The 136,089-nt window shown below is 45.2% G+C and overlaps 5 protein-coding genes and 1 long non-coding RNA gene across 8 annotated transcripts in view; 4 read left to right on the top strand and 2 right to left on the bottom strand.

Annotated features, from left to right (window-relative positions):
* Positions 1 to 7,732, bottom strand: part of Acsm2b (acyl-CoA synthetase medium-chain family member 2B) — a 21,520-nt gene extending 13,788 nt beyond the window's left edge. For both annotated transcript variants that reach the window (XM_005391129.1, XM_005391130.1), the window contains exons 1-6: positions 7,617 to 7,732; positions 6,101 to 6,285; positions 5,422 to 5,632; positions 5,025 to 5,232; positions 2,492 to 2,635; positions 442 to 598 (exon numbers count right to left, since the gene is read on the bottom strand). In XM_005391129.1, the coding sequence (XP_005391186.1) occupies positions 442 to 598; positions 2,492 to 2,635; positions 5,025 to 5,232; positions 5,422 to 5,632; positions 6,101 to 6,285; positions 7,617 to 7,722 (1,011 nt within the window). In that variant the 5' untranslated portion in view covers positions 7,723 to 7,732. The remainder of the gene's footprint in view (positions 1 to 441; positions 599 to 2,491; positions 2,636 to 5,024; positions 5,233 to 5,421; positions 5,633 to 6,100; positions 6,286 to 7,616) is intronic.
* Positions 7,733 to 16,378: 8,646 nt separating this feature from the next.
* Acsm5 (acyl-CoA synthetase medium-chain family member 5) lies at positions 16,379 to 44,478 on the bottom strand. Of its 2 annotated transcripts, XM_005391127.2 has the most exons (14): positions 44,052 to 44,478; positions 41,232 to 41,449; positions 30,372 to 30,582; positions 28,729 to 28,936; positions 27,293 to 27,436; positions 25,614 to 25,767; positions 23,400 to 23,479; positions 23,068 to 23,191; positions 22,088 to 22,168; positions 21,885 to 21,986; positions 19,640 to 19,767; positions 19,454 to 19,553; positions 17,602 to 17,721; positions 16,379 to 16,977 (listed from the first exon to the last, which is right to left on the bottom strand). In XM_005391127.2, the coding sequence occupies exons 2-14, from the start codon at positions 41,433 to 41,435 to the stop codon at positions 16,894 to 16,896; spliced, it is 1,740 nt and encodes a 579-aa protein (XP_005391184.1). In that variant the 5' UTR covers positions 41,436 to 41,449; positions 44,052 to 44,478; the 3' UTR covers positions 16,379 to 16,893. The 2 variants fall into 2 exon arrangements, with proteins under 2 accessions (XP_005391184.1, XP_005391185.1); XM_005391128.2 differs by lacking the exon at positions 27,293 to 27,436.
* A 2,021-nt stretch (positions 44,479 to 46,499) lies between these two features.
* Positions 46,500 to 85,012, top strand: Pdilt (protein disulfide isomerase-like, testis expressed). The gene is made up of 12 exons (XM_005391126.1): positions 46,500 to 46,717; positions 51,322 to 51,530; positions 61,285 to 61,491; positions 68,137 to 68,270; positions 69,622 to 69,759; positions 72,569 to 72,679; positions 72,764 to 72,889; positions 75,681 to 75,878; positions 78,609 to 78,729; positions 81,772 to 81,950; positions 83,530 to 83,619; positions 84,534 to 85,012. The coding sequence occupies exons 2-12, from the start codon at positions 51,329 to 51,331 to the stop codon at positions 84,873 to 84,875; spliced, it is 1,848 nt and encodes a 615-aa protein (XP_005391183.1). The 5' UTR covers positions 46,500 to 46,717; positions 51,322 to 51,328; the 3' UTR covers positions 84,876 to 85,012.
* Positions 85,013 to 90,381: 5,369 nt separating this feature from the next.
* On the top strand, positions 90,382 to 104,601 carry Umod (uromodulin). Its single transcript, XM_005391124.1, has 11 exons — positions 90,382 to 90,481; positions 91,939 to 92,136; positions 93,550 to 94,332; positions 94,433 to 94,540; positions 95,785 to 95,993; positions 96,894 to 97,042; positions 98,755 to 99,000; positions 101,641 to 101,803; positions 102,341 to 102,422; positions 103,209 to 103,250; positions 104,287 to 104,601. The coding sequence occupies exons 2-11, from the start codon at positions 92,040 to 92,042 to the stop codon at positions 104,346 to 104,348; spliced, it is 1,941 nt and encodes a 646-aa protein (XP_005391181.1). The 5' UTR covers positions 90,382 to 90,481; positions 91,939 to 92,039; the 3' UTR covers positions 104,349 to 104,601.
* Positions 104,602 to 110,382: 5,781 nt separating this feature from the next.
* Gp2 (glycoprotein 2 (zymogen granule membrane)) lies at positions 110,383 to 127,700 on the top strand. Its single transcript, XM_005391123.2, has 11 exons — positions 110,383 to 110,501; positions 111,696 to 111,826; positions 114,701 to 115,135; positions 115,920 to 116,030; positions 116,801 to 117,012; positions 117,486 to 117,634; positions 118,949 to 119,194; positions 120,108 to 120,270; positions 123,517 to 123,601; positions 124,777 to 124,821; positions 127,501 to 127,700. The coding sequence occupies exons 2-11, from the start codon at positions 111,754 to 111,756 to the stop codon at positions 127,557 to 127,559; spliced, it is 1,578 nt and encodes a 525-aa protein (XP_005391180.1). The 5' UTR covers positions 110,383 to 110,501; positions 111,696 to 111,753; the 3' UTR covers positions 127,560 to 127,700.
* Positions 127,701 to 135,796: 8,096 nt separating this feature from the next.
* Positions 135,797 to 136,089, top strand: part of LOC102012807 — an 8,549-nt gene continuing 8,256 nt past the window's right edge. The window contains exon 1 of the long non-coding RNA XR_262112.1: positions 135,797 to 135,881. This is a non-coding gene — a long non-coding RNA (uncharacterized LOC102012807). The remainder of the gene's footprint in view (positions 135,882 to 136,089) is intronic.

The raw sequence follows: 136,089 nt of genomic DNA, 5'->3' as shown, positions 1-136,089 counted from the left end.
AAGGTCCATTTGTATCTGTGAAAGTTTGTAACTCGAATGTTCATAAGTTGGGGACTTACTTTATATTATTCCCCAAGTGAAAAAGGAAACGTCACCTTGGCTCACACAGGAGAGGAGATGCCATCACCTCCAATATTCCACCCCTCCTTTTGCGTGTGGCTTGTCCCCCTCCATCTGATATCTGACATGGGAGGAAGAGCCCTTTAAATATGTGTTGAGAGAACAAATAACTTATAAAGCCTATCTTAAGAGCACACTCCTTCATGTGCAGATGTGTCTGTCTCCTTTCTGAGAGCATGAGCACCATGACATCATGGGACAGGCCCATCTTGTTCACCAGCCACTCCCAAAGTGTATGAATGGAAGCCAACTGCAATAAATTGGGTTGTGCAGACTTTGGGCTCACTCTGACTAACCGATGCAGACTGGGTCTTCTCTTACCTTTAAGATGGTCTGTGGGTCAAACTTTGGCAACAGATGGATAAATATGCCTGCTCCCAAAGTCCAAGGTTCCAGAAGTGTGGTCAAAATGTTCACGATCCAGCCTGTGTCTGATATGGTCCAGATTAGGTCAGAGGCTTGCAGGCCTGTCCAAGCGCTGGGGACAGAGATGGAACACATGAACATACAGGGGAGTGCATGCTGGGATGTGTGGGAGGGGAAGGACATGTGTGTGTGTTTGTGTGTGTGTGTGTGTGTGTGTGTGTGTGTGTGTGTTTAGCTGCTCATATATCTGTAGGAATGTATATAAATGTAAGCAGGCATGGGAAGAAAAGGTGCTCTATCCATGCATTCTGTGCCTAGAGGGGCCATGTGTTCAGCATGTGACCCTAGCAGATAAGACTTAACAGATGGTTTGGCCTCATTCTCATTTTACCCTCCAAACTTAGGACAGTGTCTGCCATGTGGTGATCACCCTGGAGAAGTTTACTAGCACAAAGCATCTAGATGAACTTTTTTTGTGGTTTGTTTGTTTCTTTTAGCTTTATTATTTTCTCACAATAGGATTAGAGTATCATTTCCCATCACAACAGTTTTGTATTTGAATTTAGGTATACTTGTTTATAATATTTCAGCGATAAATCATACTATACTTTGTACTAATATCTTTTTGGTTTTACTAGGCTGTAACTTCCATGACGAAGGTTATTCCTGACCCATTCTGTGTCCATGGTAGAGTTGAGCACTGTGCCTTCCTATATTTCAGCTGTTGGTGAGTGTGTTTCATTAGGTGAACATTTTTACAGAGGCCTTACTGAGGTCGAATTTGGTTGAGTAGAAGTTTGATTCTGTTTTCCCCAAGCATCGTGAACTGCTTGAGCAGAGCTGAGGGTCTTGTATGGGGTGAAACTTGTTTTCTTTCTCTATTCAGACCAGAATAAGAGGTTCTTGGCAGCCTAGTGCGGCGGTACATGCTTGTAACCCCAGCAATGTGGGAGGCTGAGGCGGGAGGATCTCAAGTTTGAGCTTAGCATGGGCAACTTTGCAAGACTATGTTTCAAAGATAGAAAATAAAAAAGGGATGTGGATATAGCTTTGTGCCAAGACCCTAGATCTAATTCCCAATGCAAAAAGTAGAGGGTGTATTAGGCCTGTCTTTCTGTTTTAAATAAAAAATTAATTAGGCTGAACACAAAGAATTTCCTTGTGATGGGAAGTTATCATAGTATATGTTCTTTCTCGAAAATGAGCAACATTTTTAGCTCTATAGAGAATTAAGCACATTACTACCAAATCTTGGGGAGTGGAAATCTTATATTTAAGTTATTTATTCTACCATCCTTTAGCAGTTTACTACAGCTCATCTATTAGCTAATTTTTATCAATTTAATTTTGATACTTTGGGCTCAGAAGCAGAACATTTAAGTTTTCATAAAGTTTTTTTCTTGTATTAAAATATTTGTGCCATTCTAATAATAAATTAACATGGCAGACAAGACCTACTGAAAACTATCCTGAAGCTCCCTAGTTACCAATGCATGAAGCCCTTGGTGCTGTGTTTCGTGGTTCTACAGATGGGGCTGATGTAGCAATGGAACAAAATTCTGAATTATGGTATCTGTGATCCAGAAATTCTGAGATCTCAGTTTACCCAATTCATCCCATTATACCTTATGCTTCAGTGAATCTGCCAAGTAATTTGCAGCTGACAAAAATGCCCTCTTGGAATATGGGTAGAATCAAAGCAAATTGCTAGCACCTCAAAAATACAAGCTAGAGGTTAGTCTTGGGAACAGGAATATAAACCTTATTGCTAATCATTCATCCTTCTAGGCACATGACTCAAAACATGGAAGAGACTTGAAGATCTGCGTTTCTGAAACAGACACATTACCCTGAAGGTCACAGGATGGGTACCCAGAATGTGAGGTCACGCCCCTTTGGCCTCCCTTCCCAGTTGTCCCCCTCAGAAGCACCAGAGGAGAGTCAGATCTGAACTGAGGAAAGTCTGGTGCCACAGCTCTCTGCAGAGGAAAAGGTCTCAACTTACCGAGCATCCATCTTGCCTTTGAGGCACAGGCTCGCGTGGGAGTGCTCTGCCATTTTGGGGAGGCCACTGGTACCACTAGTAAAGTAGATGGCAGCTGCTTCTTGGCTTCCAGACTCCACACAGTGATGAGTAGCAGAGGCCTCCCTGGTGGAGACACAGACTGTCACCTTCTCAGATCTAGCATATTTGCCAGATGCCACTGGGACTCATTTTCCTTCACCTACATCCAGGCCAACAAGGGCAAGTCAGCTGACCCAGTTAGAGGAAGCAGAGGCTACTGACTGAGTGGTTAGGATCATGGGGTTATTTCTATTATTATTAACTTTTAATTTATTAGTACATGTTTGAAGCACATAAAATCATGGGATTCTGAGTCAGTGAGATTTGGGCTTGGAAATCATTTGGTTTTGGTACTTTGTTAACTATGTATAAGGGTAATCAACACATATGGTCAATGTTTAGATAAGAAAAGCTTGTTACAGTAAAAGACATTACCATTAATCCCCTTCTAAATACTGCCCTTTGTTTCAGGCACACTCATCCCCTTATTCTTGCCACTTTCTTTTTTTTTGTTTGTTTTGGTTTTTCTCTGGTCCCGGGAATCGAACTCACGACCTTGTGCTTGCCAGGCAGGCGCTGTGCCGCTGAGCTAAATCCCCAGCCCTCTTGCCACTTTCTGAAGCAGTTCTGGAAGTCCTCTCTCATGAGTGTCTTTATGAGATATGATAAAAATTATGGTGAATGGTGCTGCCAAGTGTCATCCAATGGAAAAGCAGAATTGTGAAAATATTACAGTGTGTCTTCATCTACCTCATTCACCATATCTGCTACCATGTGACTTCTGTCTCTTCCCCAAAGTCAAAATGATGTCAAAGGTAAATACTTTAAAACAGTTCAGGATATCAAGGTAGCTGTGACAGCACAACTAAAGACATTTAGGAAAGAGAGAACTTCCAGATCTGCTTTAGTAACTGGCAATAACAAAGGGGTGAGTATATTTGAAATGAGGAGTATTTTGGGGTGGATTAATGGGAAGTGTCTTTTACTGTAGTAAGTTGTCTTTTTTTTTTTTTTTTTTGTCTTTTTGAGACAGGGTCTCACTATGTAGTTCAGGCTGACCTTGAACTCAGGTTGTAACACAGGCTGGCCTCAAACTTGCAGTGATCCTCCTGCCTCAGCCTCCCAAGTGCTGGGATTACAGGCCTACATCACCATATCTGGCTTTGATAAGTTTTATTTTATTTTATTTTATTTTTTCCAGTACCAGGGATTGAACTCACGACCTTGTGAGTGCTGGGCAGATGCTGTGCCACTGAGCTAAATCCCCAGCCCCCGATAAGTTTTAAAAAATAAACATTTACCATATTTTTAAAAAATCACATCTCATTTGTACTATTTAACTTTGAGTCTCACTTTCCTTATCTGTGACATGGGATCAATAAGAAATTAAGAAAACAAAGAAATGAAGAGAGCTAACTTTCTTAATGAACAGCAGGAACTTAATAAATGTGAATCTATTGTTGAGTCCTAGGGTGATACCAGGCGCATAGGAGATGGGCAGCTGGTATTTTTGGTGCTTTCCCAGCACCCTCTTCTGTTCTCTGGAAGCGACCACACATCTTTAGACATTTGTAGCATCCTGATTCTGAGTCTCTGAAAGCTGTTATTACATTTATCCTTTGATAGTTACCTTAAAGATCATGCATTAGAAAGACAAGTTTTTTTCTCCTCGTACTGGAGATTGAACCCAGGGCTTTCACACTGAGCTAGAGGTACAGTTCTTTTCAAATTTTTAATTTTGAGACAGGGTCTCACTAAGTCACTAAATTTCCCAGGCTGGGTTCAAACTTGTAATCCTCCTGCCTCAGTCTCCCTAAAGCTAGGACTAAATGTGTGCCGCACTCTGCCCAGCTGATCAGGTCAGGCTTGCTATAAGCTCTTGGATGGGCCACTGTCTTTGGAAACAAGGCTGTGGGGTGGGGTGGAGAAAGCAGCAAGAGCACAGAAAGCCCACGTATCATCCTTCTCTAGTTTCCCCTCCCGTGCTGTAGACCTCACCTCTGATCTGAGCCATTGTCTCAATGAAGAGCTCTGGGTGGGTTTCAGTCCCTGGGTGTTATCATCTTGCGCTTGCTAGTCACACCACAGTGGTTCTCTTTATGCCCGGGTCTTTCTGTCACCACCATGGCTTGCGTCTCTGAGCCTGCTCTTCATGACAGTTTGCAGCCCAGAAGTGGGGAGGGGTGCAGAAAATGCCCCACGGGGGCAACTCCTAGTCTGGGAGGTCAGTCAGTCACTGTGCTGTCAGCCCTTTAGTAGGAACTCCTGGGAAACCCCTGCAGACCAAGCCCCACAAAACCCTAAAATGTTTCCATAGCAATGTGTTGCATCACAGCGTTTCTTTCTCCTTTGCCTCAGCCTCTCGTCCCACACTCTGCTTCGTGGGCAGCCCCTAGCCCAGTGTCTGCACCAGATCACTTGATTTGTTTTTCACCTGTGGGTGAGAACTTAGCCAAGTCACATAGATACTCACTTCAGTAATGTCTTAAAGTCCAGCCACCCATCCTGGCTTCTCTCAGACACAAGTATCTTGATTCTCAGAGCAGGGCAGTCGGCTGCCACAGCGTCCACGTCATGGGCCACTTCATCCCCAGCTATAATGGCCCTGGCCTTTGACACCTGCAGCCTGTAGAATATGTCTTTGGATTTCATCTGGATAGTCCCAGGCATGAAGACGAGGCCTGGAGAAGCCAAATGGTTTTGAAAGGGCTGGGAAGGAGGTTGGCCTTCCTCCTCAGGAAGTGGCCACCCAAGGCAGAAGGATCCCTGCATACTCTTGGAGGGCATTCTTTTGCGAGTGGTGCCCCCATCTCTCTGCCCTTGGGTTCCGTCACAAGAGGGGGTGACCCGCTGTGTAGTCAGTCACCAACCTGCTCGCATGCAGCCCAGGGTCACCAGCCACCACTCGGGGACTCGGGGAAGAACTACCGCCACGCGATCCCCACGCTGCAGGCTGCAGGGTCCTGAGAGGACATTGGCTGCCCGCTGACTCATTTCACTCAGTTCTCTGAAGTTCCACTTCACTTCTTCCCCTCCACCATTCACCCACCACAGGGCTGGGCCGGGAGGTCTCTTGCCGGCCTGTAGGAGGGGAGAGCGCCTGCTGATTAGTGGAGGCGGACACAACAGGGAGGATGGGTTGCAAGTTCTCCCAGCTTGTAAGCCATTTGACCTCAGAACTGGGTATGGTGGTGCATGTCTGAAAAATGAGCTGCTCAGGAAAACGCAGCAGGCAGATCGCAAGAAGGAGCCCAGCCTGGGCAGTTTAGAAAGACCCTGTCTCAAAATAAAAAGTAAAAAGATCTGCCATGTAGCTCAGTGTGAGGTTCAATCCCTAGTAGTAAGAAAGAAAAAAAAAAGTACTTAAATTCCTCAAGAGGTCTTTCTTTACATGGATTATATCTATCAACACTTAACATATCAGAGATCAAAACTGAGATTTTAAAAAAAGTCTAATGTGTAACAACAACCTCTCAAATATTGAATGAAGGATGAATTAATGAAGTCAGCTAAACTCTTTAGCCCTGTGCCTCCTCTCCACCCTGTTACCTTCTCCATGTCAGCCCACTGGTCCACCACATCGCTGGCAAAGTTGAACTTGGCAGGCACTTCCTGGTGGCCCCATGGTACCGATGTCAGCGGCCTGACATTAATGTGGAGAGGGTGTCTGGGCATCTCAATTCCCCTCAAGGTGCAAAATCGCTCAAGTTTCCACAGCCAACGCATGGTCAGATCTGTGAAGGACAGAAGAGACACAAGAGGGTCTTTTCTTAGTAGGTTGCTGTACTCATCATCAGCTGCTTGGGGAGATGCAAATGATCTAACTTATGAGCAAATTCATACTCCACATCTGTCTCTGTCTCCTTCTGGTATACCACTCCCCAAAAGACCTCTCCAGCACTTCCGACTGTTTCATAAGCATCCAATTCCATGTAATAATACATCCTTTTGTGCTTAAAATACAGTGGGAGGTAGATTATGCTGTCAATCCCAACATCAGGCTCCCTCGATAGCAGGAGGATTATACATTCCCATTCATTTCCATGTGACCTCCTAGTGAAGTCTGGAGTCTTCTCATTTCTCTGGCTTTCCCATGAGAAATGCTCTGGTCAATGAGAAAAGAGTGAGTTTGTCAGACTCTTGCACCTCTGAGAAATGCATGCTACATCATCGGCCTGAGCTCTACACTAATGAAACGTGTGGAGCTGAGCTGAGCCTAACACATCTGCTGCCAACCTCAGATCCACAGAGGGAAAAATATGTATGGTTAGAAGCTAGAGAAACATTTGGGATATTTGTTAATGTATTAAGTGCTGACTAATACAAATAGTATTTCTTTCTTTAAATTAAATCTTTATCCATAGATTTTAAATCCTATGGACTCATTGTAGAACTAAATGCAAAGGATCACTTTAGAAATCAAAGCTGTTGCAACTATTGTTTCCATGGGTACTGGTTCCAGGGAAAGCAATTCCACGGCCGTGCAGGCTGGTCTGGATTTTGCCATGTGCAAGGTGAGAGGTTGCAGAATTTAAGTCCAATGACCTCTGATTCAAAGAACTCTGCCTGCAGTCCTGCCAAGTGGCTGGATTCCCAGTCTCCTTTGTCCAGACAGCAGATATTAGAATACCAAAATACTCAAGTACTCAAAGTCTCTGGTGCTTATTCTGGCTCCTATTTTCTAGAAAGTGTAGGAGGTTAAGATTTCCTTACCAAGTCCTGGGCAGGAGCATCTATTGTACCTGTCTCTTTCCGTAGCTGGCTCTTTCCCATGCTCTGGCCTCACCTGCCGGGGGAGCCTCCTTTCCTGATCACCATCCAACTCTCTCCTACCTCCGACCACTCTTCTCCCAGCTCCCCAGTCCCTCCCTTTGGCTGTGCTAAGGGATCTGTCTCCCCTGTGTCCTCATTATATCCTTGAAGGTTCTCCCTTTTGCAGCTTCTGGGCACCATGGACTCTTTCCTCTGGGGATTTTCACTCTCCTTGTTTCTGTGACTCCTAAAGACCAGCGGGCACCCTCATGAGGCCTGACCCCACCCATCAATTCCTTCCAGCAGCACTCACTTGCCAAGTCTTCTCTGCAAAGCTCTCTGGGAATAGCTTGCTCTGTTCTCCTTTGGAAGAAGCAGCTTCGTGTTCCCCGAAGCCGGGAGGTCAGAACAGTGATCATGCAGCCAACTCCTGAGTCAGATTCCTGAAGCCTTGGTGGATATCACAGCTAATCATTAATGATGGACAACCCAGAGGCTTGCTTTGGGTGACATCAGTCCCTCTGGCCAAATTTGTGGGGCGCAAGGACCTAGAACCCTGGGGGACAGCTGAATGTGCTTTTTCATCCAAGGGATGAAAAGGAGATTTACAGCCAGGATTGATCGCAAGTAACTGCCCCAACCAGGAAGAGAAGAATGAAGTTCATATACTTCATGACTCCTCACTCTCTTCTTTAGCCCTTGCCTTGCCTTCCTGCATGGCCTATTTGCTTGGCTTTCCATTTCCTTCAGTCTCTTTTGCTGATTCCCCCTCATCTCCTATATCTACACTCACACTATCCATGATTTCATTCAGTGTCATGGCTGGGATCTCAGCGGTCGTGCCAGTGACCCCCACATGTCAAGGAATCTCTCTCCTGCACCTCAGTCTTCATTTCTCCACTTGGAAATTCTTTTTTTCTTTTTTTCTTTTTTTTTTTTTGGTTTTTCTCTGGTACTGGGAACCGAACTCAAGACCTTGCGCTTGCCAGGCAGGCGCTTTTGCCGCTGAGCTAAATCCCCAGCCCCTCCACTTGGAAATTCTAATGGGCCTTTCAAACACACTTTGTTGAAAGCTGGGTGCCTGATCACATCCCTTTCTGTAAATCATCCCACTCCTCCTACTGCCGCATGCACCTCAGCATGTGGTAGCCTTGCATTTCCAGGATTTCCTATGTGAAGCCTTAGCATCTCCCCTGTCTCTTTTATGCTGGATCGAGCAAATCCATCAGCAACCGCTTCACACTATATCTAGAGTCTGTCTTATTCTCTTCTCTGTTCCAAATCACTGTCTCCTTTCCAGAAGAATATTTTGTGCTGTCCTTTGTGATCCTCCTCTGGTTCCTTCCATGGCACTTCTCCAAATGTCTGAAATTCACTATCATGTCCATCCCACTGACAGGAGAGTTTTTTTTGAAGAGTAAAAGAAGGATAACATAATAATGGGGGGGGGCTTACCAAATTATGGGCAAAGTGGTAGGAAATTATCAATGGTTATTGTTTTACATATTGTTATCTACAAGATAGTTTCTCAGGAAAACAAATAGACAAATAATAGTGAGTTACAGACAAAAGAGGTAGGAGATTATCAATAGTTGTTGTACTATACTTTGGTATCTTCAAAGTGGCTTCTAAGGAAAATAAATAGAGCAATACATGAGTGACCTATTGAATAATCATTAATTATTCTCAATGGTTGTTATAGGAAACACATAATAATAAACATGCATCCATTTATGAAATAGGATAGGAACAATACAAACATTGCAGAGTTATGGATAGATTAATAGGAAAATATCAATGGCTGCTATAATACATGGTGGTATCTTCAAAGTGGTTTCTCAGGAAGACAGAATTACGCAAGAAGGATCTAACAAGTAGTTATAGCCTAAGGGTTGTCAAAAATAGCGTATTACCTCCTCACCAGTGACTCCTGTCACTGTGACAGGAGAGTTTGGTAATGTGGAAAGTACAGGACAATGGAATCAGACATCTTTTTTAATTTGACTTTGCCTCTTACTATTGGATGAGCCCATTAAGCTTCAGTTTCCTCCTGTGTAGAGTAGGACTCACAGTGGCTTCTCTTAGAAGGAAATGTAAAGATGTGGTATGATGCTTGTATGGCACTTAGCACTTTTAGAACAGATGTTCTAAAAGGAAGAGTATGCAGCTTTGCTGGAGTTGACCACAAAGCCAAAACACAAAGGGCTTTTCAGATCCAGAGTGGAGCAGGAACTTGCTTGTGGCCATCCAACAAGTCAGTCGCAGGACAGGCCTAGAAACTTAACCCCAGAGGAATGTTCTACACCCGTGTCACTGGCTCAGAGTGGATCCTCAGGCTAGAGCTGGCAATTGGAGGGCTCTGAGCTGCTGGGATGAGATATTTTCCAGGAACACCCACCAAATGTATAAATATCTTAGCAGGATCAGGACCTGCAGTCATCACAGGCCATGTGGGATCCTGTATCTTTCCAGATGAATGAAGTGATCTCAATGCTAGTGCACTTCCCTATAGGAAGTGATGGGACTCCTTAATGGCAGTTTCCACTGGAGACACAAACCTTGGACACAGAGACCCATAGGCCAGGGCAAGATGGAGGTACCAGATAAGTGGAAATAGCTATCTGTTGATGACACAAAGGGACAAGGACTTACATCAAGGAACACCTTGGAGAGCCAGAGGTCTTGAAGACCCTGGAGGCCGGGGTCCAAGAGGGAGTCAGGGAGAAGAAGAGAGGAGATTCCCCTTGCGGAGTATACAGTAGGCACTTTGGGATCCTTCCCACTATTCTCCAGACCAACTGGAGGAACCAAAGAGCAGGCAGATCCTCTTTTTGTAGGGCAGCAGACACAACCTGGCAAGAGTTCTTCACTCACTCTGGGAAATGTGCAGAACTCCACCTGCTGGCCATTAGCCTCTAGCCTTGACGGCATCTGTTGTCTTTTCTTCTGTATCCTCGTAACAGGTATTTCTGAATGTCTCCACATCTCTTAAATACCCTTCCAGGAAGTTCTGTTCCATGTCTCCCTTAAATCCCTCTTGCTATTCCTTCTCAGTACCCCTCACTACCTGCACACAGGGAGGCTTCAGAACACCCAGAGCCTGAGGTCAGCAGGGCATACCCCATCCCACCTTTCTAGCCACTGCTTTGATTCTGGGCATCCCACCACAGAGAGGAGGGAGTAAGACCGCAAAATCTAGAGTGGAAATGTAAATCATGCCAAAAAAAGCACCTAAATTGTTGTCATCCCCTAAGGCTCCATCTAAAGACTTTGAGAACTATAGTTGTAGCTGGGGTGGTGGCCTTTTGTAATCTCAGTGCAACAGCATACAGAAACACTGAAATAACACCTAGGATTTGGAGGTAGATTTATTTTACATAGACATGCACTGATTGGAATCACTCTCAAAATATCAGGCCCTGATCTCTGGTGGGCTTATATGGGATAAGCAAGCAGGAAGTACAGAGACAGAATGGCTTGTCAATTGGGGATTGGTTTATACAGTGTGTGTCATAGTGACCAGCTATGCATCACAGTGTCCAGCTGTTTCTAAGAGAGCAGAAGCAACCGGAACCAGAACAGGAACGATTACCTGGGCAACTAAGAAACGGAACTATACTGGCTGGGGGTGTATTTTCTGTTACACAAGCTACTTGGGAGACTGAGGCTGAAGGATTCCAAGTTTGAGACCAGCCCAGGCAACTAAACTTCTTTTAAAAAGGCAGCAGCATCTTCTCCTTGAGAAAGGGAAGTTGTGTTCTCTGAAGGAATTTGGGGATAAAGACTTACCTCCTCAGCATTTGGGGATCTTTTGAGAGTCTCAGGCTCTCTTTGGTCCACCAGGAATCAAGAAATGACCCACTCTTCCTGCTGCCCTCTTTCCTTTTAAGACATCCCCCATCCATCTTGGGTGCCAGAGGTGATCACTCTGTCAGATTTACAGTCCTTCCCTAGATGAGGAGGAGATACAGATTTCACCCCACTATTTCTACTGACTGCTGTGGTCCTTCCTGTCTCTCTCCTAAGTCTCGATTTGTGCTTTCTTCTGCATCAGGTAGGTATTACCTTTCGCCTCTTCCCTGAACAGAGACTGGTTGGCTCCTGGGCTCTGGAGGTAGCAGCCTTTTCACCTCTAACCAGACAGTACAGCCTGGTGGGTAGGCCCTAGAGACCTGAAATCAGGCCGTCTAGGTTTGAGTTTGGATTCTCTGCCACTGAGCTGTGTCCATGAAGAAGTTATGTTCCCCCACACTGAGCCTCAGCCTTCTTGACTAGAAAGTGGGGCAAATCCTATGACCTCTTATTGAATTTGATGATGCATATCCAGCATGTAGTCACCAACATATCTAGAAAGCTCTAGTCTGGTGCTCTAGAAGCTGTTAAACTTAGTTGTTTCCTGAGAAGGCAAGTTAAAGTGGTTTCTTTTAAAAAATTTGATTCTTCAAACTCAAGCTATTTATTTACTCATTTAAGAAGTAAACCAGTAAAGATCTTAGAACAACAAATATATTGCACAGCATAGGTACTCAATAAATTGAAGCAAATTCAAGTTAGAATAGGAGACTCAGGGTACGTCTGGGTTCACATCCACACACGCGCAGACAGAGGGTCTGGGGACCACGAAGTACCCTGTGGACCTCAAGGATGCAACGGATTTGGGAAGATCAAGGTTGCGCAAATGGAAGGAAGCTCAGGGAAAAGTCTTTTGCCCTCTCAGAACTGAGGTAAGAAGACCCACAGAATCATTTTGTTCAGAGCTTCTAGAGCCAACTTCCAGAAGGCAAGCCATGGAATGTTGGCTGTCTCTGCCACCTGGTCAGAAAATTTTTACCCAGGGCTGCTAGCAAGTAGACACAGAGGTGACAGGGACAGATTGCTTCTGGCTGGGAGGTAATGTAGGCAATAGCATGTAAAATGATTCAGTTCACTTAGTTACTGTTAAAGGTAAGTCAGAAGTCAGATCATGATGAATAGTTATTCAGGACCTACCAGTCAATCTTGATTTTACACCAAATAAACATCATTGTTTTGACCTCAACCTGCAAAGCCCTATATAATTTCCACACTGATCTCTTCCTTTTTGGCTTGATATCCTGCCCCTTCACCCTTTACTCGCTGCACATCAGCAGAAGTGGCTTCTTTCCTTTGGTTGGAAGGTCAACCCTACCCCAGAGCCTTTGCACTTGCTGGTCTGTCTTCTTGGACTGCTTTCCTCCAGGTGTCTACCTGGAAAAGTCCCCCTCTTTTTTCGAATCTTTACCAGAGATTGTTGTTACCTTTTCAATGAAGTTTACCTTGACCACCTCCTTAAAATTGCAAGTCACCTCCAAACTGATGATTTTCCACCCCTCCCTGCTACCAGGTTCTATATTCCTTAATACTTACAGAATTTACTTAATATTATAGAATTACTTAATATTATAGAATTTACTTTTTAACTATTTTTGCCTCCGTCAGTCTATTAGACTCTAAACCTCATGAGGACAGAGATCTTTGCCTGTCTTCATTGATTTAGCTAAAGAACTTTGAGCAGAATCCAGACAGGGTAAGAACACAGTAAATATTTGAGTGGATAAATAAATGCTGTGGAGAAAATGACACGTGCAGACATGTTGACATAGTGAATGTGGCTATGTGAAGTATACATCTGTGTGTGACTGCCCATATGCATGTGTGTGCATGCATATGTGTGTTGCATACGCAATTGCTGTTTATGTGTGGTTTGGTGCGTGTGTGTGACTGAGAATGTGAGTTTGTGCACAGGTGTGTCTATGATGAGTGTCAGACTTGTGCATGTGTGTGTGTGTGTGTGTGTGTGTGTGTGTGTGTGTGTGTGTTTTGCAAGGTGACTTTAGACCAGCAGTTTTCAAGACTTGTCCTTTTATGACTAGGACAAAGTAAAAGTATTTTCCTTTAAAAGTGCCTTCACATAGATGCTGTAAGGACAGCGCTGCAGTCTCAGAGGTAAAGGAATCGGGAGCAGCTGTGAGGAACTCAGTGGCTTTCAGCAGGTCCCTCAGCAGCTGCCTGGCACAAAACAAGTTCCCAATACAGCGATGGGGTTGCCGCTGCTGGTGCCCATCACCAGGGGCTTCCGGTGCTGGTGGAGGCGGGTGCTGCTGTGTGGGTGGGGTCCCGGCTCCCTATGGCACAGCTGTGAGGGGAGCGTTGCCTTTCTGACTGTGGAGCCCAGCTGGGCTGAGGTCACTTGGCAGTCACGTTGGCTCGGAATCAGGTGTCAGCCGGGAGGCCCTGGGGGCGGGAGCTTGGACCCCATCGGCCCTGCTACCCGCCTGGCGCAGCGTGAACCAAGCCCCCAGTGGAGCTCTGGTCACAGCTGGAGAAGAACGGAGCGCCTTGGCTGCGGAGTTGGGAGGGGGGTGCAGAGACTCCTCAGCAAGCAGGCAGATCGCACCGTAATGGTGGGTGCTGCTTCCTTCCTTCTGAGTCCTGCTTTCGAGGAATGAAGAGAGAGGTAGGAAAGTTAGCTCTGCCCTTGTGACGTTTTGGGTCTCAGGAATTCTGGCAGCATCAGACACAAGGCCCAGATTTTCCAGTCCCGCACCCTACGATGCTGAGGATCAGGAGCCGCATGTTTTCCTCGCCTCTGGCTCCCCCTGCTGCTAGCCTTAGGCACACCCCAAAGCCCTCTTAAGTTTCCTGAGAATTTGTACAGAGGGAGGAGGCACTGAAGATAAACTACATAGACAGAAAACAAATTACTCTGATGAGTTTGGTTTTAAGAGGAATATTTAGACTTTAATTTTATGGAATGTCAAAATTCCTAGCCATGCTGCGTTTTGAGGGGAAAGGTTATAAACACCAGAGCCAGACCACATGTGTTTGAATTCTAGCGGAGAGGCTCTTTCCCTGAGTGTCTTTACAAGGTGTGATAAAAATGTGAATATTGCTGCTGCTGCTGCTGCTGCTGGGTGCCACCACTGGAGAGGCAGTGTGGTAAAAACATCACGGTGTGTCCTCGTCCACCCTTTTTTATGAATCACATATGATGTGACTTCCAGCTCCTCCCCAAAGTCAAAATCATTATGAAAGGTAAATGTTTTGAATTGATTCAGGACACCTAGGCAGCCACAATAGTGCAACTAAAGACACTCATGAAAGAGGACTTCCAGAAGTGTTTCAGAAAGTGGCAAGAACGATGGGATAGGTGTGTTCAAAGTGAAGGGAAATATTTGAGGTGGATTAATGGTAATGTACTTTTTACTGTCATAAACTTAAAAAATAAACATTCACCATATTTTTTTGGTCACCTTGCATATGTTTTCCTCATGGCATTTACCGTGGTTGTGCACTCATTTTCATCATCCTGTGGTAAGTGATATCTGCCTCTCCACTGAGTAAACTCTGTACGAGTAGTTTATGGGATGAATTGTCTCCTCTGTCCCCTCATTCGTATGCTGAAGTCCTAACCCAGGACATCAGAGCGTGACTGTATTCAGAGAGAGGGTCTTACAAAGGAGATTAAGTTAAAGTGAGGTCACAGAGTGGGCTGTGATCCAGGAGGACGTGACAGGTGTACTCATAAGAAAAGTAGATTAGGACACAGACGTCTATGCACAGAGGAAAGACCATGTGAAGCTACAGGGAGAAGATGGCCATCTGCAGTTGACAGAAGAGGGGGCCCCATAATGAAACCAACCTGCCAACACCTTCATCTTGAACTTGGAGCCACCAGAACTGTTGCATGAATAAACCTTTGTTAAACACTTAGTTGGTGGGACTCGGTCATGGTGACCTAGCAAGCTCCTACAGGTGGGGACTGGGTTGGCTTTTGCTTATCTTCAGATTCCCACCCCAGTACTGAGTAGGTGCTTGATGAATGTGTACTTGGGAATGGATGGAGGTGCTAGGAATTAGGAAGGGGCACTAGGATTGCTCTGAGTTCCCACCAGCATCTTATCCCTGTGTTTGGTCTCAGCTGTCCCAAGCCACCCCCTCCAGCTGGAGGCTGGGATGTGGATTTGGGTCTGGTCTTTGAGCTCTTCCAGGGTAGCACATAACACACTGGCCTCCCAGGATGAAGTGTGGGTACAGAAAGGTGAGCTAGACAAGAGGCGGCATGTGGTTTGGGGAGATTGTTTTTCTGAAATAACTTTGTCATTGAAGTAGATGTAACTACTTATTAAAAGTACTTGGAAAGTACAGATGTGTATAGAAGAAAGGAAAAACTGACTATCTTTTATTTTTCTTCCCCCCTCAATTCCCAGGAAAGTTGCTAAGTTACTACTAACATTTAAGTACATTTCCTTCCAGTTGTTTCCCTTGCTATAGTTTTGCTCCCCCACCCCAGAATTGTGATTCCGCAGTATGTAAATAATTTTCATTCTGCTTTCAAAATTTAATATATCTTATGTTTTTCCTAAGATATAATAAACTATCCTTGAGTATTTTTTTATTTTATAGAAAAAAGGTAAAACAAAATTTCATAACAAGATAGGAGAATAACAATAGTCAATACATTGTATATTATTACCTTTAAGGTAGTTCCTCAGAGTACAAGATATGGACATAAAAAATTCTCCAATCAATATTAGTGTAAACTTTCTTTTTCTATAAACTAAGAGACACTAATGGTATAACTAATTTGCATTTTTGTCCCTTTTTCCTCCCTTCCTTTCCCCTTGCCCCCATCCTAGTTCCTTTTTCCTTTTTAACAATTTCTTCTCATTTCACAATATCTGTTGTACATTGCAGATCTTATTTACCCTTTCAATTTCTCACACCAAGGAGACAACATGATGTTTACACATGTGAATCTGATTTATTTCACTGATGAGTATGGTCTCAAGTTATATCCATTTACCTATAAAAATCTCAATGCTTGAATAATTTAAATAACCATCTAATATGCTATTGATTTAATTGATGATGGCATAATCATTTTTCTTGTTGTTTTGACATTGATATTTTGCTCTGTTTTTCAGTTTTAAACAATGCTGCAGTGAACATCTCTGTGCACCAAACGTTTTCTGTTTTTTTTTTCTTTGCAGTACGGGGGAATTAAACCCCATGCTTTTGCACTGAGCTACATACCCAGGGCTTTTTTCCCCGCTATGAGACAGGGTCACGCTAAATCTTTAAGCGGGCCAAGGCTTGAACTTGCAGTCCTCCTGCCTCAGCCTTCCAGAGTTGGAATTTCTAAGTTAAAGGGGATGGCCACTTTTATGGCCTGGATGCTGTTACCAAATGGCTTCATCCAAAAGGTTAAATCTTTATGCTCCCACATGAGGGATGATACACAAATAATGAAGGCTATGCTGACCCGTTATTGCTCCAGGCAGCTGGGGCTCTTAGTAAGACCAAGGGGTAGATGCAGGGGATGCCTCCAGTCAGCAGGGCAAGTTGAGCCACTGAGCATTTGCCAGACTGGGCCGTGGCTGTGTGCTCTGGGTCAGTGGTGCTCTCTTCCTTTCTCCTCCAGGATCCTGCAGTGATCCTGGAGATGCCCACTTAGAAGCTGAGCATCTTGACGGCTATGGGATTGAGGGGTCACTGTTCTGAGCAGGGGCTGACCAGTGATTCCACCACTTCCTGGAACATCCAGAGGGCTAAGGACCTGGGGTTGCACATCATCTTCCCCACTCTTGGTTTCTCAGTTTACTCCTTTGGATCTTTCCAGAAACCGTCTTCGGCAGTTCTGAAACAAAAGCCACCTAGTGACCAGAAAAAAACAAAAACAAAAAGCACTTAGAAATCATTTTCCCAAGAGACACTTGTCTTGAAAGAGAGATTATCTGCTGCCACTTCTGGGAAAGCTTTCATGAGCCAGGCTTTTGCCCAAGTGCCAACGATCCAAGTAGCTAGAGCCTGGAGCAGGGGGTCTCTCAGCATTTCTGCACCACCTTCCTTATCTGATTTATGGGCTAGTTCTTAGAGAAGAGCACAGTGTGCCTGGGGGAGGCCCCAGTAAAAAAACAGACCGACAAGTTGGGTGAGGTGGTAATCCAATCACCGCAGGAGGCTGAGGCAAGAGGTTCACAAGGTGAAAGCCAACTTAATGAGACCTTGTTTCAAAATAAAAAATAAAAAGGACTTAGGATGTAAGTCAGTGGTAGATTACTGTAGGATTCAATCCCCAGTACTGAAAAGAAAGAAAGAAGAAAGAGAGAAATGAGGGAAGGAGGGAAGGAAAGGCTGTAGCAGGAACTGAGGGTGTGTGTCTCTCTGCCTCTGCCCTCCCAGTATGTGGCACAGAGCCTGACCCTGTGTGTGAGCCCAAGTGCCATGTGGTCCTCTGACTTCCCGGCTTGTTGTGACCTAGAACAGAGGGTGTTTACCTTCCTAGGGTACTTGTATGGAGCAGTCACCTTCTTTACATGCTCCTGGAGTTCCCGGGTCAGTGCCTCTGGGTCATGGGATGAGTAGGCTGGAGTGAGGACTATGAATGCCTTCACCACCTGCAAAGACCCCCACAAGATCAAGCCTTCTATCACAACTCTTCTCTCCTCAGGCAGCCTTGTAACCGTGTGCTCACACTTCCCAGCCCATCCTGATGGTTCTGCTAATTTCACGGGCACAGCCATTGAAATGGACAGCGTGAATTTCTCTGTAGTTTGTTTTTCAGGCTCAACTCTTGGAAGCACTGGTTTGGTGGAATGAGTTCTTGAGTTCTGAGCCCTATCTCTTTGCCAAGCAAACTCCTATGCTGCCATGACCCCATTAGAAGGCAACATTACCTCTCTCAAGAGGCAAATGCATTGGAGAAAGGAGCTTCACAGACTCCTGTGGCCATTTGCTTCCAGTTTTTCCTGACTAGCAGGATAGCAAGGAATGGGTTCAGGAGAGCAGTGCTGGAGAAAATACAAGAACTTCTAAGAGAAGCTGTGTTCTCCTTTTTTTGCATGGGGGTGGGAAGTGGGTGAGTGGGACAGAATATTTACAATCAACAAATATTGAGCTGTGCTACTTCTATTCTGAGCATCCTGAAGACATCTGTACCTCGGCTTTCTCTGCCCAGGTTGCCTCTTGCCCAGGAGGAGTAAGAGCGCTATACTCAGGCATAACTGAGCAGGGTTTCTCATAGGAATGAAAAAGCTCAAATAGCCACTGGGTTGCAGGTCCACATGAGCCTCAAACTCTGCCAGCATCTTAAGGGCAGTTCATGGTCCTTACACACCTCCCAGAGGTGGGAAGCTCACTGTCATTTCATATTTAGGCAGATATGACTTCCAGCAAGTGCTTTGTCTTACTATGAAAAATACGAAACATTTATTGAGCACTTGTTATGTGCCAGGCTCTATTCTAAGCATTATACACGAACTAACTGTAAAGATACAGCCATCTGTTTTGGCTCCAGTGAACTGACACCATGCTGACAAGGTATACTTTTCCAAGGTAATTTCTCCAGCATGGCTGGGATTCACATCTCCCCCATCCTATATTCCTGGACTCAACTTTTAGTGGGGAATCATTTGGCAGGGGGCTGCTGACTGGGCTGCATCCCAGTCAGTCTGATTCAGAAGTCTAACTTGAGGTCTACAGATCTGAGAATCCCTCCTCTGACTCTGATGCTTTCAAGGGTGCAAAATGATGTTGCAATAACTTTCATGAGAAAGTTGCATTGTACTTTAAGATTATATTGGGTTTACAGTCAGTGAAAATATGTTGGTGTGTTAGCCAGTCTTTCCAGTTCTGTTCCTCTGGAACCTACAAAAGGGAATATGTATTTCTCCTGTAAAGCTCAGCTTATTACACTTGGCTCATGTTCCTGGTATATCAAGGCCATTTTGGATACATATCTTGGCATCTCTCAAGTTGGCTGTTCCTTCTGAGGTAGAGCCCTCAGCAACCATGTCTAGTGTGCTCACTGGATCCTCACGTGCAAACTGAAAAGGACTTTTTACTGGGCAGAGTGAATGACAGAACCTACATCTGCCACCAAGAAGTGCTCAACAGCCCCTCTGAACCTCATTCAGTGTTCCCTCAAGAGGGAAGTTTGGTGTTTTCACATCATGTCCCTCTAGAAAGGATTTCTCTGAAGTTGTGAAAGGTGATGCTCAATAAAAAGGAAAGGAGGCTAATGGGAGTATTTGGTGGGACTGGATGGGGGTATCCGGCCCTTCCTGCCTGCTCTGCTGGGTGCTAATAGGTACAGAAGCAGGAGGCCACGTCCTGAGCTGGTCTTCCTACCTCCCCCCGGATGGGGTCTGGGCTGCTGACCACAGCACACTCAAGGACAGCAGGGTGTTCGGCAAGGGCACTCTCCACTTCAACAGGTCCAATGCGGTAGCTGGAAGAGAAAAACAAACTTTTCCAAGGGGACCTTCCTTCCCCTGTGAAAGCACAAAGGGCAAAGAAAAGAGCAGACAGCTCGACCTTGAGGAGTTGATCACATCATCATTTCTTCCCAAGAACCAAAAGTAACCATCTGCGTCCATGCGGCCTCGGTCCCCTGTGATGTAAAAGTCTCCTTGTTCGGATGCAGCTGTCTTCTCAGGATTGTCCTGAAAGACACAGAAAGCCCTTGAGGGACCAGCTGAGCGCCATTTAGGGCGGCCACTGCCACAGCAGCTCTGTGCAGGAGGTTGGGGAGCCCCCAGCAAGAAGCCCAGCAGTTAGTTCCAAAGCCCGTGCCAGCCAGAATGCCCTGTGAGCAGGGAGTATGGTCCTGTGACTTTGTGGGTGTCCCTCCTTAAATTTGAAGGGAGCTGCCAGGAAGTGATTCAGGGTGGATTCCAGTGATTTGTCTCTGAATAAAAAACACACTGGAAGTAGGAGGTAGAAAGTGAGGGGTTGGTTGAAAGACCTATTCATGGGTGGGAGTCAAGGGTGGAGGAAAGAGAACACAAACAATAAACTGCGATTCTCACAGCTTTAAAGAAAAAGCTACTACTGGGCAATAAAAAGAAATAAATTCCTAGTACGTGCAACAATATATAAGAATGGCAAGCATATTATGCTGAGCATAGGAAACTAGACACTCAAAAGTGGGTATTTTATGGTTACATTTATGTAAATTCTTTTTTAAAAGGTAAAATTATTATATAGTAAAAACAAATAATATACAAATTGCCTAGGATCTGGAGTAGGGAGAGTGACTGCAAAGGGGCACAAGAGAACTCTTGGGGTGACAGTAATGTTCCCTATCTTGGCTGTGGTGGTGGATACAGAGGCACATACATCTGTCAAATGTCACTGACCCATACACTTAATATGGGTGCATTTTTGGTAGGGAAATTATAAAATTATGTCACCACTGAAAAATGCATTTTGAGAAAAAAGGAAAAAGATAAGCTATCAGTGCCTAAAAATATATCCAGTGCAAAATCTGTGTGTGTACATAGAACATGTAAAAGTATAGGATATTAAAGAAGACATATATAAATAGAAAGATGGAAAGAATTAGAGAGATGTCAGTTCTTTCTATGTTGATTTATGGACTGAATGCAACCTGAATTAAAATGCTTACAAACATTTTCATGGAACTTGACAAGGGTATGAGGTATGATCAGAAAACCAGAGTGAATGTTTAAGTTTTAAACAATTATTAGAGCAAATGACACATTGCCAATAACCCCCTCAAAATACTTCACATCACTTAGAACACACTTATCCCATCACTCTTGCCACTTTCTCAAGCAATTCTGGAAGTCCTCTTTCATGAATGTCTTTAGTTGTGCTGTTGTAGCTGCCTTGATTTCCTGAATTTTTTCAAAATGTTTACTTTTCATGGTGATTTTGGCTTTGGGGAAGATGCAGAAGTGGCACAGTGCCATATCCAGTGAATAAGGTGGATGAGGACACACTGTAATATTGTTTACAACACTGCCTTTTCACTGGATGGTACTCACCAGAACCATTCACTCTATTTTTGGCCACATCTCGCAAAGACACTGACAAAAGAGGACTGCCAGAACTGCTTCAGAAAGTGGCAAGAATGATGGGATAAGTGTGTTCTAAGTGAGGAGGAATATTGTGAGGGAGGTTAATGGCAATGTATCTTTTACTGTAATAAAATATTGGGTATAAAATTGATATGGGTATATTAGTTTGACAAGTATTGCAGTTTCAGCTATTTGGGACTGGCCAACATGAACTTGGAAAATGCACACTTAATTTGGGGGGAGGGTGGTTTTAACTTGTCAGAAACAGACTATCAATACATGATGCTATATTATTTCTGACTGCTGCAGAAATTTGAACTGAAATCTTAAAGCACAAGGAATGTCAGGAAACCACATAAAGAATCCTGAAAATTTGACTCTGACCTATAATTGCAGTCTGATCTTTGGTAAGTCCCTTTCTTTCCCTGGACTTCAGTTTTTCTCTTCTTTAAATGATGAGGACAACTTCCTGTCATATGTTTGCACCCTTGACACACCTCTGTTTAAGTCCAATGATCCATGCTACTGACTGGGTGACAGTGGATGAGTCACTTCATTTCTGTAGTTTGCTTATCAACAATAGTTTTTCTGATCAGTGATAGTACCTTAGGGATAATGGTAGCAACCTACTTTGTGCAGTTATGCAAGGGTCAAACAACAGGTATTTTATAAAATGTGCTGCACAAGTCTTGCCATGAACTCTATAGTAATGAGAATGGCTGTTCCTTGTCCCTTACCAAATAGCAATTGAAGAAACAGAAGGGCCGGGTGGGTCTGATGCGGACACCAATGTTCCCCTCTTCTCCTGGAGGCAGGACGTTGCCCTCATCATCCACAATCTGATGGGAACAATCATAGGACAGTGTCTGAGCATCTGCATCACCAGGCCACCCACCAGCCAAGCCTGGGCTCACTTAGCACAGGTCTTTCACTGTCCTACCTGCACATCGTAAGGTGGGGATGCTCGGCCCATGGAACCAGACTTGATCTTTGTGCCTCTTGCGTTGGCACAGATTGTAACCTGGAGAGAAACAGGAGCCAGTCAGGAGCCAGTCAAGCTGCATCTTCTTTGCATCTTTTCTGATGGGTGCCTTTCTCTCATCTGCTATCCAGTTCTTTCTCCCTCCCTTACTTCTCCTTCTTCACTTTCTCTCCTCTCCCTTCTTTCCTCCTCTGTTTTCTTTCCTTTCTTTTCCCTCCTATCTTCCACAGTCTCTTTTTCTTTTTATTTCTTTGTTTCCATTTTCCTTCCTACCCTCCTTACTTCGCTTCCATTCCTCTCCCCATCCGTCCATCCATCCACCCATCCAGCCACCCACCCAGCCATCCACCCAGCCATCCACCCAGCCATCCATCCATCCATCCGTCCGCTCATTTATCCTACCCTCCTTCCTTTCATTCTTTCCTTCCTTTTCTCCTCTCTTTCCATAGTCAACAAACATTTACAGAGTGCACTAATGTGTACTCACACAAAGAAATTCATATATTATCACTAAGCCAGAGGACACTGCTTAGGTTTGGGGCTCCATCAGGAACAGGTGTGTATTGTTCTGGTGGAGACAGACAATACCCTCGGCCGCAAGAGCTGTTTGTTGGGACAACTAGGCAATTACTTTACTTTTAAACCAAAAGGCAGAAAAGCTGACAGAGTTCTGTTACTACAGTTTCTTTTTTTGTTTGTTTGTTTTTTTGTTTTTCTTCTGGTACCAGGAATCTAACTCACGACCTTGCGCTTGCCAGGCAGGCGCTTTGTCGCTGAGCTAAATCCCCAGCCCCTGTTACTACAGTTTCATTGTCCATGTTTCCTTCTGGAGACAGGTGTCAGGGAGAGGACAGTCACAAAGGCAGGAGGTGTTATAGGCTACGATCCTCAGATGGCCGAGGGCTGCTATGGAGGCAGGGCCTGACCCCTGTGCTCACCGTTTCTGACTGCCCGTAGCCTTCATGGAGCTCCAGACCGGTCTGGCTCTTCCACTTATCTCGCACATCAGGGTTGAGGGCCTCTCCCCCCGTCAAACAGTGCCTCAGGCTCTGGAACTGGTACCTTTCTCAGGTGGGAAAGGAAAGTCACCCAAGTCAGGGCCCAGTGCCTCCCACCCTCCAGCACCCTTCATGGGTACAGATGCCCAAAGGCCCACAGGGTAAACTTCCCTGTTCCATAAGCTGCTCCAGGAGCAGATGGTGTGTACGTGGCCTTCCCTGCTGCATACTAGCATCATCAGACCCTCAAAGCCCCATGTGATGGACCATACTTGGTCAGATCCTCCTGAACAAGCAGCCGGAAGATGGTTGGGACGCAGCAGAGGTTGGTTATCGGGAACCTGGAGAGGGTCTAAACAAAAACCAGAGATAAGCCAGGCATGAGAGCATACACCTCTCATTTCAGCTGAAGTAGGAGGATCATAAATTCAAGGGCAGCCTGGGATACACAGAGACCTTTTTTCCGGACAACAATAACAAACAACAAACAACAGCAACAACAACCAGTTCTTAGGGTCACTGTTCATTTCATGTAAGTGAAGCAGGTGAACTGGGCCTTTATATTCTCATTATTAACTACGTGTGGAATATTTCCCAAGAGAGCAGGCCCCCACCTCCTGATATTCATGCTTTTGGGGGTCCTTTCCCACAGTACACCTAAATTGGCTTCTGTGACCAATAGCACATAGTCAAGATGATGGATGTCACCTTTGAGATTAGGGCCTACACACATGATGGCATCTGGTTTGGAGGCTTTGCTCTCTCCTGCTCCTGGGTTGCTCACTATGGAGGAAGCAAACTACCGTGCTGTGAGTCCACTTTGTTCTGTGGATGAGCACACAGAGTGGGGAACTGAAGCTACCACCAGTAGTCAGTGAGCAATGGAAGTCTCTAAGAAACATGGTTTCGAGCAGATTTTCCAGCCCCAACCAAGCCTGCAGATGACTGCAGTCATGATATGTTTCTAAAAATTATTGTTGTGGTAAAGTACAACATCACATTTACTTACTTTACCCATTTTAAAGTGGACATTATTTTCATATTGCTATGAAACTATGACCTCCATCCATCTCCAAACTCATTATCTTTCCAAACAAACTTTTAACTCAGTACATAATAACTCACTGTTACCCGCTTCCCTCACTCCTGGTAACCACCCATCTACTTCCTGTCTCTATTGACCTAACTACTCCAGGAACCTTATGTAAGTGAAATCATACAGCATTTATCTTTCAATGCCTGGCTTCTTTCACTTAGCATAATATGCTCAAGGTTCGTCCATGTAGTAGCAGAATTGCCTTCCTTATAAAGGCTGAACAATATTTAATTGAAGGTATAGACTACATTTTACTTATCCTTTCATCTGTGGTTATGCACATGGTTACTTCTACCTTTTAGCTATTGCTGTGAGCATAGTGTACCTGCTGATATCTTGACAACCTCATGAGAGCTCTAGCTTTAGAACCACTGACCTGAAGTGCTTCCAGATTCTTAACCAGTGGAAACTGGCACATAACCAATGGTGTGTTTTAAACTGCTACATTTTGGGTTAATTTACCAGAGCAGTAGATAAAGAACACACTATGTCAGAGCAGGGCAATAAAGGGAGAACACACACACATACACACATTAGCTGATCAAGTCCTATATGGATCCGATGATGATGAATTTTACAAATAATAATAATGTGTGCTAAGAACCTACAATGTGCCAGGCCCTATGCCTGGTACCATTTCATTCTCATGATAACTCTATAGAACTATGTTATCCTTTTCTTTATTTCTTTCAGATATGGAAACTGAGTCTCATGGAGGCTAGGTGACTTTTCCATGGCCACACTATTAGGGAATATTTAGGCTGAGAGCCATGTCTGACCGAGGGTGCAGCCTGTGCTACTTGTCACCATATGATACAGCTTGCCTAAAACAAAATTATAGGCAGATTGGCTCCGTGATGTTTTAGGGACCATCTGTTAGGATTCAGAGGACAGAAGAAAGACGTTCTGTGTCTTTGCTGGGCGTACCAATTCTCCCTCTGCGTGAGAAACCCCTGGGAGGCTGGGCAAGGGTCAACAGGACTGCAGGTGGGTGCAAGACTCATGGTAAGCACCATGGACAGCAGGACATGCTGCTGAGCGGACTCCGATTTGACCCAAAGATTTGCCGAGTGACCAGGGTTTTGACAGGATCACGGGGAAGAAGCTGATAGAGAGGCACCTTAGGGAGGGAAAAAAGGTTGTACAAAGGTTTGGAGGGAGGAAATGCTCTTTATCTAGGGATCTAGCTTGGGGGTAGACAATGATTGAAGATAGGCAGCAGTACAGGACCTAGATTAGGGAAGGTCCTGGGAAATTTCTTGGCTAATATCGGTATGAAGGAAGCTTTATGCTCACTGGCTCATACTTTTTCTCGTACAGCCTTGAAACCCAAACCCCACGCATCTCATTTACACCCAACACTTCAGTGATGTTTCATTCGGTCTCTTACGTTCAGGATAAGTTTGGTGTCAACTCGGGGCATCTCATGCACAAAAAGACAAGATCCAATACCCCAGGTAGGGAACAGACTCCAGGCTGCCTTCACCCAGCCAGTGTCAGTTGTGTTCCAGAAGATATCTGATCCAGTCAAGCCCATCCACCGACTGTAAAAAAGGAGAGAGAGTCAGCATTCTCAGCAATGCCTTTAACTTGAATCCCAGCTACTTGGGAGGCTGAGGCAGGAGGATCACAAGTTGAGTTCAACCTGAGAAACTTAGGGAGACCCTATTTCAAAATGAAAAATAAATAGGGGTCAGTTGTAGGTGATATAAAAAAGGGTTACATATCCATATCGTCTTATTTGGGGCACTGGTCACTGTGGCTGCATACTCATTTATGCTTGTCAAATATGTATACAAATCACCAAGTCAACTTGAAATTTTTTTGAGTGTCTTTTGTGTACCTATAACCTAGGCTAAGGATGCAGAATTAACATGACAGATCCCATGTTTTCAAGCAGTTCACAGTGTAGAAAGAGCAATATATGAGGTATCAAATGGTCCCAACACGTTGGGATAAGGGCACTTTTTTTTCAGCCAACATTTATTTAGCACTCAGTTCACACTTAGCATCAGGGATGTAGAAATGCTTAGTTTAATTTACTTTGAGTGGCTTACAGTTTAGTAAGAATATACATCTAGGAAGCCCCCAGAGAGCATGCATTAACAGAGCAAAACACAAACCTTATACGATGACAGAGTCTAGAAGCCTAAACCAGAGCAGGGGTGGAGATGGGGGCTGAGCAATGCTTCTGGAGAGGAGATGACATTAATGATGCATAGTCCGACTTAATGATACATATAGAACCACAGAGGAGAGCCAGAGAAGAGGGGCAGTAACCAAGTTTCTACCAGCACGTTCATGGATTTAACAATGTGATGTGTGCGTGGAATACAACACATTTTTAGTCTTGAAAAGTTAGGAAACTTTGACGTGTGCTCCCATACGGAGGAACCCTGAGGACATGAGGCTAAGTGAAAGGAGACAAATTTCAAAACCCATGGAGAAATATTGTATACTCCTGCTCACACGGGGTACCTCGAGTAGTTAAATTCATAGAGATGGGAAGCAGATTATCATGCAATGGGTATGCAGTGGGTATGCAATGGGTATAGAGTATCATGCAGCGGGTATAGTTTCTGTTTAGGAAGATATAAAAACCTTTCTGAAGATGGAAGGTGGAGATGGTTGCACAACAATGTGAGAGTATTTAATGATAATGGATGATGTGTTTGAATGGTGATAATGATAAAATTTGCTAGAAGATTTTGAATGTTCCCACCATGGATAAATGATGTGTTTGAGGATATAGGTAGGTTTACCCTGGTTTTCCCTAATTTAAACATTACACAATATATACATGTACTGAAACATCACATGGCTGTCCCTGAATAGCCACAGTTTTTATGAACTGGGTAAAAATACATGTTTTAAAAATAGTAAACGTCTTATGCAGATTTTTCCATAAAAACTTCCAATGGGTTTTCATTTTTCTCAGGGTAAAGCCCAGAGACTGACTTGCCCTCTCATCGCCTCCCACCTCAATTGCTGCCATTTAACCCTCCCTCACCCCTACACTCACCCACCCCCCTCTGTTCTTGGGCCCACTAGATAGGCTGTCTCTGGTACCTTCCACTGGCCACAAAGCCCAGTCCATAGCTGCAATGAGAGTGCTCCACCATCTTGGGGGCTCCAGTCGTCCCACTGGTGAAGTAGATGGCCAGTGCGTCCTGACTCTTGGTCCTCACACAGCTGTGCTTTGTAGATGCCTCTCTGGAAGAGGTGCACATACCAGGTGGTGTGCCTAGTAGGAAATCTAGTGAGTGGTGCCAGTGCTATCAAAGTAACGATATGACCACCGTTTTGCCAAATACCATGTGTGAGGTACTGGGCTGAGTGTCAGTTTGCATTATCCACACCCACTTACAGGAGCTCTGTCATTCTTTTGCAGACAAAGTTAAATGAGTCTGAGAGCCCCATGTTCTTCTACTGGGGCCCAAGGACCTGCTAGTGGAACACACACACACACACACACACACACACACACACACACACATGCATACTTCTGCATATTTAGGTGTTACCTCATTGCTATCTCAATTCTTTGAACTTTAGAGGGATTATTTTAAAGTGCCCCAGTTTCTTGTAATGACAACTAAAATTGAGGGCTGCGGATCTAGACCAATCTTGCAGCTCATCTAAATCATATGGGTTGATTTTAAACCTACAGATTCCCAGGGCCCCAGCTCAGATATGTCTGATTAAGTAGGTCAGGTGTAGGCCCTTGGAATGTATGTTTGAGAAGCACCCAGGGGAATCTGGTCTGTAGGATGCACATTGATGACTCTATAGCGCAGGACTCTGAGGGGTCCCTTTTGGACTCTGGCCTTTGCTTGGGAGAAAGTATCAATGTCCCAGGTCCTTGATTCAAGGCAAATGTGGCTTTGGACCCATTCCACCCCTGACTTGACTTCTTTTTAGTATCTTGGGCAAGTCATTTCACTGTTTCAAGTTTATTTCCTCATCTGTAAGGTGGGATTAGATTGTCTACTTCATGGAGTTCTTTTCCAGGCTTTTTCTAGACACTCCAAGATAGTGTGTTTTATTCATTATGGTTGGGAAAACCACACACAGTGCTTGCCATTTAATGAAGTAAAACTCTCCTGCATGGATGAAAGTAGGCGAATGCTTACTCAGCATTGTGCCTAGCATACACTAAGCACTCAGTACATGGCGGCTATTTTATTATTGACCACTTGCTAGGTACTAAAGGTAGCATATGGGTTATATCAGATAACCCGACTGTAATAACTAATGCCACCAACCTAGAGGGAAGTGGGGTTCAGAAAAGCCAGGGACACATCTAGTGCTGACTGAATGAGTGAACCTGAACATTAAAGTGGTCACAAGGACTATGTCTCAGGTCAATCTGGCTTCCACAGTGAGTGCTTCTCCCTGAGTCACTGTCTTCAAAGATAGCTAGCAATTCATTTCATGCTTTGTTGCTTAAAGGGAAAATGCCTGACTTTATTTCCTTGTTATTCTCTTGCACAGCCTTGACTCACTGCAGCAGTTCCCTGAAGTTCAACCAGCCTGGGCGACTGGTGTCTGACACCAATAGCTTGGTCTGTAGGGTGGGGCATTCGGAGCTGATGGCATCCACGTGCGGAGCGAGAGAGTCACTGGTGATAATGGACTTGGCCCTGGACACCTGCAACCGGTACTTGAGGTCCTTCTCTGTCAGCTGGGAGACACCCGGAATCATGACAACCCCTGAAATCACACAGAGGGGGTGTTGTCTGAATAGCAGAGGAAGACCCCAGAGCAGAGGCCAGGCACAGAAGCAGGCAGGGGCCGGACAGGGCTGGAATAGATGACTATAATAATACTAACAAAAGGAAGAAAATATTTATGGAGCACTAACATGCACTAAGAACCTTACATGCATTATTTTATTTAATTTTCACAACCCTGGGAAGTGAATTCTATTATGACACTCATTAGATAGATTAAAAAACTTATATTTGCCCAAGTTCACATAACTATTATGTCATAAAGGGAATTATGAAGACAAGCAGTGGTAAACCCAAGAATCTATGATCGTGATGGTATTATGTTACCTTAGAGATTACCTAGTTTAGTGGTTTTCCATAAATTTCAAACAAAATGTGACAATGATGTGTTGGGTGTGGTTGCTTGTGGTATAGGGGGAATATAGGGAGAGTATGGCAGGTGGGGTACCAAGGCACCCACACTGTTTTAACCAGAGCCATTCTAAGGGTAGCTGATTTTACCACAGGGAAGGAGTGAGCAGAAATCAGGAACATATTTTAAGCATACACTTAAAAACCCTTAAGTATCTGAGAATGTGGGTTGTAAACATTCCTTTGAGTCTAACATCCTCATTTCACAGATGAGAAGAAACAAGTCCTGAAGCATTAATCACTCCCTACATCCAGCAGTGAGGACGGGAGGCAGAGGAAGGGAACAATCTCAAATAACATCAGTCCTATTGCCCTTTGCTTTACTTCCCAAACATTTGCAGAATTTAAAGGCCATTATGAAGATTTTGGTCTTCATTCCCTCTCCAGTTTAGTTATTTCCAGTAGAAGTCTTGTTCATTTGTTTGTGGTACTTTGGGAACTGTGTTCTAGTTTGGAGCCCAAGCAGCCAGGAGACAGCAAGGGCTGTTAGCAGGAGAAATAAATCAGACAACATAGTCTAGAAGAGAGGTGACAAGTATGTCTAAGGAGAACATGGGACGTGGGACTTCAAGGGCATCAGCTTGGGTGTCTTCTAACAGGGAGAGACTATGCAATAACATGGGTCGTGGTTTTGGGTTATTTTGTTTGGTCAGCATAGAAATGGATGAACTTGTATAAACAGAGGAACTGGGGAAATCTACATAACATAAAATATAACACTCCAAAGGGAAGTTTCGGTCATGCAGATCACTTAACATGGCGGCTAACACTTAGCAACAGCTCAAGAAAACTGCGGGAGCCCCTTGTGCTTTGGATCTCACTGAGTGGGGCTGCTTTTTATCTGTTCCAGTGTTGTCTGGAATCAAGTTTGTGATTGTTAGGCAAAGGGGAAGCAAACAAACCACATAGGATTCACTTTGATCCATCTCCCCACCCTTGTGGAAACTGCCAAGCTCTGGCAGGTAGTGTCAGCCCTGACTGGGAGACCCAGCCCTGCTACTGACCTGTGCGCATGCAGGCCACACTGACCAGCCACCATTCCGGGAGTCGTGGGAGCACCAGCATCATTCTGTCCCCAGGCTGCAGGCTGCAAGCGTCCCCCAGAACATTGGCCGCTTTCCTGGACTGCTTCCCCAGCTCCTCAAAGCTCCACTTGACCTCTGCTCCTTTGCCATCCACCCACCAGAATGCAGGACATGAGGGCCGTTGCCCGGTCTAGACAGTTGTGCAGGCAGAAGAGAAATAGAAGCCACTGAGGGAGGGATTTTGTTTCCTTTTTGTAAAAAATAATTTTATCTTCTGCTATAGTTCATATGTGTAGTATATTTGTAGAGTTCAATAATGCAGATGCTACAGAAAACTATGCCCTGAGAAGGTGTGCCCCATTCCCCGTGCAGTTCACCCTGTTCCCACCTTCTCCGGCCTCAGCAGTGACCAACTGTGTTAGTTTCTTGGAAATCTTTGTAGTGTTTAGGCAAGCATAAGCACATTTTTCCATAACAGCTTTTTAATGCAAAAGGTGTGTATTCTTTATACTGTCTTATATCTGCCCCTTTCTGTCACTGTTACACTCACTTAACATAAAAATGCACTTTAAAATGTACAGCTCACTGGTTTTTAGTATATTCCATCAAGATTGTATAACTGTTACGTCTCTCTCTGTCTCTCTGTCTCTGTCTCTCTGTCTCTCTGTCTCTCTCTGTCTGTCTCTGTCTCTCTGTGTCTCTGTCTCTGTCTCTGTCTCTCTGTCTCTCTCTCTCTCTCTGTCTCTCTCTGTCTCTCTCTCTCTCTCTCTCTGTGTTTCTAGATTGAACTTAGGGCCTTTATACTGAACTACATCCCCTCTTCTATAAATATACTCAGAGTGGGCTTGAACTTGTGATTCTCCTGCCTCAGCCTCTCAGAGTGCTGGGATTACAGGCACATGCCACTGTGCAATGCCCACTATCTAACTCAAAACATTTCCATTATCCTACAAAGCAAGACTGTACAAAGTAGCAATTCTGCCTTAGCCATAACCTCTTGCTGATCAGAATCTCCAGGTCAGCCAGAAGCGAGAGTTTAGAGTTTTCTCCAGTGTGGATACACAAAGTATCTCCAGTGGATATACAAACTACTGGGGTGGTTTGCTTTTGAGATTTCCAGTAATTCGTTAGGAGATTTTTAAAGTTCCTTAAGTATTTTCTTTTGGAAAAACTTCACTTTGCAAGATGATTTGTAGCATATTCCTTCTACTAATATTGAGATTATTCTGGGCTTCAACATAGGTGCTTTACATAGTATCTCGTTGAATTCTCACAATTGTTCAGAACTTACAAACTACAGTTATCCCCTTTTTAAGCTGATACAACTAGGGCAGAAAGAGGTTAGGTCACTTTTCCAATGTCACTAGTTAGTGGTGGAACCAGAACTAGAACCCATAAAGTCTGGCAGGACAGTCACCTTGAAAAGATAAGCCTCTAGGGTACATTGAAAATAATATTGTTTTCCACAGTCTGATTTATTGGTGTGTTTTACAACATGTGTCCAGAAAGTGATATGTACCTGTATTAGCAATTTTACCCTGAGAAATTACGGCTTGCTTTACAAAATGATTCCTTACTTAATCTTGACTGTAATGTCCCACAGTCACTGCTTGCTGTGTCATTCAGTCTCAGAGTTCCTCTGCCCCTTTCAATCCAGGATTGAGTTGCCTTGTTGAATACAAAAAGCTTGCAGTTGATCTAAATGACAATCTTTTAAAATGTCAAATGTACAAAATTTTTTCAAAGTAAATTATTTCCTATGCTATAGCACTTTTATATCTGTTTGAACTTTTACCAGAGCAACCTTGGTTAATGATTTATAAACCAGCTTTTGAAATGTATTCAACTTTTAAGAGGATGCAATTATTGAGTAGTTCAATCCTCAAAAAAAAAAAAGACATACAAAGTTCCTATAAGCATCTCATTTCCTAGGTTTTTTGTTTGTTTGTTTGTTTCTTAGCTCTTTGGTTAGTCTGGTCTGTTATTTGCTCCAACTGTCGCCCACTTTATTCAACCACAAATGAAGAACCCTTGCCTGTAATTGTTTTTGGCAAATGGCCCCTAAGGAAAAGGCTTTCTCACTGGATGAATTCTGAGTCAGGTCACATAGAGAAAGGCTTGAAAACAGGGTCTTACAAAAACCAGCAGACAGATCAAACAATGATAATTCTTTGGAAATAAAGTTTTAAAAAGGACCTGATTCTTTTCTGCTTCTTCTATAGCTCCCAGGCTACACTGGGAATGAGGACTACTATTTTCCAATTCTACCAAGTATCTGTGAAAGGGAAAAACTGTATAAAGTTTTTCTTTATAAAAACTTTGTGCTTTTTAAAACTTTGTTCTCTCTGAAGCTGCCTAGCTCTGTAATTGCTTTCTTGACCCCCATAACCACTTGAGCATAGCCAAACATTCAGGATACTTGATTGTACCAAGCTTTATGGTCATTAATCTGGTCTTGTAACTGATGGCCATTAGTCTAGCCCTGTAACAAGTGACCTCACCCTGCTAGCTAATCAGAACTGCCAGGCTTTCCAGCCCACCTTTGTAACCCCTGATTATGCCTTATATAAAAATGCTGACTCACAAATGCTCACTGCCTGGCTTTTGTTTGAAGTTATTCCAGCCGGGACCACTGGTGTAAAATAAAGCTGTTTACTGCCTTCTGACTTCCTTTGGTGTCGTTCCTTTTCCAGACTCAGTTTTGCTGCAGTATTCTTGGTTTCCTGACTAGGAAAGCCACGTTGGCTGCTTAGGCCACTGGCTGGAGCTTGGTGGTTGGAGCAGTGAGCTCTCCAGACTCCTTGATGGGAAGGCACACCCTTCAGATTTTCTTGGAGTCCCCTCAGAGGCTTAGACCGGAGGCCCCTGCTCAGCACTAATGGCCCCCATCAGACCCAAAAGAAGGGGAAAAGATGCAATCAGGTCAGGACATAAGATAAGGTATGACCCCCAGGAGCACTCCAGTCAGTCAAACTGTCAGTCCTGCCCAGTTTGAGCAGAAGAAAAACTTGATCGCCTCTTGTTAGTCAAGGTCACTCTAAAGGAAGGGGGTTGCATTGTTTAACCTCTGAGTGCCTGCTGAATGATTGTGAGTGTTTGTAATGGAAAGTGAAAGCAGTAGACCATTCTGTTTGTGCTCCATGGTGAAAGCCCCTCTGGGACCTCATAGCTATGGAGCTTGAATGGATCAGATTTCCGTGGTTCTTAGTCGTGTCTTATGGCTAAAAGATGACTTGCCCTCTGTAATGGGGGTCTGGTGAGGCTTGGGGTTTACACGAGTGCACCAACTGCCAGATGGACTCATGTGCCCATGAGGGGAGTGGCCAGAACTGACGAGTGCTTGGTTCCTTGTTTGAGGAGCACCCACCCTTTGTCTGTTGTGCCCTTGTTCAAGGGTACATAACATACACCATAGGGAGACAGAATGGGTGCAAGCAGAATAAACCTATGGTCTTTGATTGTATCCTGAAAAACTTTGAAAGAGGATTTCCTGATGACTACAGACTGAAAATGAAACCTCAGAAGCTCCATGCCTTTTGTGAAATTACATGGCCAAACCTTGCCCCGACTGGCCATCTGAAGGGATACCTGATGTTGAAATTGTCCATCGAGTCTGGAACAAAGTGACGGAGCCTGATGAGTGAGGCCATCCTAAGCAGTTTACTTATATTGACTCCTGGCTCAACCTATGTGAGAGCCTCCCACCTTGGCTCTGCACCTGTATCCTGCATGACAAGAAAGCCATCCTACTCATCAAAACAAACCCAGAAGGCCATCTGAGAGGCTCTCAGATTCAGCCCAAGCTAGAAAAACTTTATCTTGTTCTGCCTGAGGACCTTGAGTCCTACCTGCCTCAGCCTTACATTCATCAACCCCAAGCTGCTCAGCCAGCTGTGACACTACCACTGCTAGTTCTGTCTCCTGCACCACAGCCTCCTATTCTCCAAGAATAATTCACTTGGACTCAATTGCCATAAGGGGTTAAGAACTCTCCCACCTTGGCTCCGCACCTGTGTACCCCCTTGCCAACATGGGATGACTGTCAGCAACTCCTTCTGACTCTGTTTAATACTGAAGAATGTCACCATATTTTAGATGGGGCCCAAGCCTGGTTAAAATCAAAAGCCCCCCCACTGTGGTTGATCATGATGCTTGGGTGAACACAGTCCTTCCACAAGCATGTCTGAATTGGGACTGTAAAGTGGCAGAAGGCTATGGGCCTTAGGTCAATACCACACTGCCGTCCTTGCAGGACTCAAAGAAGAAGGTGAAAAGTCAGCAAACATGTCAAAAGTTACTGAAGCTACTCAGGAACCCAGTGAAAGTCCAGCCAAATTTTATGAGATTCTCTGTGAAGCCTACCAGATCTATATGCTCTTTGACCCCAAAGCTCCTGAAAAATCAACAGATGGTCAATGCTCTCTTTGTTGCACAGTCAGCCTCTGACATTAGAAGAAAAATCCAAAAGATTGATGGTTTTGCTGGCATGAACGTTCCCCATTTACTTCAGATGGATCAGAAGGTCTTTGGAAACCAAGAAAGGGAAGAAAAAAAGGAGAAATGACGTGAGGCAGATCACAGAGTCCAGCAGAAAGCTGCTCTCCTGGCTGCAGTGTTAGGAAAGCCTGCTCCTGAAGTGTCCCACCAAGGCCAGCCCCACCACGGCAGCTGATATAAGGGGACCCCTCAAGCCTCACAGCCTGCAGAGGTGGCAGATCTTATGCCGTGGCAGCTGACCAATGTGTTCACTGCCAGCAGTTTGGACACTGGAAAGATAAATGCCCCCTCCATCCACAAGACACAAAGAAACTTGATTATCTGGGGCCACCTCAGCCTGAACCTCTTTGATGACCACAATGAATAGGACAGACCAGGCTCTATTAGACTGGGCCACCAGGAGCCCACAGTCATTGGCCGAATCGGGGAAAACCTATGACTTTTATGGTAGACAATGCGGCTGAACATTAAGCTGTGACTCAGCCTGTTGCTCCCTTAGTCTCCCAGAAAATTCAAGTTATCAGCGCCATTGGAGGCCCCACCATAAAGAAATTCTGTCAAAGCAGGCCCTGTAAGATTGGTGGACCCTTTATCAAACACGAATTCTTGTACATGCCTGAGTGTCCTATCCTTCTCCTGGGACATGACCTCCTTTCCAAGTTGGAGCTAACTATTTCTTTTCCTCCAAACCAGGCAGCCTCCCTCATACTTAGGTCCATTGTTCCAGTCTTGATATTGACTCTGACTGTCCCCTTAGAGGAAGAATGGTACCTACATCAGCCTGAAATACCTGGTAATCATAACCCTGAAGTTTTGAGGGACTTGTTTCCAGAAATATGGGCAGAGAATTCACTCCCAGGGCTTGCTATTAATCATGCCCCTTCGGTGATCAAGTTCTATTCCAATACAACCCCCATTGCTGTTAAGTAGAACCTAATGTCACAGAAGACTCGGCATGGCATCCAGCCCCATATCTCTTGCTTGAAACAGTTTGGACTCCTGATAGACTGTCAGTCACCTTGGAACACTTCTCTCCTCCCAGTGAGGAAGTGTAGTGGGGACTACTGGCCAATGCAGGACCTCTGTGCAGTCAACTCAGCCATCACAACTCTGCACTCGACAGGTCCCAACCCTTATACCCTCCTGGGTCTGCTTCATCCTGATGGTGCCTGGTTCACCTGTTAGGATTTAAAAGATGCTTTCTTCTGTCTACAGGTTACACCTGTCAGCCAGCCCATATTTGCCTTTGAAAGGGAGGATCCAGAAACGGGATGAAAAAGGGCAATTTATCTGGACTAGTTTACCACAAGGTTTTAAAAACTCCCCCACACTTTTTGGGGAGGCACTAGCTGCTGACCCAGCCCAATTTCCACATGCAGACTTTAATTGCACTCTCATGCAGTATGTCGATGATATTATGATTTGCAGTTCAAGTAAATCAGCCTACTGGAAGGGCACACAGGCCCAGAAAGAAAAGAAGTCATTTGCTCCATTTCAAGGCCTGAAAATAAAAGACAGCTTAGAGAATTCCTGGCACTGCAGGTTTGTGTTGAATTTAGATACTGGGGTTTGCTGAGAAGGCTAAGCCTTTATGTGACATACTGACAGGAAAAGAAAATGAAAGAGAGCTGTTAGATTAGACTTTAGAACAAACTGAATCTTTCCAGATCATAAAACAAGTGCTGTCAACAGCCCCAGCACCAGGCATTCCTGATGTGACTTGGCTCTGTAACCTGTTTGTTGTTGAATGAAGATACATACTATATGTATGTATATCTTTTGGGTCCTGACCCAAAAGATCAGCCCTTGGGAGAGAAGCCCATTTCATACTGGTCAAGGAGCCTAGACTCACCCTGTGGCTAAGGGCTGGCCTCCCTGCCTGACAGCACTGGTAGCTACCATCCTTCTGATTAAAGAAGCTGACAAGTTGAACCTAGGACAACATCTCACAGTTCAAGTCCCATGTGCTGTTCTGGACTTGTTAAATAGACAGGGACACCATTGGCTTTTAAATAGCTGTGTTACTCCAATATCAAGGACTGCTTTGTGAAAATCCCTGACTTACTTTTCAATTGAATAAACCTCTGAACCCAGCTACCTTTTTGCCCACTGAGTTTCTCTGCCCCTCCTCCCAACCATAATTGTCTAGCTTTGACTGATGAGCCTTTTGCTAGCCAGCCAGATTCTACAGATGGAGCCCTTGTCTGATGCTGAGTATGCCCTGTTTACAGATGGAAGTAGCTCAGTCAAAGATTTGAAACGTGTGGCTGGATATGCTGTTGTTACCACGGAGGAAGTGCTCCTAGCTGGACCTCTTCCACAAAACTGGTCTGCTCAAGGAGCTAAATTATGGACCTTCACACAAGCTGTTAACTGTGCAAAAGGAAAGAAAGTAAACATTTATACTGACTTCAGGTATGTGTTTGCCACTGTTCATGCCCACAGAATGCTGTACAAAGGACATGGACTTCTCATCGTGGAAGGAAAACAAATTAAAAACAAGGATGAAATCTCTCAACCCCGACTGCAATTTGAAAGTCAAAGAAGGTTGTCATTATCCACTGTAAAGGACTGAGCCCCAACCTGGTCTTAAACCCCCACCAGCTGTCAGGGTATCAGAAATTCAGCCATAGATCCAACACTCTTGGGTCCAAAGGCCCACCCAGACAACTGCTGGAAAGTCTATCCAGATGAGTCAACTTCCCTTAAAATAGTGCTGAAGAGACACTGCACTCTCTGTCTTCCTCCTGTTGCTCTGGATGCTGACAGGTCAACACAGGGCTGAAGCTTGGAGGAGAATGTTCATGGGATTCCAAGTGTGACTATTTACCCATTCCCTCCTGCAAGTGTGACTATTTACTATTTGCATTACTCAATTGATTTGTTTCAGAATGGATAAACAGAATACATTTCCATATGTACTTAACACTGTGCTATCCAACTTGGTTATTGCTCCCTATCTTCTTACTGATTGTAACCTTTGCCTTGGCCTTGGGGATAGTTGCCCCAGAAGGGTGGAGGACAACCAGTAAGGCTCTTGTCCTTACTCTGTACATGGTTTTGTTGATCTGACTTGCTGTTTTAAATCGCCTTTCCCATTTAGATAAAGCTCAGGGCTATTAGTTATAACTAAAAAAATGTTTGTTGTTACTAATGTGCCTGCACTTAATGCTGGGGTTTAGATTTTGACTGTTCAGTTTAACCAAGGGAAATCAAATAGACCCAACCCAAGACCCTGTCGAGTTTGGCCTAGTAAAGACTGATGAAAATGAAAAAAGAAGAGGCAGTCCTCATTCCCCTGGACATGGAACATATACTACAGTCTGCTCATAATGTCCTGAACTTTAGCTCTCCAGATGTTGCTTCTGATTGTTGGCTTTGTCTTAGGTCTGTACCTCCATTTTACTGTGGAGTTTCCACATATATGTGTTCTCAAAGAAGCTCACAGAAATATAAAACTCAGCTCCTGTTTTGGCTTCTCTACCTGTTTATGGAAATGTAATGTGTCTTCCCACCTGGTATCTCTGCCATGCCTCCATATGTTTGGGCCATCTGTCACCATGGTGGGAGCCTTACTGCACCTGACAATACCCATTTCTCCTGTCCTGATGGGGTAAAAATATCTCTGGACAGTATCCAAATAGGTGCCTGTGCCCTTGTTATCATTTTACCACAAGTCCAAGCCTGTAACAGAGAGGAAGGAATAAGTGTCCTAATCCTGATGGTCTTTCACAGGTTTAAGAAGGCCATCCAGGCAATCCCAGTCCTGGTTGGGATTCACTTTGGTTGGGCTGGGAACAACTGCTCTAGTCACTGAGAAAGTGGGATTAAATCAATTAGCTGAGGACACTGACCAGGAACTTCAAGGTTTGCATGATATAATGTCATTGTTACAGGACCCCATAGACTCTCTTGCTGAAGTTGTCCTCCAAATTATGAGAGGCTTAGATTTAGTCTTTCTACAACAAGGAGGAATTTGTAATACCTTAGAACAATGCTGTTTCTATGCTAATAAGTCTGGAATAGTCTGAAGGTCTGAAACAATTGCAAGAGAGATTAGATAACCAGGTCAAAGAATGAAATCAGAAACAGGGATGGTTCCAAGGTCTATCTCTGTAGGAGACTGTAGCTAACGTCCACTGTGTATTAGTAGCCGTCTTAAGCATTAAGTTTCTGTTATCCTGCCTACTTCTCTAAAGAGACGCACCTTTCCCTTTAAGTCAGGACTGCCCACCGTTGCCTAGCTACTCCCGCCCTTGTCGGGTTACTTGGTTACTCCCGCCTTAAGAACTTCCATATTTCCCCGCGCCCTATATATTCGCAACACTCCCCGCCAATAAAAGAGGCTTGATCAGAATCCTGTCTTGCCTCCATTCTTCGTGTCTCTTGTCCCTTTATAATCCCCACTCCCCTTCTAGGGTTCAGGCTGACTGTACCCGCCGGCCGGGACATATTTCACTTGAGATCATGGCTAGGACCACTTCTGGGGTCTCCTGACAGCCCTTATGTTAGTTCTCCTGATAGGACCCTGCCTGATTAATTGCATTACTCAATTGATTTGTTTCAGAATGGATAAACAGAATACATTTCCAAATGGCCTTAAGGGCTACTCCTTCTTATGCAGCTTTAGATAGAAGCAACGTTGAAAAATATTTTTCTGAGTAATGACAAGAGGGGGAAATGAAAGGGAAAAACTACAAGGAAAAGTTGTTCTTTTTAAAACGTTGTTCTCTCTGAAGCTGCCTAGCTCTATAATTGCTTTCTTGACCCCCATAACCACAAGAGCATAGCCAAACACTCAGGATACTTGATTGTACCAAGATTTGTGGTCATTAATCTAGTCTTGTAACTGGTGGCCATTAGTCTAGCCCTGTAACCAATGACCTCACCCTGCTAGCTAATCAGAACTGCCAGGCTGTCCTACCCCACCTTTGTAACCCCTGATTATGCCTCATATAAAAATACTGGCTCACAGACACTCACTGCCTGGCTTTTGTTTGAAGTTATTCTAGCCAGGACCACTGGTGTAAAATAAAGCTGTTTACTGCCTCGTGACTTCCTTGGGTGTCATTCCTTTCCCAGACACAGTTTTGCCACAACATCTGGGAAGTGGGGGTTGGAACTAGGACATAAAATATCACAGGTTAAAATATCACAGACTTGCTGTATTTTTACTGGGATTCATTCAGCTCTTTTAATGAACATTCCCTTGATTCCCACAATCTCTGGTTAGTTTCCAGAATTCTGAAAAGTTGATTCTCACAACTTTTCTGGGGTTATTGTCATTACTTTTTTGAAGAAGGGCTGTTGAAAGGACCTAATTCTACCATTTTTCTGCTGACTTAATCCTTCTTGTTTGTCTTTATCATTAGAAGTCCTCTAAGGCTGTCCATTAGTATGGCAAAAAAATTTTCTTAAAAAAGAACTTAGATTTGTAGACAATTAAGAAAGGGGAATTCTCTCTCCATCTCTTACATCCACTTCCCACTGAACTCACAACTCTGAGTAGCATATGGTATGACTCTCATTTTTTTTTTGTCTTTTTGAGAAAGGGCCTCACTATGCATATGATGCTCATTTTGCACATGAGAAAACAGAGGTCAAGTTGTCCAAATTCACACTTCAGGTACATGGCTGAACACTGTCTGTCAGGCTGCAAAGTCTGCTAGTAGGCCTCACTCATCCTCATACCGCTTTCCTAAATCTTACTATACCTCCTAATGTAGTATTGACCTCATTTTTTTTCTTTGAACAAGTTTGTCTTAAAATCAACATAAGTAAATTTCTTTGAAATAAAAAATTCTATTCCCTTATTAGCAGTGAAAATGTATCATATAACATTAAATATAAAACAGAAAATCATGACAATCATATCTGAAGAGAAAATAAAGAGGGAAGCATATGCAGAAAGGCACATGAAGAAATTGAGATTATGTTAACTAAAATCTGTGTATCCACTATGATCTGTGAAAAACTTTGAACCAGAGCTTCTTGTTTAGAAGGAAAGTCAATGGGGGTGAGAGAAATACTAAAGCTAGAATAACAGCAAATCAGAATTTCCTCCTGCTCTTGATCAGATGAGTGGGGAAGTAATCAGAGTATGATTTTGGGCTCAGGGATGCGAGACCTCTCAGGAATTAGGCAAGGAGGCTTGTGGCTTGAAATACTTGTTCACAATTTTCTTCCTGAGGCTTAAATGCTAACAATTTAAAATTTCAGTAGTGGCAAGTTCTAGCTCAAAATGTTCAAATCAAACTATCCTAGTAGCCCTTAAATCTCATGGGAGTAGTTGAGGGCAACCTCGTATGCCCAGGATGGACACAAGGACAGGATAGGGGTCACCTTTTCCAGCTGAGTCCACATGTCGAGCACGTCATGGGCAAAGTTGAAGTACTCAGGCACCGGCTGCCTCCCCAAGCTGATGGCTTCCCAGCTGTCCAGAATCTTCTGAGGGACTGGAAGAGGTGGCACCTGCGTGTGGACTCCACAGAATTTCTGGAAGCTCCTCAGCACCTGGAGGCCCAGGCCTCTCAGCCACAGCCTCATGTTGTAGGTCCTACCTGTCACCAAAGAGAGGAGGGAAGCCACTGTCTTGAAATCTGGGCTTTGGAGCTGGACAGAGGCCTGAGGCCAGTCTTGAGAGTCACCTCAGCTCATGTTGTCTTGGAGAACACACTGGTGGCCTCCAGTGTTGGTTCCACTTTTGACATTGCTCATTGCTCTCCTCTGAACCTGAGGCCCACAACTCTCACCTCTTGCTGCCAGTGCATCTCTGCAGGCCTATGGTCATTACCTTCTCAAATTTCAGCCCTTCACAGGCAATCCCAATAATATTATTTTTTCACTGATGCATTAATACAACTTTAAAAATATATTTAAAACATTTGACACATAACTGTACATATTTATGGGGTGTAGTGTCCCATTTCAGTACATGTACACAATGTGTGATGACCTGATCACGTAACTGGCATATCCATCATCTCAAACTTTAATCATTTCTTTGTGTTGGGAGTAATTCAAAGTCCTTCCTACCAGCTATTCTGTCTAATATCCCTTTGCCAGTCCTGAACTGGTCTGACAAAGCTGAAGTTCCCAGGCAGCACTGCCCAGGAAAGTAGAAGGTGAACCACATAGGCAACCAAGAATTCTCTGTATTTTTGAGGTAGGATAGAAGAAATAAAGATAGGCAGAAGGAGGCAAGGCAACTCAGTTGTTTTGGGCTCCTTTTTTAGTTTGAAACTCTGGGTCAGATTCCTGCTCAGCTCTGTATGCAGGGATGTTAGTCATTTAGGAAAAGTTGGTAAAACAAGGTTTGTTAGCCCTGAATTTACCTAGTCTAGCTCATTCTCCTTCAAGACCATGGACACCAAGATAGAGGTGCTAAAATAATTTTCAGGGTTTCCTCAGACACCCACTGCCAGCTTCCACAGCATCCAGTTCCAGACCGCGCTGGAGAGACACATGGATGCCTCCAACCTACAGTTGTCTCAGCTTCAGGACACAGCAGAGCCTTGGAGACCATTCTATGATAGCATCACCTCCCCAGTGCAGGTGCAGTTACCCCACAAAGGAACAGAGGTTGCTCCTCCTGAGCAAGGACGATCATCTCCATGTACCTGAATTGTCCCTCAAGCCACAAGGCTCTCTCTGGAGCCGTGAAACTAGAACTGAGAGAAGGATTTACTGGACCCTGACTACCTCAGCTAATCTTTCAAAGCTGGCCTTCTGATTTTGTGAGCGGGCTGGTCAGAACCTGGAATCAGAGTGATCCCCTTTCAGCTATTCAAGAAGAAGTTCTTTTTATTCTTCCTTGTTTTCTAACTTGGCCAATAACTCTGCCTTATGGTTTGGACTGTTGGGTCCTGGAATTCTTTCTTGGTGGCATGAGTTCAGAACCTATTCGATGGACTGAGTTGAGGGCCCTGTTTTCTCTTTGGGGGAACTCCTCAGGCTCCACATGGGGATATTCTTATGAAGAAAAGAGAAACAAGCAGTATCAATTATAACACTACATCTTATTAAACTAAGTGCACTGAGAATATCATTTCAACATGGAATCAGTATGAAAAATTATTAAAGATATATATATATATATATATATATATATATATATATATATATTTGGAGTAGACCCTCAAAATCCAGTGTGACTGTCACACTTACAAGCACTACTCAGTTTGGACCAGCTGCATTTGGAATGCCTGGGAGTCACAGGTGGGTAGTGGCCTTGGTACTCCCCAGGGCTATTTTAGTGTCTTGTTGTTCAAAGCATGGTCCTTGTACCAACAGTAGCAGCAGCACCCAGAGCTTGTAACAAAGCCTCAGCTCCCACCCTTCTCTGTGGAATTAGAATCTGCACATCAACAGGGTCTCCAGAGCCACTGCATACACAATAAAATTTGAGAAATAGCAGCTTAGCTAGGGGTTGTGTTCCCAGTTTAAGTCCCCCTGCCAAGTTACTCTCAGTAATAATGTAAGCAGAATATAGGAATAATAATAATAACAAGGTCACATAAAAAGAAAATCGCATCACAACCATGGTCTCTAGGAAGCTTACTCTCTGCCATGAACATAAAATGTACCCTATGAACATTATTTCATTAAATCCATATGACAGCTTTCTGCTGTGAATGCCAATTGCTTCATTTTACAAGTAAAGAAAGGAAGCTTGAGGGGAAAAGGACTTCTGAGACTCATCTTCCTAGAAAAGTATAGGCCCCAAGCTCTGCTGTGGCACCAACCCTGGGCCTGGATCCCTCCCTCACACACCCTCTCTCTTAAACTCTGTCCTGATTCCCCCTTCCCTCCCCCATTTCTTTCCTTCTTCCCTCCCTCCCTCCTTCCTTCTTTTCTTTATTTCGTACTGGGGATTGAACCCAGGGTCTTTACACTAAACTACATCCCAGCCCTTTTTATTATTATTTTCTGAGACAGGGTCTTGCTGAGTTGTTTAGGCTGTGCTCAAACTTGTGACCCTCTTGCCTCAGCCTCCCAGGGTTCTGCCCCTGAATTTCTTGACAGGTGACCTGTTAGAATCCCCAGCCCCACTCTATTCTCAGTAGTTTCCACAGGCCATTTCACACCAAGCCTCTTCCTGGCTTAGTCAGCAGAGATCCCAGGGGCAGCTGCCACTTGCTTCTGAAGGACTTGCCCAATTACCTTGTTCTTGCGCCTAGGACATAGAAAAGGTGTTCTGCTTCTTTCAGCCTGCAAGCCTGTAGTTATTTCTTTCCTCAGGATCCAAATTGCAGAATCAGCCTCCCACAGGGAACTTCGGCCCCACCACAAGCAAGAGAGGGCAGAGTCCCAAGTCAGCAAGGACTCCAAGTCTTCAGCTTTCAACTGGCCAGGATTTGCGGGTCAACAGGAGCCACTCCTTGCCAAGTTTGTCCCAGGGCTCACGGTGCCTGCCAGATGCCACTCTGCTCCAGGAACTGGGGGGCCCTCTGAACTGGTGGATAATGTGGCCCCTGAGAATTTTAATCATCAGCTAATTTGCAAAGAGAACTGGAACTTTATTCTGTTTCGACAGAAAAGATACACCAGTGATAATAAATAAGCGAGTCCTGTCTTTCTGCCACTCAACACTTGCCAGTACATGGAAAACGCATGAGTGGTGACCTTGGCTATGAGGACAGGGAGTGACTGCCAAAGCCACCAGGAATGTCCTTGAATGATGATGGCGGCCATGGCCCTGCAACACTGTAAATTTACTAACACTACTGCTAACTGTATACTGTCTAAATAAGGCTGTTTAAAAATAAGTAAAAGGTGTCTTGCAGCTCCTCTTTCTCGCAGTCAGCTGAATTCCCAACAAAGCCTCCAGGCCCCCATGTGGTTTCCTGCCATTTCTTCTGCTCTTGGCTCCTACTCATCCTACCCAGCACCCCTGGCCCCTTGTTTATACTCCGAGGTCCTGGCTCACTGTGCGCAGCTGGGACACTGTGTCTCTGAGAACAGCAGCCAAAAATATCCCAACATAGCGTGTTTGCCAGCCAGGGTCTCTAGTGACACTAGTGGACAGTGTCAGGCTACCAAAGTTTTCACACACACACACACACACACACACACACACACGTGTGTGCACATACCTGAGCTCCAAGAGGGCATAGATTTTACATCTTCTGCACCACTGTATCTCAGCACTTAGAAAGTAGCTGCTGCATTGGAAGAGCTCCATAAATATTTGTTGAATCGATGAATACTAAATTCCTAATATTTACTCAACATTTTTTATTGCCACACCTTGTGGTGAAACTGTCCATGAGTAACAGGTTACAAGTTCATTTCTAATACTCTGGGTACAAAGTGCACATATGGTTGTTTTTTTCTCTTCAGGCTTAATCCAAGCTGGGTGAAATCCCAGTCACCAGCACCTGTAGGAACAGCAGGTTTACTCAGTCCTCAGAGTAACCCCCAGTGGAGGAGGGGAGATAGGTACAGCCTCTACCTGAAGCTCAGGAAGCCACTATCAACATTCCACAGGCTGTTTGTCCCTTACTGTGTCAGGTTCCCCTGTGACCCTGACTCACTTCCACACAGCAGCTTCTTTCATTTCCACCAAGCCCGGCCACGGTGACATTGGCCCTGAGTGGCAGTCTCGTTGAGAAGGATCCAATCCTTGCTCTCAGGCGGGTGGGCTGCTTTTCCGTTCCGCAGGCAGCCTGAGCGCAGTGTCCACCCTCTGCCACAGCTCTCGAGAGCACAGGCCAGTGCAGAGCTGCCCTTGCAACCTCTGACCATAATAACTATGAGGTTAAACATATCAACGGGCTTTTACTTATTCATCCAACAAATGTTTATTGCATACCTCTTATCTGCTGGGCAAAGGAAACGATATGCAATTTAGAAGGTGATTAATGCTATGAAGAAAAATAAGAGCTGGAAAGAAAATGAGGAGTCTCTGAGTTGCTGAAAGGTGCATGGGGTTGTTATTTTAGACAAAGTGGTCGGGAAAAGGCCAGTGGGACCGTGACATGTGAGAAAACACTTCAAGGATCTGAAAGTGTGAACTTTGAGTATCCCTGGGTGAAGAGCTTCTGGCAGGGGAACTGCAAGGGTAAAGGCCCTGAGGCAGGCACGTGATTGTTACATTTGAGGACTGGCGAAGAGGTCAGTGTGGCTGGAGCAGAGCAAGCCAAGAGCACTCAGAGGGCTGGACGTGTGAGTGGTAGAGCACTGGCTTAGCATGTGAGAGGCCCTGGGTTTGATCACCAGCACTAAAAAAAGGAAAAAAACCACACCAGCACTAAGCGGGAGGCCATGGCACAGCGGGGAGAAGGCATGCCCTGGTACTTCGTTGCTTGTCTTGTTTAATCTTACCCCACGTCTGAGTTGTGTACCATTGTGCATGACAGGAAATGCCTCAGACAGAGTGAGTAATATGTATTCAGGGCTACACTACTTAGAATAGAGTTAGGGCTTCAAACCCTGAGTCCAGGCCATGCCTGTTTTTGACTTCTATAAAACTTCAGCTCTGCACACGCACACACGCAAGTGTGTGTGTGTGTGTGTGTGTGGCTCATCTCTGCAGGGGGCTGCCTGGCAGGGCCTCTGTGACTCAACAATGGCCCATTCTTCTCCCGGACCACTTGGCCTTCCCGGAACTCCAGAACCCAGAATACGGCTGTAGGCTGCAGTGGCCTCAGCGTATTTTCAAAGGAGCTCCTTTTTTGTCCCTGGATTTCTTTGGACTGTCCAGCTGCCAACCAGTTCAACTCTGATCACGAGCAAGGCCAGGAGCCCATCTTCAGATCACAACTTCCCTCTTACAGGGCCAGCCCAGAGAGGCCCAGCGGCTCTGAGAGTGACCCGGCATCCCACAGGTATGAGCATCAGTGACCCTCTGACCAGTGAGCCCTGTGCTGCAGCTTTCCCTCTGCCAAATGTCACTGAAGAAGGTCACACATTAGGGTGAACCAGGGGGCCCATGCTCACCCGGGGTGGGTTTGTGCTCAGGTGCCAGTATTCTTGCCAAACTCCCCAGGGATTTCTAGTAGGTTATCCCCTGAAACGGACCTTGGGGTTTGTTGTGACAATTAAATTATCTCATTCATTCATTTATTCATCCATCCATTCATCCATCCATTCATCCACCAAACGTGTGCTGAGCTCTTAAAATCAGATACACACACTCCTCTAGGAGGTGGGAAGACGGCTCTGAATAATGCCATTTACATTTAAAAGTTAAAAAAAGAAAACAAGGTGCATCCAGAAATAATAATGAAAAGTATGAAGCAATACTGGTGAGTTAGTGGGTGGCTGAAAGCAGAGTGGTGAGAAATTCCTCATTGGGCGGGTATTTGGCTGGGATCTGAAGGACCAGACAAGGCTGCGAGGTGGGGTAGAGGTGTCACAGGCAGAGGCCACTGTCTCAAGGAAGACAGAGCAGGAGAATGAACAAGGAGCGAGAGCAGAGGGGGTAAGGTCAGATAGGGTAAAAGTAAGGTCTGGAGCCAGAGTAGACCCGAGCAGCCACAAGGTCAAGCTTTGGACCATGTGTGATAACACACTGCCGGAACCTTTGAGTAATCAGAGCCATATGATCTGACTTAGGTTTAAGAAGGAACTCGCTGATGGTTGTGTGGTGGGATGGAGTAGGGGAAAGAAACGAGCAGAAACACAGGGGCCAGCGAGCGGGTTGTGGCTCTGTCTGTAGAGAAGATGATGTGCCTGGGGCATGGGCTCTTGGCAAACACTGGGCAACAGATGCCGTGTGTGCTGGCCATGCTAGCTGGTGGGCAACATGTCACTCCATGTTAGTCATTCTTATTAATAAGCTGTCCATCATGGCCACTTTCCTCCCAACTGGGATTTGTAGGTCTGGACAGTGCCTTTAGGGGTGGGGAGAGAGGGAAGGGACACGCGTGATACCAGGTAGGTGCAGGGAGAAGCAAGGTCCACAGTGCAGAGAATAAAGGGGTGGGCATAAAGGTAGCTGAAGACACAGTGCCAGCCTGGATCAGAGAGGGGTCCAGAGTGTCAGTGCAGTTGAGCCCGGGCTTGAGGGGCTCAAGAGGACAGCACTGGAAACACCATGCTACCTCTGCTGGTGGCACTGTGGATTTGTTTTAGTTAAGTCATTTTAGGCAGCACACTTACTGGTACTGTGGATCCCCTTTCAGGTACTGGGTTGTCAACTTTTGAAAAAAGGAATTTTGAGGTGATGTAGGAGAAAGGAATGCATTTTATAAAACGTTATGGTGAAGCCCATCCCTGACCTGTAATTAGTAGGGGTTTTAAGTGTGTTATTGAAATCTGTAGTGGACAGTTAGGGGAATTACCAGACAGAAGCTTAGGAGCTCACCAGATTTCAGTGTAGATTCTGTCTTTATAAAATGAACTTAAAAGAAGAGGTTACAGTTAAACTTTGAATGGAGAAGCTTGCCATTATATTCCACATCTGGTTATTGCTGTTTACATTCCTTTGTTGAGCCTACATCTTCATAAGCTGCCTAACAGGTAAATGTTGAACACTTCCGCTCCATGGTCAGTACGGAATTAGAGGCCATCATACAGGCAACTGCCTTGTCTGCCGCCTTCTTTTTCCATGACTATCTATTGCCTCATCTTGATTTATAAGCAAAACCTGGAAAACCTACAAAATCAATGTTTTGTGGGTTTATCTAGAAATAATACAGAAAATATTTCTGTTATTTTTGGTGAAGAGAATTTTGTATAATTTATTTCAATGTAAATAAAATATGAATTTTGTTTTTAAAAGAGTGGAGGACAGAATCACCCCTTGAGCACCCTTGGAAATGCAGATAGATCACTTCTCAGCTTCCTTCAGCCAAATGCCATCTTCTGAATGAAGCTATCTATGGTCACCTTGTTAATTATGCTAACATGCCCCCCTCTCCATCACTTTCAAGTCTTCCCTTACCTCTTTTTCCCCTCCGTGTGGATGAGCTTCTGATGTACTGTTCACTTGTATCTGTTTATCTCGTCCACTGTGTTTCCCATGACGAGAAGGCATGGACTCCTGCCGAGGTTTTTGATTTCTGTGTCTCTAGCACTTAACAGCATGTAATATATGTAACATGTAAAAACCCTCAAAAATATTTGGTGTGCATACATATAATTGATGAATGCGCCAAAGGGAAGGCTGGAGTGGCAGAAGTTGCCATGGAGGGCCTGTTTCTGCCAGCAGCGTCTGATTATCATCCGTCCTGCCGGAGCCAGACAGCAGCATTTCCCTTGTAGGCTCTGCAGCCTCCAGCTCAGCCTCCTCCTTCCTCCTTCAAGTGGCACAGAGAGGGCCTTAAAACGTTTAATTTGAAGATTTCTTCTCAGATGACCCCTCGGCACTTTTGCAAATGACCCCTCCTGCCCAGCAGGCTTCTGAGTACCACAGAGGTACAGAAGGGATGGCCAATGTCAGGCCCAGGAAGGTTCTGGCAGCCCTCACTATGTTGTTTTTGCATAGCTAAGAAACAGTCATCTAGTGACTCTCTGCACAATGAAAATTAACACCCTGGTACCTTGATGCCTCCATGTAGGCAAAGAACTTTTAGATGACAATTCCTATTGCTAGTGAGTGACTCAAACAACAAATAAGCAAACAAAGACATTAGTGCTAAAAACAACAGTTCTAATAGTCATCTCTGTACTATAGCAGACTCAGCTAGGGCTGGTGAGTGGCACCTGACCTTGGACGTGGGGACACTGCAGGTCATTAGGGACCCTTAACGCCAGCCTGGCGGTCATGAGCCCTTTGGCTGAGACATAGATTTGGATCATGTCCATTGTTCAACAGTCCAGAAAACCAGGTGTTCCCTACCTTTCACTCTTATCTTGACTTGGCTTTGTTGATTTCATTTGACCATATGGCTCTCGAGTTGCAAAATTACCTGGACAAGGTTTAAGAAAGCCGACAGTCGATACTTGATGGGTCTCATTTAGATCCTGATTTAAAAAACTTAAACTTTATGAGGCAATCAGGGTGATTTGCACACTTTCTGGGTTGTTGATGATATGCAGATGTTATGATAATACTATTGTGGTTATATGCTATTTTATTATAAAAATGATTCCTGAAAGTATACCCTTTATATGCTATTTTAAAATAATCCATATCACTTAGAGATTCATGATTAAATATTTACAGGTGAGGGGCTGGGGATTTAGCTCAGTGGCACAGCACCTGCCTGGCAAGCGCAAGGTCGTGAATTTGATTCCCGGTACCGGAGAAAAACAAAACAAAGCAAAATATATATTTTGTTTTGTTTATATGTATATATTTTTATATTTTGTTGTATATATTTACAGGTGAAATGTGTGAGGCTTAAGAGTCTCTTCAACATAATCCAGGGAAGAAAGTTGATGAGAATACAAATGAAGTGTTTAGCCATGATAGTAACTGAAGTTGAGGGGTGGGTATCCTGGGGTTCAGCATACCATTCTATCTTTGTGTTCAAAATGCCTCAAGTAGAAAGTTAAAATAACAACAATAAGCCAGGTATGATGCTGCACACCTGCAATCCCAGCTCTCTGAGAGGCGGAGCCGGGAAGATCACAAGTTGAAACCCAGCCTGGGCAACTTAATGAATTAGTAAGACCCTGTCTGAAAATAAATATTGAAAAAAGGTTTGGGAATATAGCTCAGTGTAAACAGGCTGTGTTCAATCCCCACTACCACAAACAACAATAACAACAGCATCAACCACAAACAAAGAAGCAGCAAAACAAAAATCACTTGGGAAATTTAAAATATTTTGATTGCAGGCCCCACTCTGAGCAATCCTGAACCAGTTTGCTCTCGGGCAAGGTTGAGCATCAGGGGATTTTTCATAAATATCAAAGGTTAAGGAGAGAGAATTAAGCACCATACAATATGCACAGTCTCAAAATGTGCACTCAAAGCACGTCCACAGGGGTATTTTCAATACCTGCAAGGATTCATTCTAAACCTAACAGCTTTCTTGGCAATACAGTTAAAGGAGAGATTTTTATTTTGAACTTGACATATTTTTACAAGTGCATTTTGTGGTTGTGACTTTTAAGAGAAAACAGTCTTGAAAATATTTCAAGAACCAAATGGGGTACATTGTAAGGCAGTGAGCGTCCCGACACAGAGGCATTCAGGCTGGAACTGGAGGAGCATGACGCAAGGGAGCATGGGGCACTGTTGGCAGAGGAGATCCTGGGAGCTGGTGTTGGGGGACTGGTCCAGAGGCTCACCCTGGGGTGAGACTCTTCTTGGCAAGTTTTCACTAGTGGCTGGGAAGCCAGAGGGCTTGCGTGTCCCGCTGTTCCAAGTGGGGCCCAGCTGTGCTGAGCTTCTAGATGCAGTCACCCACTTTGGGTATTGCTGGGGGCAGTGCCCAGCCCACTGCCCCCCAGGTGAAAGGTGGGGTGTGGAGAGCAACACTGGGGCAGGGGAGAGGCCCACCTGTGTTAACAGACGCTCTGTTCCTTTCCTCTTCAGGACAGCGATGGAGCTGCTCTGGATGGCCCTGCTGATGGTGGCCTCTTGGGTCCCCACTGCCCACAGCTCCCTGGAGCAGGGCGCCACTGTCCCCAGCATCAACCTCTCCCAGCCCCTGCACATTGTGGAGGAGCGCGACCTGCTGGTGCTGACAGCAGCAGGCCTGGCCCAGATGCTCAATGAGACCCGCTTCCTCATGGTGCTTTTCCGTGAGTATTTCCTCCCGGTCCCTGGTGACAAGCCTGCTTCCTTGCTCCTATGGCCTGAGGAGCTTTATATATATCTCAACACACCAGAACACACGAACAATTTAAAAAGTATATTTATATATACCACATCACTCTCAATTTCCAGATGAGAACATTGAGGTCCCAGGAAAGTCCAGGTACCTGGGGGGTGGGGGCACTTTCATCTTGGGCTTGGACAAGAGGTGATCAAAAATATAGTGAAATTTAAAAAAAATTTTTACAATAATTAATTGCCATTAATCCCCTCAATCATTCCCTCTTACCTCAAACACACTTATCCCATCATTCTTGCCACTTTCTGAAGCAGTTCTGGAAGTCCTCTTTCACAAATGTCTTTACCTAGTGTGATAAAAAGTGTGGTGAATGCTGCTGAGCACCATTCAATGAAAAAGCAGGCTTGTAAAAATGTCACTGTGTGTCTCCACCCACCTTATTCACCAGATCTGGCACCCTGAGGCTTCTGGCTCTCTCACAACATCAAAATGGCCATGAACGGCAAGCATTTTGAACTGATCCAGGACACTGAGGCAGCCATGACAGTGCAGCTACAGACATTCACCAAAGAGGACTTCCACAACTGCTTCAGAAAGTGGCAAGAATAGTGGGATAAGTGTGCTCCAAGTGAGGGGGAGTACCCTGAGGGGTACTGATGACCATGTGTCTTTATTCTAATGAATTTGTATATTTTGATCACTCATCACATGTGGCTTCTATGATGTCACATGTAGGAAAGCCAGGCTTTATCTTCAGGTGTCCTTAGTATTCTGGGCCTCAGTTTTTGCCTCTACAGAATGGGCGTGAAGCTTCATGACCCAGCTGGACTGTTGAGAATAGTCAGGGAAGTGTGTGCAGTTCCTGGGCCGCACCCTGAGGGCAATAAAGGATGGCAGTTAGGTCAAGGCTCTTGGGCAAAAGGGTGCGTTAATCCTTCACTTCTGTTGTCTAGGCTTCACATAGTCACCTTTGCATTTTGAACTTTTACTCTTTGCATCAGCAGACATCTTGGGGGCACCAAGCTGAGCCTCGGGACAGCATAAGACGGGGTTTTCCTGACAGCTTTCACACTGTGGACACCGCCATGTGCCAGGCATCGTCCTAAACACCTCAGGAAACGTTAAGTCCTTGGTCCTTGCAGCCCAGCATGGTGGCACTATTCACCTCCCTACTTTGTGTCAGAGGATACAGAGGCTCAGAGAAGCCAGATGATTTGCCCACAGTCACACAGCACAAGTGAGGGTTCCCCCTGTGCTATGCCACTTCTCACATGGAGGGACTTGGGGGATGAAGAAAGCAGATGTGGACACTGGAGTCTGAGCTCTGCCTTCAGAGCTACTCCCAGAATCGGGCACTCTGACCTCCTTTCCCTGGCTGTCACCTGGGGAATGAATGCAGTGCCCTTGTGTAAAGCCGTGGGTGACTGTGGGGGTTAGGGGAGACAGCATGCTTGACACGTTGCTAAGGAGCTTGGAGACACCGCCTGCCCTTGTCACTGGCATCACTGGCGTCCTCTGGAAAAGCGACACCTCCCTCGTGGTCTCTTGTGGCCATGTTATCTTTGCACTTCTTTTTTTACTTTTGTAGTCCTGAGGATTGAACCCAGGGCCTTCACACTGAGCCGCATTCTCCAGCCCTTTTCTTAATTTTTTAGTTGGAGAAAGGATCTTGCTAAGTTGCTACGTTGCCTAGGCTGGGTTCGAACTTGTGATCCTCTTATCCCAGCCTCCCAGACTGCTGGGATTACAGGGAGTCCCTGTGCCCTTCTTCACCCTGCTGCTCCACAGCCCCACTCAGTGCCAGACTGTGACAGGCTGTGTGGGCCCCAGAGAAAAGGGGTCTTTTTTTCTGCCTTCAACGACTCTACAGTTGAAGCATGTCACCAGGCAAGAGAAGCTCTGTAAACATGACCCATGCCACCGCATGGTCTGAGCCCCGCGCCTGGTGACACAAGGTGCGAAGTCCTGGATCAGGTTGGTCCTCAGAGTTGTGTCTCCAAACCACAGTGGCTGAACAGCCTTCTTGATCTGGCCCTGGCTGCTCACGCTGGGCACAAGGATGCCCAGGCCACAGCAAGTGCTTCTGGGAGCTTTTGGTTTGCCTGCAAGTGAGAGACACGCCATCTGCCCCGCAAGATGGGCAATCTTTAGCCAGAGCAGTGGAGGCAGCAGAAGTCCCCTGAATTCATGGTTGCTGGTTGACATCCATATTTATCAAAGACCCTGTGCCGAGCACTGCCAAATCCTGAAGGACCTCTTCATTCCCAAGCCTCCACACACCTTGGTCCCTAAGTGCCATCAGGTCTGCTATCAAGTGCACTGAGAATCAGGTGAACCTGAGGGTGAAGCCAATTCTGCCAGAAACTAGGCCTTGGTTTCTTTGCATTTCATTTTCTTTACCTGTAGAGTGGGAATGTTGGAAGTGGTTGCTACAGGGAGTAATGGAGAACCCACGGCACCACACAGATGCAGTATATCAATTCTGTGTTAGGACTGGGTGCAACATCTAGTAATGACGAATCTGTGAACGGGGGCTTCAGTCTAAGAGCATGTCCTATATAGCACATCTGCCGAGGATAGACGGTCAGTGCCTGGCATCACAGCTGCTCAGCATCAAGGACTTACATTTGTTTTATCTTCTTACTTCATCAGCCTTCATATGCTGTAGCTCATGGTCACAGATGGCTGCTGTACTTCCTGCACTGCATTTGACATCCTAGCTAGATTAAACAAAAGGGAATGGGTAGGTAGATAGCAAATACACGACAGCTATTTGTTTTTTTAGTGCTAGGAATTAAACCCATGGCCTCAAGCATTCTCTTCTGGTTCGCTGTGATCTGTCTAGCTCCCTCCTCTTTCACAGTTCTTTGTGGCTCCTTCCCTTTCCCTGAACCCTGAAAGCAATCATGTGACAAGAAGCCCATGTCCTGAAGATGGCCAGTAGGTGGGTTGTGCTCCAGTGTTTTAAATACCGGAACGTTTCAGTTAAAATTGAATTTGCATCATCTCTTGGAAAGTCCTAAAATGTGGAAGCGCTGGCCCCTCTTCCTGCAAGGTGACACATAGAGCCGAGAAGTGAGACCAGGAGCCCCTCCCTGCCTGTGAGATTCCCGTCATCCTATTCAGCCAATGTTGCCCACATAACATCTGAGTTTATGGACTCCGCCCCAAACTCAGGCCTTCCAACGCTACCTTAACCCTCGCCTCCTCTCACTTGATATATTGTTTTTCAAGGACACCACTCAAAGGGGGGAATCTAGAGATGTGACAGCACCAATTTGCCCCCACCCCCCAACAAGTACTAGTGCCTCGCCCGCTGGATTGTGCAGCCACCTCACAGCAACACAAATGGCCTTCTTAGGGCCCTTAATGCGGTGCTCCAGTGTGAACATGTGATTGGCTCCCGTGCGCCTCCATCCAATACGGAGCATGCGCATTGCACCAATTCTCCCGCAAGGCAATTCCACGCCTCTGACTCCGTCTTCTTCTGGTGGCTAGTGGCTGCCTTCCACACGAGCACCACCCCACCCTTGCTTTACTGCAAACCCACTAAGCAAAGCCTTGCAGGAGAGATCTAGCCAGACCATTCTCATCACACCAGCCTGTGAACAGGGCAGGCATTTCCACTCTGCTGGAAGACCCTTCCATCCCGCCCCACACATCCCTCAACCACATCAGAACGTGGGCCAACTGTTTCGCTGTTCCTTCCACCAGGAAAAGTTGTGAACCCTGCTGCTCTACTCCGCTTGCTGCGGGATTGTAAGATAATGGACAAATAGGTCAAAAACCCAAACCATCTTCTCTTTTTTTGCTGTGGTCCCAAACCATGAATCCTGAACCCCATTTGAAGGGTGCAGAGCCACAGGCTTCACACTGCACAGTAAACACCTGCACACGTTTTCCTTGTCAAAAATAGTACAGCAGGTGGTCAAGGCTGGGGACCCCTCCCTCTCCCCCTGAGAACTCAAGATTGTGCCAGCAGTGATGTTGTTTTAATCAGGGTAGAAGGGCAAGTCCATGGTTCTTCCCGTCTATATCTTTGGGACTGACACTGAACAGGAGGCTGCAGAAACAGCCAACTGATTTTCCATTCTTTAATTGCACTTGATAACAACCAATCTGAATCCCTTGAAGTATCTGAATACTTCCCACCAGTGGGTATTTTGAAGCAGCCAACTCTACCCCAGCAGTGATTGTGTTATCTAAAAGAGACACTCTATTAAACTCATTACAGTTGACTCTTTGATTCCTGCCAGTACACAATTTAATTCCAAATGAGTTCTCAAAACCTGGCAGGCCTGCTAAAGTGACCTTTGGAGAAATTAATCACTTGGGGGAAAACATAAAAGCCTTCCTCCAAGGGTAAATGGGCTCTTTACAAGGGGATGCTGCAGACGTTGTCCCCAGGGACTCCCCAGGGGCTCTCACATCCGTAACTGCTGCCCAACTTCTTGCCCCTCTAAGGAGTCCTGGCCCAAGAGTCTATGACTGGTGGAAATGCCTCTTATGTCCAAAACATACCACAGATTCATGGATTTGGTTCTGTCTGCCTGTTTCTTCTCATATCCTGCCTTCCAGTGTTAAAGTCAGAAACATCAAGGCTTTCCTTGATTCCCCTCCGTTCTCGAATCTCATTTGCCACCACATCCTGCAGATGCCATCTTCTAAATCCTCTGCACCCTCCCATTCTCCCCGCTCTCCTGTTGCCTCAGTTCCACCCTCCTCATCCCCCCCCCCAGCCACTGCAGCAGATGGTCTCCCAGCCTCTCCCAAAGCGTTGCCTACAATCTACTCAGTTTTTTTTTTTCTAAAGTGCAAATTGTAACTTGATGAAAATCCTTAATGGTTTTCTAAACTTCCAAGTTTCTTAGCATGAATGAGAGTTTTCTACTTGATCCAGCCTAGATCTTCTCACATCCCTTGAACACTCTGCTTTTCACCCTCATCTATTTGTGTTGCTAGCTCAGTCCTTGGGGCCTTTGCACCTGCAGTTTCCTCTGCCTGAAGTGTCCTCCTTGAGCCTCTGAGTCAAGAAGGGAAGGAAAAGCCACCCTCAATGGGGAGTCTAAGACTTATTAGGAGCTGTCTCTGGGATCATTTACTGGTTGTTCCTTAGGCACAGGTGGTAAGAGTTTGTCCTGAGAATACATTAAGTAATGATGGAGTTCGTAATGAAGAAGACGGTAATATGGATAAGATTGAGATGGTGAAGATGATGCCAATGGTAAGGATAGTGCTGGTGCTGGATATGGTGATGACAGTAACAGTGACAACAGTGGTGGCAATGGTGGGAATTGCCATTTATCATGCACCTGAGCTCCAGGCACTGTCATTAGTGTTATTATGACCATCTAACACTGAGGCAAGTAAGTCTCAGAAGCTTAGATCATTTGCCCAGTCACACAACTGATAAACAGTAAAGCCCAGATTAGAGACCAGGTCTGGCGTGAGAATTGGTGCTCGGTCTGCTTACAGTGCCATGGTGACCTCTCTCACCCTAGTATAGCATTTCTATGCCAAGTTTGCACTAAAGCTCCATTTGTCTTGTCTCATTATGGAGAACTGCTTTAAAGTAGACAGAGCATCTGTAAACATACCCAAGTCCTGAGGGAGGGTGGGCTTTTGGGGATCTCAGTAAAGGGACTCCTGGCTATCTACAGCCCACTGGGCACTGTTCTGTCCAAGTGTCTTCTTTCCCTGACCAAGCTTAGATTTCCACTTAACCAGGGCAAGAAGTAGATACCAAGATCCAAGGGGTTTTGCATACCTTTCTCCTTTAAGAACTTTGAATTTAAAATTGCAGAGCATCAGAGGTAAAACCAATTAGCAAACTTAAAAAGACCGAAGACAGAAAATAGGACCCTAATCTCAGAATGGATTGTCTTTGCAATTTCTCTCTGCTCCTATGGGAGTCACTTAAAACAGGGGAGACAGGAAGCATATCCCCATCCCCTTCTACAAACAAAGGGACATTTTCAGAACAGATGACCAATTTTCTCAGTTGGAGTGAGCTAGCCTTGGATTTTTAAAATTTTTTTATTATTTTAAAGAGTAAAGGAAGGATAACATAGCATAGGGGGGGCTTACCAAATTACAGACAAAGTGGTAGGAAATTATCAATGGTTGTTGTTTTTTATATTGTTACCTACAAGATAGTTTCTTAGGAAAACAAATAGACAAATAATAGCAAGTTACAGACAAAAGTGGTAGGTTATTATCAATGATTGTTGTGCTATACTTTGGTATCTTCAAAGTGGTTTCTAAAGAAGATAAATAGAGCTATACATGAGTGACCAATTGAATATTCATTGACTATTCTCAATGGTTGTTGTAGGAACTACATAGTAATAAACATACATCCATTTACAAAATAGCATGGGAACAATACAAACATTACAGAGTTATGGACAGATTAATAGGAAAATATCAATGGTTGCTGTAATACATGGTGGTATCTTCAAAGTGGTTTCTCAGGAAGACAGAGATATGCAAGAAAGATCTAACAAGTAGTTACAGCCTAAAGGTTGTGAAAAATAGCGTATTACCTCCTCACCAGTGACTCCTTTCACTGAGGTAGCCTTGGATTTAAATCTGTGTCACCACTTACTAGCATAAGACCACGAGCTCCCATTTCCTTGTTGTGATGTTCCTTGCCCTTAAGAATGGCTAATTCTTAGGGTTGTACTGAAGATTAATCAAGATAACACATGCTTAGCAAAGTGACACTATAATAAATGAAAAATAAATGCCTTTTTATAGTATTAGGGATTAAGCTCAAGGTTTTTGCACTGAGCTACATCCCAGTTCTCTTTATTATTATTATTATTATTATTATTATTATTATTATTATTAATTTCAATTTTTAGATAGGGTCTTGCCAAATTGCTGAGGCTAGGCTCAAGCTTTTGAGACACCAGAATGCTGGGATCATAGGCATGTACCACCACGCCCTGTTCAATAAATGCTATAATGGTTTTTGTATCATCGCTATCACTACAGTCATTACTATCATTCCCTTTCTAGTTCCTCTGGTCAAAACCTGAGAGTCGTCCTTGACACTTCTCTTTCACTTGCACTCCGCATCCAACCTATCGACAAATCCAATCAGCTTGTCTTCCAAAAATTTCTCTAGCCTTGGACCCCTTCTTACCCCCTTGCACTGCCACAATCTGGGCTCAAACCACCACCATCGTTCACCAGAGTTACTGCAATAGTGTCCAACTGGTCTCTCTGTGCCCACTGGTTTCTCCCTAGGTCTAGTCTTCATATAGCATCGAGATAAATCCAATTTAAAAGTAAATCAAATCATACTTGATACTCCTCCAAACACTGGTGACATGTCACATTCCTCAGAAGAAAGGTCGTCGTCTACCCAGTGATCTACAGGACCCTATACCACCCCACCCGCCACACTGGCTCACTCTGCTCCAGACTCAACAGAGTCGCTATTCCTCAGAGGCCTCGCACACCCTGCCCCAGGGCCTTTGCCCTCCTGGTTCCTCCGGTCCACTTCCAGATATCCACGAGGCTCCCTCGGCTCCTTCAGCCTGCTTCTCCAAGAAGCCTTCCTTAATTTTTCTACTTAAACTCAACAATTTCCCCAACATTCCCAACTTCCCATTCTGTTTATTTTTTCTCTCTAGTACTTATCCCCTAACCCAGCGTGAACTTCTATTTCTTTATTTTGTTTATTTTCTGCCTTTCCCAGTGGCAGCATGGATTTTTATGTGGTGGTTCACTGTAACAGCCTCAGTGCCTAGAATGGCGCCTGGCATATGACATACACTGGAAATGATTTGTTGAGCGAGTGAATGAATGAAATGAATAGACGCCCTGACCATCATTGTCAGGTCCCATCTTTGTAGCTCTCAGATGACAGCATTCCAGTTGTGCTGATCATTCTGACCTCTATTTCAGACCCCCAGAGGCATGGGACTGTGAGGGGAATCTTGATGCCCCACCTTTGGGGCAGCCATTCCATGGGGTTCTCGCACTCTGAGCACCTGCCTTAGATGTGATGTCAATCAGCAACCTTGAGCCCAAATTCCCAGAAAGCCACAGGAGAGGCCACAGTCCAGCAGCTGGCGACAGGCCAGCACCTGCTGGTGGTGATGGATGGGGGTATAAAAGGCGATGATGGCGATGGAGCAGGCAGCAGTGAGGCATTGATCCACGGATGAGGCAGAGAGTCTCCCCTCCTGCCCATCGATTGCAAGGTTAATGAAAACAATCACTCACTTTTGGGTTTCGGATTCTGTACAGGCGCAGGTTGCTGGCTGGCAGTTGGTGGGTGCCAGTTGGTCAATTGGAGCATGAATCTAAGAGTCAGGTGGCCTTGGAGTTGAAGCTCAAATTAACGCTTACTGGCAGGAAGACCTCTGGGCTTCCATTTCCTTGTCTGTAACATTTTGGGCCCAGAAAAGCTGGGCCGTGTGCCACAAAAGACTTCTCTGTAGGAACTGGATGGTCCCTCAGCCAGGAGGTGATTTGCACTTTCTCCAAGGGCTCCAGATTGACACAGTTTTAAAAATCTGCTCGGCCCTGCTCAGCTCACCTGCCTGGCACTGGAGCAATGAGGGGTCTGTAGTTATACAACCTTATCAGGAGGAAGAAAAGCAAGCAGAGGAGCCTTTCGGTCCCCTCCATTTAGGCCAGAAAGATTTGTTCTACATGCCAGTTCCTTACAGCTATTTCCTCGTACCTGTCTTACTGCCTCACAATCTGAGTGGCCAAGGAATCAGTGTCAGATCCCTTACGGAGAGTGTCAGACTGCTTCAGTGACCTCTCCTGCAAAGGGGTGAGCTCAGGAAGGTAGGGGAGCATGGTAGCGTGCCCCACTCCCATCTCCACACCTGGCCCTCTTTGCCTGAAGGAGCTCACTGCCTATTAGATACAGCTACAGGCAGCTGGAGGAACCTAATTCAGGTGGCTAGTTTCAGCACATTCCACCAGATGGCGCTCAGGATTTCCTTCACTCTGTTCTCTTTGCCCCTTGCCTAATTTCTGACCACAGAAATTTTACACCAGTAACAGCAGTAGTGACTGCAATGTATTGTGTGCTCACTGCATGCCAGGCATTAAGCTAAGTGTTTCACAGGCCTGGTGGAGACCTGAGAACCAGAACTCCGCAGCCAGCCCGAGTGGATTCATATCTAGGCTTTCTCACTGTCATAGGGCTTTGGGCAAGCAGATCACTTTGTTGTGCCTCCGTTTCTCCACCTATACACTTGAGAGGGTAATAATAACACCTGCCCTATAGGGTTATTGGGAAGAATAAATAACTCAATGTGCGTAAAACTCTAGAAAACAATAAGCACTGTGAACTGATTGCTACATAAATCTTGTCTGAATCTTGACAAGTCTGTGAAGGAGCCACTATGATAGTCCCCGTTTTAAAAGAGAGAAAAACAGAGCCCAGAGGGATGTAGCAGCCTGACATTGGATTGTTCCCAGTGTTACTGAACTGGAAGAGCCACAGTGCTCATCTCCCAAGTGGTCCTGTCGAGTTTCCGAAACTTACTCCTTAGCAGCAGGCACAGGAAAAGCCAGAGTTCTGGGGATGGATGTGGATGGGAAAGAAGGCTGGGCTAGGGGCTGGTGATTTAGCTCAGCGGCAAAGTGCCTGCCTGGCAAGTGCAAGGTCGTGAGTTCGGTTCTCGGTACCAGAGAAAAACCAAAAAAAAGAAGGCTGGGCTAGCCTTTCCTCCTGTTTGCTCTTTCAGACAACCCGTCCTCCAAGCAATCCAGGAACCTGGCGTCAGAGCTGGGCAAAGCTGTGAGGATGATGGGCAAGGGCAAGAATGGGATTGACTTCGGCAAAGTGGACATCATGGTGGAGAAGGAGCTTAAGCAGGAGTTTGACGTCAGGAAAGCTCCGGAGTTGAAGTTGTTTTTTGAGGGCAACAGGTCAGAGCCCATCAACTGCAAAGGTAATAGTGCTCAGTGTCACGTCACTTTCATGCTTACAGGAAGCCTGCTTGGCAGCCAGAGGCTCTGACCCACATGGGTTCTCCGGGATCCAGGCCCTTTCCACCTTCCTGGTGCCTGGGAGCTTTCTGCTCATTCCTGTGTTTAACCAGCATTTGGAGCCAGAAGTCTGGAGCTTAGCAGAGGTGGTGGTCATGGCCTGGAAGTGGCAGGCATTACTTCTATTCACAGTCCATTGACCAGAATTCTGTTATGTGGCCCCCTGTCAGCTGCAAGAGAAGCTGACAAACTTGTCCTTGATTTCCCCAAGGAAATGGGTTTTGGTGACCATACAGTTGCCTCTTCCACAGCTTGCATCTCAGCTGATGGGCCCTCGAAACACCAAGAGGTAGAGGATGGGGTGTATGGCTTATAAACTCCAGAGACCAGAGACTGAGTTCCTAATTCCACTCCTCATCCAAATCTTGCCCCTTAGAATGATCTGGGTGCCACCCCAGGCCACTAGGTAGCCAAAAGGAGACAAGGAGATGACAGAAAAAGAGGCTGGGACTAGGGTGCTACCAAACATTAATTTACATCATCATTCCTTTCATGTACTCAGCACCCATTTATTATCAACCTATCACGTGTTCCGACCTATCTTGATGTTGGGGCTATTTGGAGAATTTGATGTGTTTGTCTGGCATGTTTTAATTTTAAAAAGTTACATATAGGAATGCATAAATGGGTGGATGGATGGATAACAAACCTGATGAACACAAAACAGCCTAGCAGCCTCCTTGCTGTGCTGGTAGAATGTTCCCAGGTCTGACATATAGTAAACTTCCAACAGCCTTGATGGAGTGTTATTGCAAGAAGCTAAGGCGGGGGTGCCACCATATTCAACCCATCCCCACCTTCAGGGTGCCATACAGTTCTCAGAATGGGCACAAGGAGGGGCACGAGAAACACAGGACAAGTTCACTCAGGAACATGCTGCAAAAGGGGTAGTTGAATAATAGGCACCTAGCAGGCTTGTGGAGTCAGGGTGGGGGCAGGAGGAGACATGGGGTAAGAAAGAGATGGGAAATCCGTGTTGCTTCTCTTACTGCTGCATGCTGTGTAATGATTTTCGTAGTGAGGACCCACTGACCCCAAGCAAAGAGCCCCTATTTACCTTGTCCATATCTGTATCTGCCTGTGGAGTGGCTCAGGCATTGGCATGTCTTTCCTCCTGAGGGACAGGTGAATCCCGACTCCACGAGACCTGACTACCCCTTTTGCAGCATGTTCCTGAGTGAACCTGTCTTTTGTTTCTCATGCCCCCCCTTGTGCCCATTCTGAGAACTGCATGGCACCCTGAAGGTGGGGATGGGTTGCGTATGGTGGCACCCCCGCCTTAGCTTCTTGCAATAACACTCAATCAAGCCTGTTGGAAGTTTGCTATATGTCAGACCCAGGAACATTCTACTAGCACAGCAAGGAGGCTGCTAGGCTCTTCTGTGTTCATCAGTTTTGTCATCCATCCATCCATCCATCCATCCATGTACTGTCTGACTGCTCAGGCCACAAAATGACCATGTGGCCACTTTCAGACTGTGAGTGAGGTTGCAGAGAAGGTCCTCAAGTCCTCTTGAGTCCCCCAAACCTAACCCTGGGACTTTCCTTGCTGTGCAGGAAGTTTCATTGTCACCTCCCCTGACCACCACCAGCTCAGGAAGCCTGACCCACTCAGTGCTCCTGCACTCCCATGGTTCTCTGTCACTTCCTCAGATGGCATATGTCCCTCTCTGTCTGCTGAGAGCACCGTGGAGGAAGGGACCCCTCTCACTTGCATTTCCAGGTCCAGTGAAGAGCTGCAGGAGTCGGCAGCACACTCCTTTGAATCCATATCCTTGCTACTATCTGAGTAACAACCACTTCCTCTTGTCCTGCCTCAGTTTCCTTATCTGTGAAATGAGGATGGTGAAAATATCTGCCTCCTAGGACTGCTGGGAAGCTGATACAATGCTAGCAAGACACAGGGCAGATCACATCTCTGCAGCATGCACTGTGCTCCAAGCCCTTCTCCTACTTCACAACAATCAGGTGTAGAAAGTGCTTTTATAGGTGGAGAAACAGAGGCACAGAAAGGGAGAATAACTGCCTGAAAGCATACCAGCTAATAAGCAGTGGAATCAGCAAAAGTTTTCTTCAAAGAACCAGGTAGCAAGTATTTTAGGCCTTACGAGTAAGAAAATCTGTGTGACAACTACACATTCTGCTGATACAGTGTGTAAACAGCCACCTGTCAACGAATGAGCATAATTGTGTTGCAATAAAGTTTTATTCATAAAATCAAACATGGGGCCATCAAGCTGGCTCTAGTTTGTTGAGCCCTGCTCTACATTCTTTGTACTTTAAATAAATGGCAGATAAGTTTATTATTAACAAACTGTTAGTTTCTTGACTCTAGTCCAGGGCTTAGAGAAATTAGGTTCTGATAAGTTTTTGAGTTTGAAGAGGATGGAATTGCAAGGTCTCACCACAGGTAGAAGTAGGTAAGGGACTAGCTCATATTCTGCTGAGCTTTCTTACCTCCCTCTTTGTCAGAATTACTCCAAACCACAGAAAGAGCCAAGGCTGGGACGCAGGATACCCGGATTTTAGGATAAACACTAGCTGCAGGAACTAGTACAAGCCTTGTAGATCTGGACTTTCAATGTCTCATTTTCTGGACAGAATGAATAATTTCAGTTCTTCCTCCATCACAGGGCTCCTCTGAGCTCAAAGAGGAGACAGTACTGTGCATATCAACTTCCATGCAACTTCTACAAAATAACCCCCGTTTGTGGCAAGCGGGATTTAATCGTTGCTGGGTCAAAGCCCATTCTTGTCTGATCTCCAAGGATCCATCATGAAAAGACTTGTTCTTACCCCCTATCCCAAAGGGAGGGAAACATGATGATTGCCTCAGGGCCTTTGTTAATGAAGCATTCACAGCTCGTTCCTGGAAATGTGCAGCCAAGTGTGGCCCCAGTCAATCATTGACAGAGTATTCACACCTCGGTTGTCACTGTGTCCTCTGGCTCAGGGCCAAGTGCCAGGGGAGGCACTGTGCCCTGCAAAGGCAGTGCTCCAGCTGCAGGCACTCAGCAATAAGCCATGGAGAAGTTCACAGTACTTCATCCCCCTGAAATCTAGAGGAGAAAATGGAACCCACACATCCCAGAGAAGATGGCCTAAGATCCATTTCTCTGAAGCTGGCTCATCAGATGATTCATTCACTTCATTCATTCATCCCAGAGTGATTTCTTGAACACCTAGTATATGCCAGGGATTCTAGGAGCTATGGGAGCTTATATTCAATAAGTTAGCAAAAAAGTTACAATAATAATTTCAGAAAGTTATTGACACAATGAAGAGAATAGAATGCACCGTATGACAAAGACTAGGGTCAGGAGAGAGTGGAGAACCTGAGTAAGCAGAAGAAGCTGCACCACAAGAGCTAAGGGAGGGAGGCCAGCTGAGGAGGCCAGTGATTCCAAACCTGGTGTGCTAGAAGGTGGACGGGGACAGCTTGGAGCAATGGTTCTAAAGACCTGAAGCTTAAAGAAAGTTGAGGAGTTTCTGCACCTTTTCTATATGTTCAGAATTTCTAAATTAATTCCTTTTATGGAACTTACAACATAATTTTGGTGGGAAAATGTCTCTAAGAGAAACAATTTGTTTTCCTGTGTGTGTTTTTTTCCTAAAGATAACTAGGAGCATTGTGGACATAGACTCAACTTTGGGGTTGGATTTTCAGAAGATAAGGGGCATCAGCGGGATGGGTACTAAGGTCTGAGCTACATAAAGCCTCCTCCTTCCTTGCTGTCTCCTGGAGGCACCATGTCATCCTCAGGGGAACTTCTGTAGGCTGGCTCACCATTGCTTTTTATTTTATTTATTTATTTTTATTTTTTGGTACTGGAATTGAACTCAAGGTCTTGTGCTTGCCAGGCAGATGCTGTGGCACTGAGCTATATCCCTGGCTCACCATTGCTTTTTAAATGGTCTTATTTGTATCTACTGAAGCTGAGCATGGCACCTGCTCTGTGCAGAAATTCTGCTCCTGTCTCATCTACCCAATGGAATGACATTCAATGTGCCCCAGTGCTGTAGCCAAGGTTTGCAAGGGAATAGATTTAATATAGGACACATAATTTATAGGATTATTTTATAATATTCACCTGAAAAGTCAAATGCAGAAGAACGTAGGAGATCTGTCCATATGCCAAAGACCCAAAGAATCGAGCTGAGGGCCTAGTCCCATGCAATGTCCTGCATGAGTCTATCTGAAGACCTAAAGCCCATGGCAATGTGCTCTACAAGTCCAGCTGGAGGCCTAGAGCCCACGACAATGTCTCATGCAAGTCCGTATCAAGGATCTGCACTGAGAAGGTCCAAAGGTCAGTGTTCAAAACTAGAAAGTCTGCTCCAGTGGGGTGAAGGATCTGGGCCAGCAGGCAGAGGGATCTGCACTGGAACCAGGAAGCAATGCTCAGAGTAAGGACCAGAGCTCCCCAGAAGAGAACCGCAGCCATCCACAGCAGCATTGAGGTCCCAAGCTCCTCTGATGATGAGAACAACTGAGTTCATATCAGGAAAACCAGCGCAACAATCTTCTGCAGGAGAATCAGCAGCACACTATCTTCCTCTCCAGTTCTCCTTTTATGCTGTTGGCAACTGTCCTCAGGTGGGCCTCCCACACCCAAAACCATGTTGACTCAGTTCAGCTGGATGTTTCAAGTTGACCGTTAGTTAATCCACCACACCCAGAGACAAGTATGAGAATTTGTTTACAATGGCCCCGACCCAGAAACAACTCAATGCTCATCAACAGAGGATAGAAAGTGAATTGGGAAATACCCAATGGAATACTATGCAGCAGTGGAAATCCATCTTCAAGCACATGAACAATGGGGATATAGCTCACAAAGTAGCAAATCCAGACTCAAAAGCACATGTGACATGTCTCCATTTATGTGGAGTTAAAGTATAGGCAGTCAGATACAGGCTGTTAGAAGTAGCTTCCCCTGGGTGGGCTTGGGGAGGGTTGGGTGGAGACACAGCAGAGAGTTCTGGGGGACCCGTAACGTTCTGTTTCTTGATTTGGGTGGCTGTTGTGTAGATGTATTTGTTTTGTGAGAATTCATCAAATTTATACAGTGTCATTTGGGTGCCTTTCTGCATGTAAACATATTTTATTGTAAGATTTTTTGAAGGCTTGATATTCTTGGGAATTGTAAGCAAGAATACTGAAAGCAGAGCCTTTTGCAGTTGATCCAGCTGTTCAAGGTCCCCAAATCAAACCCCATGCAGTGATTTGCCCTGATGCGGGGCCATTGCACATGCTCTTGGCTCTATCAGGAAGTCTTTTACTCTTTTTTTACTGCTTCATGGTTAACTCTAGTGCGTCAATCAGTTTTCAGCTCATACGTTATTTCCTCCAGAAAGCTCTCTAGGTCAGATGTCTTTGTTCGAAGCTCATAGAACTTTGCATTGGGTGGAATCATAGGTCTGTTTGTGTAGTTACTGGGTGATTGTCTTCCCCCACAGAACGAGTGCTGCAAAGAAGCGTGATATGTTTGTTTCTGCCCGCCATTACACCCCAGGAGTAAGGAGGGCACTGGTATTTACCTAACATAATAGGCACTTAATGCATCTTTGACAAATAAGGGAATAAATGGATGAATGAATAAAGATCTGTGGATGTATCTAAACTATTCACAAGTATTCCTTTACCTCATAAATTCATTTAAGATATTCCATTCTGTTCTATAGTTGATATTGATATAAATTGGTATGTTATAAAATTTTAATGTACATTACTTTGTCATGTGAAATTGATTCTTTTAGGAAACATATGCCCATCTGCATATGACCCTGTGTACATTCTGGTGCACTGCTTTTGTCTTCTCAGACATAGCATATGTGTTTCTAGTTTTACAAGGTAAGACTTTTGTCTGCTTGGCATTTTTCACACCACAGACAAGAAATAAAAGTCAAGATACACGATCTTAGAGGTAGTTGGATCTTGGCTGGGGAGTTGGTCTCACAGAGGGATAATAAAATTTTCCCAAGGTCACAGAGGTATATTTCTATTTCAAAGACATAAATCCATTCACCTGTCACCTTGGAAGGTACAAAAGAAATGAAGGTTGGGACTGTTTTCTCTCCTAGGTTTGACACCTGAGTTCACTAGTTGATTTGCTACCCAAAAGTTGAATCTTGGTTTCCTGATCTGTAAAATGGGCAGAGTAAGACTATCTGTCCCACAAAGTTGTCATGAAGTTCGGTACCAGGAACCGAACTCACAGCCTTGCGCTTGCCAGGCAGGGGCTGTGCCTCTGAGCTAAATCCCCAGCCCCTATGAAGTTTTAATACAAGTCAGCTAAACATATTCAGCCCAATGTCTGGCTCCTGGAGAGAGCTCAGTGACATTTATCTGCTGCTATGTTCATACTTTGGAACCTGGGGGAGAAACTGACCTTGTCCTTCAATAGGTGGGAACCCAAGACAAGTTTGGGGAAGATAAGTCTTGTTTCAGTTCAGGAGAATCTCTGTCTCTCTCTCTCTCTGTCTCTCTCTCTGTCTCTCTGTTTCTCTGTCTCTGTCTCTCTGTCTCTCCCTCTCTCTCCCTCCAGGAGTGGTTGAATCTGCAGCCTTGGTGGTTTGGTTGAGAAGACAAATTAGCCAGAAAGCATTTTTGTTCAACGAAAGCCGGCAGCTGGTAGATTTTGTGAACTCCAGGCCTGTGGTCATCATTGGCTTCTTCCAGGTACTAAGGTCAAGAGGCGGGAGGTGACTATTCAACCAGTGAGCACGTTGTGTCTGGGAGGGGTGACCTGAGGTACCTCTGTCACCAGTGCTATCCCGTGCCCGATGTCCCTCATGCACTGGGCTGATTTTCTGGGGGTCTCAATGATTCGAGTGGAAGAAGACAGGATGGAAGCAGAAGGGTAGAAGGTGGGAGATAGAAAGATGAAAGGAATGGAAGGAAGAAAGAGGAAATTGACATACTTATATTTAGTTGGTTTTAATAGCAAGACTGATCTTTTGGGGAGTCCATTTAGAACATCACAGAATAAAGGGAGATCATTGTTTTCTACTTTAAGAGACATTGTTTTCTGATTCTGACATTCTTGGACCAGGGCAGCCTTCACCCCTAACATCTTTCCACCCCTGGTCCATTCTTTGCCATCTACCTCCACACAACTAAAACCTGTAACAGTTCACCAACACACACCCACCTGCAAACACACCAACTCTCATCAGGGGTGTAGTGGGGAAGACCTTTGGGAATGAACATAAAATCTTGGATATAATTATGAAATTTTTCATGACAGCTTTCTATTGCTTTTATTTTATATATCTATAAATCATTTGAAAATTGGTTTTGCTTCTAGAAAATGAATTTCTGATGCATCTTAACTCATTTACTTTAATTTTCTTCTTTTATTTTGTCTTTTTGACATAGACTTTCACTATGCAGTTCGGGCTGGCCTTGAATTCACTTTGTGTAGCCCAGGCTGGCCTCAAACTCTCAGTGATACTCCCGCCTCAGCCTCCTGAGTGCCCAGCCTCATTTACTTTAAATTGATGACTTTTCTCCATCTCACAGTAGAAGTCAGAGCTTTGGCACTGTGTTCACACACGTGAAGTGTATGTGCCTCTTGTCCTTCCCCTTCTTTGAGAGTGTTTTTTGGCCAAATTTAATTTCAAACAAAAATTGAAGAATGAAGTCTGAAACTCTAGCCATCTATCATGCTGTCGACATGTGGCATCATGTGAGATCAAATCAATGGCTTCTTCTGAAAGCATTTAAGGAATTAATATTAAAAATTCTCAATCCACAGGTTGGAATAGCCTTTATCTTAATAAATGGGAAAGATGGAGACAACCAGTTCTCTCCACTGATATCTAAAGATTTGCCTGCTTGGCTTTAGTCATAGCCAGAGCAGCTTTCTAGGCATAAAATATCCACAAAAAGGAAATAGATGACCCAGGAAAACTTTTCTGGAACTTGGAAAAAGTGAGAGGACAGATTAGCCACCACTTCCACCTTCCACTCAAATAAGCCAAACATTTGTGTTTTCTACCAAAGCCTTACAAAACGTTTTCCCAAACAGGATTTGGAGGAAGAAGTAGCCGAAACGTTCTATGACGTGATCAAAGACTTTCCTGAGCTTACATTTGGAGTGGTGGAGATAAAAAATACCTTTGGACGTTTCCATGTGGTCCTTGACAGTGTCCTGGTATTTAAAAAGGTAGGACTGTGACCCACTTGCTGTGGGGGTTCTGTGGTTCTAAGCAGGGGAGTGTATGGGCTTTTGGTACAAACTGGGGCTAGTTCAATTTTGTCAAGTCGCATTTTCCTGGTGTTTCTCTGGCTTTTCTAGCCACTGGCTATTGGAACCCCCCTACTTCTCTTTTTCTTTTTCTTATACCAGGGACTTTACATACTCAGCGTTTTAATTTTTTATTTTGAGACAGGGTCTTGCCAAGTTACTAAGTTGCCTGGGTTGGGCTTGAATTTGTGATTTTCCTGCCTCATCCTCCCAGAGTGCTAGAATTACAGACAGGTACCATCATGCCTGGCTTTTCCTCCTTTTTGTAATCAGTGAGGGGAGCTCACTGTGGCTCAATCTCATGCACTTGTTTTCCCTTCTGGCTCATGCTTCCCCATCTATCCACAGCAAGTACCATCCATAACCCATGTCCACACACATCCATCTCCAGCTGTCATTTCTAGACCTTGATAGCAGCACCAGCTGCATCCACATGGCTCAGAGTCATAATCTCCTCTCCAAGTGCTCGCCAGGGTTATTGCTCCCTCAGTGCATGGCACCACCACCTTTCCCCCCTAGATAAGCAAGCCAGGAAACCCAGGTGACATCCTAATGTTAGCTCCTTCGCTGTCCCTTCGCCGTCCCCCAGTCCTATTGATTCTCTATCGGAAACACCCCTTGAATGCATCCATTTATCACCACATCTGCTGCAATCATCCTGGATCAAGTGCCCATCATCTCCCATAGCCTATTGTGTTAACTACCTAACTCTGGTCCTTTAGGTAGCAATCTTTCCACAATTCAAATCTGGTGATCACATCTCTCCTCCTCTCTGAAAGCTCTGCAATGTCTTTCTGTTATTGGGTTAAAGACTTAAATCCTTAATGAGCTCCACAAGGCCTTTCTCATCCTGAGTTCACTGAGTTTCATTCTTTCTCCTGTCTCCAGGGTCTAGACCTAAGCTAGCCAATATGGCAGCCACTGGTCACATGTGACCACTTAAATTAAAATTAATTAAATCAAAGCTTTTGCTCCTCAGTCACACTAGCCACATTGCAAGAGCTCCATAGCCAGATGGGGCTAGTGGCCATTGTATTGGACAGCGCAGATGTACAAAGCATTCTGTCATCTAAAAGTGTCTATTAAACATTCTAGACACCATGGTATGGCTCCTGGAATGTGCCTTATTCCTACACCACACATAGCTATGTCACTTGCAGATGCAACTAAGAGAGGTTAATGACTTTTCCAAGGCCACACATGGGATAGATCGAATGATGCCCAGACCTACTTGACTTTCAGAGAAAGCCACAGTCTGTTTTTATCCTGGGATCATGGAAATCACTGAGTCATTAAATGGGGAAATAAAAGAGTCTGATTTGTGTTTTGGGGTAGGACAGCATAGAGTCTAGAAATAGACCCAGACACATATAGAAACTTGGTGTGTGAGCAAGATGGTTCTTTAGACCGATGGGAACATATGTGTTATTGAACAAATGGTGTTAAGATAATTAGATAGTCATGTGAGGAAAAGGCAAACTGAAACAGTCTCCATATATCATGCCTTACACCAAATTACATTCCAGACTGAGCTCATTGGAAGAGCCCATGTGGAGCATGCTTGAGAACCTGTGTTCCACCCCTAGCAACATTAAAAAAACCTGGCTCCACCTTTCCCTAGTTTAATCTTGGACAAGTCACTTCTCTCTGCCTCAGTTTCCTCATGTGTAAAGCCAGGGAAATAATAGACAGTTCAATGGGATGTTATGAGGATTACATAAATTAATGCAGTGATTGGAATAATGTGAGTGCTCTAATTAGTTTTATCAGACTGTTATGGCCAGTAAAAAGTTGAGACTGTATCTAGAGGACAGTTTGGGACTATGACATAGGTAAGCAAGAAAAGCATGACATAATTAGCTGTGTGTCCTAACAGCATCATTCTGGCTGGAATCATGTCAGGCATGGCTTGGGGGCATGCAAGGGGAGAAGTGGGAAGGTCAGTGGGAGACCATGGCTGGAGGTCCAGAGGACAAGTTTGGATCAAGGTGCCACGGGTGGAGAGGAAGAGGAGATGGAGTAGAAAGGAGGTGATAGCTGCTGATTCTCCTGCCCCTACAGACTTCCATCCGGGGCTACAAGGAATCATGTCATGCCCTGTGTTAGTCTAGAACTTCCAGTGAGATAGTTACCAGGAAGAATTAGATAAGCAAAAAATATTTATTAGGGAAAAAGCCTCAGAGGGAAAACAAAGAGATGGGGAAGACTCAGAGATCCATTAGATCACAATGAAGGTCTGAGCCTCTGGAAGGAAGGGAGGAAGGGAGGAGAGAGGAGGAGAAGGGAGAAGAGGGAGGAAGGTTGGATGGAAGAGACTTTGATGCCAGTGCAATGCTAAGAATGTTCATTGGAGTTGCCTGTCTGAATAGTCTGAATCTCCTGGGAATGGGTTTTTCTCAGTGTCCCTGATGCCCTCCGCCACCGAGTAGCAGTAGCATGTGAGAGACTGCTCAGTCTCAGCAGGAAAAGTTTGATGGATTTCAGATCACAACAGCTGAGGCTGTCACTCAGTTATGCTGCCTGTCGTAATAGATCTGAGGTTTGCACAGTTACCACATGTCCATATTCCACCCACAGGCTAATCTGCTCGGTTATTCATATTCATTAAGTACCTGGCTTATGTGTTACACCTGACACAATGCCTTGTTGTTTTTCTTTTATCCAAGGGGAAAATCATGCTATTTATATTTATTAACTGCCCTCCAATGATTTTCTTCTTTCCCTCAAGGGGAAAGTCGTGAACCGCCAAGAGCTTATTAATGACAGTACCTACAAGCAGGACATCAGTGGAGTCATAAGAAAGCACCTGACAGACTTTGTGATTGAATATAACACTCAGGTCTGTGGGCAAAATGTTCCCGGAAGAAGGTTAGGTGGGGTGGCTGTGTGTGCTTGGGATGACATGTTTCCCTTGTAATTTCAGAATAAGGAGATGATTTATCAAATGAACGTTTTAAATCACATGCTGCTGTTTGTCTCCAGGAAGTCTGAGTTACATAGAGGCATAATTAAGCATTATAAATTGGCCTCCACGGAATTCCAGAACAAGGTTTGTAGAACGTGCCATTGCTCTCTGAGATTCTTGGATGGGGACCAAAGACACGCAGACCGTGAGACCATTTGCCTGCCCTGCTTATTATAAATTAAGCCAGGAAGGGTTCGCATCTATATATGCACACCTATTTCCTCATTTGCATGTTGATATTATTTACTGTTTAGTTCACGTCTGCTTGTTTCTTTCTTCTCTTCCTCTTTTGCCAAACCCGTGCTTCTTCACTCATCTTTGAAATAAGTCTGCTATGGGAGCATGGTGATTTGGCTGTTTTTTTGATGGGTCACCCTCCACTAACAGTGGGTGACTGCAGTATGGTAGCTTTTGGCTTAGAGGTGAAGGGGAAAGAAGATCATTCCTGCTGGAGGTCAAGAAATCTGCAAAGCCTGAAAATATTATAAAGCAGCACAGATTATCTGGCAAGTAATTGCTGAGATGTTGGACTTTGAAATTACACAGACCTGCTGGGTGTGGTGGTGCACAGCTGTAATCGCAGCACTCGGGAGGCTGAGGCAGGAGGATCATTGTGAGTTCAAGACCATCCTGAGCTACAAAGTGAGCTCAAGGCCAACCTGAACTACATAGTGGGACCCTGTCTCAAAAAGACAAAAAAAAAAAAAGTGAAATTACACAGACTCAAACTCATATTCTCTTCCGCTTATAAGATATATTTTATTAAACGAGCTTCTTCATCTCTAGCCTCAATGAGGAGTTGTAATACGAATTGTGAAGTCTAGGCCAAGTGTGGTGGTGCACACCTACAATCCTAGCACTCTGGGGGGCTGCAGTAGGAGTATCACAAGTTTGAGTCCAGCCTGGAGAATTTAGGGATTAAGCCTTAAAATAAAAAATAAAACTAATAAGGGCTGAAAATGTAACTTTGTGCAAAGGCCTTGTGTTCTATCTCTAGTACTGAAAAAAAGGGAAGTCTACACGATGTAAAGCTAAAGCAGTGAGCAAATATCCAATGCATGGCGCTTATCCTTACCGAATCCTCTATCGTTAGTAGAAAGAAGTCAGTTTCTTCTAAGCTCTATGCCTACACTTCATGTCTTACTGCCTTACTGCCAGCTGGACTATGGGCAATGCTTATTCATTTTCTGTGTTTTTAATAAGACATATAATGAAGGTAAGCTTTTTTCACTTCACAAAAATATTCTGAAATTAAACAAAACATTTAAAAACTTTACAACCGAAAACAAACACAGGATAAAGTCACTAGTGTGTGGGCATATTTATTGCTCATACTACCTCCCACCTAATAAATTTCCAGAAAGATGATTATAACCACAAAAAATGCCTTTTGTAAACAATTTCAATTTTACACTTTGTAATTTTGATGTAATTAAATTGCTTGAGATCTGACTGCTTCTGCTTTATTTTTCCTATGTTACTGTCATCAATATTTAGCCATATTTTCTTTCAGGCTTTTTTTTTTAAATTTGAGGGTCTAAGTTCTTGTTGCCCTTATTGGGCTTCTCAAATGCCATTGACTGAGCCAAGGATAAACCGCTGAACTAATATTGTTCCAATAGCCAGCATTGCCATGTCTGACTATATTTTTGCCCGCAGTATGTAGCTGAAGGCAATACTTGTTTGAAGTCTGCTAGAATGACATAAGCAACTGGCTTTGTTCTTCAAGGTCCTCTGAGGACCTAGAAGAGTGGCATATTGTGGGAGCCTTCATCTTTTGATGGATGGACAGTCTGAAAATATCTGACACCAGGTGTCTGCAGGGGCCTCTAAATTGTCTACCCACTTCTACTCTTACTTTTCTTCCACACCCAGGGTGACCTTTTAAAAATGATCGTCATGTCACTGTCTGGCTTACTTTCCTTCACTGGCTTCTTGTTATGCTTAAACCAAACTCAAGCTCTTTCCTGGACCTCTGACCTCACCTTTGACAGCCTCTGACCTCATTTCCCGGGACTCCTTGCCGCATGGTGCTGGAGCCACATGGCCTTTCCTGGCTTTTCCTAGGACACTGGGCCTTTATTGTTTTGCTGCTAGACCTCTGCATCCAGAGTTTCTGTTCCCTAGATCCCCATTCCTTGACTTGTTTATCATCCAGCTCTCAGCTAAAATGTCGTCTCCTTCCATTCTTCTCTGATCACCCTGACTTTACCAAACCCCTGGTTCCCCTCATCTGTGTGCTCTATCCTATTGCCCTTTTCTGTTGTCTTAGTGTCCTTTATTTTCGAATCACTTATTATCCACTTTCACCACTAGAGTATAAGCTCTATGAAGGCAAGGATTTTGTCTGCTTTGGGCAGTGTTGTATCCCCAGGGCTTAGTACAATGTCTAGTCATAGTAGCCACTATGTATATTTACTGCATGAATAATTGAATGAAAACATGGGTTTCCTTGGTAGAATAATTTTGAATAAAAACAAGAATTGGCATGCACTGGACATTTTCTATTTGCCCATCATGGGATAATATATTTTGCTGGTTAATTGTCACAAGCCTGTAAGGTAGGTACTATTCTAATCATGATTTAATAGATAAGTAAACTGAGGCGCAGAATTAGGATAATAGCTCAGAGCTTCCTGACTTCATGAAGTTGTGAGGATGTGCACAGCATGAGAAGCTGAAGCCAGGCTGGCGGCTGCTGCCTATCTGTGTACTCACTGTTGGATTGCACCTGCCAGACAGAAGGCAGCCTGTATTAAGTCCTTCATAGGGGCTCCAGGGCCCCCCTATTACCTTCCATTAGCACACAGCTTCCTACTAACTTCTCTCCTTGGTAAAATGCCTGGAGAGACGACAAGTCTGTTTGCTTTGGCAGATCCTTTTCATTGTTGTGGATGTGGATGAACGCAGAAACAGATACGTCTCAGAGTATTTCCAGGTCACAAAGTTCAGTGTCCCATCTGTTCAAATCCTCAATTTGAGCTCTGATGCCCGGTACAAGATGCCCTCGGACGAGATAACCTATGCAAACCTCAAGATATTTGGCAGCAGCTTCCTGAATAGAACTGCCAAGGTAAGCCTGTCCTCACGTAAATTTTCTCTGGAACTTCAAAATCTTGTTTCATGGAACTTCGATGGCTTTGGTCACCTGAATTAAAAGGCAGAATCAAGGTCAACTTCATGGCTCAGTGGGAGGAAATTCTTTCTCCTTCTCCATCTTGAATCCATCCAAATGATGAGCTATCCTGAGCCTGTAATCCCATCGTGAATTCTTCACTTGTAAAGCGAATTTTGAAGAGGACAGCAGGCACACTAGATGGATGACTTATCCTTTGGAAGGAGGCTCTTGCCTTCCTTACAGCCACTGGAGATGGCCTTGGGAAGATGCCCTTGACCCAAGGGTAGATGCTTGCTTTGGGGAGGGCAAGGGAGTGGAATGCAGACAGCAATCAGGATGTAGCCTCAAAGGTTTCAGGGACCTTGCAGTTGAGTGAAGATAGAATGGGGTCTACGCTATCATCATGGGGGAGAGCCTCAGAAAGAATCATGTGACTCAGCATCTGGAACTATTTATTTGGCACTTGCTCAATGCTCAACTACACTGCTGGGGAAGGGACAGCACATTATTTATTTTCCAAACCAGGATACCTTTGAGAGTAGAGGGGACATTCTTCAAGAACATTATGGAAGGGCAGGAGTAAATGGGGGATTTTCCAGTGAACCGTATGTCTATGGTCATCTTGCCTCTGCGTATTTTCGTGACCTCTTTCCCTTTCCCTGAGGACACTGCTTTCCCTGCAACCTTCTCAGTGGAAGCTGCACTTCTTCTACGTCCATTATCACAGGCCATATGGAAAGCTGGTGTCCTTCTTGCCACTTCCAAACCCATTTCTTTTCCTTTCACTTTGAAAACCCAGATTCTTTAGATCCAACATAACTGGACTTTAGAAGACTTGTTGTGTATCCCTTTGTTGCTGTCCTTTGACCACCTCCTCTTAGGATTTAAACTTCTGATTGTTGTCTTTTCCTCCTCAGAGAAGAAGAGATCCTAAGCTCTCTCCTCCAATAATTGGTGGGCCCAGCCAGTCCCAGCCACCAGCTCTCTTGGCTACAGCCTAGAGATGGCAGCCCCTCCAAATGCCTAATTGCAAGCTTCCTATCCTTTCAGATCCTACCCATGGTACACACACTTCTATAGTTCTTCATCCTTCTCATGGCCTCCAGTCTCCTGATCCCATTTCCAGTCTCCTTAGCGTCTTCCTCCATGAGTGTGGAGTTCATGGCGCCTCACTGCAGTAACTCCATTACCCCCTGCCCCTTCCACCTCCTCTGTTCTCTGTAGTGCTCAGCAGGCAAAAGGCCACCTCTAGCAGATCCAAACTAACTTCGCTATACTTTAAGGCCTATACTGGGGAAAGAGAATATCACCATGAGCTTGGATGACTTCACGGAGGCACAAACCACACTACCTTCCAGATGCAAAAACACCACAGCAGATTTCTATAAATTTCTTGATCCCTGAGTCTATTTATATTCCTATCCCATTTTTAATTTACTCGGCCTGTCTATCACCAAGAAGAGAGAAGTCTGCATACTGGGGTCTCCTCATTTGCCATCCCTGTTATGCACCCACTGGAGGAAACTTTAAGTCCTTTCTAAAAGCTAAGGTGGGGATAGAGGAAAAGCTAGTGAGCTTGGCAGAGGCCAGCCAGCAAGGGCTTTATAAGCATATTAAAAATTTGGCATCCTAATAACAGTGAAAAGACAGATTTCCATGGTGAAAACAGGGCTCTGCTTGCAGAAAATAAAGATGTAGAGAAGATTAGGGGGAAACACAGGGAGGTAATTTCAGTGATCCAGAAGAGAGAAGAGAGTCACCTGCAGTAGGTGGCGACCCAGCAAATAGAAAGAAGGGTGTGGAGTCAAGAGACATCCAGGAGGTGACGGTTACAAAGAAGAGCGTGGTCTAAGATTTCCAACACATCCTCAAAACAAAAGCAAGAGCTGAATTCATTGCTTTATTCATCTGCAAAGCATTTATTGAGGTATGTAGAAGCAGCAGATATTCAATGATGAGAGAAGAAAAAAGTCCCTTCAGACATTCCATCTAGAGGAGTTGAGACACATTAATCAGATAACTAGAAAAACAGAACTTTATCCTTTACATAAGGACAATCATCCAGTGTATTGGAGAATCAAGAGTGTTTTCCCTTGAGGTCATTCTGAAGGATCAAGTTCCAGTTAACTAGACAAAGAAAGGCGGGGAAGATTGGGGCAGGCCTTCCAGGCAGAGGGGACAGCATAAACAAAGTCTATGGGTGGGAAAAATGTCAGTCCTTGGGGCCAAGTGAAGAAAGGAAAGGGATGGCTACAGAAAGGAAAGGGATGAATGGTGATGAACTTGGAGAAGCCAATAGCAACCAGCATGATAAGGGTGTCCTAGGTCAAGCAAATGATCTTGGTCTTGATTCTCGAGTAATTGGGGTCACCTATTTTTTTTAAACTACCGTAGTTAAGATGTGAAAGACATGAGCTCTGCTCTCGTCTAAGAATCCTATGAATCATGTACTTGAGAGCTCTAATGCAGTCCAGGGCTCTTCTTCCTCCTGAGGGTCTGAGTCCAATATGTCGGGACAATCCGGGGCTGACATTAAGCTTGTGATCCATCTCAGTATTTCAGACTCTTTCCCAAAAGCTCTCATGAAAATACAAGAGAAAGACTTTCATGGTTCCCATCAGGGTAGGAGCCCCAGTTTTGAGTGCCTTTCTGGACATTGCTAGACATCTTAACTTTGCTTCCTAGAAACATCAATCCAGTGAAGAGATTTCAAAATATTGGGACCAAGGTCTAGTGAAGCAGCTCGTGGGGAAGAACTTCAACATAGTCGTCTTTGACAAGGAAAGGGATGTGTTCGTGATGTTCTGTGAGTACTTCCACAGAGGCAAGGGCAGGCCAGGGGCCTCAACATTACTTTTCAAAGGTTATTCATGAATTCTTGGGCACTTCAGTCTCCAGAACCCATCAACACACCAAACTAAAGATCAAGACACCCGCAGAGCTTGGATCAAGACACTGTGAGCACTCCTGCAATCCATCATTCTTGGAGGTTGAGGCAGGAGAGTTGCAAGTCGGAGCCCAGTCTGGGCAACTTAGTGAGACTCTGTCTCAAGATAAAAAAGTTTAAACAGGGCAAAGGAGATAGCTCAGTGTGAAAGCCCTGGGTTCAACCCCTAGTACTGAAAAAAAAAAAAAATGATGCTATCAGCTACAATGCAACTCTGTTCCCTGAAATCTAAATCTTGAATGTATGGGATGCTTTCTACATAATCCAGGCCTGTAACTCTCTGCAACAATATTAATATTATTAATGCCCATGGCTAACTGACTGGATGCCTCCTGCTAAGCCATTGCACAGTTGTCTCACTTAATCCTCAGTCATGTTTTTGGAAGTAGCTATTATCCCACGCATTTACGGAGGACTAGGGCGGTGGAGGAATTTCTCCAGTACCACACAGCTGATAAGTGCTGGAGCTGGAGTTCGAATGTAGGCAGTCTGATTCACACTGCTGTCCAGAACTCTCCTACTTTTGGGTTCTGTATGACTTACCCAAATGGCCCATATTTGGGCAGGGACCCAAACCCTTCATGTAAGGGATTTAGCATAGTGCCTAGCATGTTGGAAACACTTGAGAAATGACAACTATTATTGTTTTTTTTATCCCTGTCATTATAATTATTTCAGTGTTCACCTAAGACCTATTGTCCTTCCCACAGTTTCTGGTTCACACATGAGAACCAAAGCCCAATGCCTCCTGTCTCGCTGTGGGATGCAGGAGAGGGGGCTCTAAAGTTGCTTTAGGCATCTTTTATTTTAACAGGCAGAGTTGCCATTGAATGAGTACTGGCAGTGATCCAGGCAGGAGTGGGTGTAAGGGGGTAGCCACAAGCCTGTGAAGAAGGTATGGGTCATCCCCACAATATAAGTCAGGGAGTTCAGGCTCAGAGAGGTTCTTTCTCTTATCCCAAGTCACCAGTAAGTAGCAAGGCCAAAAGTTGAGAAAACACTCTATTTTTTTTTGTCATGGATAGATTGCACGAAGCAGGCCTTTTACAGTCATACTCAGATGAACTCTTGTCTACCGAGGGAGATGTCTGAGGTCTGTGTAGGCAAGTCACTGCAACCTGCTGGCTTTAAACAAAGGGCTGGGCGCAGCCTTTTGTATGTCTCTGACACTGGGAGTTCACAGAACATCCATCTGGTTCTGATCAAAGACAAAGGTAACTTCGTTTTCTTGGAAGCAGGACTGTCAAACTGGCCCCCTGGAGCTGCAGCCATTGTGTCTCCTCCTATACCACCCCAGGACCTGCTGGATTCCAGGGGCCCTAGGGTGCTATCGGCAAGAGAGCAATCATGGAGGCCCTTGGATTGTAAACGGGCAGGGATTTGTGCAAAGGTAGAGTATGGGGCATTGAGGCCGTGCCCTGCAGCGAGGCAGAGGCTGAGCTCGGCTTCCTTGGGTTGGAAAGGTGCTGGAGGCCAGGAGGCTGCCACATTCAAAGACCCAGGAATGTCCCCAAGAAAGTCCTGTGGTCCCTTTCCAGGGGCAGCTGTGTGTGCCATAGTTTTGGGCATATCTGCTTGCTTCTTGGTATGTTCTCCTCCAAGGGACTGAAATGTTTCATTATTTTATGTTATGTTACATTTGTAGTATGATGGTAACAAGTCAACGCATCTTATCTTCAAATCTTATTTCCTCTGCTAATTGTTGGATGACCTTGGGCAAGTAGGTTAACCCACACTGGAAAACCCCTGGGGCAAGTAGTTTAACTTCCATTGGAAAACCCCTGGGCTATCACACACATACCCACACACACACACACACACACATACACTTGTAGTCAAGGTTTACAAGGGAATAGATTTAACACAGGACACAAAATTTATAGGATTATTTTATAATATTCACTCAAAAAGTCAAATGCAGAAGAGTGCAAGAGATCGGTCCACACCCTAGAGACCTAAAAAATCCAGCTGAGGGTCTGGATCCCACGGCAAAGTCCTGTGCAGGTCCAGCTGAAGACCTAGAACCCGTGGCAGTGTCCTCCAACTGGAGGCCTAGAGCCTGTGACAATGTCTTATGCAAGTCTATATCAAGGATCTGCACTGGGAAGGCCCAAAGGTCAGGGGTGGAAGCTAGAAAGTCTGCGCCAGTAGAATGAAGGTTCTGTGCCAGCAGGCTGAGGGATCTGCCCTGGAGCCAGGAATTGATACTCATAGTAAGGACCAGAGTTCCTCCGAAAAGTACCACAGCCATCCTCAGAGACAGTGTGGACCCAACCTCGTCCAACAGTGAGAACAGCTGAGTTCACATCAGGAAAGTCAGTGTGACAAGCTTCCCCAGGAGACTCACCGGCACACCATCTTCCTCTCTAGTTCTCCTTTTATGCTGTTGGCAACAATCTGCAGGTGGGCCTTCTATCCCAGAACCACACTGATTCAGTTTAGCTGGATGTTATAAGATAACCATTAGTTAACACACACACACACACACACACACACACACACACACACACACACGCGCTCATAGTCAATTCTTTCTCTAGCTGCCTCTTACAGTGCTGGGATTGAACCCAGGGCCTTTGTACAGAACTACAGTCTGTACTTATTTATTGCATATTTTAAGATAGGATCTCACTAAGTTGCTAAGGGGACTTACACATGGAATATGCCTACCTGAGCCTCCCAGAGTGCTGGGATCACAGGCATGTGCCACCATACCCAGCTTTCTTTCCAGTTTATTTAGTAGTGATCATGAACTATAATTAAAATGTAAATTGACCTAATATATGAATAAAAGAAGGTGAGTATAATTTGCAAAGCAACCTCGCCATAAGAACACAGAGATGGTGCTTATGGAGTGGCATTGGCTTTCAGAGTCCCCTGAGCAAGACCCTTCTCTTCCAGATGCACCCTGGTCTGAGAAGTGTTTGGTGCTGTTCCCACTGCTGGAGGAGCTGGGAAGGAAGTATCAAAACCACTCCACAGTCACCATTGCCAGGATTGACATCACAGCCAATGATATCCAGCTGATGAACCCAGACTACTACCCATTCTTCAGGCTTTTCCCCACTGACTCTGAACAGGTGGGAACTCTTGGAGCTCACAATTAAAAGCATTGTGACATTATCATAGGGGATTTGGTTTCTCCCTATCACCAGCTCTGCCTTCTAATGAACCAGCTTCATTGTCATCTCCAGTCTCCTGTATGCTGTCTTGTTCAAGTTCAAAGATTATTTTTCAGTAGCTTCCATTAAAGCACTAAGACTCACTATACATAATTGCACACAACTTAGGTTAGTCATGCATTCCCAACCCATGCATTGTGGCCAGGTGGATGTGGATGTGGATGTTTTGATTGGTCTTAGGTGACATGGTTCCCACTAGGGAGAGAGCTCCCCCATCTACATGGAATGAAGTGGGGGCAATGTTCATGGGAAGACTGGGGAAAGGGAGAATGTGTGCTAGAGACAATCACGCCTCTCTCACCCTGGGAATTACTTATTGACCAACCCTACCAATGTTGATGGGACATACTCTCTAGGCCACTTAGGCATGTGGAGGACAGTGTCAACCAAAGAAGCATGAGCCAAAGTCCCTGCTCCTGAGAAAAGTGTAGGGGAGAAGTCATCATAGCACATGGGTCCAACTCTAAATGTGATGGGAATGAAGGGGAAGGGCAGGCGTGGGAGGGCAGATATGGTCCAAGTCTTCATGCCCTCCTGAGACTCTGCAGCATGGAAAGCATTTACATCAGATTGAAAGAATGGCTTCAAAGCATAGGTAGGAAATGGAGTGTGAACAGAGGCAGGCAGGAGGAGGCCACAGCACTGTGGCGACGCCAGCCGCCTGGTGCAGAAGATGTGTGTGGAGAGGTCATGGCGAATGAGGCTGAGTCACCCATTTTAAATGATCTAAAAATGAGTTTAGACAACCAAGTGGGCAATACATGGCTTCTTAATCTTCCCAACACCAAAAAATGAAAGGAAACCTTGATGACTGACCATCAACCATGTGCTAGGTTCTTTATAAAGTAACAGCTGTTTTGCATGGACATGGTGGCCTGGGCACCTGTGGTTTCAGCTACTTGGGAAGGAGGATTGAGGCAGGAGGATTGCTTAAATCCAGGAATTCGAAGCCAACCCAGGGAACATAGCGAGATGTCATCTCAAACATATAGACATACATACATGCATACTTAACTATTCTTATTATAGTACTCTGGTAATAATACTAATAATAATGGCAAAAGCATATAGTACTACTGTGAGCAGAGCCCTATTTTAAGCGCTTTTGATATATTAGTTTATTTCATATTTATAACAACACCATAACATAGTACTGTTATTAACTGTATATTACAGACAAGGAAACCGAATCAGAGAGGTTCCTCAAGCAAGTCACACTAATGAGTAAAGCAGTGTGGGTTAAAGCCAGGGGGATAGCTTTAGAGTCCATGCTGAGAACCACAACATTACAAACCTATGGTAGAAAAATACTTAGTATCTTATTTTATGGTCGTGAAAATGAGGCTCAGAGAGGCTAAGAATCTGCCCCAAATACTCAGGTGGCCAAGAATTCAACCCTGGGCTGATCTGTGCTGCAACCTATGAGTGACTTGCAGGAAGAGGCTCTTTTCCTAACCATGTTCTGTCTCCTTCCCAGGCTGTACCGTATACAGGAGAACACAGCATGAAGGGCATTTCTGACTTCCTGGAGAGCCAAGTCAAGATTAGGATGGAAGATGAGGATGAGGTAGGGCTAAAGGCCCCATGCTGAGCTACTCTCTCCGTCACAGAGTTGCCAGGAACTCAATGGACTAGAAATGCGTGTGCTAAGAGTTCCATGATATGGTGTCTGGAGACTGTTGAGGATGGATGGACAACTATCCAGTTTGTGTGGCTTTACTAGTAACTTTCATTTTCAGGGCATTTACTAAGAAATGGCAGGCAGAAATACCAGGAATGGCAAGGTCCTAAGGTAACGCCCAGCAGCTAAGGCTGCGGCCTGTTGGTCCACTTTCCTGAGCTGGCAAGCAGATGCCTTGGAATTCTGCTCTCTCCTGATGGGTGGAACCACGATCCCTTCTTCCCCCTAACTGTGCCTCAGTGAGACTATCTTCTGGTGCTATCTGGATTTCTGCCACAAATATCAACTCTGTCCTCTCTATTTAAGCAACAGTGGAAATTTATCCCACACGACTGGTAGAACATCAGACATGGGTGGATGCAGAAGCTCAGATTTGCTTTCTGTCTTCTCATCTCTGGTTTCTTCTAAGTGCCTTCATTCTCAGGTAGTCGTTTCCCCAAAGCTCCAAACCAACAACCTCCCAGCTAAGAAAACAAAACACCACCACTGAGTATCTTAGTATGGGTCTTGGGTGGGGGCCTCGTTAGCTGAGCCTGGGCCACCGATTGGCCACCTGCCCAATCCTAGAGTTAGGAGTTGGCAGCCACACCTGTGGATTTAGAGTAAGAGAAAGGTGATTCTCCAAAGATCCTCTTACCACAAGGCAAGGGTGGATCTTTTGTATCTATGAGGATGCTCAAGCCAAAGATTGATTCCCACTGGGCACATTGAGAAGAGCCTTGCAGTCACCATCACAATTATCAATTCATTTCTTTATCCTCTTTCCCCTCCCTCTCTTCTTTCCATCTTTTCTTTAAAAGCTATTGTCCATTGAGCAAAAGGAAACGGTAGAAGAGAAGGTGTTAGTTGGAGAAAAGGAACGAACTTCCGTGGAACCAGAGTTACCTGGGCAGCAGTTGCCTGAGCAGCAGTTCCCTGAGCTGGAGAACGTGACCAAAGTGAAGGTGTTGGTGGAAGAGCCGCCCACACAGGAGAACGTGACCAAGCTGGAAGTGGCAGTGCAAGAGCTGCCTGAGCAGGAGGATGTGATCAAGGTGGAGGCTCCGATGGGACAGAAGAAAAGATCTGAGAAGGACAAGGCAGCTAAGCCGAAAAGACCTCCAAGACAAGAGAAGAAATTCAAAGTCAAAGAAGAACTTTAGCTTCTCCAAAGCCAGGAGGGAAGGGGCCCATGTTTCAGGTCCTGATATAATTATTGAGTGGATCTATTCCGATAATCTTATCCCCCATTGTGGTGGGGTAGGTGGGGGCTGGGGAATAAATCCCCTGAATATGTTTGGTCCTGTTTTACTCATTACCTCTTTCTCCAGTGGGTGCTGCCTTAGGAGAGCTGTCTGGCCTGGAATTCAGCCACAGCTGCAGGGGTTTTTACACACTCATTCATCTAACTCTTCAACACCATCAGAGAAGGATTCTTTATCCCCACTTGCAGATGCGGAAACTGAGGTACAGAGAGATTAAACAACTGGTCAGAATCCTCCTGCTAGAAAGCTATTGAACTAGATCCCACACAATAGCACTCTAGAGGTGGGATTAGTGCTTGACCACTGTGGGTTCCAGGGATTAGTGCTTTACCACTGTGGATATCACCTTCTACCAGGTGGGGTGGGGGCCCTGAGTTCATCTAAAGGAAGTGAACTGATTGGCTGATGCTGAGTTTTGCTATGATGAGAGAGAGATCCAGCTCCAAACCTGTCCACAGACTTCTGTATCACAGTAAATGACGCTCATTCAAGAAGTCATGCCAGGATCATCCTCCATGGTCTTCCTTTCAGGACTATAAACAAGACCTACTAATTCACGTGACTCTACCCACTTCCCTCCATCTCCACTGACAGCCACTCATCATTTCCCAGCTACAGAAGTCTCATAATTGAGCTCTCTCCTGCCACTCTATACTTCCCCTTATCCCATAAGAATACTCCATACTCATACAATGGCTGGAGGAATCTTTTAAAAAGCCATACAGTATTATCACAGCTTATACCCTTATCCCGTTTCAACCCTGTAGTGGCAAATTTACTGCTCATAAGATGAAATCCAGTCTGCTCACCATGTCTACAAGGTTCTGAAATTCCTAGCCCTGCAGGTACCTTCTCCTCCTCCCTCCCTCCCTCTTACCTTCTGCAGTCTAGCAACCCTTCTGGTCTGTTTGAACAAACCAAATGCTCTCTGTCCTCCTGACTGTTCCCTCTGCATAAATGCCCTCCCTTCAGAGTAAACTCACCCAGATCTTCACACAGATGTGTTTCTCATCATTTAGATCTCTGCTCAAATGTTACTATGTTGAGGAGGCCCTCCTGCACACTAATATTTAAAAGCATCTTATTATTTTGTTGTGCAATTGTATAGTGCCTGGTTCCCCCACTATCTGTTTTCTTCCTTACTGTACTCCTAATGACTAGGACTCTGGTTGGTTCACAGTTGGTGCTCAATAAATGTCCGTGGACCAAATGAAACCACATCAGGCAGCACCCTTTGTCTGAGAGATACATGGCTTCATGATCATCCCAAGAGGCAGGGGTAAGGACAACATCTCCAGGTCCACGCTGGACTTAGGATTAGTTTTCCAATGTTGCTCTGAAAATTTAAGACAAATTTCATTGCTTAAAATGACATAGATTTGTTCATAAAAGTCTGGGGACAAGAAAGCAAAAATCAGTGTCACCGGCTAAATTAAAGTGTCACCATGACTACTCCCTTCTGGAAGAATCCTTGTCCTTTTCTAGCTCCTGGGGACTGCCTGTATTTCTTGTCTTGTAGTTTCTCCCTGGACTCACTCTGAGCTTTGGCTTTCTCTCTGACTCTGACTCTCCCTGCATCCTTTTTATAAGCACCACTGTGGCTCATCCAATCTGCCTGGATAGCCTCTCCATCTTCAGATGCTCAGCTTATTCATAACTGCACAGTCCCTTTTGTCCAGGAAGGCAGTGTTTACAGGTTCCAGGGATTAGGATGTGGACATCTGAGGTCATTAGTCATCGTTCCGTACACTGCTGATTCGTGTCATTTGTTCTAGCCAGGTAGTAATAGAACTTCTCAGGAAAAGGAGGAAAGGGTATTATTTTAGCCACTGTGTTTTCAGGAGACTATCTGGGTCTCTGTACTTCTTACCTGTCACCTAAGGCAAAGGCTGTTCGTGCGTTTTCCAACCTCCAGAGCCAGTTCCCATGCCACACGCCCTAAACCTGACCTGTCGACATCCAGATGAAGCAGGGAACAGCCTGGGGCCTTGGAAGTCTCTGGCGCCAAGTGCCCAGACACGGTAGGTGTTAATATTCAGGACACGGTGTGAGACTCACCTGCCTCCACCTTATGGCCACATGGCTGTGTGTTGGACAAGCGGTCCAGAGGGCTGCTGAGGTTAAATCACACGGAAAAGAGCCCCTGGAAGGCCATGAGCCCGAGTGCCGAGTGCAGGTGTTCTCCCTGTGAGCTACACAGGTGTGACCACAGCCTCAGAGGCAGGGTGCAGCAGGGGGCAGCAGTGTAGACAGATGGGACAGGTGATCTCTTTGGTTGGAAAGGTCTTCTACCCTGGCTCATCTTTGGCCTCTTTCCAACACAGCAACCTCTTGTTCTAACTTCTGTGTTCTGTCTGATCAGTTTGTTGTAACTCTCCATGCCTTAGCTCCACTTTTAAGTCACTGGTCATTGTAAGGCTCTTTCATGGCTGAACATGGGAAGTTCTTGACCCCCAAGGGGTGCAGTGTATCATAGGGGTGAATCTGAGTGAGATTTAGGTTTCATTCTGGAGTTAGCACCAACCAGCTGTGTAATCTTGGGAAAGTCACTCAACCTCTCTGAACTTCAGTCTTTTCTTCTGTAACAAGAGTGTCTGTGTCTCATCCTTTGAGACAGGGGATGGAATAGCAGAGCCTGACACAAGAGAGGCACTTAGTAAAAAACAGTTAAGTAAACGAATATTAAAATTAAGTCTCCTACACCTGTTTGAAAATTGAGACAAGTGTTTCAAATCATTAAGTGAGGTTCATTCTTAATACTTATTGAGCACTGCTCTGGAAGTTAACCTAAAAAATGTTGGTCATCTTTGGCAACATGGTCATCTCTGATGATCTTGATGAGCACTGTCCCTGGAGTTGGCCTTTCAGAAATCTTATTGGTGTGAGTTGAGGCGAGCATGAGTAAAGTTTCTAGAAAATTTGGCTACAGAAAATAATAGGACAGGAAACAGTGTATTCAAAGAAACATATTCATAGAAACAGTTAGCATATGGGAACAGTCCTGGGGACCGGGGAAGAGAGAGGGTGGAGGAGGAAGGGTAGAGGGAGGAGAGGAGAAAAGGCCAAGGGAACACCTGGGAAGAGAGAGGCCTTTCACAGGAAGGAGGACTAAGGAGAGGGCTGCAGGTACACTGAGGGGAAGAGAGTGCCACAACTCAATGGCTCTACTAAAGAGCACCATGACGTTACCAAGTGTTTCTGGCTGGAGAGAACATAGGAAGTTTCAGGGACGAGGGAGACAGTGACCCACTAGAGACATATTGCCGGGTAATGCAGCTGGGCTGGGTGAAGGTGATAATGTCTTTAAGGGTAGGCTTCATTGTGATTCAGGCATTCATGGCCAATGGGGCAGCAGAACATTGATGTTGAAAAGACAACTGTTACACTCACAGATCCCAAGAGAAGGGACTCACCATGGACAACAAGGGAATGTGGCCAGGCACATGGGAAAGCACCCGTGGGTCGGGAAGCGAAGGGAGTGGGGTGTGAGGGGAAGGTGGGCAAAAGCCTTTGTTGTGGTTTGCACAGGGAGCAATGGGGAAGGCAGGCTGAGCAGGCTTAGGATTGGCCAGTTCCCATCGTGGGCTCCAGGGCACCAAAGGTAGGCCCAGTTTCCAGGCTCTGGGTGGGCCCCTGCCATGGTGGGAGCAAGGGCTTGTGGCCTGCTGTGAAAGGCCACCTGAGGCAGGTGCTGGGGTGTGGGCTCTGGAGTGGCTGGTTTGCACATGAAAGTCTTCTTACTCCCAGCCAAATGCGTGGCATCAAATGCAGAAACCAGAACATAGTGAGCCTTATGGGTGGGCTCCAGCTGAAACTCCTCATTTTCCCATCTAAGACTTTGTCCAGAAAACTCAAGAAGCCACATGGGGTCACCCCCTTCCAATCCCTTACATTCACCCAGACTGGAGTCTAGAGGCGGCCTCATGAGAAAGGCACAGGATACTAACATCTAGTTCCTGGAAGAAGAATAAATGATAAACCCTGAGGAGATGGTAACATCCCTTTTCATCTAACAATTGCAAAAGTCAATAACAGCGAGATACTTTTCAATTATTATTGTTATTATTATTATTACTATTATTTCTTCATACTGGAGATTGACCCGTGGGCTTTTCACTGAGCTACATCACAGGCTTTTATTTATTTATTTATTTGTTATTTATACAAGGCCTTGCAAGCTCGCTCATTAAGTTGCCCAGGCTGGGCTCCAACTTGTGAGCCTCCTGCTTCAGCCCCCTAGAGTGCTAAGATTACAGGCTCATGTCACCATGCCTTGGCCCCATTTAACTTTTTGGCCAAAATGGAAAGTTGGCCAAGATGAAAGGAGCAAAGGTCAGAGCTGCTAAGTACTGTGGATGGGAGAGAAAGCTAATTTTAAGTCTCTCTGGGGTGTTGTTTGGGATCTAGAAATTTCACTCCTGTGAAATTACCCTAAGAAGATTGCCCAGTGCTGAAAGTGCATGGGAAAGAATGTAAAACGTCTCCCCAAGAGTCAGTGTGGTGGTCATGGTCATGGGTCCTGCTCTAGTTCATGCTTCCTGCTGGGCCCACTTTCACATACACTTGAGTTTTCTTGACCTGACCTCCCCTCTGGGATTGCCACCTGTGTGGTTTCTACTCAGGCTCTGCGGGTTCCAGTTCTGTGACTGTGCAGCAGGCAGCCTCTGTGAACTGCCAGGATCAGTCACCACCAGGAGCCGCTCCCTGTACCATCTGTGAACCACCCTCACATTTCAGGGAGGTGGGACGCAGGATGAGGACGTCAAGGAGGGTAATAAAGGAGGTTGCTGGCACAGAATACATGGCAGATGCAGTTGGGCTGATCCAGAAGTCATTGTGTTTATTACAGTTACTCCACTTCCCAAGGGACCTCCGTCACTGAACCTCAGATCTCCTGTTCACGGTGTGGGTCAGGTCCCGGGATAGCTGACTTGTCCTGCGGTTCAGACTTTTGGAAGCTCTCAGCTCCTCTCTCGCCTACATCTGGATCTTAGGGGAGGGGACAGTGTGGGGAGGATGGGACGTTTTAGAAGGATGCCCTCCCAAGACAGGTGCACAGCCCAGGAGGGCGAACGGGTATCCCTTTCCGCCTCGTGCTTCCTGGCTTCAGATGTGGCCTTTTGCCTAGCTCCTTGGGTCCACTTCGTCCTTGTCAGTGACCAAGAAAAAGTCCAGCACATTGGCACTACTTTCCCAGTTAATGCCTAACTAAGGAATCTCTTGGTGCCCAAATGTGCAAAACAGAGACCTCCTGTTTCCAGGTACAGGTGTGACCCCCCAATGTCAGTCTTTTTTGTCTCCAGCTATTAGAGGGGAAAAAAAGGAAAAGAGAAACATTATGCCTAAAGGAAAAAGAAACATTCCACTCCCTCCCCCAAGGAAACGATCTCAAGAAACAGACCCAGAGAGTAATTGGAGGACAGATTGCCAGCCAGGGGCAAATGTGTATATATTCGGAGAGAATGCGCACTTGTGAATGGCCCAGTCCTCCCCTCTGGCTTCAGGTAAGGCTGTCTGTAGCCTCCTCTCCTGGTTCCCCTTCTCCCCCCGCTGCATTTTCTGTGGCTCCCATTCTATTTGAGGGAGGTGGGAAAGAAAGTGAAGGATTTGGACCCTGGAGTCAGAGCTGCATTTGAGTCTTTCCTCCGCTGATTATCAGCTTTGTGAACTGCGGCAAGTCGAGCTCCCTCTCTCCAAGCCAAAGCTTTCTGATGAATGGCGCTACTATTTCTCAAGCATTCAATTACTATTGATTAGACACCTACTATGTACCAGCCACTAGGGTGCTGGTCCTGCTTTGTGTACACAGACTTAATCAGTGCCACTGACAACAGTATGCAGTAGGGTACCATCTACTGCAGGGTTTTACAAATTATACGTCACAGCTCATGAGTGGGTCATGAAATCATTTCATTTTTGGTTTATAGCTGGAATTTTCTTCTCATTAAATAGAATGGAATACATCAGCAGGCAATAACACTGTAAGGATAAGAACTGTTTTATGCAATTTACATTTCGTGTGTGTGTGTGTGTGTGTGTGTGTGTGTGTGCGCACGCATGCACAGGCCGGAACAACTGTGCTGTATTATGACATAAAGTATTTCCCGTATAGTTTATATTAGTCACAAAGGTCTAGAAAATACTGCTCTAGAATACAAGTACTGGAGCACAGGCACTACTCAGGACAGAACCTGCCACATCTTGGATGCTCAGTTTGTGGAAGCAGCAACCCCCATTTCATAGATCAGAAAACTGAGTCTTAGTGAATTAAAACACCTGCCCAATGTCATACCTAGTGACTGGTAAGACAGGGCTTTGAATCCTGGGTGCAGGTTCAGATCAACCCCCTCACACTTAACCACCATGCTACCCTTTTTTGCTGCTGTGATAAGTGGGGGTTCCTAGCATCCTCTGAAGATTAGTTTACCAATTGGGAGAAGTAAGTGACCACTCTAGAAACACCAAAATGTGTTGCAAAGGTTAACTACCTGTTGAGTGGTTTATCTCAAGCCATTTGTGTACAATGTGTGAGTTACATGAAGACATGGACTTGGTTATGTTCATGGTCCTCCTTGACACCCACTCCCTGTTTGGCACATAGTAGCTGCTCAAAAAATGTTTGTTAAATCAATAAGTGGTTCTGGGCAAATTGAAAGTTTCCAAGCAGAGAATTAAGAGTTGGTTGTTAAAATCCAAAGCTACCTCTTAATAAGAGAATGAATCTGGAACACTATCCCATTTTGCTACATCCTGCTCCAAATAAGACACTCAGCTCTTCAAATGTGCCCTGAAACCTGGGGAGAAGGGGATGGGGTATGAGTAGAAGTAACCACATGGCTACTAAGGAGAAAACCCCACCAAAGTCACGGCTGGAGTTGTACAATGTATGACCAACGCATCCCCCCAGCTGTGTGGAGGGAGTCAGAGCATGCACATTTGTCCCATCCATCTCTGTTTACAGGAATTCAGCACCAGAACAGGGAAGAAGCGCCAGGGGCCAACCCCTCCTTGCTTTTGGACTCACGTGCCCAGGACCAGAGGGAGCTGTGAAGCGCAGAAGGAATGGGGCGGCTGTTCTCTCTGAGCTGGGTGCTGCTGGCCGTGGTGGTAACCTCTTGGATCATCACAGCTGCAGCCAGCGAGTCCTCCTTAGAAGCCAGTAAGTGGTGTGTGTGGAGGAGGCACGGAGCAAGGCGCACTCAGCAGAGGCGGTCTTAACCTCCTCCTCTGTTTGCACAATCTTTATTCTAAGCCCATGTCTTAGACTACACTGTACTTGGCACTCACTTGGAGATTTTGCTCAAATGTGAATTCAGTAGGTCTGCAGTGGGGCCTGAGGCTCTGCATTTCTAACAAGGTCCCAGGTGTCACTGATGCTGTAGTCTTTGGACCACACATGAAAGGCAAGGGGCTAGAACAGCTCTAAGGGTTTCCAGCACTTTAACAGACAGTCAGGAGTTAGGGCTTGAAATACCGGAGCTTGAAACACACCCAGTGGCTCTCAAACACCTCCCCTTTCATCCCAAAGAGGCTGCTCCAATGGGCTGAGCTTTGCTCTTATGCTGCTTCTGCTTCTCCCTGGTGCTTGGAGCACTGAGCACTAGTGTGGGGCTCTGGCTCCAAGTACACACGCTCTGGACCTCTCGTCTGCACGTGTGCCCTGACTCTGCTACTCACCAGCTGAGCAAATGACTTAATCCTTCTGAACTTCAATTTCTTCCTCTTTAAAGTAAGTATAAATAGTCAGGTGTGGTGATGCATGTCTGAAATCCCAACACTTTGAGAGGCTGAGGCAGGAGGACTGCAAGTTCCAGCCCAGCCTGGGTAACCTAGCATTTCAGCAAAACCTTATATAAAAAAATAGACTAATTAATTAATTAATTAATTAAGCTTGGGATATAGCTCACTATGAATGAAGGCCTTGGGTTCAATCCCCAGTGCAGTTTAAAAAGAAAAGGTCGGGGATGTAGCTCAGAGCAAAAGCCATGTGTTCAACCTCCAGGACCACTAAGTATGTAGGTACATACATACATACATAAAATTAAATAAGGATAAGTAAAAACTGATCTCAAGGGGCCATCGAGAATGAAATGTGCACATTCCATGGTCTGGCATATCACACATGCCCACTGAACAACAGCTCTCTCTTTTTTCTTCTGTTATTTTTGTTATGGAGGATCAAAATACTGCGCCCTGCCTCTGCCGAGGGTCTTTAGAGAAGAGGTGACACGAAGCAGGGTCTTGATGTGGGCTCACCAGGCAGGGGAGATGACCTTGGTGGAGGTATAAAATGTGCAAAGGCCAGGAGACACATTCACCACAAATCCTAACAAAGGGATTCTGTGCACTGCTCTCTGGATGTGGGCATGCGGATATTTTTTAAATGACACAACTTGAAGGCAACGCTTAATTTGAACAAAGAATGGCCCAGGCTTAGATGTCTGTGGAAGGTGGGTTGGTTTGGGAGGGAGTCAGCTAGGGAATGAGGCATAAAGAACACGGGTTCCCACGTGGGCAGGAGGGAATCTTCGGATGGCCATTAGCTCAGCTAACTGCTTCCTTCTTTCCTCAGGAAGGTGCTCTGAATGTCACAGCAATGCCACCTGCATGGAGGACGGGGTCATCACTACGTGCTCCTGCCGAGATGGCTTCTCTGGCAATGGGCTCGTGTGCGCAGATGTGGACGAGTGTGCCATTCCAGAGGCGCACAACTGCTCGGCCAACAGCAGTTGCGTGAACACGCTGGGCTCCTATACGTGTGTGTGCGCCGACGGCTTCCTGCTGACGCCGGGGCTGGGCTGCACCGACGTGGATGAGTGCGCGGAGCCTGGGCTCAGCGGCTGCCACGCGCTGGCCACCTGTGTCAACGTGGAAGGCAACTACTCGTGCGTGTGCCCCGAGGGCTATGTGGGGGACGGCTGGCACTGTGAGTGCTCCCCGGGCTCCTGCGGGTGGGGGCTGGACTGCGTGCCCGAGGGTGAGGACGGGGAGCTCGTGTGCGCCGACCCGTGCCATGCGTACCGCACCCTGGACCAGTACTGGCGCAGCGCAGAGTACGGCGCTGGCTACTCCTGCGACCAGGACCTGCACGGCTGGTACCGCTTCGTGGGCCAGAGCGGCGTACGCATGGCCAACACCTGCGTGCCCACCCTGCGCTGCAACACGGCGGCGCCCCTGTGGCTCAATGGCACGCACCCGTCCAACGACGAGGGCATCGTGAACCGCACGGCCTGCGCGCACTGGAGCGGCCACTGCTGCATGTGGCACACGCAGGTTCAGGCGAAGGCCTGTGAGGGTGGCTACCACGTCTACAACCTGACGCCACCCCCAGAGTGCCACTTGGCATACTGCACCGGTGAGTGAGCGAGGCGTCCCCATCCACAAGCCTGGATGCGCTCCTTTGGGGACTGCGGCAGGCCCTGCCCTTCCTGACTCTTTGTCCCGTGACCCTGCAGATCCCACTTCCGTGGAGGGGACATGTGAGGAGTGCAGTTTGGATGAGGACTGCATATCGGATAATGGTGGATGGCACTGCCGGTGCAAACAGGACTTCAACATCACCGGTGGGTGAGGCCTGGAGCAGGGCAGCGGCTGGGGCGGGATCCTATCCAGGGGATCATGTCCAACGCGGGTGCAAAACAGGCAAGAAGTGCGCAGGGCCCCATGGGGCTTCCCGGATTGAGCCAAAGCTCCCAGACTAGGGGCCTCCTCCCAGCCAACCCCTTTTCTAAGGCCCCCAGAGGGCAGTGGCTACACAGTGGCTGTCAGCTGAGTGCCAAAGACTGTGGGGGTCACCTGCAGATCACACAGCCCACCCATCCAGGACCCCAGGCAAGGCACCTGCCCTCTCTGAGCCTGTTTCCTCATCTGTACAATTATCAAAGATGGCTGATATTTTCCAGACTTGGTCATGATTGTTTTCATATCCTAGTGCCAACTTTACAACTTTGCTTTATCCAGGTCCTAGCTATACTGTGATTTTTATTAACTGATTTTTCTTCAGATTGAGTGACTATTTTAAGTTAATTTGGGGTGTTGATGGTCACTACCATGTTTGTCTGCAGTTAGTAATATTCATCTTAGGCTAACTGTAAAAGCACATGAAAGGCAAGTTATTAAATTCCAACAGTATGCAATACTTCAGTAAAATGATTTTTAAAAATAAATACTGCAAATTAAAAATTTTAAAATACTTTAATAGTTTAAAAAAATTCTAGGTGATTGCCATGGCCTGTCCCAAATGCTGAACCAGAGGCCTGCTCTTCGTTTAAGGGGGAAATTAAGTTAGGTGTGCTGGCACATGCCTGTAATCACAGCATTCTGTGGGCTGAGACAGGATGATCTCAAGTTGAAGTCCAATCTGGGCAATTTTGTGAGATCCTGTCTCCAAAAAAGAGGGAAATTAACAAGTATACACTATTAAAGACATTAGTAGCAACTGAGGAATATGCCCTTCATGTACAAAGGAAGGATGGAAAGAAATTGCACTTAACTTTTTCTCTTTTTTTACTGGGATATAATGCTACACTAGTGAAAGACCCCAAAATCACCCTGCATTTTGTATACGACCCATTCTTGGGGGTTGCATACAAAATATAGAGTGAAGCCGCTGGATCCACTGAGTGATGCTCGGACTCCAATCTTGTGTCCTCGTCACTGTGAGATGGGGACCATGATCATCCCGAGGTTGCTCTGAGCACTTGTAGCTGGTAGCAGACCCAGTGGGCTCTACCTGTCCCTGGAGGTCATGCTGGGTGCAGGAGTTACAGACATAAACCCCAATGCCTGCCCTCCCTTGCCATTTCAGATGTCTCCCTCCTGGAACGCAGGCTGGAGTGTGGCGCCAGTGACATCAAGGTGTCCCTGAGCAAGTGCCACCTGAAGAACCTGGGCTTCAAGAAGATCTTCATGTACCTGCGTGACAGCCGCTGCTCTGGTTTCATGGAGAGGGGTGAACGGGACTGGATGTCTGTGGTGACCCCAGCCCGGGATGGTCCCTGCGGGACAGTGTTGACGGTAAGTGCCAGCCAGTGCAGGGTGCAGTCAAAACACTGCCTGGACAAGCCTCAGGCCCACCACTTCCTGACTGGATGAGTTATTTAGCCTGGCTGTGATTCAGTTTTCTGGACTGTGAAATAGAAGAATAATAGAATCCACTCCAGGTTGAAAGAGTCAGTGTGTCTGAAGCAACTAGGACAGTGGCAAGCACATAGTGATTGACCAATAAGGGCTAGCTTTGAATACAGAGGGTGATTTGAGGTGACGGTTCCTCATTTTACCCATGACCAAAGTAAGGCTAAACAGCAGTGATTGCTCCCAGCTGGTGAGGATCAGCACTGGGATGAGAAGCAGATCTGTAGTCTCCAATGGTCCTGGGAGACCAGGTTTATCCTGTTGGCAGAATGGAACCTTCATTGGCAGAGGCCCTTCCTGATGGAAGCCAGAGGGAAATGTTTGTGTGAGTGCGGCATTTTCCCGCCCCCATCCCTCAGAGAGAAAGGGAAGAAACAAAAGAGAGAAAGAGATCATTGTTATCTGCCAAGGACGGAGTGTGAAATTCCAGTAGTGATGGCCTCACGTATGAATTTTCAGTCTTGGAGAGAGGAAGCACCCAGTGATCGAAGGAGCCTGAGTGTCTTAGATCTCAGTTACAGTCAACCTCTGTCATCTCCCCCTCTAGAGCCGGGATAGGGCACCTTCCTCCTAGGGTCATTGCGGGGCTAATGACATGGCATATGAGGGAGATCTAACTCAGGGTCTGGCACAGGACACCTGCTTCTATATGGTCACTGTTACTGCAGTTTTTATCATGGAGACTGAGAGGGCAGCTGCGAGGTGTCCAGAGACAGCTGCTTTGGCTTTAAGCTCCTGCTCAGATTCTCAGGGTCCTTTCTCCACTCCTCACCCCCAACACAGAGGAACGAAACCCACGCCACCTACAGCAACACCCTCTACCTGGCAAATGAGATGATCATTCGTGACATCAACATCAAAATCAACTTCGAGTGCTCTTACCCACTGGACATGAAAATCAGCCTGAAGACTTCCCTGCAGCCCATGGTCAGGTGCGGCCAGCCAGGGCCTCCAGGGCTTCCAGATGGCTTCAGCCCACAGCCCTTCCCCTCCGAGGTCCTCAGCTACCCTGTCAACTGCTACCCATAGGGAGCTGTGGTTGGGGGCTGGAAGGCAGCATTGCTTAGTGGGTGAGCCCACCCAGGCATCCTGGAGCCCAGATTCAAATCTGGGTTCTGCCCTGTCCTGACCAGATGGCTTTGGGAAGCTGACTGGCCCCTCACTGGGTGCCCTCTTATCTGTGAAATGAGGACAACAGTGTTCTGCAGTTGTGAATCAAATATTTGAGGCTCTGGCTTTTTAGATGGGTGGGGAATCGGGATGGAGGGAAGGTCGGGGTCTCAGTCTAGCCTTGCTATGGAGGGGCTTTGTCAAATTATACTCCATACTTAATCCTTAGTTTCTGTAATGAAGATGTCTGATTAAAGAAGCAATTACAAGTTATGCTCCGTGGAGGCGCTTAGTGGGGCAAGGGAGGTGCCTTGTTGGGGTAGGGGGTGTAGGGAAGTTCCACCCCTGTGGGTGCTACATGAGGGTGCTAAATATAATTGAAAGTCTGAGTAGGATGAATCATAGGATGCTACTGTTGGGAAAAATAATAATTGCAAAAATAACTAGCATTTACTGAGAACTTACAGTATGTCAGGCTTGCGTGAAGTACTCTACATGGAACATCTCATTAAAATCTTACAGCAGCCCTAGGAGATGTAGAGATTATTACTACTTATGTCACACTGATTGGAAAGCGAAGCACAGAGAAGTCTAGTTTAGGTAACTTGCCCAATGTTATAAAGTCTAGAAAGTGGCAGAGCTGGGATTCAAACCTCAGGTCCAGAGCCCTCACTTCGTCATGATGACCTTAATGTGGAAGCTCACCCCACTTACCTGTTCTCTGGGCCATCCAGACTCAGGGATGGGTGCTGGGTGCTGGTGAGGGTGCATGGCTGACTTGGGAAAAGAAGGGTGCTCATCACAGGCCATTGGCCAGTGTGCCACTCTGTCGAGCAGTGTTCTGCGGCAGTGTGGCTGTGACTGAGGTCTGGGGAGCTACACATCTATGAGCAAATCAATGTAAGGTTTGAGCTGGAAACCTCACCCCAGTCTAAGCTGTTAATCCATTTCTCACCTGTGAAGTGAACTTCAATGTGCTGAGTATCTCTCACGTACCTTATTGTGTGACATCCATCTTACAGTGCCATTTGAGGGACCACTCAGTGATGTTCACACAGGTGTGGCTATTTTCAATGTGGTTAAAAGTAACCCATTTATAAAAACCCAGTCTTTTAATGTAGGCATTGGTAAACCATGATGGAGCCTTGGGGCGCAAGTCTGCCTGACTCGTGGTGGCTTTCCCCTTTAACCTGCTGGAAGTTGAGCCTAAAAAAGGAACGTAGTTGATTCCTTCAGAATTTGTTCCATCTTGAAGGCTTACATGGAGAAGCAAGGGTCACCAAGGGAGGGACTGAAAATATCCCTCTACACGTGGTCTATGGTCCCACAGCATCAGCACCACCAACAGCTTGCTAGAGGTGCAGAACTTTGAGCCCCACCCCAAACCTACTCAGTCAGGACTTGCATTTTCACACAATCCCAAAGCAGTAAAAATGCAGATAATTGCAAGGGACTGTCAGACATCTCGACCAGAAATGGTAGCCACCTGGGGTGTTCTCGGCTGAGTCTTCTCACCCCCCCCTCTCTCCCGCAGTTCCCTGAATATCAGCGTGGGTGGGACGGGCCTGTTCACCGTGCGGATGGCGCTTTTCCAGAGCCCTGCCTACACACAGCCCTACCAAGGGCCCTCAGTGACGCTGTCCACGGAGGCTTTTCTCTACGTGGGCACTATGCTGGATGGAGGTGACCTGTCCCGGTTTGTACTGCTAATGACCAACTGCTACGCCACACCCAGTGGCAATGCCACAGACCCCACAAAATACTTCATTATCCAGGACAGGTAAGGCAGTGGATCCTATGGGGGAGCCTGTGGAGGGAACTTGGGGGTCTTTGGACATGGAGGGAAAAGTTCATCTCGCTCTTCATTATCATATGGCTGAAATTTAGCATTTCTTCCTGTTTAGAGGCAAAAAGCCACAGAAAGGTTTGCAGGGCATCTAAAGCTGTTTTGTTCCTCAGTACATTTTAGTTATTATATTAGAATTTCCGGTGCTGGGGATTTAGCTCAGCGGCAAAGCGCCTGCCTGGCAAGCGCAAGGTCGTGAGTTCGGTTCCCGGTGCTAGAGAAAAACCAAAAAAAAAAAAGAATTTCCACTAGATCTTATTATTTATTTCATTATCCAGTATGTGTATTTGCAAGTATATTTTTTACATCTAATATATGCAGATGCTTCAAATATATAGCAAATGTTTTGACATTTTTAAAAGACATTTCAATTTAATTGGTTTGCTACATAATCTTTACAATATTTTATTGTATGCATTGAAAAACATTATATTTGAGGAGGGGTGGAGGTACAGGGGCCAAGGGGACCCATGACTCAGAAGATGTGAGGGGCTTTATGAAAGGGCAGAGCCAGAAAGGCAGACAGCCTGGCACCAGCTGCGAGGACTGAGGGGTGCGCACGGTTAGCCAAGGACCAGTTGAAACTGGGAGGACACAGATCCCCTCCTTTCTATTAAGGGCTATTCAGGAATTGTGACCCTACCGTGTGAAGTACATTTTCATTCATAAATCGAGCAGCTATTGTGGAGGCTAGCTGCGTGCCAGGCTCTGTGGATATTGACTAAAACCACTTCCTTCATACTGTTTATATTCAGAAGGGGAGATTGGTATGAAAGAAAAATGAAATGCATTGTACACTAGTGATAAATGTACCACGGAAACAGAAAGCAGGAGAAGGAAAAGCGCATCTGCAGTTTTAATAGAGAAAGCATCCCTGAGAGCTTGTGACCTGTCCATTCCGGATTCAAATCTAGAATCTGCCTGGGTTCCTTGAAGGGACACTACTACCTGGGTGCCAATCTGATGTTCACACCTCTCTGTTATTTGGCATCTCCTTTTGCAATAAAACAAGAAGCAGGACTTTGGGAATCTTTTGCAGTTAACCATGTCTAACTAAAATTTACCACATTCTCTTGTTTGCTGTGTTGCCTTTTGTATGATCATGCTCTATTTATGGCAGCTGATACTTGCAATGTGATTGCCATTTGTGATCATGGCCTAAAGATCCTTCTAGAAAATAAATATATTTTAGTAAAAATACATAAGTGGATTTAAAAAATGGGAGAAAGTAAATAATAATCCAGATGCTGGGGTACATGGCAAACATTTATCAAGGTGTTATCTAGATAAGGCAAAAAGACAGGGACTGGGGATATAGCTCAGTGGCATAAGCACCTGCATGGCAAATGTAAGGTACTGAGTTCGATTCCGGGTACCAAAAAAGAAAAAAGAAAAGAACCAGAACTTGGAAAACATGACCTTGAGTGACAAGTCACAGACATCTGGGTGCAGTTCTTGGCTTTGCCATTTCCTTGTTCTGAGATGCAAGTAAGATAATCAGAATATTAATTTCCTCAGATGTGATAGATAATACTCTGCAGGGAGTTTTGAACTTTTCACTGACTGTAAAAGTACAGCATGCCTGTTGTGGAAAAATTGGGAAGTTTGGAAAAAGAAGCAGGAAGCAGTTCAGGGTGTGTGTGTGTGCCTTTTGGTTTGGGAGTACAAGGAAGCTGGGTTGAAGGCCACCTGCCTGGGAGACTGTCGGAGTCTCCCCCTCCCTGCTTCAGCTCCTGGGTAAATAAGAGACAGGAGTGGCTACAGGGGACATCTGCATGCCCTCCTTCGGTTGAGTGCTTGGTCCACCAGGGACTGTGTTGGCTCCTCTCTCTGCCTTTTGGGAGGAGGGTCTCCTTTTATCTTGCTAATCAGAGTTTGCAATTTTAGAGTGAGATCTGAATTATGCAGGATGCAGGACACAGGACAGAGGATGAGTACCATCCCGGGAGTTCCTTCCTCAGTTCTTGTCATTGACAGTCAGCCTTTCTTTGAAATGAACTTTGAGCAAAAGGTGTGAAATAGCGGAAGGAGCACCCAGGCACCAAATTTGCCCACCCTGGGTGCCTGTGCACATGTGTGAGTGTATTGCTCTTTTGAGATTTTCTTCGTGTGGCCAGATGCCTTGTGTATGTGAGCAGATAGGTGCACACAGTTTGGCTTGGTCAGTAGCATTCAGTTCTTTGGGGTTTCCTTTGTAACAGGCACATTAGAGACTGCACATACTAGCAGCTAATGGTTCTAGAAGACCATTTCCTGGGAAATCACAAACTATCAGACAGTGTCAACGCTGTGATAATGACTTTTTAACATTAAATATAGATAGCACCTATTAGGTACTACATTCTGTTCTCAGCACTTTGAAAAATTATCTGATTTAGTCCTCATAAATATCGTTTGGTGTGGGCTACAGTTATTATTTCTTATACACAGATGAGAAAACTGAGCCACAGAGAGATGAAGTGTGTCAGGGTCACACAGATAATAGTAGTAGCGAAATGTTCCAATGCAGGATGTCGGACTCCAGAGTCTTTGCTTGACCAGCTGCATTCTGTGACATAACCTCTCCCTCACCAGATGCCCACGCACTTCGGACTCAACTATTCAGGTGGTGGAGAATGGGGAGTCCCCTCAGGGCCGATTTTCCATCCAGATGTTCCGGTTTGCTGGAAACTATGACCTAGTCTATCTGCACTGTGAAGTGTACCTGTGTGACACCGTGAATGAGAAATGCAAGCCTGTGAGTCCCCACTTCAGCCTGCTGGCCCTGCCCCTCTCCTGTAACCACAGGCCACGGTCTAAAAGAAAACAAACATTTCTGCTGTGCTTTTCCTTTTTTAGCTCAGCACATTAGGAACATAAGGTGGGGTGGGTGTGACTAGACTGGAGACCTGGGAAATCAGGATCAGGGATTGTATGCCCAGCTGATAAACTCTCTGGCTTATCTGCAAGCTTGTCTTCTAATTTCAGGAAGCCATGTGCACCTCAATGTTTTAACATTTTAATGCTTCACAGAAACTCTACAAGAGAGTTTATAACATACACATAAAGAAGTTAGGAAACTAGCCCCAAATCCTAAGCAGGGAGAGGGGCCCAGAGAGTGTAAGTGACTTGTCTGAGATCTTAACAAATGGTAGAGCTGGAACATGCTGTCCTAACTCTTACCTGCCTCAAGCCTCAGCCTGAGGCAGGAGAACGAGGACACAGCCTGCCTCCCCCAAGGATCTTTCAGCCTTCCTCCCCCATGGAAGACTTTTTCTGTCACCCCTCCCTGCAGGCCTGCACTGGGACCAGATTCCGAAGTGGGGTCTTCATAGACCAAACCCGTGTCCTTAACTTGGGTCCCATCACAAGGAAAGGTAAGAGAGCCACTCCTTCCTTAGCGTTCCTGGCAGGGAATGCTGTCTGGAGAGGAGGAGAATGACAGAGCTGGCACTTTAGGGTCCTACTGTGAACTAAAGAACTGGGAGCAGGTAGCTCCTCATTCATTCTTTCATTCATTCATTTATTCATTGCACAAATGTGGTTTTTTGTGCCTACTGTACACCAGATGTAGTGCTAGTGGCTGGAGATCTTGTGGCAAGCAGAGGTGCTCAAAGTTTACAGATCAGTGGGAGAACGGTTATTCAGATATTCTCACCTGGGTGTGCATAGCTGAACTGTCCAGTGTGCAGTAAAGACAATGTATAGAGTCTCTGAGGTCTAATGACAAGGGAACCAGACCCAGTCTGGGAGATTGGGGAAAAATTTAGCTGAGACTTGAAAAGTAAAGTGGTATCAACTAAGAGGAGAAAGGGAAGAGGGACTAGGGGGAGGGAATTTCAGACAGATGCTACAGCAAGGGCGAAGGGCCCATGGTAGGAGAGGCCCAGCCTGCTGGGGGACTGAGGGAAGGCCAGGCAGGCTGGAAGTGGTGTGGGACAGGCTGACCAGGTGAGGCCAGACAGTGGGAGCCTGTAGTCCTTGCAAAGGCTTTCAGCCTTTTCCCTGAAAGCACTGGGGAGGCCCTTATGCTTCCAAAGCAGGGGAGTGGCTTGATCAGATTTGGGTTCCAGCAAGATCTCTCTGCCTGCAAGAATTGACTGAGGCTTCTTGTCGGTATCCTCACCTCCGCCCCTCACTGATCCTTCTGTTTCCTCCCAAAGATGCCCAGGCCACAATCTCAAGCGCCGCTTCCAGCAGCTTGGGTAAGTTCAGGCCTTTTCTGCACAGGGTCCTGCTCCAGCACGCTGCTCTGTCTGGGGGCCCCAGCATACTGAGGGGCTGGCCTGCTTGGTGTGAGCTTGAAAGAGGCAAGCTGTCTCTGGAAATGCCTGGGCCTGGCGCTGTACCTGTGTGCTCTACTCGTGTTGTCTCACAGCGTGCACAGGGCCACGGCACTTGGACAGGCACGTAAGAATGCAGAGCATGAAGATGTGTTTGCACACACACGGCATCAATGTATGCGTTAATACTTGCAGATGCACACAGAATATGCACAGAGCTTACAGCTGCCTTTGGGGACTCCCAGAAGCTCTGTGGCTCATCTCAAATACCTTTTCCAGAATTTACTTAACAGGTGACAAATATTTGTTGAGGTCCATTATGTGCCAGAAACCATGTTTAGTTTTGGGTGAGCAACTCAGGCAAACAAGAAACTCTGTCTCTCTGACTCTTGTCTTCTCAAACCACAAAGACCAAGAACTGGTGACATTTTTATGGCCTGTCATTTTCACGGCCACTAAACTTACCTGACCGTCTAGATGAAAGTTCCAATCAACCATGCCTTTCTTGGCTCCTGGCATCCGGGTCCAGAGGGTTGTTACGTCACCCTGGAGTTTGTCCTGAGCTGTTCAGCCCAGGACTAGTGAGCTCAAAACTAGAGATAGTCCTAAGATGCTAGCCCTCTGTGAATAACCCCCAGGTCTCTAAGGATGATTGGATAGGTTGGACACTGCACAAGAGTGCCCTGCTGAGGAGCTACCAAGCCTAGTGCTGGAGGAGAGACTGCCTTTTTCAAAGTAGTCCACCTGGGAGGTCAACTTTTTCTATTTTTCCACTTAGAGGGAGCATCTTTTTCTTACTGGTCTTCAGAGCAGATGAAGAAAAGGCTTCTTTTTTCTAGCTGAAGAGCCTGGAGAGGGTATCCTTTCATAATTGGTCAAGATATAGGAGGCACCTGATGTTAATTTGCACGAAAGCACAGCAGTGCTAGCAGTAGCCCTGCAATTGCTTTTCTTTCAGGGCTCCTGAAGATCTGGCTGCCTCTGCTTCTCTCGGCCACCTTGACCCTGACATTTCAGTGATCAGTGGTGTGAAACCCCGTGCTTGGTGGCTCCCAGCTCACTTCCTGCCGGCCAGGAGGGGAGGTGCCGGCAAGTGCTCACCCTTCCATCAACCTGCTCGTTTTCACCCCTACTCCCTGCTTTGGAAAAACAGCCTGTGGCCTTCGATTCTGCTCGCTCTCAGGATGGGACTTGTGACTTGCCTGCATGTGAGGCCCTGTTTCCTTAAAGAGTGTAGCAAAATGATAATTAAAAAAAATAGCCTTGGAAGTCACTCACTGAGTCAACAAGTATTTGCTGAGCATCTACTAGACATGGATGCTGTCTCTGATCAGAGGATCCCAAGCTGAGAAAAAGCAGCTCATTGGAGAGTACACAATCTGTTCAGAGAAACAAGTTCAAACCAGATTCTGCTTTGTGTCTTTGGAAAGAACACGTGGTGTCTGAACTTCATCCATCTGCCCATTCATTTGTCCACCCTTTCACTTACCCGTCCATTCACTTATCTACTTACTCACCCATTCATTTATCCACCCATTCATTCATTGAATAATTTGCTGAGCTGCAATGTGTGCCAGGCACTGCTCTTGATACTAAAGACACAGGAGGGAACACAACAGTAAATCACACACAGTGCCTGGCCTCCCGTGAGGCAGAAATTCTGGCCTTTGTCCAGCAGAAATGGGAGGTATAACAGATGGTGGCTGCTTCTGTATAACGGGGACAATAATGAGGCCCTCCAAGGGGTCATTCGGTTTTCTGGAAATGTTTTTGAGGACTTCATGGGTGCAGGCCCTGTGCTAGGTGTGGGGAACTACTGGTGGGTAAGATGGACACAGTTCTGTCTCCACAAACCTCCCAACCTTCAGACGCAATAAGAAATAAGCATGGACATGTCAGACCTCTGGCACGTCCTTAGGGCCCTCCCTCTGTCATCAGACTGTACTGCAGCAGCAGTGGAGAGCAGGCCCATTCTCCCAGGGGCGGGGAGGCTTCACCAGCTGGAGTGGGGGGCCCAGGACTCCCACATCTCCCACAGGGGCCTCCACATCTTCTTGCCAAGTGGGCAGAAAGATATCGGTGCCCACGGGAACTGTCTGCCCTGGCCCAGCTGCTTCCCTTGACTCTAGCTGGGCCCTTTCCAGCAGGGCCAAGGCCGGTGGGACTCCAGGGAAACACGTGTGTATCTGTAAATGAGGGCTGCTGGGACAGCATGTCTTCTGATAGGGGACCTCTTATCACGCGCAGACTTACACCAAGTGTTCACACCTGCTGCCTTTACGTAGGACTCATGCCAGTCTGTGTCAGTTGGGCCTCACCAGCTACGTGCAGGTTTAGCTGTACTTTGACTCGGGTACAGCAGAACACCAGGGAAAAATCAGAGCCAAGAAAAATAAAAACAAGGCCCAGAAATGAGGGGAGGGCAAAGAAAGCACATCAGAATTCATTCTTTTGTCCCTTTTGTTCCTGATGTTTTCCTTTCCTTTCTGATTTCTATCAGTTAGTTATTCAGCTCATATATCCGACAATATTTGGAGCATAAATTCAAAGCCAGGCGCTGTATAGGTACCAAGGAATGTCAAGTAATCAAGACAGAACCCTTGCTCATCAGGGACTGATTATGAAAGGGCATACATTTGAACAATAGCTACGTGAAATGTGATAGATGGTGGCAGGTACTATGGAGGAAGAAAAAAATAAAGAAAGGGGGATATAGCAGAGGAGCATTATTTTATGTGGGGTGAACAGACAAGGTCTCTCTGATGAGGCTGACCTGGGGATATCTGGAAGGCAATGGGAAAAGCAAGTGCAAAAGCTCTGAGGCAGGGTTTTGTGTCTTCCACACAAAAGGCTGACAAATCCTTGGACGGTCATATGTTTGGGGCATTACTCACTGGAGAGAGAAGCGTGCATATATATGTGCAAGTATATTCATTTATTCAACAAGTACTTTCATGGTGCTGGCTAGAACTGCACAGATAGGAGGATCTCCATCCACAAAGATCTTACAACTCCAGAGGGAGACAGATAAGTTACCGAGGAACTGAGTATGATGGAATCAGCTCCCAGAGGTCTAGAGCAGAGGAGAGGAGCGTCTGCCAGATGATGGATTTAAGAAAGGCTTCCTGGAAGAGGTGTTAAGGCTGTGGGGCATAGGGTGGTTAGGGCGGGGGGAACATAAACGAAGGCATGAGTGGAGGGTCAGAGAACCATAGGAAAGCTCCATCTGGAGCAAAGGAAGGGCAGTGGAGAAGTTGTAGGTGAGGTGGGAGCTGGTATCACGGTCAGATCCCAGGGAGCATGGAGTGCTGAGCATGGAGGGTAATACAGAGATGGCACTGTGGCATCTGCTTGCAGGGGAGACTGTAGAAGGAAGCAGATAAAAATGAGCACAGAGAGACTCACAAAACAGCTGTGAAAGTCACTGTCATGAGAGATGGTGGCCGGACTGAAGATGGCAAAGTACAGACAGAGAAGGAAGGATAGATTCAAGAAACATTTGAAATGTGGAAAGGCAAGATTTGGTGCGTACTGGAAATGAGGGAAAGGAAGGAGGCCAGTTCCCAGTGTGGGCACTGGGTGGGCAGTGGTGCTTCTGATTATGGTAGACAGTGGGCGGGGTGAGGAGGGGATGTCCAGGTATTGACAAACTTGGACTTGGAGCTGCTGAGTTGGAGAGGCCGGTGCAGCGCATTCCAAGCAGAGAGGCCCAGTGAGTGATACGGTGAGCAGACCTGAAGTTTGGGAGAGGAGTTCAAGCTGAGGGAGCAGACTGGGAACACACCAGCCTGGGGGTGAAACAATCACAGAGCTTGACACCTCCCAGGGGGAGGATAAGGATGGACAGAAGGAATGGGACCTACCTACCAGCATGTTTAGGGAAGGCTGGAGAAAGGGCGTCTATCCCATGGTGTCCACAGGAATATCCTGATAGGTATAGAAGATTCTTAAAGGAAAGAAGTCAGGGTACCCAGAAGAAGCAGCAAACAAATCCAATGACAAGGGATAGGAATAAATGACCATTGAACTCATCTATGAAATGATCGTGAGAGGAAAGTTTTAGCCATAGGGTTTATTTTGTTTGTTTGTTTTGCTTCTGGTACCAGGAATCAAACTCACGACCTTGCACTTGCCAGGCAGGTGCTTTGCCGCTGAGCTAAATCCCCAGTCCCAGCCATAGGGCTTAATATCAGCATGGAGGAGTCTGAAGAGGGAGGATGAGCTGGGTTAGAGCAAAGGAAGACGCTTTGGCCAACATCTCCCTATCCTAACCTCCCCACAGCCACCCCAGGCCCTGGTAACCACTATTCTACTCTGCTTCTATGAGATCCATGTTTTTAGCTTCCACACACAAGTGAGATCATGTAATACTTGTCATTTTGGGCCTGGCTTAGTTCATCCATATTCTCAAATGACAGAATTTCTTTTCCAAGGATGAATAGTACTGCACTGTGTGTATGTGCCACATGTGCTCTGTCCATTCATCTGATGATGGCCACTTAGGTCACTTCCACACCCTGGCTATTCGGAAGCACGCTGCAGTAAATATGGGGGTGCAGACATCTCGTCAGCACACTGATTGCATATCCTTTAGATACATACCCAGGAGTGGGATGGCTGCATCAGGCGATAGTTCTATTTGTAATTTTTAGAGGCACCTCCATATTATTTACCATAATAGCTGAATTAATTTACATTCCTACCAACAGTAGGTAAAAGTTCTCTTTTCTCCATATTCTCATCAACATTTCTCTTTGCTAAGCGCTATTCTAGCTGGGGGAAGGTAGAAACCTCACTGTTGGTCAAAGATGTATAATCAATTAGTTACATGGGAGAAATAAATTTCAAGAGACTATACAGTGACTACAGTGAATGACAATATATTGTTTTTTTGAAAAATTTAAAAAGCAACTTGAGAGTACCAAAACAAAAATAGTTCTTTAATTTTTATCAGATAAGTAAAAAGTCAGTAATATTGTTACAGCTTCTGCCTTTTTTTTGCTTTTTCCTGGTACTGGGAATCGAACTCACGACCTTGCGCTTGCTTGGGCAGGCACTGTGCCGCTGAGCTAAATCCCCAGCCCCTAACAGCTTCTGAAAAACCTGATAAAATTGAAAAGCAAGGAAATATCTTTCAGCCATTTATATTCTTTGTTCTTTATTAAGGGAGAAAAATATCTTCATGATTTCACTAAAAGATCATCCACTAATACAAAGAGGTAGATGTTGAAAGCCTTAATTTTCGATCATGTTGGTGAATCCCCCTTTGATCTTTCTATGTAGAATGACTACTTAAAGTCACCTGACACATCAGCTAAACTATTTCCCTTTTTTCCCCTCAGTAAAGAAATTGCAACAGAAGAGTCTTTGTTTTCCCAGGTAGTTAATTGGCAGACCAGAAAATTATATTACCTTGTTTTGGCTTCACATCAATAAAGGATACCTTGGAAACTCAAAGAAATTAAAGCTCATACTTGTTATATAGTCTCAGTAAAATAATAAAAAAACGTAACTATGGGAGGGCATGCATTTGCTTATTAGCTAGATCTAACCACCCCAGTGTATATGTATTTTAACACATCATGTTGAATGTGATAAAAATGCAATGTTATCTTTCAGCTTAAATGACTTAATACAACAAATCTTTAAAAAAGAAGAGCAAAAGGGGAGGAGTTCATCATACGTTGGATGGGGGACTGATGGGGCTGGAGATATAACAGTGATACAGTGCTTTCCTGGCATGCAAGTGGCCCTGAGTTTGATCCCCAGCACAGTCAAGAGGAGGAATAAGAGGAGGAGGAGAATGAGGAGAGGGAGGACAAAAATGAAGAGGAGTAGGAAGAGGGGGAAGAGGATGAGGATGAAGAGAACCAGGAGGAGGGCAGAGAGAAGTGGAGGCAAATATTTATACAGTAATAGGAGACGGATCAAAGTCAGGTGCTGTGGATTCAGGATATCAACCAGGAATGATGGGGTGAGGGGTGACAGTTGCTCCAGACATGGTTTATAAGGATGGAGAAAGTGAGACAGGACCACTGGCGAGACTGGGGCGAGTGTCTGGCTAAACTGAATGAGGTAGCTGGCTATGTAGTTGAACCAGTTCCTGTGAGTTCCACCTTTGGGGGGATTTTTCCCCATCTGCACCCAGAGTAGCATTTTTTCTTTGTCCAAATTGAAGTTTTGATAGAAGGTGTTAGGGAACAATACCACAGATCCCCTACACTCCTCATCTCTAGTAACCTTGGCTCCTCAAAGAATCCCAGAGCAACAGAGGAAAGACAGGGGTCACTTGTTCTGCAAAAGCATCGACTGTTTTATTAACCCCATGATTTCCATCATGTCATGGAAGCCCCGTACAAGCCTGGAGTTTAATGATCCAAGATCTTCTCCAGCCTCTTCTCTATTCTGTGCCTTCCCATGTCTCGAGTAGCTCACATGTTGGAATGGATCAGGGAAGAGACAGTGCTAACGCTGATTCTGTCCACAAGCCTGGTGTGGTCTTCTCCATTCTGAGTCACCCTGACAAGTTCTCAATTCCAGACTGCCTCAGCATTAAATCTCTACAGTTAAGTAGAATGTAAGGCTCAGGAATTGGAAATATCCTCTCTTTATTTATTTTTCACCCTGCTGTCATGGGCCCCAAGCTGCTTGATGCAGGAGTGCTCCAAGGTAATTAGCTAGGAGCACAAGGTACATTGGAAATCCATTCTGCAAACAAGAGCCTGTTTTGATTTCTCTCCACTTTCCTTTGAGTATTAAACTTCCTTTTCATTAGTGTTTGGTTTCTGGGAATAAACATGGCACCAGCTTTATGGGTTTATTTTAAGGATTAAATGTGAGAAGTAATGGTTGCAAAGAGCTTGACAGTGCTCAGGGTAGTCACCATTCAGTACATATTGCAATTGTTTATAGAGAAACATTTGTATGAAGGAAAGACTTGTTTATATCGTGGGAGAAAGGGCAAAGGCACTTTTTTTTTTTCACCATCCCTTTCGGGAAATCACTTATCTTACCTACGTCCAATGTGTGCCTGGGAAACTAAGGCCAGTCCTACCTATGCACCAATCCTGGAGAGACACATGGGTAGGAGATAGCAATAAAAAACAATCCACAGCAGGCTGCATTCCCATAGTCAGCTGGAGGAGGAGGAAGGTTCTGGGTTCTCTCCCAAAGGTAAGTCCTGCTCTGTGGCCCAGCAAGCTTTCCTTGAGTACCCTGATTCACTCTCTTGACCCACTGCAAGTGCTAGGGTTGCTTGTTTCTGGGAACTTTCAGAATCCTAGCAAGAAACCTGGACCTTAGCTATCGTTAAGTGCTCTCGAAATCTCTCTATGTCCAGAGCAAGCATAATTCCAGCCACTGGCTGTCTGCTCCAAGCCTGCAGATGTCGCCTTCACCCTTCCCTCCAGAAAGACAGATGTTCATCTGGGGCCAAATCTCCTATAATTACAGACCCATGCCCCCGACCCTTTCAGAGTGTAGCCATGATATCCCTTCTAGAAATAGACTCTCTCCTGTGAAAGTCTCTCGGGGGCAGCAAGAAATCATCCCAAGAGCTGCTTTCTCAAGGAGAGTTTCCCAGAAGACTCTTCCCAGAAGAGTGTCATTTGAGTGCTGGCAGGCTTTTCAAAACTCTTTCTTTTCTACCTATCCACTCATTTATTCATTCAATCATTCTTTACATCTTTCCCAGGCAGCTCTTGTGTGCCAGATTCCGTGTTAAGAGCAAGGATCACAGGGCTCAGTGTGATGCGGTTCCACCTTTATCTACATGTGTAGAGAACCTTTTGGGAGCTCTTAGCAGGACCTGACACATAAAACAGAGACAGGAAGTCATTATTTCTGTCTGTAGGCATTAACAGGCTCTATACTGCTCTGCCTCCATCAATTTCCAGGCAGCTTCTACTTCATCCTAAACAGGGACCATCCTGAGACTTCTCTAGGACATTCCATAAGACTGGCAGCTCTTAGCTTCCTATCAACTTCATCCCCTTGTTAAATTCCCTACTCCTGTCATCCCACCCCATTTCTGCAACGCCCTCCTGCTTGGAAACTATCTAGCACTTTGTGAAGGAAGCCAGCAGCTTTGTTTCTGAGATCATGGCCATCACCAAGCTACTTAACATGGGAGAGGTTTACAGCATATTGCTTGGATTAATGTCTCCTGAATCTCAGATGCTTCTTTTGTAATAGAGGTCAGTAATATCACCTTCCCTGTAGGATGGTTTGGAACCTTAAATGAGAGAAAGTATGGACAGAGCTTAGAGCAAATTGTGTCCTACCTTAGGTGTGAACTGCTGTGAGCTCCTGTCTTGCTCCTGCATGCAAGGGTGCCTCGACCTTACATGGGCCTTGCTTCTCCTGCAGCTGCATGGCCAGTGTGCACACTGTGGAGTGAAGGTGTGTGCCTCACCTCGCAGGAAGGATGGTAGGCCGTGATCTCCTGTGGCTGACCTTGGCCCCTTGCATTCTGGTCCTGGCACTGACCGTACAGCAAGGTGAGTACTCTGCTCACCTGGCATCACAGGTGGCCAGCAGGACCTGGGGAGTGAGCAGGGCATCCAGAAACAGCAGTTTGTGTCAGCGAAAGGAACAGGTGGGTCTAACGCAAAGACTCAGAGTTGGTGGTCAAAGGGAACGTGATACAAGAAAAGGGAATCAAATTAGTGTCACAGAGCCAAACAGGTAAGTTGCCTGAAAGGAAAGACAGCCAGTCAGAATAGCTCCCCATGCTTGTCTGGGGATGAGCAGAAAGCAGGGAAGGGAAAATGAGGAACTAAATCATCTGTCGCCTTGTGCTACCAATTTTCTCCTGTTATCACTTTGCTCATTTGCTAGACTTATTCATGTCTCTGGTCTCTGATAGGACCATTTCTGATTGCTGATCTTCCTTTTTCTCAGAAAAGAATTCAGGGGAGATGAGGTATGATAAGGTAGGGATGTAAGGAAGGGATGAAGGGTAAAACTGACTGCTGGGCAGGCTGGCTTTCAATCCAGCTCTATGCCTGCTGGCTCCACACCATGGCAGAGGACTGAGCTCTTCTGAGACTCATCATCAGCACTCATCTCTGTAGGAATCAGGCAAGTGAAATACTTGTAGAAAGAATCTCAGGCTCCAAACTGGAGTGCAACTCAGCCTCACGGAGCGGGCACGGGGCAGAGAACTCAGCCCAATGAGTTCTCTGATGGGAAAATACAGAGCATGCAGGAAAGGATCCAAGAACAACAAGGATAGTGGTTTCTTTTCTTAAAACAAATACATGTGTGAGAAAAGCTTGAGTATCTCTTCTTCTAAGGAGTCCCTCTGACATGAATCATAAGAATGTAAAACAACAATATTTTAAGATGTATGCTAATTTGTTTCATTCATACTACTAGTTTCTCTTTCTTCATCGAAAAAAAGTTTTGTCCTATTTGTTAGTTTCTTCTTTGTAAGAGAGTCTTTTTTCTTTATCTATGACTTATACTCTCAGGAACATTTTGAACACTCTTTTAAGATCATTATACACAATATGTTAACTATTATTGTTCTCTATTCTCTAAATCTTATTTTTTTTCATAGACTTAAGAAGAGTGTTTTTTATATTTTCTTTATTAATATAAATAAATAGTGTGTTACATTAAAATGAAAAAAGAAAAAAGAGACAATGCAAAAAGTGAACCCATGTTTATCCTTTCTGTACAAAGCAATCATGTTTAATCAGAGTACTCAACAGAAAAAAACCCACACTGCACAGGAAATACTTCAATGAATCGACAACTGGGATCTCATCTTATTAAAAAGCTTTTGCAAATCAAAAATCACCAACAGAGTGAAAAGACAACCTACAGAGTGGAAACAAATTTTAGCAAATTGTCCCTCAGACAAAGAACTTACATCTAAAACAAAGAATTGAAGAAACCCAGATCCCCCAAATTCAAAGACTCCCATCCAAAAATGGACATCTGAGATGAATATACATTTCTCAGATGAAGAAATACAAGTGGCAAATAAATATATGAAAAAGTGTTCAATACCATTGGTCATTTGCGAGACAAAAATTAAAATAACATTGAGATTCACTTTTACTCCAGAAAGAGTGGCTGTCATCAAGAAATCAACCAATAGCAAATGCTGGCGGGGCTGTGGGAAAAAAGGAACCCTTCTCTGCTGTTGGTGGAAGTGGAGACTGGTGTAACCACTGTGGAAATCAGGGTGGAGATTCCTCAAAGAAAAGACAAAACTAGGACGAGAGATTCCATTTGACTCAGCTATTCTCCTTCTTGGTATCTTCCCAAAAGAATCAAAAACATCACACCACAGCGACATATGCACACCTGTGTTTACAGTGGCACAGTCTGTAATAGCCAAATATTGGAAACAATCCAAATGCCCATCAACCAAGGAATGGTTTAAAAAGAGGTGGTATTTTTATACAATGGATTACTGTTCAGCCATAAAGAAAGATAAACTTGAAACTTTTATACGTAAATGGATGCAAATTGAGGCCATACTCGTAAGTGAAATAAATCAGACTCACATGTGTAAGCATCATATTGTCTCCCTGGTGTGAGAAACTGAAAGGGTAAATAAGGTCTAAAATGTACAACATATATTGTGAAATAGGTAGAAACTGTTTAAAAGGAAAAAGGAACTAGGATGGGGGAAAGAGGGAAGGAAGGGAAAAGGGAGAAAAATGAAGTCAGCTATACTATTAGTGTCTCTTAATTCATAGAAAGGAAAGGTCTGTGCTAATATCGATTGGAGAATTTTTATGCCTATATCTTTTACTATGAGTAACTACTTTAAAGATAACAATATGTGATGTAGTAACTGTTGTTATTCTCCTGTTATCTTATGAAATTTTATTTTACCTTTTTTCCATAAAATTTTAAAAAAGAAAAAAAGAAACTAAAAACTGTACAATTTTATGAATACTTTGGGGATATGGACTCCCAACAACTTTAATTTCAATATATGTGGGGCTGAAGTGAGCACTATCACAAATTTCATTTTTATTTTTTTCCTTTTGATATTGGAGGTCCACCCTCAGTGAGTCTGCATTATGATTATGTGGAAAACAAATATTGGACAAGCAGGGATGCCTGGGGCAGCCCTACAGAAACCTCTCTGTAACTCTGGGTGGGGCAATGGGGTTTGTGCAGGACGGTGGCCCAAATATTCTTAATGTCTATAAAGTACCACAGAAAGTTCTCTCCGATTATTCTGACCCCCAAGGTGATGATGTTTGATGTTTCATTCATAAAGTGTATGCTTTTTGGTTTCAATCAAGGTCCTTAGCACATGAAAAAGAGAGTGTACGGGGGGAATTAAAATCCTGTAGACTCTGGAGTTGCTCAGGAAACGCAAGCATGCTCTGTTCCTTTCACAGGTTACACCAGAGAAGCCAGTTCCTATGGGCAAGACCTGGCCTGTGGAGAACCTGGCACCCCAGAGGCTGAGATCTGTTTTGACCCCTGCCAGAATCACACTGTTCTGGATGACCCCTCCCGAAGCATAGAGAATACAGAGGCAGACAGGACCTGTGATAATAACTTGGGTGGCTGGTACCGCTTTGTGGGTGAAGGAGGGGTGAGGATGTCTGAGAGCTGTGTCCCTGTGTACCAGTGCCAGACAGATGCACCCATGTGGCTGAATGGGACCCACCCGCTTCTTGGTGATGGTATCGTCCAGCGCACTGCTTGTGCCCACTGGAGTGGAAGTTGCTGTTTCTGGAACACCAATGTGCTGGTGAAGGCCTGCCAGGGTGGGTACCACGTGTATAAGCTGGAGTCCACCCCAACGTGCAATCTGAGATACTGCACAGGTGAGTAGCATCTGCCGGAAGGGCAGCCGATGGGTGCCTGGGGCTCATAGAGCAAGGAGAGCTGGTTAATAGGAGACCAAGCAGCTACAGCAGCTTCCACTCAGCTCTCCCAGTGCTTAGCAGGTAGGAGAGCATCCTGACAGTTACCAGCCCTTCCAGCACTTTGAGTGAAGCCAGAAATTATGATTCAAGAGTAAAATCTCCTGATTTGTGCATACGGCATATTAAGAAGTTAGACTCATTCAAATTTTGTTTTCATTTGCACACTTTATCTCTCAGAGCCTCAGTTTTCTGATCTGAGAAACTGGATAATAGCAAAGTAACAGCGACTGCATAGCATTCACAACATACCCACTGGTATCCTGATGACATTAAGTGTATTAACATGTTGATTCCTCCCAGTAGCTCCATTAAATAAGTGCTCTGTTACCCAGATTATGGGTCTGGGACACTCCTCACCCAGTATCACAGAGCTGAAATTTGAACCCAAGCTTGCTAGCCAGGCATCAATGAACTCAGCTATCCTGCTGCCCTGTCTCACATTGTCACCATGAGGAATGAGCGAGCTAACATATGGACAGTTACAGTGCCTGGCCTGTACTAAGTGATCTGATGGCAGTTTCAGCATCCCTGTCACACCACTGGATGGAGGATCAGGAAACCTACCAATCTCACATTGTTAGCAAGACTCCAGTGTACTGCTGGAATGAGGGGTTGAACTTGGGGGCCTCAGATCTACCTTGCTCTGCATCCTGAACCTTTTCTACTATTCTCCATCTCCTAGACCCTTCCACCACCCTGGACATGTGTGAGAATGCCTGCCGTCCTCAGGAAGAGTGCCGTGTTGAAGACGGCATCTGGGGCTGTTTCTGCAAACAGAACTTCAGTGGCTCTGGTGAGCAGCTCCCAGGGATGGTGGCTGCTGTCCTGGGTTGGCAGGGAAGGAGGAGGGAGCTTTGGAGGGTCAGGAAAAGGTGTGGATGAAGTCAGGGGTGTGGTGCTGAAATAGTGGGGAAACTCTGGGTGCTGCTATATCTTTGCTTTAAGGCTAAAGGGTTTGTATGCAGGAGATGCCAGAGTTGGAAGAAATTTCTGGACTATAACCTCAGGAACTGGTTCTGGCATGGGCAAGCTTAACCTAGTATTGAAGATTAACCTAGTGTTAGTATTATTAACCTAGTTATTATTAACCTAACTAGTATTATTAATCTAGCTTAACCTAGTATTGACAAAAGTATTGAAGATGGGAACTCTACAAGTGTGAGAGTTACACAAATACCTAGAATCTCCATGTTTGGGAAAAAGGCAGATTCCTGGGGCAGAACTCAGATAGTAGACGCTCAAGAAATATTTGTGGAATGAATGAATCCATCAATCAATCAATGGCTGGTTTCACAAAGTAGAGTGTATCTAGCTTTGATGCTAGTTTGGAATGCAGAATCGTTTTGCTTCTCCAAAGATCCCAGTCCCCAAGGGGAACTCAGCCAAGCCTGCAAACAGAATGCTTGGAAATCTTGGACCAGAGGTCTTTGCCAGGCTCAGTGTGAATCCCACCTGGGTCTCAGGATCCTTCTAGTCTACCCAACCTCCTGGTGAGCATAGTGACCTCTGCTCACAGCTTCTGGATCTCTGTCCACTCTACCAAGCTCCCTCTCCACTTTCCAGATATTCAAAGTCTGCAGCCTCAGTTGGACTGTGGGGCCAGTGAGATCGAGGTGAAGATGGACAAGTGTTTGCTGGGAAGTCTGGGTTTTGGGGAGGTGGTGTTAGCCTACCTGAGTGATCGGAACTGCAGCAGCATCTTGCAAAGAGAGGATGGCAACTGGATATCTGTGACCAGCCCTGTCCAGGCTAGTGCCTGTGGGAACATTCTGGAGGTAAATTGGTGTGTCTCAGGCGATAGGACCCACTTTACTAATTATGAGATTTTGGGCAAGAAACTTAGCCTCTGTGAGCCCTCTAGGTTATGTGAGGTCATACATCTTGGTCCATGTAAAGAGCTTAGGTCAGGTGGCCACCTGAACTTAGTCAATGTAAGTCCTAACTATGATTATTTTAATTAAGGCTGGCATGGGACAGGTACACAGAGGTTCATTCATGTTGGTCCTTGACTCTTGCCAGGGTTAGTCATACATTGCTCTAGTTTTTAGTCTAAGCTCCTCATTCCTCTTCACGTAAAATGTCAGTGCCACAGGGAAAGGAGGAAGAGGCCCCTTTACTTCCTTGAGGTCAGAAGGCAGGATAGCTGCATGGCTGATAACACTGACTCTGGAATCAGATAGATCTGAGTTAGAGATAGACCTACACACACCCATGCAGATGTATATGTGACTCCATTTTTATTCCAAAGAAAAATGGAACCCATGCCATCTACAAAAACACCTTGTCCTTGGCCACGGATTTCATCATCAGAGACATGCTCATCAACATCAAATTCCAGTGTGCCTACCCCCTGGACATGAAGGTCAGCCTCCAGACTGCACTTCAGCCTATTGTAAGGTATGGCACTGACCCTTGCCCTTTGACTCATAACCTTGACTTTTGACACACTCACTTCTGGCATAGTTTATGGTGTCCACACAATGCTAGCAACACCTTTTCGGAACTTGCATTTATTCAGTCATTCATTCCACAAATATTTGTTGATTTTATATTATGGAATATTCCACACATATTAAAGATTATTATTATGAAGCAATGCTGCAGCAGGAAATGGTGCTTGTAAATATGCCCAGGAACCATAACCTGAAGAAAGTATTCTCCTTGTGGAAGAAAGGCACTGAACAGATAATTATAATTATATCAACAGTTTCTTACAAGTGAGATAAACTCAATGCAGGAGAATCATGGGGTGTTTGGGAGCAGAAAATGGGGTCTGGACCTAAGCCTTGTGGATGGGATGGTAGAGAACAGAAGACTTCACTGCTGATTTGAGATTTGAACTGAAGCTGCCTTTGTTTGGATAAACAGTCCCTTGGTCCATACCAAAGCAATTTGTATGGGATTCTATCTAGGCAGAGTTGTTGTCTGTTTTTTTCATTGCTGTAATTCTTTATCTGGAGAAGGGCCCTGTTAAATCAAATTTTTTATATTTCTATACTTGTTGTGGAATTTCCTGAGCTGTTAGAAGTCTAGAAATCCAGACTGCATGTCCCATTCCTTCATAATTTCCTAGATTCACAGAGTGGAAGAATAAGAAGGGTTAGAAATTTTCAAGTTTTGTGGTTTTCAAACTATACTGTATTGGGACCTATGGTTCATAAAGAATCAAAATGGAGGCTGAGGGTGCAGCTCAGTGGTACAGCACTTGCCTAGCACATGGAAGGCCCTGAGTTCAATCTCTAGCACCACACACACACACACATGCACACACAATTTTTCTGTTAAAATACTGTTTAACTGAAGATTGTGAGCACAGGGATGAAACTAAGGATAAAAATTGTGAACCCACAGAACTGATCCCAAATCTCATCCTCTAACAAGATGACAGAGTACACGAACCCTTTTTTCTTAAGTGAGTGATACATGGTCCGAAACATAAACTAAGTGAATGTAAGGAATAAAGATTAGTGTATATAAGGAATAAAAGTTAGTGCAGGGAGAATCAGTGCAAATACTGGAGACAGACTTGTTCATGTGTCAACTTTAGTGCCTAGAAGCTAGTAAACACTCCACTTAAATGGATGGTTGAATGGTTTATTTAGAGGTCAATTATGTGCTTTTTTTCTATAATTTTGTACAAGTACAGGGGTTGATTTATATTGCTCTCTCAGTCAAAACCTGATGTTTCTGCTGTTGTTCTCCTTGTCTCAGTTCCCTGAACATCAGCTTGGGTGGGAAGGGAGAATTCACAGTCAGAGTGGCCCTCTTCCAAGACCAGAGCTACAGAAATCCCTATGAAGGGGATGTAGTCGTGCTGTCAGTGGAATCCATGCTCTATGTGGGTGCCATCTTGGAGAGAGGAGACACCTCCCGATTTAACCTGTTATTGAGGAATTGCTATGCCACCCCCTCTGAACACAAGGATGACCCTGTGAAGTACTTCATCATCAGAAACAGGTATCAGGTGACTTTCATATGCTTTTTTGGGCTTTACAAAGTTTGGGGGAGAATAGTCATCTCATTCATATCTGGTGATTGTGTATACTGATTTGCCTTTTAGGGAAAAAATTCAGTATTACATATGGTAACCACATTCTCTGACCCAGGAATCTAACTCCTGATATTTTAGCATTAATTATGAATACAAAATAGATGGACAGAATAAAGGAATGTCAATTGTTTTCCATTTTGGTATTCTCTATAATGTTGGCAGTGGGCTCACTGTTCAAAAAATAGGGGATAAATTAAGCAATGATAGACTATCATGCAGATGGTAACATTGATCAACATGAAAAAGACATGACAAATATTATAGGACAAAATATTCCATAACATTAATTGACAAAGACAAAGGAAAATACATAACTCTAGATCATGTTTCAAAGTATAGTAATACTATTTGGTGATATTTATCTTGAGCTTAGCTGTGTCCCAAGCTTTGTGCTAAGCAATCTATCAATCTATCTATCTATCTATCTATCTATCTATCTACCTATCTATTTTCCTATGTATGTATGTACGTATGTATGTATGTATGTATCTGTCTATCTATCTATCTATCTATCTATCTATCTATCTATCTATCATCTATCTATTCCCTTCCACTCTGTGAGGCGGATATTATTTTTTCCACCTTTCCATAAGAACATTGAGGCTTACTAAGGTTAAGTAACCTAGGATCATTTAGCTAGAAATTGGGTTGTGTTGGATGTAAATTCAGTCTTTCTCATTCATAGACTGTGTCCCAAATAATTTACAGCATGTGAACTTAAGGAACAAACAGAGGAATAGAAAGTCTGTGGTGCCATGATGGAGGAACTGGGGTGGGCTGTGGAACTTTCTTCAATGCTTGCCCTTTTCCACCTTCCAGCTGTCCGAATCAACATGATTCCACTATTTCTGTGGAGGAGAATGGGGTGTCTTCAGAGAGCCGGTTCTCAGTTCAGATGTTCAAGTTTGCTGGAAATTATGACCTAGTTTTCCTGCATTGTGAGGTTCATCTCTGTGACTCCCTTAATGAACAGTGCCAACCAGTGAGTGTCTTTTCGAACTGGACAATTCAGAGTCTGGCATGAAGCCTGGCAACCAACAGCCTCTCCATATCGATCTATTGGGAAGGTGGATGAATGGATGGATGGATGGGCGGATGGATGAATAGATGGGAAAAGGTAGATTAGTTGGATAGATATCTGAAGAGATCAAAAAATAGATGAGTGGCTGAATGTGAAGGAGAAAGGGAGAGAGGGCAGAAGGAAGAATGAGTAGATAGATAGACTTTAAGGATCTTGAAAGCCCACTCACAGCAATTATTCTGTCCCCAGGAGGCAGATCGATTTTCCTTGACACAAGACATATTTTGAATGATTATAATAATACAGGTTGAGCATCCCTCATGCAAAAATCTGAAATACAAAATGATCTGCAGTCCAAAGCTTTTTGTGGGTCAACATGATGTTCAAATTTTTAGATTTTTGAGTGGTTCAGGTTTCAGATTTTCAGGTTATGGATGTTCAACCAATAAAGTCTCTCTGAACATTTCAAAATCAGAAAAACTCCCAAATGAAGAATACTTCTGCATCCAAGCATTTCAGATAAGAAATATGCATCCCATAGTTGACTTGTTCAGTGCTTACTCTGCTAAGTAGCCTGCCAAAACTTTTTCATGCCTTATCTAATTGAACTCTTGCAACAACCCTTTAAATAGATTTTTGTATTGACTTCATTGTACAATTTAAAAAATGAGGCTTAGAGAAGCCCTTTGCTCAAGGACCATGCACAGCTAGAAAGTATTAGGGCTGGAACAGGGCATTGTGGCACACCTCTCTAAATCCTATCTACTTGGGAGGCTGAGGCAGGAGAATCACAAGTTCAAGGCCATCTTGGACAAATTAGTGAGACATTGTCTCAAAAAGAGGGGTTGATCAGTGGTAGATCACTTGCCTAGCATATGCAAACCCTGGGTTCAATACCCAGTGCTAAAACAAAAATAAATTAAAAAAATATCAGACCTGGGATGCACCCCAGCTGACCCATGACTCTAGTGGCCATATTCTTATCTCCATTGGGCATTGCCTTGAAGAGTTGGCATCTGCTGAGTGTTTACTATGTGCCTATATATTGCACACATTCTTTGTGCTAGTCTTTGTAGGTTTTTTTTTTTATTTAAAGAACAAAGGAAGGATAACATAGTAATAGGGGGGCTTACTGAATTACAGAAAAAGTGGTAGGAAATTACCAATGTTTGTTGTTTTACATATTGTTAGCTACAAGATAGTTTCTCAGGAAAACAAATAGACAAATAATAGTGAGTTACAGACAAAAGTGGTAGGTTATTATCAATGGTTGTTGTACTACACTTTGGTATCTTCAAAGTGGCATCTAAAGAAAATAAATGGAGCTATACATGAGTGACCAATTGAATATTCATTGACTATTCTCAATGGTTGTTGTAGGAAACACATAGTAATAAACATATATCCATTTACAAAATAGCATAGGAACAATACAAACATTACAGAGTTATGGACAGATTAATAGGAAAATATCAATGGCTGCTGTAATACATGATGGTATCTTCAAAGTGTTTTCTCAGGAAGACAGAGATACCCAAGAAAGATCTAACAAGTAGTTACAGCCTAATGATTGTGAAAAATAGCGTATTACCTCCTCACCAGTGACTCCTTTCACTGAGGTGTGACAGCTGAAAGGAAGGCCAGGATTGAAAAAAAGGACCAAGAGACTTGCACCTGTGTCTAGTGACAGGCTGTTTTCTTTTTCCTCTATAGTCATGATTACCTGGGGCTCCTCCATGGAGATGACAGTCTGGCCAGAGGGAGAAGGCAGAGTATGCCCTGGGCCTCCTCATTTCTGTTAGACTAACTGGTAGGATGGGTCTGAGCTCTGGGGCCTCCGCTTCAGAGGGCAGACCAATCTCCAGTGGTCACATTTGTATTCAGGGCATGGCCCAGGGGACTTCTTAGGGCAGTCTGCTTGAGGTGGCCTGGTTTTTAACAGTGGTAGCAGATGAATGCAGTTCTTGCATTCTTCTTGGGGCCCCAAGAATCGGACTTAGGGTCTGTTTCTCTTAGTGCTGCAGCAAAAGCAGCTGCTTTTTCTTGATCTCTTTGTTTTCTCTCCTTGGCCTCCTCCTTGTCACGGCTATAGAATACTGAGGAGGCAATTCTTACTAACATCTCAAGTGAGCCATCTGGAGCAAAAGCCATTTTTTGGTAACTTTTTCTTTCCAGCCTCCCAGTGCATTGGGACTCTGCAACCACTTAGTGTCCTCTCCCCAACCGTCAGCACAGGCAGCAGGAATCTTGGTGCAGACCTCTCCGGAGCTCCACATGCTCCTCCACTGCAGCCTGTACTGTCAGGGGAAGAATGGCTTCCAGGGGATCTCCCCAGGTATTGCGCAAGGTTCTCCTGGTTTCCAGCTTCCAAACGGCTCTCATGACCCTGGTCAACTAGACCTCTGAGTCTTTGGGCATAGCCTGTGTTCTCTTGTTCTCTGAGCCCTTGTTCAGCAGCTGCTCCTCCACTGACTCTGGACCTTTCTGGTTCTCAATGGCAGGGGCAAGAGAGGCCTGTTGTGTGGCATGTATTCCCAGTGGTTTCTCCATGTTGGGATGATTCACGCACGTCCCTGGGTGGGCCTCCATGGTTGGTGCATGGTGGGCCATTTGTGTCATTGCTTTTCTGTACCATGATAGTTCTCGGCCACGTGGCAGTGGTGGCTTGCCTGAGGGCTGGCGTGTGCCAGCGCATGCCACCGAGTGGCTTCCCGGGTGCCGACTGCCCACCTGCTGGGCACCTGTGCAGCCAGGGTCCAGCCCAAAGGCTGGTACTCCCTGCCGCGCAGTGTCCCAGGCACCGACTCTCTTTGTTCTAGTCTTCAAAACCAGGTACATCCTATTTCATCATCATACAGCAGCAAAATCATTTATCCCAAACTACAAGACTAAAAGAGAGCTGAGATTAGATTTCAAACCCAGATTTGTTTGACATGACAGGTGAATTCTCTTGATTAAGAAAAAAGTACAGCATCAGAAAAAAAGTACTACCATCATGTGGAAGAAAGGGCCCAGTGTTTAGCCCTGAGCTGCCTGTGGCAGGGATACAGCACCTGACAGGGTCTCCATATGTATTTATTCGAAAGATGGATAGATGGATGGGTGGATAGGTGGATGGATAGATGGATGCATTCATGGATGGATGGATCAAGATAGATCAGTTGCACGTATCTCTTGTTATATAATAATAGTTCTTTTCCTTCACAGTCTTGTTCAAGAAATCAACTTCGCAGTGATGTACTGGCCCTTGACCTAGCCAAGGTTCTCGATTTGGGACCCATCACTCGGAGAGGTAAGTGGCTGAGTCCTCATGAGAAGGTCAACTGGCCAAGGGCTGACAGTTAATCACAGATGCACAGGGTAACCAATGCTAACTACTCAGGACTTTTCTGCCTCCTCAGTCCAGTCTCCACAGGTGACTCTATGCCTTTCCCTGATGTGGAATGGCATTGCCATTTGTGGTGGGCCTCCTGTGTGCTGGAGACCTGGCTTAGCTGTTGTAGTCAGCCATTTGCTTAATCCTTCCATGAGTGTGTCTATTTTACAAATGAGAAAACAAAGCCCATAGAGATAAAGGGACTCACCTTGGGTCACTCTGCCCATGAGTGGCAGCAGTTAGGATTGAACCAGCCCAGCTGGATTCCAGTGCATGGGGCCTTTTTCTTATTCCAGCTGCTTCCAATCCCTATACTTCAGTCCCTTTTGGGTGAAGCCTAAGTCCTAACTCCTACTTAAGTGTAACTTTGTTTTCTGCTGGTGACTGTGGTACAGTATCCTGGAGTGTGATGTGGGGAAGCTTTCTGGCTTCTCCTCAAATTTCCATCCATCATACATATATGTTCATGGTACTACAGTGATTTTTATTCCCATCAGAATGGAGGAGTCAAGAAACCCAACAGAAACTAAAGCATTTTTTTTTTGCCCTAAAGAAATTAAGATGTAGCAATATTAATAGAATTATCATAGCAATATTTTATGCTTGGTACCGTGCTACACACCTTTGTGTGCATTAGCTGTTTGAATGTTCACAACAGCCCAAGGAGATAAACACTGTTGTTATTCCCATTTTCCAGGTGAGCAGATGTAGGCTGTCTCAGGAGCAAGACTTACCCTGAGTTGTCCTGCCCTGTTATTGATCCCTCAACTTGAAGCCTCATGTGGGGTTCAAATCCCAGCTCTGCTGTTAGAGGGCAAGGGCAACTTGGCAAGTCACTTACCATTGTGAGTCTCAGTCTTCTCACTGTCAAGTGGGGACAAAGACACTTCCCTCACAAATCTCTTAGGAGGATAAAGTTTAAGATGTATGACTTGCTTTTAGAAAAGTACCTACTGGGTAACTATAGACGCCTGCACCTTGAGGATAGTCCGTGGTTGTGGGGACTGGGCCCAGGAGGGCTTTGCAGCATCCACAGTGTGGTAGTTACCAGAGCATAACCAAGGAAACTCACCTTCTGTTCTCATCCATAGGAGCCCAGGCTCTTGGTGTCTTGAGTGGGACTCCCAGTACTGCAGGTATGTTGTTTCCTTTTGCCTTTCAAACAACTGTCCAACTCCCTCTCCGTACCCTTTTCAATCCTGTGCACACTGATTCAGCTTCTGTGTGCTAGGCCCTGTGCTAAGAACTGTGGACATATGGAATGAGTCAAACCCAATACTGGTTCTACAGTACAGCAAAAGAGAGAGTCATTTGAAAACAAATATCATCAAATGCTCCCAGTGAGCCAGGCATTATTCTAGTTCCTGAAGACACAATAGTGAGCTTAGTGAGCAGGACAGACCATGTACTGACCCTCCCAGAGCTTATGTTCCAGAGTGAGATATAGACAATAAAAAATAAATTTCTTTAATGTGGAATTAAAAGGTCATGTGATAGTGTATTACCAGTGTGGGTAAGATCTTAAATCAAATTGATGTTTATCTCTTACACAGAAATGAAATATAGAGGCTGAAAGTCCAAGGTTTATATGGTAGCACCACACAGTCATTAAAGAGCCAGGCACCTTCCATTTTATCCCTTTACTAGTTCTCTTAGAACCAGACCATCATCCACATGGTCCAAGATGGAAGCCAGAGCCCCAACCTTGACACCTAGGTGTCAGGATGGAGGGAAGGTGGAAGAAGTAGAGTGTTAGGGAACCTCCTAGGAAGCTGGCACCTTCTTATACCTCCACTTACATTTCACTGGCTGGTGCTTAGCCACATGGTCACACCTGGTTGCAAAGGAAGCTGGGAAACGCAATCTTTTTCTGGGTGGTCACATGCCCAACCAGTGTTTGATGATTTTGTTATTAAGGTAGGAAAGAAAAATGAATTTAAAGATGGGCAAGAGTCATAATAACTATCAAAAGAAGTAGTATTTAACCAAATGAAAGAAAGAAGCCAGATGGACAAGGGGAACTGAGCCCCCAGGCAGAGGGAGCAACAGTTCATTGCACAGTTGACACTGGCACACTTGCAAATAAGCGACAAGCAAGTAGGCAGCCCAGAAGGAGCACAGCCAGTGAGCCATACTGGGAACAGTCAGGAAAGAACTGCATCAGGCAGTAACCTCTGAGTGGGGCTTTGATGAATGAGTGGAGTTTAACAGCACACAAATCGAAGAAAAATACTTTGGATGAAATAGAAAGCATATAGTGAAGATTTTGCCATTCTCCAAAATGATCTATGTTAGCAACCTGAAAAGTTTCCTCTGTCCTTAAATTCCCAACTAGGGTAGAGGCATCTTCAAGTTGAGACCTCAGGACCTGTTCATTTCCATTAATCCTTCTAATTAGCCACAGTGTGGCTTCCCAGCAGAATGTCCTGAATTGATTAACTTCTAAGATGGGCTGAATTTAGGGTCTTTCAGAAAAGGAAATAGATATGATGCTGAGTAATAGACCACCACAAGAGGGCCCTGGTTGTTTTTCCTAGTTTGCTATTTCCTGGTTATTTCTGATTTTAGAATTAATTGAGCATAAATCTGTTTCATCATTATAACCTGGTTGTCATACAATTATGTGTTTCTGAAAATTTGACTTTTCCTCTCCCCACTTTTAGGACACTGGCAAGTAACTTTGAATTTGGGAGGGAGGGGAGATGCTATACTTTGATAGTGCTGAGGGACTGGGAACATGTTTCTCCTTGGCCCTGATACAAGGCAACTACCATCCAGGATCTCTGCCCTTCCGTAGCACTAAATAGATGGTGATGTGCAAAAGAGATGTGATCACAGGTCTCCCAGATCTAACAGTCAAATTTTCAAACCATTGCTGTGTGTGGTTTACCATGTGCCTTGCTTTGTTCTAAATGCTTGACATAAATTGGTCCACTTCAGCCTTACAAAAGTCCTATGAGGTGCTATTAATATTTCTGTTTTGCATACAGGAAAACGTAAGCACAAAGAGATTTTATTACCAGCCTAGAACTGCCCAGCTCATTGTAGAACTGAAATTTTAAGCTAATTATTCAGGCCTCAGAGGCAACGCTTTTAAACTCCTGTATCTTAGTGCTTCTCCAGTATAAGTCATTCTAGCTGCTGTGACAAATGACCCCCAATCCTCTGTACCTTTACACAACAGTATAATTTCCCACTAAATCAATAAGAGGTACTGTTCTGTTCCTAGGTGTCCCTAGAAACTCAGGCTCCTACTGCTTCTGATAACTTCTGGAAGTTCCACTATCCCCTGTGAGCCCTGTCATGAGTTCTGTGCAGCTGGCCCCAGATGGTAGATGAGAAGGCATAAAGCATTATGTTAGAGGTTTGCAGGACCAGGCTACAGATAGCATAGATGACTTCCATCCACGTTTTCATTAGTCAGTTTCAGTCACATGATCCCAGCTACCTCAATCTGCCTTTCTGTATCCAGAATAAAATGGACACGGTGGTGCAAGCCTATCATCCAGCACTCTGCATGACTAAGGCAGGAGGATCACCAAGTTTGAGGCCCAGCCAGAGCAATTTAGAGACTGAGAAAGACACTGGGAAGAGAGAGAGAGAGGGAGGGAGGGAGGGAGGGAGGGAGGGAGAAAGAGAGACGGAGAAAGAGAGACGGAAAAGAAAAACTGGTTTATTAGACAACTTTGCCTCTACTACATGATTTGCAGCGATTATAACCCAGGCCAGATGAAGCAAATGACAAGGAGGACAGCTTGTGTGTGTTATTAAATCCTACAGTCCAAAATGTGACTGTCCTGTCTCTTGTGTTTCAGGGTTCCTGGTGGCCTGGCCCATGCTCCTCCTGCCTGTCCTCCTGGCATGGCTGTTCTAAGAGCAGAGATGAACGTTTGGCCTTGAAGTCCTGGCATTCCCTCCCATTCTGAGGGAAGAGTTTGCTCTTTTTTAGCACTCCCATGCCTTTGTATTCCTCTTTTGCTCTTGGTGGGGTCCTATAAACTTGTGTTGGAATGGCTTTTATTTACTTATTCACTAGTGGGAGCTGGAAAGCAAACTTGCTAGGGGCCTCCCTCTGAGCACCGTTCTTCACCAGAATGACGTGTTGATAACCTCAGGCAAGAGGCTTCTTGTCACTGGGGGCCAGTGAGCACATAAAAGGGCTCCTCCCACAAATCCTCCCCAAGCACTTTCTGCCTCAGTGTTAATATACCGAGTGGACCAATCCTTACACGCTCTCTGCCTTCTCTGACGTGTCTTATTCTTGGTCTCAACAGTCACTGTGGGCACATGGGGTCACTTCGAAAGATTCTCACAGGGAAGGCTGGTCCTGTCACTCCTCTGTCCCCCACTCCAGCATAATGATTTGCTTAATACAGCACAAATTCTTACCCCTGGGATCCAGATGTAGGAGGAACTGCTTGACTTTGATGCAGAGGCTGGTCACCCGAAGAAAATAACTCTTTTCGTAGAAAGTTGCATACTTGCTGTGAAGGGTAAAGCAGGGAATCTCAGCAGAAAAATCAGAAAATACACTGACTCTTCTGTGAGACCAAAACAGCAAAAACTGGGAGATAAACAAAATTCTCTCCCGAAGAGCTGTAGTGAGGACTCTTTAAAGATACCACCAGGAAAGCTTCCCCTTCCCACAGCTACACATTATACCTGTCCATGCTGACCTCAGGCAAGTGACAGGAGCCAGGATAAGACCAGTGTGTCTGCTGGGAGTTTCCAATGCCGTGCCTTGCCAGAGAGGGTCTGGTTGCAAGAAACAGAAACCCACTCCAACTCAGGCAAAAGAGGTATTTATTCTAAGGATGTAATAGCACAAGTCCAAGGGCAAGAAATACATCCTGGCTGCCCCAGAATTGGCAGTGGGGTCAGGAAAACTACAGGACACCAAAGTTTGTCTGATTTTCCACCTGTCACTCTTCCTGAGGTTGCGTAGTTTGTTGTACCTGCTGATTTTTGTGTGTCTCTGTTTCTCCCCCTTTCTGGAGCCCGCTCTCTATGTTCATTCATCCTTTGATTAAAAGGACATTCCACATCTATTCCAAATTTAGGGACCAGTAGAGATAGAAAATAGAGATAGAAAGTAGAGATAGAAAAAGTAGAGATAGAAAAAGGACTAGCACCTTTTTTTCACAGATTCAGATTGCCCCACAAGGCTCCAAGTTCACTGCTGGGGTCAGATTGCTTTCTCTGGCCCACAGACCTGAGGCCTAGTTTGTGGGACCAGCTGGACCAAATGCAGTGCATGGGGTTGACCTGACAAGACAGGTCTCAAACAGTGGCTGCTTCTTAGACATCACACAAAGTCCCAGGGACACTGGCTTCTATAAGGGGGTTCCTGTTTCCAAGTAAATTAGAGGATTTATATCTTCTACATTCCCAGGGAAAAAGAGTGGAAGGAGAAGGCCTGAAAGAGAGATCAGGAGGTTGCAATCATTTCCCCTCTCTGAGACTCTGCCTCTTCCTCCTGTAGAATAAAAAGAGTTGAGCTAAAATAAGGTTGTCAAATATTTTAAACATGGGACCTTTCCTTTAAATATAATTCTGTATGGATGGCCAATGCATAAAGGTCAAAAGTAAACAGTCTTCCTGATGTCAGACAAGAGGGCTTAGCTCTTCCAGTCTTCCATTCCTTGGGCCTTCAAACAACTCCACAATAACTACAATGACAGTGGCTTGGAACTTCTTGGGACATATGAGCTTGGATGTCATTTCCAGAGTAAAGCACATGGGAGTCCACATAAATAGGGACAACCTTGGCTGTCTATCTGTCTGCCCTATGTATGTATGTGTGTATGTATGTATGTATGTATCTATCTACTATGTATGTATGTATGTATCTGTCCATCCACAAATCCACTATATATCTATGTATTTATTATCTATGTATCTATCTATGTATCATCCATCCATCCATCCACCCATCCACCCATATATCTATCTGCCTGTCACAATAGCCCTATCTGTCATCTAGTTAGCTAGTTAACACACTTTCCCTCCTCTTAGGGGAAAATGCTATCTAAGTAGCAATCTCTAACTAACCAGTCCGGGCCATTCATTCAGTCAACACAAATTTGCTGGACTACTGCCAGATCCAGGGGCCCAGGTATGATAGTGAATAACACACATTCCTTCTCTTAGAAGGATCACAATCCCACTGGAACACACAAAGAGACACTCACAGAGAGACCACACTCAAGTACATAAATTTTCTGGCCTCCATGTATGCATCAATAACTCTAACAGACACACTAATAACAACAGACACTTATGCCAAGCTCATATGCCTAAGAGCACTTCTGCACATACACACACACACACACACACACACACACACAACCTCACAGCCACATGTGGACACACATTCTCACACACAACCACATTTGGACCCTGCAGCCCAACCGCTTATATATTTATTGCTGTGAATAGTTTTGTAACGGTTTTTGACATGCTCTGCTTGTTAGGCACTTTTTTTTCAAGTGCGTTATGAACATTCCATCCTTCAACCATGACCTTAGGTATTGAAGGTAAGTAATATTATCCCTAATTTAAAGATAAGTAAGCCAAGGCTCAAAGAGAATAATCACTCACTCAAGGGTCAGCTTTTAAGGTATGAGTTCAGAGTCTGACTAGACTTTGGAACATATGATCTTAACTAGACATTGGGTTCCACCTCTGTTTATATGACACAAACACATATAAACACATGTATACATATATGCACACACATGTGAGAAATGATTAACAAAAATGGTGAATTCTTAAATTTTAAAAATGTATTACAATAAAATGTATGTTGCCATTAATTTCCCTCACTTTGAGCCCACTTATCCTGTTGTTCTTGCCACTTTCTGAAGCAAGCCTGGTGAATCAAGGGGACGAGGACATACTGTTGTGTTTTTATAAGCCTTTTTGTTGGATGCCCCTCAACAGTAACATTTACTACATTTTACAAAATCATACCTTATAAAGATGCCCATGAAAGACTTCCAGAAGTGCTTCAGAAAATGGAAAGAACAATGGGAATGGGAATATTCTATGGGATTAATGGCAATGTGTCATTTACTGTAATACTTTTTTTAGATACATCCACTGTACGTATTGGCCACACTTTGTCTATGTATGCAGGCACATGGGAACACACACATATTGACATTCCTGTGTAGACAGACATACAAATTTGGCAACAGAGCCCCTCACATATACACAGGCACTGACATTCATGGATGAACAGATGCAAACATAGGTATACTGCCATGAATACATGGTTGTTTACATACGTACATGTACATACATGTACACAGATCCTCACATAATATAGAAATGAATGCAAGAGCACTCCCAAGTGATATTCATGAATGCACACACACACACACACACACACACACACACACACACACACACACAACCTCTTTGACACAGGGCTTGGATCTAACTTCTTATGAGCCAAGCAGGACCCCAGCCATGTCTCTTCTTTCTCTTTGGCCTCCCCCACCAAGTGCTACCCAGCTGGGCACTGAGCAAGAAAAAGTCCAGCTTGGGGTACAATGAAAAGGGACCCTGGACCCAGCATCTGGAAGTTCTGGAGCAGACAGACAGTGGGGACAGCGAGAAGGAACCTGACCTACATCAGAGGCAGTGGCCTCTCTGTCCTAAGGGAGCATCTGCCAGAAGCTGGTAGAGAAACGAGAGGTATAGCACCGCCCATCCCTGCGGGAATTTAAGGTTCACTTGGGTAAAAAGGGCAGGTAGATCCCAGGCAACAAATGCTAAGGAAAGTAAGACTGAGACAGACACTGCTACAAGATGCAGAGAAGGGAGAGCTCAGCCTAGCCTGGGGGAAGAGGGAATCCTAAACCCCACTGAGCTTAGTCCTTTTATTTTACAGACTGAAACTGAGGTCCAGAGAAGACCAGGGTCATTCTTAACCCTTCACAGAGTTGTGATCAGGTGGGCTTGAGGGAGGCAGGGAGAAAGGCAGGGCCAGGTATCTGAAGGAAAATTGGATCCCAGGGAGTCAGATCACCCAGCCTAATCCGTCTCGTCATTTCTCCTCTTTCCCTCCCTCTCCTCCAACCTCTTTCTCCCAGGAAGGGCTGGAAATCACCTTATTATTTTACTTTATCATCCTTTTAGATTTGCCCTTCTAAAACTTTATTAAATCCATCCACTTTCTGCAACCTTGTTGACCCTTATCTTTGCTCAGCTGCTGTTGTCTCTTACCTGGTCCCCATAATAATAGTTTCTGAACTGCTCTTTCTCCAGGAGACCACCCTCCTCTCTCTCCTGAAACTCATAAGCACTTAAAGCAAAAGTTACTTATTTTTTCAGTTCCTCCACCAGCTCTTTACCTTCTGTGAGATGAGGTCTGCCTGCCTACCTGGCAGACCACCTCCACCATCTGAGCCACTGCCTGACTTGCCAGCCTTAGCCCCATGCTTATCCTCTTCAGAACCCAGTTCTAGCCTCGCTGACTTTCTCACAGTTCCCGGAGACTTTTTTTTTGAAGTACTGGGGATCGAACCTACAGCCCTCAGACTGAGCTACATTCTCAGTCCTGTTTTTCTTTTTAAATTTCTGAGACAGGGTCTCCCCATGTTGCCCAGGCTGGGCTGAAACTTGCAGTCCTCCTGTTGCAGCCTTCCAGAGTGTGGGGCTAGCAGGCCTGTGCTACCAGGCCTAATCTGAGCTGTTCTATTTTACCTTACCATACTGCAGTGCCAATGCTGGACTCTACTTTGGATTAATTTCTCTTGTTACCTTCCTGTCCAATCTAGAATTGATCACATCCTACTCTGTGACCCCTTCTCTATGGACTTTTATTATCGTATGTGTGCTCTGCAACTGAGATGATCTAGTTTTACATCTACCCCACTCTCTGCCCTTTACCCAGACTATTAGCTCCACGAGGGCAGAGACCTTGCCATATTCAAACATTATTCGCTGAATATGTGAAGAAACAAGCTACTTAATTTTTTCTTTATTCCTTGCCATCCTAAATAATCATGCTGTTGTTTTCTGGAAGAGAAAAAAACAGCTTAATATCAGAAATAAAGGAGACTTTCTCACTTGGTTAACCATGGCGGAAGAGCTCGATCAGAACATGAAATAGGAATTCTGGGCTCTATCCCCGATATTCGCTGGCACCCCATTGTCTGCTGACTTTACAAATAATGCATTTTTTTCCAGTTCCCATCTCAAGCAGCTCCTAAGGAGGTTGTTTGTTAAGTAGTTAAATTTGTGTGTGCATACATGTGTGCACGTGTGTGTGTGCATACATGTGCGCTTGCACGTGTGTGTTTCACTGAGAAGGGCTGTGATGGAGCCAAAAGAGTGGTTGTTGCTGCACATAAGCTCAAGGGTAGTCACTATTTAATGACAAGTGGAAAGAAAAAATGTAAACCCATAAAGAGTGTGGGAGAGACTAAGCTAAGTCCAGACCTCGATGCATACAGCAACCAGTGAGCAATAAAACCTGAGGAGGTCTGAGAAACTTTCGCACACACAGGGGGATGGGTATGTAGCCCAGTGGTACAGCACTTACCTACCACGCCTGAAACTTTAGATTTGATTCTCAGCACCAGAAAGAAGGAGAAGAAAAGTGTTTGTTTGAAAACCAACCAAAATACCAAACTCTTGGCACCCCAGAGTTAGCGCTGCATCGTAGAATACCTTTAGCTTGACTGGGCTGGGAAGGAGAGAATGGGCCTTGTACATATTTTATTTCAGTGACTACATCTGGCTCCATACTCATTGAGAGGAACTACACCTTTAAAAGGCAGAAGCTTGGGCTCTGTGGCCTAGGCCAAGCATGAAAGTATTCTCCTCCTTATGCAGAGGAGCAGCTACCCCAGCAACTCAGGGGTTGCCAGAGAAATAAAGAGCCAACAGTGGTGAAGTCACTTTGCAACTCATAAAGCATCATCAGAAGATAAGGTGCATCAGCAGCAGCAGCATCATCATCATCATCATCATCATCGTTGTTGTTGTGGTACCTATTTTAATGATTTAAGCTGTTCCTCATGCCTCTACTTGCCCTCTTACCTCCTAGATGTGACCAAAGGAGGCTGTCCTTAAAAATCATTGCTGGAAAGAAATAGCGATGGTAGGGGCACGTGGAAGGAGTTCCCTCTCCTTGGTTAGCAGAATTCCCCACTTGCGGAGTAACACTTTATGAACACTTAGTATGTAGAAACCAGCCTGATGAGCATTCTATATTTATTCTCTAACTGAAGCTCCACAATAGTCCTTTGGGATAGAGACTGTTATTCCATTTTACGGAGGAAGAAACTGAGGATGGAAAGATTTAAGGGACTCCCTGACATCACATTGACAACAGCTGCCTGCACTGTTTTAGTGCCCTCAGGTGGGTCTGTGCTTCACACTGCACATTTACAGACGAGGGAGGAAGGTGCAGGAGCAATAGCTGCACAGCCACAGCCTGCACAGCTGGGAAGCAACAATACCGGGATGGATTTCAGGTCTCCGTAAGTACAGTACACGTGCTTACTCTTTTAGCCACAGTGTGTCCCTTCCTTGATGCTCTACAATGACAAAATAAAAACCTACCTCGGAATTGTGCAAGATGTGTATGTGTGTACATACATGTGCATTTGCATGAGCTGCATGCCTGTGCAAACATGCGTGAGTTTTCATGTGTGCTTGTGTGCACATAAGTGCCCCCCCGTGTGTGTGTGTGTGTGTGTGTGTGTGTGTGTGTGTGTGTGTGTTGGGAGTCAGCCAACAGTGAGCTCTAGCAAAAATGAAAGATATTAATACCATTTTTCTGGGACATTATTAAGGTCCTTCCACCCTCAGCAGGAACTCAGAAGAGCCCCTGCACCCCAGCGATCCAAAGAGCTTCACAGATGTTCTAATCCAACCACTTCTTTCTGTCTGCAAGGACACTGATACCCGAGTGCAGTGGGCCAGGATTCAAGAGAATCCCATTTCAGTCTGACTTCTGCTGATGTAAGAGTTCAAGAAGGCCACCTACCTTCCCTCAGGCCTCTGTGGATTAAGATAATGATACACCATTGCTCCTCTTGGTGGTCTAGGACTCTGACCCCAGCACAGTCCTCTGTCACCCAATCTGTCCCCAGACAGATTCCTGTGGGCAAACTTGACCCCAGAACCCTCAGATTGGTTCAGAACGCAGGAGAATACCCCTCTGGCACTGAAATGTCAGGCAGGGAGGGGGTCTCAGAGATGCCTGCAGAGGCAGCTCTCCTCTTCTTGGTTCCACCAGGTTCCTTCTGAAGAGTCCAGCGAGCCAGCTGCCTGGCCCGTCACTCTTCACTGTTCAGAGTGTCAGTGGAACTGGTCTGCCTTGTCAAGCACTGCTCTTGCAGAAAAGTAGCATGACGTTATTGCCCGCAAAACAATCATGTCTATTGCTCCTGGTGGTAGTGACAGCAAGTACACAAGATGATGTCACTTTGGAGCTGCACAACAATTTTGCAACATTTTACTGGCATGCAACACATAAATCAAGCACATAGCTCATGTATGCAGCTTGATGAGTTTCAACAAAATGAACTCTCCCATGAAACCAGCACCCACTTTGACACAGAACAGTGGCCACCCCTCAAGAAGCCACCTCTTGTCCCCCCAGTCCCTACACATCACCCAGGCCACCATTTTCTCAACGTCTGGCATCACAGTGTAGTTTTGTCTGTTTTTGAGCCCTGTATCAAAGTAATCATTTAATATATATCTTTTGAGCCTGATTCTTAGGTTCAATGTTATCTTGGTAAACTGGTCCTCACTGTGTGTAATTACACATGTCATTCTGGTTGCTGACATGTGTCTATTGGAAGAATAGAGCCTACTTACTGACATTTATGGATCTTTCCTACTACCCAGAGACATGTGGGCTATTTCAGCTTCCAGCTGTGGGAATGCAGACTGCTTGCTGGTACGTGCCTTTTGGTAAGCACAAGTTCCTGTTTCTGCTGGAGTGTGTGCTTCTCAGTGTAGTAGATACTGCCATGCAACTTCCCAAGGGTGTGCCTTCACCAGATACAACATTTTGAACATTCTCTGACTCATTAGCCTTCAGTATCTTGTAACTACTGACTCCAGGTCCTTTGGTTTTCAGAACCCACCGAAGTCCTAACCTCCTGTAGCTCCTATGCACTAGCTGTTCACTTGGCTGTCGCAATGCTTTCAACTCATCTTCACACAGGTAAGTCTTCTTTCTTTCGGCTTCACGTAGACAGTCTCTCTCAAGCAGAGGCCATGACTGTTTCTCTCCACTTTTTCCACACGGTCTAGCCTGGGCTTAGAAAATCTTTAGCCCTAAGCAAATTTACTGCTGTCACAATAGTCTTTAAGTCTGTCTTTTCAAAATTCTATGATTCTGGGAAGTCAGACTTCCTGCCTCTGTCCAGTGT

Source organism: Chinchilla lanigera, unplaced genomic scaffold (assembly GCF_000276665.1).
Source record: "Chinchilla lanigera isolate Chin_1 unplaced genomic scaffold, ChiLan1.0 scaffold00041, whole genome shotgun sequence".
NCBI lineage: Eukaryota > Metazoa > Chordata > Mammalia > Rodentia > Chinchillidae > Chinchilla > Chinchilla lanigera.
This window is presented reverse-complemented; position numbering and strand designations above follow the sequence as displayed.

What these genes read in the sequence shown, in the direction of transcription:
- Umod (XM_005391124.1), top strand. Translation starts at nt 92,040, where the DNA reads ATGGGGCGGCTGTTCTCTCTGAGCTGGGTGCTGCTGGCCGTGGTGGTA. An exon ending in ACAGGACTTCAACATCACCG is followed by an intron (nt 94,541 to 95,784) that starts GTGGGTGAGGCC and finishes TTGCCATTTCAG; the next exon opens with ATGTCTCCCTCCTGGAACGC. An exon ending in GGGTCCCATCACAAGGAAAG is followed by an intron (nt 102,423 to 103,208) that starts GTAAGAGAGCCA and finishes TTCCTCCCAAAG; the next exon opens with ATGCCCAGGCCACAATCTCA.
- Acsm5 (XM_005391127.2), bottom strand. Translation starts at nt 41,435, where the DNA reads ATGAGGCTGTGGCTGAGAGGCCTGGGCCTCCAGGTGCTGAGGAGCTTC. An exon ending in GGCTTTGTGGCCAGTGGAAG is followed by an intron (nt 25,768 to 27,292) that starts GTACCAGAGACA and finishes CCTTTTTTACAG; the next exon opens with TCGGTGGATGGGCTTGACTG. An exon ending in GTTCAGGAGGATCTGACCAA is followed by an intron (nt 23,192 to 23,399) that starts GTATGGTCCATC and finishes CACCTGAGAAAG; the next exon opens with GTACCAGTTCCAGAGCCTGA.
- Gp2 (XM_005391123.2), top strand. Translation starts at nt 111,754, where the DNA reads ATGGTAGGCCGTGATCTCCTGTGGCTGACCTTGGCCCCTTGCATTCTG. An exon ending in GCACTTCAGCCTATTGTAAG is followed by an intron (nt 117,635 to 118,948) that starts GTATGGCACTGA and finishes TCCTTGTCTCAG; the next exon opens with TTCCCTGAACATCAGCTTGG. An exon ending in GGGACCCATCACTCGGAGAG is followed by an intron (nt 123,602 to 124,776) that starts GTAAGTGGCTGA and finishes TCTCATCCATAG; the next exon opens with GAGCCCAGGCTCTTGGTGTC.
- Pdilt (XM_005391126.1), top strand. Translation starts at nt 51,329, where the DNA reads ATGGAGCTGCTCTGGATGGCCCTGCTGATGGTGGCCTCTTGGGTCCCC. An exon ending in AGAGCCCATCAACTGCAAAG is followed by an intron (nt 61,492 to 68,136) that starts GTAATAGTGCTC and finishes CTCTCCCTCCAG; the next exon opens with GAGTGGTTGAATCTGCAGCC. An exon ending in TGATTGAATATAACACTCAG is followed by an intron (nt 72,680 to 72,763) that starts GTCTGTGGGCAA and finishes TTGTAATTTCAG; the next exon opens with AATAAGGAGATGATTTATCA.